This window comes from Anopheles marshallii, chromosome 2, assembly GCF_943734725.1.
Source record: "Anopheles marshallii chromosome 2, idAnoMarsDA_429_01, whole genome shotgun sequence".
NCBI classification, from domain to species: domain Eukaryota; kingdom Metazoa; phylum Arthropoda; class Insecta; order Diptera; family Culicidae; genus Anopheles; species Anopheles marshallii.
The window spans coordinates 55,702,391-55,843,165 of record NC_071326.1 but is presented as its reverse complement, the minus strand read 5'-3'; the positions used below and the strand labels follow the sequence as shown (position 1 = coordinate 55,843,165).

The window sequence follows — 140,775 nt, the reverse complement described above, 5'->3', positions numbered from 1 at the left end:
ATTGCACCTTCTGGCCTGTGCGTGTGAATGATAGGTATCTGTTATTGATATTGTTTAATTATATCAATGATAAGGTCCAGCACAGAAACAAAGGAGTTAATTAGATTAAATTATCCCGCAGGCAGTGCTTTGATTTATAAATACCGGCGACTGGCGCATTTTCTTCGTTTACGTATTGGTGCTTTCTGTCACTCTCTCACCTAAGTTCTTCCGTTGCACAGCTATCGAACGATTACTTCCGCCGGCCCATTCCACCAAATATCCTGACGAATATTGCATTCCGGTAAACCCTGACGTCTCCATGCCTCTATTGAAGTGAACCGCAATGCGGTTCTCAATTATTAATATTATTGATAATTATGTGCACCGATAAGACGGCCGGAATCGGTCTAATGCTTCTAATACCCTCAAGGGGAAAGTTTGATGGCAGAGAGTGCATAAACGGTGCGGTAGGTCTTGTTATGCTGTCCATCGAACGTCTCCTTTACTCCTCCTTTGTCAACCATTCTTGCCTTTGCTGAAGCTTCAATCGAGCCAGTCACAAACCATAAGAATAAACCAGGTACGGTTTACCGGAAATGCAGGACACGGTATTCTTGACAAGCAGAAAGGAATCGTTTCATACGTTTCTATGGCGTAATTTTGCATCTCAAACTGCTTTCTATTCGTACGGTGGCATCATGTTTGACATCCTTACTAATTAGTTTTCCTTTCGCATGTGTGCTTTATTACTATTTCTTGTTTATGCGTTAATAACCTGCTTTACTTCAAAATCGGTTGCAATATTAAACACAGAATAAATAATCATTACACCGAGTGGAAAGGTACATTTATAATACATGTACAAAATTTTGGTTTTCATTGAAAAAGAAATTAAGAACTAATGCAGTGCTGAGAATTTGGTAAGAAAATAAGCGAGAAATTATAACAAACCTTATTTTTGCTTCTACTAACATTTAAGAATGCTACAACTCGAACTCAATGAAAGAAGCCTATTTTATACACCTGCCAACAATACAATGGTATGATGCGTGATTCCAAAATAATAAATATGTAGAACATATGATCCATTTCAGCAAATAAATCGTTGGAACGATCACATTAATCAATTGCATGTGGCACGTGTTACCCTCGTTATGTGTTTACAATATGTGTACTGTAGATTGTTTTATGCTAATAACCATCACTGTTACTGCAAATCTCTGCAATAAACATTATCATGTCTGTAAGCATAAGAGAGAAATAACTTTCAAAACGCCGAATCGAACGGAGCACTGAAGCATGGAAAACTCTGCCGACAACTTGAAACAAATTAACTGAAATTATGCCGTATTGCTATTTCATTTGTAACGTTTAATTCATTCGAATTAAACATTTGAATCCATTTATATTTTTACACCCAAATACACGTGGCATTATGGTCATAAATGCGCAAGACAAAAGAAGATATCAGTGCGTCCTAACTTTTTTTAGACTAGTATGATTTATATTCATGCTACTTGGCGCAATGAACGCCGTGTGCATTTTCACTAGGGTAATGTGTATCATGTTTATGTCGTATAAAATTTGTTATAGTTGAAAACCTTGTTTGTCAACTTAATTTATACATATAAATGTCCGAGAATCTAGTAGTACATTGTTTTTTTTTTCATTCGTTCCAAACGGTCGATCCGCATCGCTAACATTCGGCATATTTTCGCGTGTATAACTCCGTCTTTATTGCAATGTTTTAAAACAGTGAGCAGGAAAGAAGTCTGTCTTAGAATATCATGTCGCACACATGATCATTATAATTTTTAATAATTGAAAAAAAGGCTTATTATAGGTAATATGAATGATAAATAATTCAAGCATGCAGTTACTGGATATCAAATTGTGCATAATTTTGTTAATGTATAATTGTAAATCTAGCATCGTCCCCTTTTTTATTCAATTAAAATTAGATAATGAAAGTTGTAGCTGCGAATTAAATTTGAGCTTTCAATTTGATGTTATTTTTGGCCATTTAGTATTAAAATTCAATCGCAAAACTCACCTGTATTAAAATTAAGCAAGCGGGAAAAGCTAGGTATACATGTGCATGCACATGATAAACATATAGCCGAAATGGTGAAGATGACAGTTGTTCAAAAGAAGTTGACTATTGTGTTAATCATTTGGACAGAGTAGCTTACGTCGTCTGCGGTGTGTACAAGTGGTAGTGGTAGTGGTGTCAAGTCAAAGAGTCTGTTGTTATAATCATGTGCACAGTAGTTGTCTGGACTGTTAAACCCTGTAACATTCAGCTCATCCTCCCTCTTATATTAAAAGGAAAACAACACTCAAACGAAATCGTTGAGGATTTTTGAGGATCTATCACAGGGAATAATCAATAAAAATCAAACCATCTGGAAATTGTTAAAAGGAAAGCAACAATCGAATAAATTGACTAAAATTAACCGGTCAATTACACAAATCAAATCGACCTCTCCTTATTTTCTTCCATCTGTCTCGGTGCTTTCTACAAGAGACTTCTAAAGACCGGTAGTTCGTCTGAACGATTTTTTATCTACGAATTGAAGAGTCAACTAACGAGCTTAAGACGAATTCTGAAGTTTTTGAAAAGCAGAAATGGACAAATCTGCATGCTGGTATTGCAGGTTGAAAAAAAGATAAAAGGTTTCAGAGAAATCGATGCAAATCGATAGAAACCGTCAAATAAAGTTGAAAAAATAAACGGAAACTAATAATGATACACAATTCCAAAGCTACTATGGCTAAATACTTGTTTTTTTTCTAAAACACGGAATACATTTCAAAACTGTGCCTTTTACTTACTCACCTCTCTTCTTGTTTTTCTCTACAGTGCTACAAGCCAGGAGCTCCTGACTTCTTTTTTCTGGCTTTCTAGCATTTTCAAATTTATTTATTCGTAGTCATCTATTTAGTAGTATAGTATATTTAGTAGTATTGTAAAATAACCTTCCTACAGAAAGAGTTCTGTTAAGATTTGGAACCTGTTACGACGTGTAACGGACCGGCGCTGCTACCATTGCATCACAGGACTGGTCATCATATTTTTATTCAGAATGAATCGTTTTTCCTACTGTTTAAACGACTGAACTACAATCGTAACGTGCAGCAATTGTTGAAAGGTACTATGGATAGTTAAGGGATAATTTACTCTTAAAAAAAAAACACCATAAGGTATTCAAATTCTAGATTCGTTCGACAAGAGCGATAGACCTTGCTCTAAGGCATTGATTCGATATGCAACAGATTTAATCCAAGAACATTTATTAAGAACATTCCTTTCCGTATCATGCCCGGGTCATCTTTGAGCTGCATACGATACATAACAGAACAAAATTTGCAATAATGTCTGTAGTTTGCTTAAGATGAACCATTAGACTGGTATCCTTTCTTTGCTCGGCACGAAACGCCTTTTAACGTCGGATTTTGCAGTGCAAAGTGATGCTCTAGCCAATGTTAAGATTCTTACTCTATGACTGGGAAAGGATCACAAAAGGATTATTCTAAACTATCAACCAAAGACAAGAAGTTCCTGGTCCTGCATGACCTGCTCACTACATCCTAAAAACCCAGGATGTACCGATATAATTATGATAAACTTGGCAATCTTTCCATGTTCTTAATTTTCTGAAACCGTTCCTAAGAATAAATCTCCGGACGCAATCAGTTTCACCATAGAACCTGAAGCTAGAGAAGCTTTTAGCAATAATGAAGATTAATTAAAACGGCCATCGAAGAAAGGATGTTATCACCAAATGAACTACCTTAAGGTAGATAGTCAACCAATGAAAGATAGATGTATGCAAATAGATTTTAATTATGCCTTTTTTTCTTTCAATCAGCACTTCGATTGCAATAAACAAAACGAAACAAACCAAAATTCTGTCGTACAATAAAAACTGTTTAATAAATAAAAAATGTTTATTCACCTTAACATTTAGTTGCTTTCATGTGTTTTCATTTCACTGACTAATTAAATTAATTTGGAACCACAATACTTATACTATAATTGGACCATTGAAACCATAATACTCTATAATAATTTTTGAAATAATACGTTTTTTCAGAAACGTTCATTGTATTGTAATGTATTCATCAATTTGTAAACCATAATAGATTTGTCGTAAATCTATATCTTTATCATTATTGTTGTATAGTATATTGTTCACCATCGCGGCTAAATCGATTTTTTTTTTCTTCGTTAAAACGACCGATGAAGTGAGAAGTAGTATCGATATTTTTTACCGCATATACGTATAGTAAGTTCTTGCTATGAGGGAATGATCCACAAGGGATTTTGAATTGGTCCTGTCATGTGGGACCTGCATCACTACCCAATACACCACCGTTGGATGGATGTTATAATTACAGGCGGAGGATGGAAAAGGGTACGAAAGTATTCCGTAATCTTAAGGAAAAACCTTAAGATCTTAAGAAGCGAGAAATCTTCTTAAGTCTCTATGGTCTTATTTCAGGGTTGTATTTCTGGCATAGCAAATATTTTAGAAGTTTTTTTTTCGCTTCAACACCTGTAGGTATGCAGTAAAATGCACTTTTATTCCAAATTCAAAATGTTGTTATAGCTTGACTAACATTAAATCAAATATAAACAAATTCATTCATATTTGCCTAAAGAAGGTTTTTATATTGAATATTTAATACATTAGGCGGCCAGCTACACCCGGGAAAAGAAGGCCCTTTCACGTTTTGTAGAACGAATTTCTCGAAACCAATGTGAGTTTCGTATAATGTAAACTTTAATTTCAATTATTAAGATAGTAAGAAAAAAATAATGTTAAGCTAAATAAGATTAAGTGAATCGTTTGTATTAACTGTATTCAATGTTATAGTAAAATAGCTTTTTTCTTACCAAGCGCTTGGTAAAGTGTGACTGCACTTAACAGTTTTAATTATTTTTCTTTACGTCAGTTTTTATCTATTGCTTTCAATTTTCTTCGAATTTATCTGTTTTATCGGTTTTGTTTTCAATGCTGCAAATTTATTTTTTTTATGAACACAGCACACAGTTGGAACGGATTCATTCTCAATAATTTGTAACAGCACCATTAACATTTGGTTAGTATTTGGATAGTTTCTTGTTAAATTCATGTTCAGCAGAGTGGTCGGTTATGGCACGATGCTACCATGACACCGGACCGTATTGTTTCTGAAAATATAACGTTGTCCTCCATGTATAGACAGCATCCTGGGAGGATTCATTAAGAATTTGATCTATTTGTTAAGGCTCATTAAGAGAGAAGCATTCGCATAATATTAGTGATGATGAACAAAAACTTCTTTTTAAGCATAGTGAGATGCTGCAGAAATACTTTACGGCGTATTTTGAACAAAAATCATATTTTTGTTCTGTTGAATCGATATACATCATAGGTTATTGAGGCTACTAAACACAATTCATCATAATGTTGTTTGAAAAATGATACTTTGACATGAAATTCTACATTGCATTGTATCGTTTTGCAATATTACGAAGAAAAAACAGAATTAAAAATTGATATTGATTTTTAACTCACTGGAACTGTATGTTTAACAGCGTTGCAGTCATTTATCAAATCAGAGCTAATAAATACTTTTAATCGCTGATGACACATCGCTTTGGAGGATAATGTTGTGTCCCGTGTAAGCGCACATTTTGATGAATAATCTTTTCCTTCAAATGATTATTAAAATACTATTAATTTAATCCAAAACGTGTATACATTGGAACATTAAGCATGTTTTACCCATGTTGTGTTAAATTGGTATGTTTCTATTCTAATACAAATATTAAAACATTTTATTACATACTTCCGCTGGTCCGTCGGATTGCAAATTGGTGTGGCATAAATACTACTGCTGCAATATAAAAGCAATCAATGTTAATTCACTTCTCTATTCACCTTCGATCTTCATTCAACAGGCACATCAATTACTCACCACTTATCTTCGTTTGTCTCAAATGTCATCTAGAAGGCTTTTGCAATCCGACGGATTCGTTGCGATGAGAGCTCAAATAAATCTCTGTTATGTTAAGAATCCTTTCCGATTCTGTTGCACAATAGAACTCAAATGATGTAATGTATAGATACAGACGTATGGGTAAAAAATAAAGATCATTGTTTAAATTATTTAAGCTTGTCGATTCACGGGATCATTTGGTAAAAAAGCAATATTGCAATGCACGAGCAGCAACGGTAGGAATAACAAAAAGCTTAAAACACAAACATTCATACAATCCACAGCAGTAGCCAGGGACCGAGGCTGGGTGGCTAAGACATTTCCTACCGCCAAATAGTATTGGATGGCAGTGGATGGTTATAAAAATTCACCGTTAAATAATGCATGACCAATTCCATTTGGTATTTTTCTCTCTGGATCCTACGAGCTTTTACAGGCTCAGGTTCAAACGTAGAATATTCCTTCGACCACCTCCGGTTGTACTCACTTGGGGCTCACCATTTCTTTTGTCTATTATGATTATACACGTTTACTCATCCGACCAATCGAAAAAATGGTTGATCTTGGATCGGCGTGTACAAAACAAACTTATAACGTGATGCTCCTCGCGAAAAGCATCCTGGCATCAGCCAAAAGACTCATGATTTTATTTCATTTTAGATTTTTATAGCTCTTGTTACTGCTTGTTCTGCTCACATTACGACTGGTTTTGCTTTTGAAAAATACACCAAATATGCAGTTAACTGGCAGCAGCAGTTCTTCGGCTATCGTCCCCGGCGATGCAAAGGTGTTCCGGAGATAAAAAAAAGCACTGTAGTGGTCAATTAGATTTATTGAAATCTTTTACATTATTTATAGAAGCAGCTGCCCTGTAAATCAGAACGCCTTTCTTTCCATTCAGCCACATAGACGATGGAGGTAATATATTCCGCTGACCTCTTATTCCATCGTGAATTCGATTATGATTGCAACATTGCTATGTGACCGGCGAACTCGGAGAGAAGATCCTTTGAGGGTGTTTTCTTTTTTTACGACCGTAGTGTTTTGCTTTGGTCACCCAACCAGGTGTAATAACGTATCGTAGAGCCATAAATAACGCGCCGATACATTCACTTTTTCCGATTTATATCAACCAGCTAAGAAGAACATTCCTTGCTAACTTAACATTAACACTGTGTCTATCGTAACGAGACCCAAACGCGTACAGTAATACAATTTAGAGCTCTTACACGATTTTGCAATATGTTTGCAAATTTTTTCAACAAGTTAAAAAAATCATGTACCAGATGCAACGATACTAAGAGAATTAAATTTGATTCGATGTTTCCATTACAAAGATTCCATTACTAGTACGTTGCAGATAGGAAATAAAAATTCGATATTACAAGATCACAGCGTTACATCATGAAAAATTCATCAATCACCAATATATGAAGGGCCTGAGGAACGAACAAGCTGCCGCTTTAGCCTTCCAACAAACATTAATGTATAGCGTATCGATGTAAAGTAAAACCATTACCGCTTCCATCGAAACTTTTCTGTTTTTCTTTAAGCTTTTCCACATGGCACGTAGCATAATTTTACTTTGTAGGCTGTGAATACAAAATTTTGCTAATCGTAATCATTTACAGCATTATCAAAAACCATCATACGCGGGAATAGCTAACCATTCATGTTATTCTAGAATTGAAATATAAAGCTATAACAATAGAAGGGACTAGAATGGTTATGTATCTAAAAGGTAAATATTATGAAACTTGTATTGAAACGTCAATATAGCTACGAAAGATAAATTCGCTTTCTAAATAGTCCCTGTAAATCTAATCGTAAATCATAAATTCAAGCCTGACCTATTATAAACAAATATTTCTCTACAATTAGCTTTACTGGCTCTGGCTCTAAAAAAATCGAAAAAATATAATTGTTTGTAGGCTTAACAAGTACTATAAATATTCAAGTTCTAAATTGTTTCCATCATCGCTATGCAAAGTGATACTGTTCAAAACAGACTAATTCGTCATTATAATTCAACATTTAAAGTAATGAAATTTGTTGATAACTTTCAACAAAAGCTCACAACTGCGCATTGTATAATGTGCACGGTTAATGTTTTAAGAAGCAATTTTGACCAGATGGACAGTTAGAATGTTTAAACGATCTACTCATCCAGTGCGAAACAGCAGCTGTTACAATATTGCGTTAAAATTACCGCCCTACTTCTAATCTAGGCTCTACACCCCGGATAAATTGTTCAGGATTGTATCTTTTATAGCTGCTCGCATGCTATACCATAATTTGTTTACTGATTTATTCCTTCCATCATACCTTCACAAACAACTGCAATTGCTCAAATATTGAAGCAATGTCGAATCCTTTTTACAAAATACAGATCATGGTGATTATGATTATGGATCATGTTGTTGAACAGTTCATTCAGTGGTCAATTCAATTAGCCATTAAATATATGCATATAATTTCTAATATTTTTTCAATATGCCTTCAAGATTATGGGTTTATAGAAGTGGTATATTTCACATGTAACCTAGAAAATTTAATAATATACAAGTACAGTAAGTTGTGCTAAGGCAATAATTGTTCGATAGAACATTTAGGTTGTTCCTTCAGCCAATGGCGATAAAAACATTGAGGAAAAATTGCAGGAGCTCGTAACATAACAGTTTCACATTCATTATGCATGAAAAGAAGCTGAATGCATGAATGGACGAATGTATCATCCACAAGCCGTGAATCAAAAGAAATTATTCATCGCTTACTCCTTTCAGATGTCAGACCCAGCGACTCCCAGCATCCTTCCATACACGCCCCTTTCCTCTTTACTACCCTATAATCTTTCTGTGATTATTTCAAACTTTTACAGATGTCCTTGTTCGTGGCGTAACGATATATGATAATGGATGTACAATAAAATATTGTTCCTTTCAATGTTCTGTTACTACGTTGAACAAGCCTATTTAAATGAGATAAGAGAACAATGCACAAATACTCCTATTGCTGTCTTCCAATTTATCATGAACAGGCATTTTTACTAATGTTCACTTATTTATGTTCAACCGCTTAGCTCGACAATCATTGGTTCTTCCAATGAAAAGTAAAACATTATTTTTATTTTGTACATCAAGCATAACTCCCGCGAAGATAATACAGTTTAACAAGATTTCGCATTATTTTGGCAATACTTACCTTTAAAAACAGACTACTCATAACGTAAGAAAGTTTTTTAAGTAAAGTTTCAAAATGTGTTGTAAATTTTGTTTTTTTTTGTTTTTATTCTCGTTAAATCAATACAGTGCGGGTTAAACTAGCGAATAAACGATAACTATTGCTTTCTATCTCCGAATCATTAATTATTATAATTTAAATAATATAATTAATTTAAATTTAACGTTTCACCAACGTGTTCGCAATTGTTTCCAACTAAATTCTAAGATATCATGTATTCCTTTGATGACTGTTAACTTAAGTTAAAAACTAAAGTTAAGAAACTTTATGTGTCGTGATAAAATTATTCAATATTACGTTAAAAAGAACAACTACTTCAATAAGACCACAAACATAACTCATTTGATTAGCTCTTCTAGAACTTCTGGACAGTACTCACTAACATAAAGACAGTCACTATATACGCTAGACAACCAACAAACTGCTTTTGCACTTATCGATGATGGTAAAGAATCTGGGTTTCAAGTGTCCGCTGAATCTTCCAAGTGCTTGGCGGGTTGGGACCTTTTAAGAAAACGGAAAGGAGAGTGCTAATGTTTTATTCACCAATTTTAAGAACACAGCAAAACAGCTCATAAATATCGTATCAAACGTTTGCCCGGTCAAGCGAAAATCTACAAAGCGTGAATACTTAATAAGGTTTCTGCACCATGCATATGTTTCCTGCCCTGAACTCGATGAAAACGCCGACAGCAAGACACTGGCGACAATGCTTTCAGAAGCATCGAATGCGGAATTGAATTGCGATTGCGGTATGCAGTATCTTCCAGTACGAAATTTAGCAACTGGTGACCACTGCATTGCCGGATGACTCTCAACTTGAACCATTCCTTGCCAAAAGTCATTCCACGACAGCATAAGGAATTACTCTGAGAAAACTTAACGACAATACGCATGGACCGTCAATATACTCTAATATAGTCAGAAAATCCACTTTCACAAAATAATACACATTACAGTTACATTACAGCAGATTAGTTACAGAGAGTTGAAAAGTAGCATTAAATTAAACATTTTTCACCCAGTCCTATCACTTACGTTCCATTCAGATGTTTATTTTTACCATCAATCCGGATGGTTCGGTTAGGTTGTTATTTTTTCCTTATAGTGTCAATTGTAAGTTTTTAGTTGTTTAATGTTTTGCAATCGAAAATCATCTTTTCCAAAATATCATAATAAAATATTCTCTTAGATAGTAAACCAATTCAAAATAGCTTTTAAACGTTGAGTTTTACACATTTCATTAAATTTTGTAAAATACACATTTAAACACTAGGTTTTGAACCAACATTACCCATAAATAATTCTCATCTATTTATTGCTGACAGTTGAGAGTCGAGCTAAACCTAATTAGTGGTTAAAATGAGAATTGACACACACGATTATGCGAAATGTTAGAGAACCACACTAACCCACTCACACATGCCATGCTGAATCAATCCATATCATGAGCAATACAGTTGGTATTGTAACCGGAAGTACGCTCATAACAAACTACCATGTATTCCGGAACGTAGCAAAGCAACGAAAATAGATTTCAGTGTTCAGCGCACGTCACGAACTTTGCGCCAACCCAATAAATATACCTGAGTAGCATTGCATTCAGCGCAGTATGCTTTTGTTCTTAATACATCCCCCATTGGAGCTCTCTTTCACATGCATGAGATAAACCTGCGATGGGTACGCGCTGCTCTGCATGAAAGTGAACGCCATTTATTTTATCATGCAGAGTTTCATCGCATGAGTAAAAACGCCATGTTACCCTAAAATTCAACCTCCATAGGGTCAGTTTGAATCTACATGTCCGATGGTAAAGTTCGCTGTCTGTTGAAATCACTGCTATGATTCAACTAGAATGGACGGAGTATTAATAAACTTAAGTTTTGTAACGATTGTAACGTTTCTGTCCAGTTTCAGTTGAAAACAGTACACTCTCGTATCGTCTTGTTTTGTGAGGGTAAACAGTTTTACAGTGAAATTCGTTTTGTGCAAAATCACATGATACCTGGCAGTGTCAACAGAAGCGCTTCAAATTTATTGTGCAGAATAAAACTGTTCGTCACTAGAGCGGAACTATTAGCAACCATTATGTGCTAGCAACAGGAAACCTTTAAATTATTGTGTTTAGAGAATCATTTTATCAACCAGTGTTGTATATCAAGGTCAATTTTCTACGACAAAGTTACCATGTGTTAAAATATTAGTGTAATTTTTAAAACAAGTACTCTAGCGATTAATGTAACATGCCGCGTTGCTATAAATGTAAGTACTTTAACATAGTTCTGTGGATGAAGTAAATGTTATTATTAAAAAGCAAATAACACCACACAAATTCACCATCGGTCGTCATCTCCCCTTCGCAACAACAATAGCTCGGAAAAGTCAGAACCGCTCAACCGAATGAACCGTCGCTGCAGCAACATTCATTGTCACTCCAGAAGGAAATGATTGAACCAGAACCGAAAACAGAGCAACACTTTTTTCCCTTTTTTCGCTGCTAAAACGAGGCATCTGACTGTTATTCTCATGCTAATGATTCAATCCGGAATCAACTTGTGTAGTGTAATGAGTGACCTGGCTGGTGATATTAGCACGTGTTTACAACAAATAATGCGTAAATCCGTGTAACTTCGAAGAGATCTTCCGTATTAGTCATTGGAATCAACAAATTTAGCGTCCTAGATGAATGATGATGATAAGTCCCAGCTCTAACCCCACTCAACCCCACAGACCACTTAGGACTCTACTAAAATCATAAAAGGCACTCCTAATGATATGATAGTAGAATGCACATTCATAGTAGAATGGAAAAATCTTCAACTTGATACCAAACATGGTTCCAACAATAGTAAGTTCAACTTGCTTTGCTACAATACAGGGCGCCCCAAATTCATAACCTCTCCGATTGTTTTTACTGCCTGTGACCAAGATGAGACAGCGGATCAATGTAGATAATTAAAAACCATAACCCTAGGAACAAGAGAAACTAAAAATGATGGCGCCTAAAAACGGTAGTCTCGTTTAAAAAAGCGTTTAACAGGTTTATTGAAAATTATATGGCCAATGTCTTAACATGTATTCATATTCATATAAACCGACCTAATCCAATCAACCAACACAATCCACCAACACACAAATATAAAGATGGTAAAGGACGCAGTAAATGACTAAGCTTGAAGTTGCCATCGTACGCTACGATATGTGGATCTTGTCGCTTAGTAATAAAAAAAACGTTAAGCACGCATGCATGTATCTCTAATCCATTTTTTTTTAGAAGTAAATCGTAACGAAAATCCTACTAAAATTACTAAATCTCCCTGTCCTGTCATTTTGGGATACCACCATTGGCCGGAATCATACTCTAAGCCAGTTTTTTTGTATGCGTTTTGACGTTTCCAGGCTTATCCGCTTACAGCTCGCCATACAAATAACTAACCAAGTTACCGTGCAATTAGACGGTGACAATTGTCTCGGAGGCTGTCTCCGAGATTTTTTCGATTAAATGATCGATGACGACTTCCCATTTACATCGCGTGTATGAAGTGGCTCTATTTAGGCTGGTGTTCTGTTGTCATTTGTTCATATATACAAGTTTTATCCACAAAAACAAGTCATTTCAAGCTAAAATAAAATTAATATTAACTGCATACATAAAAATATAAACACTCACAAGTGACATGTTAACAAACAAATCAGCGCAGAAATGTCTCGGAGAAACGAACTTTTTTTTGCTGCTTTTTTATCATACAAAATAAAACCATAATCCGTGTTCTCGCACTCAGCTTAAAAAATAATACAATTATTATTATTATTATTATATGCGTTTCCTTTTTTTAATCCTCCTTGATTTTCATTCCATAGGTTTCACTGAGTAGCAATCCACTAACATACACCATACGATGGCAACTAGAACTAAGGTGTTTCATCTTAAGGCGCTATTAATTTGGACCATTATGCTATCATGCAAACTTACTCTAAGCCAAACTCAGGATGCAACAATTGTACTAAGTCAAGGAACTCTTATAGGGGTGAGGATATTGATGAAATATACGTTTTATTATACTTTTTAACTTTCCGTGTTTATATAATACACAGCTAAAAGTATTTCCTGAAACGTCACGAATACCTATCTACACCTACCTTGGAATTCCATACGCAAAGCCTCCCGTCAACGAGTTACGATTTACCCCACCAGTGCCGAGTCCCGGTTGGAATAGAACACTTTATGCTCGTGATTTCAAACCAATTTGTCCACAAATCGAAAATAGTAGCTACGAAGATTTAGGTAACGAAAATCAGTTTCGATCACGTGAAACTAGTGAGGATTGCCTTTACTTGAACATATGGATCCCGGAGACAGCAATACGCTACGGAGGGTTTCCTGTGCTTGTAATGATCACGGGCGAGGAAATGGGCTTTGATTGGAACGCGAACCGTGCAAGCGGTCTCGACCTTGCAGCAGATGGTATTATCGTGGTGACGGTACAATACCGAAGCAATGTGTTTGGGTGGTTGTCTCTGGGTCAGCAATATGCACCTGGAAATCTTGGCCTTCTAGATCAGCGACTGGCCCTCGTCTGGATAAAGGATAATATACAAAAGTTTGGCGGTGATACGAATCGATTGACGTTGCTTGGACATGGTACAACCGGTGGACCAAATGTGATGATACACATGGTAAGCCCACGCGCAAGAGGGCTTTTTGCACGGGCAATTATTATGTCCGGCACGATCTTTTCTCCTTATTCCGAGGTGAATGCTGATATCAAACTGTCGCAAGAAATTGTTAGGATCTTAGCATGCAATTATGACGTAGGAAGAAACGTATTAAAATGCCTCCAACAGAAAAGTATACACGATCTCCTCCGAGCCTATGAATACATCTACCGCAATGGAAATTATACGATCAATCTCGGACCAATCATAGATAAATATCTGTCTCATGAAAAACGCTACATTATCGATGATCCTCGAAAATTGTTTCAAGCCAAAGCGCTCGTTATGCAGGACATGCCTATTCTTTTTGGTATAACCAGCAATGAAGGTGGATTTTTACACGGCAAGTGGATTGAACTGGCTCGTCAAAGCATAGATTCACTTCAGAATTATATTAACGACACGCTTCTACCCAACATTATCGAACGTTATGACTTTCAAGGAATTGGACAAGATCAGGTATGTTTCTCATTGGTATCAACTTCAAGATCGGTGATATATGTAAAATTATATTATTTTCAGATACGCGAAACCATCAACTGGCGTTACTTTGATCAAATTCCTCAAACAACTGCGCATCATATACACGCCATTATTAAAATCATATCTGAAACACGTTACGAAATACCCTTCTATAGAACGCTCAAAGCTTTAAGCTTCCAAAATCAAACCGCTAGCACAAAAGATACGAAATATGTAGAAAATGAATTCGTAAGTGTAGAAGATAATACCGAAAAACGGTATAATATCAGTAAATCGTACGTATATCTTTTCCATCATCCTAATTCAATGGACATGAGAGGTAAGATTAACTACTTTGGAGGAGCATCTCACTCGTCGGATTTACCATTTCTGATGGGACCTAGTCTCTATAGAGAAATTGGTCGTCGACGATTATCACTCGTGGAAGACAAGCTGTGCAAAAAAATACGATCGTTATTTACAGAGTTCGTTAAAGGCGGGTAAGGTCTTTGCGGTAACTGTTAGCGACACTGGTAATAATTTCTACCATTCTATTTGCAGCAATCCAACTCCCGGACGCCAATTCGACTCATGGAAACCGTACACCAATGAACTCAAACACATTAAATTGATTTCCGCTAAACCGGAGGCATTTCATCGAAACGATCACACATCATTGGAAAACACGTTTGAAGAAAATCTACAAGAGATTGAAGACAATATTTTTGGCACTGCAGATATACAAGAAACATCTTCTCATGTAAATACGTCAAAGAACCCGTACAACCTTAACCCTAACATTCAGGCCGATCAAGAAAATGCGAGAACTTCCAAAACCGCAGTCTTCCTCGCCAGTGCAAGAGATTCCGAATATTTCTACTATCTTCGTAAAATGGACAGTTTCTGGGGCCAGTTTCTTCCCAAGCTCAGTCAGTTAATGAACGAAACGAACCAAGAAAAGCTACGTAACCGACGAATTGACCTCACGCTTGAGGAAGAGCAGGATCTGTTCCGCGAAACTGCAGCTGCATCTAAATACAAGCATGCCTTCTTCTCCATGCTAACCTTGGTATGTATGCTTTTGGCTGTTCTATGTATGTGCGTTTACATATTGAAGAAAAACACCAACACCAACCTATCGAGCATATTATGACACAAACTCTTCTTTCGATCGAACCTTTTCGATCGGAAGAATCGACGTAAAAAACCGGACGTAAGTAGCATGGGAGATGAAGACGAAATTAACGTCACTGCAATCAGCCATCACCGAATCAAGACAGCGGAGCGTGTGATACGGACAAACCCGCTTTATGGCGATAATTTTCGCAAACTAAGCGAAAGCCTTAGCTCGGGCACAGGGGATAGTAGCGGAGTAAGTGCCAGCAACCGGAACGTTTTAGGAACGCACCGATCTCCGCATACAATGAGAATGGAGCGGCCTATTGCTATTTTGACCGATTTAGATGAAGATTTAGAAGTAAGCAACTGGCGTTATCAATTATCGGCAAGTCATTTCTCACCTAATACTAACACTCGTCGTCAAAGACAACAACAGCCACTGTAAGTAGATTAGGCGTCAAAATTTTGCGATTTAAAGAAGTATGGATTGATATCAAAATATACTAAATTAGAATAGTCAACAGTTCCTAGTGCAAACAAAATTTTATTTTGAACGGTAAGTGAATACAACTACAAACTATTAATTGGGTCAGTTTTAACATGTATCGCAATATCGTCTGTACTATTTGAAACGTGCAATAAATGTAAAAAAAACATATCCCAGCTTTTATTACTCTAACAAAATTTGACATTACTACAAAGACACATGGTTGAGGAATATTTACATACGTTAACGAGGTTCAATGGTTCTTCGTTCAAGTTTTGCTACCAACCCTGTCCAATTTCATTTGAGAACAGCGCCATCTATGTGTGAGAGTAAAGTCGACATTCAATACAGTCTTTTCCCGAGTTATGCGAATAATGCGTGCCAGAGAAATTCGCGTAACTCGAGTTTACGCGTAACTCGTATTCCCTTTATAATATCGTTTATAGTAAGTATTCAGTAATCGATTTCTACTTTTCACTTTACGAAGCATATTTTATAATTGAATTTTTACGTTTATGACGACAATTAGAGTAAATTTTTACCAAAATTAATGTTTTTAATATCCAAATTTAACGTATTTTTGGGAAAATTTTAAAATTGACAAATACAAACTTCAAATCCACTTACAAAATTACACGAATTGCCAAAATTTTGGGCTTCGCGTATCTCGAATTCGCGTAACTAGGTAGAACCCTTCTCTGCCGACAGCTTTCTAATTTTCAATGCTGTTGAGATTATTGGGCCGGTAAAGTGGAAGAAGAAAAATAAGAATAAAAAGATTGTAATGTCTAGAGCAACACATATTTCAGATCAACAAACTTTTCGACAAAATGTAATCGAAATCACGACCAGTTTGCTTAATTATTTGAATCCACCTAACTTTATTCTATATTATGTGAATAATATAAATTTAATTTTTACTAATTACCTCCTTAGTAATTTTACTAATAACCTCTTAGTAAAATCATGAGCGCTAACAATTCGTTAGCATTTTGACGACAATGTTTTTATTTATATATTTCTTTACTTTTTTCCTTGTGAGGGTCATTTCACGTTACCATAAAAGTTCTTAATATTTGAAATTCACAATATGAAATACAATACAATATGTTTTGTTATATTATATTACATTTGATGTAGCGTATAAAATAGAAATGAATTTCTCAATTGGGGCACGGAGGAATTGAAAAAAAAAAACAGGTTGTAGCGTTCATTACAGTTTCTCATAAGGACTAGGATAGGATCATTGAAACTATACATATGCCTACAAACTTGTACTGGCTGGGGCATATATGTTCAGTCTAGTTTGACGGTCCGGAGCGTCATTTAATAGTTTTGCTCTATAAACACATTGAGCGATTTCACGTAAGTGGTCAAGAACTTCAAATCCTTATAATAAACAACGGATTCTGTAGACAAAATGGGACGAAACGTGAAGTTTTACTGAATTGCATCTATTTTGTTAGTCCACTCTTCGAATTAGGGGTGAATTAGGCTCTAATACAGTACGAACATAGCACACGTAGAAAGCTTTCAAGCATGTTGGTCATTGAATACTTTACTAACTTCGCTGATGAAGTAATGCCCCACCGGCCATCCGGCAATAGTTTCCGAGCATAGAGGGGCTTCAAATCAGCAGAGGAAGTCCACCCCCTCGATAAACATACGACTTTATAAACCTTGCAGATAAAACCTAGCATCCTCAATGCCTAACTTAGGATTTGTCTCCAGTGTAAATTAAATTTAAGTTTAGTATCTAATATAACCTCTAAGTCGCGAACATCACTGCAGCGTTAAACCGTGGAATTAGACAACGTGTGGGTATGGTGAATCATCACCCGGTATAAACGGTTTCATAGTTACGATTCAAAGCACAGCACGAGATATGAAGATACACCGACACGTTCAAGTTCGGCCACTAGGATTTGGATGTTGGCACGATCAAAAGCTGATTTGATGTGAGTAATGTTTACACACACACAATTATTTTCCTTGTTTCAGTTTATTTTCTTCTAATGCTGTTCAAATTCCTGCATTGAACGTGCTACAACTATGCTTCCTTTTTAATATTTCCCTATTTCGTGAGATTGATTTCGTGTGATGTTAATGATGATCGTGTAATTCATTTGTTCCGTTGTGCTCTGATGTATGTATGAGGTACCGAAACATCGAGGCTAGGATCAGTACGTCAATAATTTATAAATTGATTGGGTTTGCGTCCTTATAAGAAAGAAAGATTTTGAATTTGTTAACAGTTTTTAAACAGCCCTTAAAAAGTTAATCAAGGCAAAATAATTTGATAAAAACGATTCTGAACTTCATGCGCCATAATTTTACCCATGAAGTTTTAAAAAACATTCTTAACAAGGGATAATACGGCTATGAGCCGTTATAAATGTAATAAAAAAATCTTAACATGCAGTTGCAAACAGTCCAGCAGGAACAGAAACAGAAGCTATTTGATATCGGAAATTGAAAAGTTTTTTAGGGAGCTTCATTTCTATCGCAATACTTTAGGGCTTAGCACATGTGTCCTCTCCATTGAGGTGCAATTAATATGGTTGTTTCTCTGGCTTCTTGATTCGTTCCTATGGCCTCTACGCAGGCGCATATTGTCAAACGTCCATTTCTCTGTTAGCAACGCGAGAAGCACATGTACGCTCTCTTTCCCCATTATCGGTCTCCGTTTAATACATTGCTTCAAGTGATTCGGGTCTCGGTAAACAAACGCACTGTAATGGCCAAACAGCTGAAACAAAAGTAGACCCGTCGCGTTGAGTTCGTCCGTCATTTGCGTTAAAAATCAACACCGATGTTTCGTTTCGTGTGTTCGTCAATTTCAATTGGATTGTCCAGTGTGGTGTGTTGTGACGTGTTGTGATAAATTTGTTTGAGCGGCTCATAAAACTAATATGCCAAATATCAACACCGACTAACCGGAAACCCGAAACGCTACGATTCTGAGCGGACATTAATGGAAATTCGTTACTGCGGTCTATGACTGGTGCATTATTGCTTTCAACAATTGCTACGTTATTCGCATCTTAATCAACACTCAGGCCAAACTTAGTACAAACCATTCGTTAATTGACTGAAGAAATTCGAGTGATTATGTAATGTTCTACACTACACACATTGTTGCAAACTGTAAGTATTGCTGTTTGTATCCCTTATCTATCACTTGTTGCCAAAAACATATTACAAAACTGACATATTTGTCAGCTGCGTTTGACGCCTGTCTTCATTTGAGCTGAACGTTAATGATGATTGCCGCAATAAGTTGTCCATCGAATACTATCTTACGTATCATGTATGTTAATACCGCTCGAGATAAGATAGCGAAAATAAGTATTATTCCACACTGTTACCTCTTTCATTCAAATTGAGGATCGCTAATCTTAAACGGTTGTCAATGTACGGAGTCGCAATTATATATTTGAGTAGCTACATAAACAATCTAACACATTAACCTTATGAGAATAAGAATGAACTAGAGAACATTTTTTCAACATTGCGAACCGATGGTGGATTGGTTTTGAACAGGACTGACTATCCAGCTACGGGTAAATAACTGGTAGCTGTGCCGATAAAGAATGAAAGAAGTTTCAACAATGAACATTTGATAATGTTAATCAACACAACAGAAATTTTGAAAACCAATTTAAAAGATGATGAACTTTGCTGACAAATGCTAGTTTCCAACTTTATACTAATTTACAAATGTACATTTAAACCATTCACACATAACTTTTTTTTACTACAACAATTATGCAAGATTTTTATAATTCTTTGGCTGTTTAATGAAAAAGTTTATTTTATGTCAAAGTGTTCAAAGTTTAGATATTTCACGACTTAATAACCCACCCTTCTAGAGCAAAAATTGATATATGACCCTCCCAACATCGAAGGCAAAACTGACGATGCTGCCGTGGGAAATTCAAATCACCCTTTGTTAGCAAGCAGTCTACATAGCTACAATGACAAAGTTCATTTAAATTCATAAACACCTATACTTCTTTTGATATTGCATAAATCTTCTCTGTTCATAAAATAATAAATTATGAGGATTTTGCCGTTTGTGTTAAATGTTTCTTGATAGTGCCTGTATTGAATGCGGTGTAATCAAAGTTTACATTTTTTTTTGCTTTCTCACTTGTAAACAAAGCTTGTCAATACAGCCTCACCACAAGACAAAAAGATGAAATTCCAATACGACTGTGGCTCAACAAATAATCTGTATGCCTCTCTCACAAATTTATTCAATTGAAGCATGTTGATTAAAATCAATTATCAACAGTCCGTTAACAGTTTTCGTCGCAGCTATTTGAGAAACATATGCTACAATAGAATAATATTTGGCCTTCCTTTAACTGATCTTTGCCGATCACCAATTTGATAGAGGTCAATCAATTTGTTTGGAAATGATGTTAGAAGGATTGTTCCGTATTTTGAAAGCAGATGCAAATTAAACTGACTCGACCTTTCATAAGCTTCACGAATTATGAACGTTCGGGAAATAAAACTTTAAGGAAACTTTTTTTTTGTTTCCATTTTTATCACAATGCAATTTTTATCAAACATAAACTTCAAATCCACAAAAATGCGTTAATTCTCTGTTGGCTCTGGTCAATTACATTTAAAACATTTTACAACATGAAACAATTTTAATTACAGATTTTGTTTTACGTATAGTTAAAAAATGCATAATTCCAATTATTGACCTTTAGATCACAACACTAGCAGTTGTAACTCGCTTCACAGCTACATAATTCCTCCACACTTGCGCCGTTATCTGGCAAACTCCTTCGAGATTCTTCTTGTTTACCGTCAAAACAACCTGAAGAGATCTAGGCCGGCGAATTTGCGGCTTTATTTGACTTTATTTATACGTAGCAGGATAGTCAGTCGTGCGGTTGATTCGTTTGGATGGGTTTTGGGACCAGTCCTGTCGTGTGAAAACCGTGCCTCTTCCCATACCACCACCAGGTCATCTGGTCTTTCACTTTCTCTCCCGACCTTTGACTCTATCACAATTTAGGACTCCACGCGTCTCAGTCTATGTGGACGACCTAGAATACTTTACGAGCTGGGTTGTTCGGTGTCATTCTCATGACATGTTCAACCCACCAAAGCCTGGCCAGTCTAAATTGCTATATGATTGTGAGTTCATCGTACAGCTCATATAGTCCGCAAATATAGAGGCTCCTTCATTGTCCTTCTACATATACGGCCAAAAACTCTTCTGAATATATTACTCTCAAACGTGGATAAGAGATTTCGTGTGTGTGTGTGTCACCGTGGCGTATGTGTGTTCCGGAGCTATATACATTCTTTATAGGAGCAGTTTCATTCGTCGCGACAGGTGTTTAGTAGAGAAGTTTTTTCAAACTATACAACACCGGTAGGAAGACAGCAATCTTACTTGACATTCGTCATCAAAACATGGAAATCATTCATCTTGATTGATATTGGTGCACAAATAATCGTTGGCAATTTTTGACACCATTTTCCATCCCTATTTTTCCCCTTCTCATTGAGCAGCATATTACTTAATGATTTACCTACGCTCCAATAATTAGCTATCTGTAATTGTTGTGATTAAGATTATTACTGTGGCGTTCGTTACTGTATAAGAAACCACATATTTGATCATATTATTCCGTAATAAATAATATATTGCAAACAGTTTTCCTCCTTTTCAACTCGTTTTTCTCATCGAAACATGAATGAATTGATTGTTTCACAACTGCACTGTAATCACTTAGATTGCTGTCATCATCAAACTTGCATGATGCCTTGGGTACGAACAGTTTAAACTGTCAGTTCAATTACCCTTTCAGGTGTTTCCCATTAGTCGAGACAAGATCAAGATGTGTTGCGTGCGACATTGGCAATCAATAGAATCCGTTATAATATTTAAATCTCACGTTTATGTCAGTTACAGCGATTTGAAGGATTTTCAACAATTGCTTCGATAACCCTACAAGGTGCATCACGAAGCATCTGTACTATATGACCATTGATTGCAACAAGTCTGTTAACAGCGGAAGTTATTATTGGGTGGATTTTACTGGCTATACCATATCAAAGCAATGTCACCCTTTTGATTTCTGCGCTTGTCGCTTCTACTGAGCCTTGAAGTGTAACGGAGCGTCTAATCAATGTTCGATGATCATGCGATTCGTTGTCGTGTGATTACCAACTCAAACCGGGTGCTGAAAGACACCTTCGGAGATTAGTCATGAGCGCACGAATCATGAGCAAATCTTTTCTCTTCCCTTGCCACCTATCTCAGAGATGTCAAACCAGATGCGTTGAACATTACAACACAAACACAGCGTTCCACAGTGTTAGTAACCAGCATCCACTCGAAGTAAGAGTTAAACTAGGTTTGCCAACGCTGCTGCCTACTGCTGCACTATCTTTAAACGTCTTATCTCATATTTTGAGAGAGCTTGCCTCTCTGCATCTCACCAAAGCTTCCTCTCAACCAATGATTGTATACAATGCGATTTCATTTCGGTTTTTCAGAACGTTTCCGACTGTTATTGTGGCAGCAGCCAGCTGATCGTCGTTGGCAGCCGGAACTTTACCGGATCATCGTTACTGCGTCGACGGAGAACGTGCCAGTCAGCGCGGCCGTAAATAAATACCATCGCATTTTAATCGGTAAAGTTCAACCATCTCCCGAACGAAATCTATGACACAATTCAACTATCTGCGGATAGACACAGTACCACGGGATTGCTGGCACCAAGTGCGATCGAACCTTTATCATCAACTTCTAATCTCGTAGTTAATGATTGGATCGATTTGACAAACTACGAAGTTCATAAGCCATTCCTTTCTGGGGACGTTATGCAAGTGTGAAAAAGTGAACCATTTCTCATTGTTGATTCCGACTGCCACGCGTGACGCTAGTGAAAAGAAAATTGTTGCCAATCGAGGTCGCGTCATCGCCGGTGGATAACCGTGTAGCGTTTGACTTGTGCTGTGAACAAAAAAATCGCGCACCTCATACATTTACAGTGCAACCAGTTAGCAACAATATGATCAATCAAAAGACGCCACTGGAAGATGGCAGGTTCGTATGCATATGTTGTTACTCTTTAGCGGCTTGAATTTAAACGGATCCGAGATGTACTGAAACCTTATGTGTCTAGTGCAAGAGTGCGAAGAGTGTAATTTAATTGTTTATTTTTGCTATGTTCTTCCCATGTATCCGCCGAACGTTCATCACTTCGATGCTGCAAAGAACATCCAAAGAAAAACCGCAGTATAGTGAGCTGTCGTATCTCGTTACTCGACAATGTCTGCAACGAGAAGACTTTAATCAGCTTTCACAGTACGAAAGACTAAAGCCGACTGGTAAGTGTGCTACACTTTATTAATTCCAACCGTGTATTGTGAGATAAGAGCACATGCGATTCTTCTTTGTGTTATATTCATGCCATAAACAAACGCATGATGGTGGTGTTTGATCATAGACGACGGTTGACGCCAAAGAAGAAATAATTAAAACTCCGACAAGTGAAGGAGATTGCTCAATTACTTCTCCATTTAGTTATAAACAACAAAACAAGTTTCAAAGAGTAAAATTGTATTCTCTCTAGTATTGACGAATGTAAAATGGCATGATTTTGGTTTCTTAACATAGAGAGCAATGCCATTTTCTTTCAAGTCGGCCATTAACATGGTGAATAATAATTAACACTTGGAGGGCTACAGAATTCGTTACGGAATAAGATACCAGTTTTGACAGTCTTTCGATAACACTCATCCCACATTGCGCAAGTTTGCAGATCAAAAATAGTTCATTGTACAATTTCCGTGAAGTTGTAGAAACTGCACTCTTTGTGTAGACAAAATATGAGTATTTTATAATTAAACGTTTGTTTCTGTGAGGATGAACAAAAACGTAGTTCTTTAATACTATTAGATTTAATAGCATCTTTAAAAACCATCTTAATAGTAAAACCAACAGGCAACTTCTGTAGCAACTTTTTGGCAGTGCAGTCAGTACATTAACATATACTGATTATGATTCTGAACATAACATAACACAATTAGCAGCAATACGGCCTGGCCGTTTTTATTGAATAAAAAAAAAAAAAAAAAAAAAATAACACAATTAGCACGGTTTCATCGGAAAAAGAGGTTACACGTGCAACGAGTTGGTAAAATAAGCTATTTTGAGAACATACAATGCAATGATAACATATATTAACACATGGCGTATTAAAAAAAATCGTGCAATTTCAATAGAAGATCACCCCAATTCGGGTGATGCGACGTTGAGCAAGTTAGTAAAATAAGTCTGGTAAGCCAGAAATGGTAGGCATGACCTAGTAGGTCATTACGCCAAGAAGAGGATCTTTACGTGCATAACTATTGCGGGCAGAAATTCGATGTCAATGAAATCTACAAGCTGCATGCTTCTTTGCTTGGAGCGTAAAAAACGACTGAATTGGCTCATCCCTTACACAATAAAAATAAGCTGTATTTCCTAATAAATTATTTATAATTTTAACCAGCATACTTACCCTGATCCACAATATATCTTCATGCAGCTCTCGATTCTTTTGGAGCCTCCGTGCGAAAGGTCAGGTGTCTTTCAGCAATCAAAGGATTTATTCCGATTCTACAATGGCTTCCAACATATTCGATAAAAAACGATCTACTTAGCGACATGACGGCGGGATTGACGGTGGCTGTACTTCAAATACCTCAAGGAATGGCGTATGGAATATTGGCAGGTACTGCCGCCAATGTTGGACTCTATATGGCCTTTTTCCACTGTCTTGTATATGCTGTGTTCGGTACATCGCGCCATATATCGATGGGAACGTTCGCAGTAACAAGTTTGATGACTGCCAAAATAGTAGCAACCTATTCAACAGTTATACCTACCCTGGCGGTAAGTGGTATTACCAGCACTTACTGACCCATTTGCTTTTTTTGTAAAAAAAATAATCTCTTTTATAATTAAATGTAGTCCAACGGTACTGACAGCATAGGACCGGCGCTGTCTCCAACGGGAGATGCCATATATACACCGATACAAGTAGCTACAGCAGCATCCTTTGTAGCGGGTGTCTTCTACGTAAGTATGATTGCAATAGCGCACATTAGCGAATGATCATAGCAACTTTTTCGTCGCTTTTTCTCATCCAGTTCATCATGAGTGCCGCTCGATTGGGAATCCTATCGTCGCTCTTGAGTGAACCACTGGTCAGTGGTTTCACTACCGCGGCTGCTGTTCACGTGATGGTTAGCCAGCTGAAAGATTTGCTAGGCGTATCTATACCACGTTATAAAGGTACCTTTAAAGTGATTCTTTCGGTACGGGACATCATCGATCAAGCTCCGAACGCGAATCTGACGGCCGTCTATACCTCCTTGGTTGTTATTCTGTTCATGATTTTTATGAACGAATATTTTAAGCCCTGGCTTTCTACCAAGTGCCGATTTCCAGTACCTGCCGAACTGATGGCCGTAGTCGGAGGCACCGTGGCCTCCTATTTAATTGGGCTTGGGCCGAACTTCGACGTTGGCTTAGTTGGATTGATACCAACCGGGTAATTTAAAATGCAGAGCATACAGCTTCAATCACTGTCACTTCCATTGCACATTTCCTAACTTTTGTTTTATTATTTGCAGCCTTCCCGCACCGCAATTTCCCCCACTTGCGCTTATAAAGGCCGTTGCCGTTGATAGCATAGCAGTAACCATCGTCGGATATTCGATCGTAATGTCGATGGGGATGATCTTTGCACAGAAGGACAACTACGAAGTGCGTCCAAATCAAGAGCTAGTGGCTCTTGGGTTCACCAACATTGTAGGCTCTATGTTTTCCTGTATTCCTACCGCATGTTCTCTGTCGCGTTCTTTGATCCAGCATCAAACGGGAGGCAAAACGCAAATAGCTGCCGTTTTTTCCTCGTTGATCATGCTTGTCGTTCTACTGTGGATCGGTCCGTACTTCGAAAGCTTGCCCAGATGCGTCCTGGCAGGTATTATTGTCGTTGCACTGAAAGGCATGCTGATACAGGTATATCACATCAAAAAATTTCACCGTGAAGGTAGCCTTGAGTTGTTTGTTTGGTGTGTGACCTTTCTTTCGGTCGTTATTATCGATATTGATATCGGGTTGCTGATCGGAGTGGTGATATCGCTGATTTCGCTCTACGTGAAAGGCTGGAAAACTTATTATAGCTTGCTCGGAACTGTGCCGGATACTGCTATCTATGTTGACATCGGAAGTCACCAACGTGCCGAGGAACTGCCTCACATCAAAATATTTAAATACACCGGCTCAATTAATTTTGCCAACAAGAGCAATTTCAAGAAAGCACTATATAAAGAAACCAAAGTACTTCAACGCGCCAACGTATCGCTAGTTCCTCGTTATAATGGCGAAACTACGGGACTACAATGTACCAAAGCGGTTATTATTGATCTGAGTAGTGTTCCTCACGTTGATACCGCCGCATGTAAAATGTTTACAGAAGTTAAAACCAATTTAGAGAAACTCAACATCACTCTATTGCTGGCTACCCCAGCCGACTGTGTGTATGATGCGTTATTGCATGCGGAATCAATAGGAGAAGGAGGCTTTAACATATTCCCCACAATCCACGACGCAGTCATTTATGCCCAGGGAAACGAGTCAGCCGTGTAGCGTCGGCTCACGTAAAATCATTGATATAAAGCAAAGCAAAAGATGTATGTGCCTTCTATGAACAAATTTAAAAGCAACGGTTCTCGACACGATAAAGGACTAACCTGATAGAATTAGTGACTAAAGCATCAAACGAATGATGTGATATATATTTGCTCACACAGACAGTACAGGCTCTCAATCGCGTAGAGAATGCCGATCCGATAGCTCATAGGATCATAATAGTTACAAGTACTTTATTTTTTATGTTAATGAGGTTAGCTTTTTAGATGCATCCTTCTTAACGTATTATTTTCCCATTGTTACACATAAGTATAATCCTCACGGATTCTCTTGAGTCTCGAAAGCTCCGCACCACATATTTATCGTATTCCGAAGGAAAGATACATTGATTGGACAAAATTTTGGTTAGTCTAAATCACCGACATCAGAAGCCAGAATCACAATAAACAAGCATCTTTTTATGCTTTTTGTTTTTTTATGCAAGCGTAATAAAACTCCGAAACATAGCGAAAACTAATCAATCCACGATTGTGAAACCGAAGTAAAGAATTTATTTTTACATTAGATTTACAGTTTCCTCATATACTCTAAAAACTAATCTCGACCAAAAGCCCTGAACCTTTAACCGTTCCGACCAATCGGTTATGTGGTCTGGAAAAAAAGTCTGGCAAACCAGTCAGGACAGGCATGGCCAAGTACATCGAATAACTTGCTCCGAAATACAAGTCACCATGTTTCGGGAAGAGGGACGAGATTTTTTTTATAAAACATGGCTTTTATTTTGTACAAAATTCTTGGGGTCCATTTCCGATATCATCGGTTCCCCAAAACACACAATACTATCGTATGGTCGTAGCCGCATACCAGATCATTTGAACCGCTAAGCATTATAAATTTCATTTCATGTCTATAGACTTACAGCTCTGATATTCGTGCATGCGTTCGGTCCCAAACATTAACGTAAAGCGGGGAGCTGCTGTATACAAAAATGCTCAGCTGCAACATATTTGCCAAGCCAAATCATCGTACAATTAACCTCACATAAGGCCATACATATCAACGTTTAAAAAAACATGTTTTCAAAACAGTTTTACTTAAGTTCATTAAATTCACAGCAAGTTTTGATTCGCACTAGTTTTTGCTATTCGAAATCACATTTCTTTACTAGAGCGCTCTTACCGTTTTCTGTTTCAGCCTTCCGATTAGAACCGTACACAAATATCAATGAAACAGGTCATATCAAGTCTCAAAACGTCACATTGCTGAATGCCATTTGACAGTAGCAAACCCTATATGATGTTTTATATTGTGTTGTTTTCTGCTTATGACAGCTTATTCAGGAGAGTAAATTGTTTTCAAAGGCGCTATAAATTAACTTTAATTTGAATCATGCAGCTTCACAAACGAATTGTATTTGTATTACTGGATAATAATCAAAACAAATTAGAAATGGATTTAAAATTACGTGTTTAGACCATAGCTTCAGCTACGTCAACTTTTTTTCTCTGCCAGATCTCCTGTCAAAACGTTCTACGCGAGGCGATTCGCTTTTTTCAACGGGTTCGTCATCATTGCCTGGAAATTATTGCGATGTCGCCCCGAATCGCGTTGTAACAATAATTAACATTGATACTACTCGTGCTAGATACTCCGATTAGTGAACGATAAAGTGTTTTCCCGAGTTCTGTCTTATTTAACACGAGCTTCGCATTGTTGGCTAATCATACTCCGTAAGCATTCGTGATGTTCTAAACGATAATCAAACAGCTTATGCGTTTGTTCCGTACAATAAATGCTCACATGCTGTGCCACGCATCTGGTCCATTGCGATTCCACGAATACGGCACGCCGGCCAAGCAGAAAATGGAATTCCTCAAATCGTGCTGTCCGTGAATGTAAACAAAGTGTGTTTGTTTAGTGTGAAGCGTTCCAGGGGCGCTCCACAAAACACGCACCGTCGACAATAGTTAGTGCGAAAATCGATACCTACGCCTTCCAAACTCGAGGGAACTCGATATAAGAAAAAAAGAGGAGATGCGACTGGTGGAAACATCCAAACATTCGCAAAAGTGCATTCAGTTCTTGAAGCGGAAGTAGGTGTGGAAAAAATCGATCTTCCAGCAATTGTCGTGCAGGTGGTGTATTTTCGGTTGGCGGCTAGCTAAATGGACGTATCATAAATGCGTTTGATTTGTATGCATATTAGTGTAGCGTAGTAGATTCGGCGTTTTATGCAATCTGCAAAATCCATTCCATCTATTTCTTTCATAAAACGAGCACTGATGATGATGTGAAAAACAGAAAATGTCTTAAAGCATTTCGTCAGCGTGCTGCATGTTACTGTTTGCCAAATGTTTATTAGTTAATCATTAGCACTTTGCCATAGTTGATAATTAGCTAACAGTATGATTATATTTGCTGTTCACACTATTACCAGAGGTCATTTCAGTATCCAAAGGAGTGAACTGAATGAAAACAAGTGTAAAGTATATTTTGTGCTTAATTGCTAAACTAAAATGTGTAGTTTAGTTTAGTGTAGTTTACATTTACTCTTGTATCATTCATGGTTTGCTGATAAGGGGATGAGCACTCCCTCGTGAAGTGTACTCTTGTGTACTTAAAATTCAAAAGTGACAATAGTTTTGCAATCAAAGGTGTTAATTAAAACAAACAATTTATGGTTAAACAATTTCGCATGATATGCGCGTATTGGTTTTGTGAAGTGCAAACGCAACGAAGATAAAAGTGAAACTGATCATAAAAAAATCATGTGAATATCATATTTTACAACCGTTAACGTATGTTGCGGTCGAATGTGTATTTATTTAGGAAAACTTTGTGTATGATCCAACATAAGTTAAAAAAAAGTTCCCTTGAAGAACAAGGAACAAGTGTATACTCGCCGATTGCAATACAGTGTTTAAAGATATGAATCTTTGAAATAATGAAACCTTTGGGAATCAAGCTCGTATGAACAAAAAAAAGAAATGCCGATTTAATTATGCAAAACTAAAAAGGTAATTTTTGTACATGAAACATCTATTTTTTAACAAGTTCAAATGCACTCGTCTGTTACATAGATATTGATGATTATCCTAATATCGATGATTATTAAAAAACATAAAACACAATCATATCAAAACTTATACTCTACTAAAGTATAAATTAATTAAAGTAAAAAAGTTGTTTGTTATAGTTATAGTTGATTAAGTACTTTTTTTGTTTCTATTCTTTTCTTAAACCGAATGATTCGATTCTCTTGTTTTGCTTACAGGTTGGTCGCCTATCCATCAATGCTTTGAGTAAAATCACGGCAACAGTCTACCACCCTCATCAGTACAACTTGCTCCATCCCAAACATGATGTCAATCGGATACGACCAGCGTACGAGAAACTACAGCACGAATGATAGAATATCCGTTGACGATAGTCGAAGTAGCGAAGACAACAATCGTTAGCTGCATTGGGCATTCGGCCAGCCGAAATACCCTTCGACTGTTGACATCGAGCGTCATCAGTGGCTGCGAACGCGCAAAATGCAAGCAAAGAAGCGCTACATTCTAGTGATAATCTGTTGCGCTTTCCTGGCGTACTGCTACCTGGGAGGTTATCGTCTGAAAGGATTGCAAACACTGTTCCGAATGCGGGTTCGTAAAAATCCGGACAATCTACCATGCTATCACCAGCTACACTACCAGTACACCGATAGCACGGAGTCAACCGACCATACGCAATCGCTACCGGACGATGATTGGTTTGCTGCTCCGGCGTACGAATCGCGATCTCGCGACCTAGCCCCGCAACCGTCTTTCCAAGGAGGTGCAGTTCGAAGAGTGACTGAGGAAGGAAGTGCAACGTTCAAATCATGTCGCATGGAATCCTGCTTCGATTTTAGCAAATGTAGCGATAAGAACTTTTACGTTTACGTGTACCCACCGGAGCCATTGAATTCGCTTGGAGCTCCCCCGCCAATTAGTCAGAACTATCAAAAAATCATTTCGGCTATCCAAGAAAGCCGCTACTACACGACCGACCCCGAGCAAGCTTGTTTGTTCGTGCTCGGTATCGATACGCTCGATCGAGATTCGTTGAGTGAGGATTTTGTGCGCAATGTACCATCTCGCCTGCAACGATTGCCTCACTGGAACAATGGGCGAAATCATATCATATTTAATCTATACTCTGGCACTTGGCCCGACTACAACGAGAATGGGCTCGGATTTGATCCGGGTCAAGCGATCCTTGCCAAAGCGAGCATGAGCGTCCAGTCGTTGCGGCCTGGTTTCGATGTTAGCATTCCGTTGTTTCACAAACAGTTTCCATTACGCGGTGGTAATACTGGTTTCGTGGTCAGCAACAACTTTCCGGCCAACAAAAAGTATCTGTTAGCCTTTAAAGGAAAAAGGTATGTATTATGTTCATTAGCTTAAGATTGAGAATCAACGTGAAATGTTTACACAAAATGGTGTGATTTATGTAATGAAACCTTGAAATTATTACCATATCTGGAAACAACTAAAAAAATTGCCCATTTTTACTTGACTTGAATAACAATGAGGTGAAGGCTTACGTTGTCTGTTGAAGAGCATATGTAAATTAAAATCGCGGTTTTGGTTTAATGATCATTCTGCAAACGACATCCACTGCACACCATATATAAGCATTATTATGCGATAACGTGATTTGAGAGGATTTTTTATTTGAAGAATTGATAATGTTTCCAAGATCAGTTGAATGGCCCGCTGATATAAATAACGGTCTGTTTAGTTGATTTGAGTTTTTTTCTTATTATACATGGTAAATTATTGCTTGTTTAATTTCGAACAGTAAAATTAGGTTTCCTGTTACAATGGTGCCATTACAATTACATATAAGGATTTAAATGTGACAAAAGTAAATATGTTTCGATTTTAAAGAATTTTCCCTAGTAGTATTCCACATGTCTGGACTAGTTTAGTTAAAACCAATTTATATTGTACATAGGTTGTTTTTTTATTGACCCGCGGGTTGCAATATTATTTGTTCAATTAAAATTCTGTTTTATTACTTTTTTTTCAAGGTATGTCCATGGTATTGGTTCTGAGACTCGAAATTCATTGTTCCATTTGCACAATGCCCGAGATTTTGTATTGGTTACAACATGTAAACATGGAAAAAGCTGGCGAGATCTACAAGATGCTCGATGTGATGAAGATAATCGGGAATATGATAGGTAAGTATCTGCCTTTCTGTAATAAGTAATTTCATGTAGATAGAAGTACAATATTTCGCTCCTTGCCCTTTATGGGTTATGGAAACCCCAAAAATACTGCAGATTGTTAAGTTTCCACATTCAGAAACGCAATATTTCGACAAATCTGCATCATTTTCGAATATCCGTATATCCATGGAGAACGTAATTTTGACGGTTAGATCATGAATAATGTTACTATGAATTAGAATTGTTTCCTGTATTTATCTTTTTATCAATGACATAAATTCGGGCTTGTTACAGATATGACTACGAAACTTTGTTACAAAATTCAACATTTTGTCTTGTACCTAGAGGGCGTCGATTAGGATCATTTAGGTAAGAAATAGCTCATGTGCTCTGTACACGAGCAGCTCATAAATGTGATATTACAAGTTTTGTCAAATTTTAGGTTTCTTGAAGTGCTACAAGCGGGCTGCATACCAGTGTTGCTTTCAAATTCATGGGTATTACCTTTTCAGTCAAAAATTGACTGGAAACAGGCAGCTATTTGGGCAGATGAAAGACTGTTGCTGCAAGTAAGCGATAAGTGCTGTTTTTCTTTTATAAAATACTGAAAATTAATACATTTGTTAACTTTCATTACATTCTCAAAATCGTAGGTTCCGGATATCGTACGGTCCGTCTCTACAAGCCGTATATTAGCTTTACGTCAGCAAACACAAGTGCTTTGGGAGCGTTATTTTAGTTCTATCGAGAAAATAATTTTTACAACATTTGAGGTAAATATATTTCACTCTTCATTCCGATTAATTGGTATTATTTTTAAAATATTGTTTTATGTATATGGTATACATTTTTATAGCTTTTCAAACAATGCATATTTCTATAGGAAATTATGTTTTAAATGTACTAATACTTTTTAATGCAACTTTTTTAAATGATTATTTATATTATCTTTAATTCTATAGAAACGTGTCAAAGCTACAAAAAGAATAACAAATAGAATTATTGAAATTGAAATTAAAAATATTAGCTATAATTGTAAGCTATAAAGTGCATTAGACACTTTATTTACTCTAATCGAGTGAATACCACGATTTTGATGTATTTTATAAGTCAATATTAGACTTTTGTTGGAAGTACTTGTTGAATAAAAAAAATTAGACCTTTGTTGATGAAATAAATTTGTAAAAAGAAAGTCATGCTACCATTAGCTGTACGTTAATATATACGCTGTGATGAAACCCACAACTGATAGTACCTATTGTTCTTGAATATGTTAACCGATTTAGATTATCCGTGAGAGACTACCAGACTATCCCCATCGGAACGGACTGATTTGGAATATGTCCCCGGGTGCTCTGTTGACGATTCCAACCTTTTCCGATACTCATCGTCGATTTCCGTTCCTGCTGGATAAACTTGGCCATACGCCTGGACTGAATTATACCGCCGTTATATTTGTACAGATCGGTTCACAGCTTACACCAAACACGGCTTTATACAAGCTAGTCAAAAGTATTACCAAAAGCCAATACATAGATAAGGTATGTTTACATAATGGTTTCCGCCAAGATCAGAAGGTGTAATGATAGAAACTATGATTTTTCATTCGCAGATTATAATTCTGTGGGCAACCGATAGATCCGTACCGCCGAAGAAACGTTGGCCATCGACAGGCCACATTCCACTGCACATCATATCGGGCAGCACGAACGAAGATCGGCCAAGCATATCCCAAAGATTCTATCCCCACGAACAGATCGAGACTGACGCCGTTTTGTCACTGGACGAGGACGCTATATTGAACACTGACGAGCTAGACTTTGCTTATCAGGTGTGGCGCGATTTCCCAGATCGAATAGTTGGCTATCCGGCAAGGGCGCATTTCTGGGATGATTCCAAGGTAAGATGAAATTAAAGTTGAGGTTTTAATGTTGGTCAATATATATTTTTCTGCATTTTTTTAAAAGAACGCATGGGGCTATACATCCAAATGGACAAACTATTACTCTATTGTACTAACTGGTGCCGCGTTTTACCATCGATACTACAACTATCTATATACGAACTGGCTATCATACCTTCTGTTAAAAACAGTACAACAATCGTCCAACTGTGAAGACATTCTCATGAATCTTCTTGTTTCGCATGTTACACGCAAACCTCCAATTAAAGTAACACAAAGAAAAGGCTACAAAGATCGAGAGAGCGGGAGGTAAGTACTACATTATATGTGATTTATTGTTAATTTAGTTCCGCGGTTAGTCTCTCAATATAACGTAAGTTACATTATATACTAAAATCATGAATATTTATCGTATGTTTGTTCAGATATTGAACTGTCAGTAGATGTAAAGTTGAAGTTTTTCTAAATGATTTCTGTTCATTTAATCTCTGCTGTTTCATAAAATATAATAACAAGTTCGTAATCTGTACCCAACATTAAATATTATGTACTTTTTTATGATTACTTATATTTAAAATCCGGGTTTTGTATTCAGTATTTTTTATTATTTTGCCAAAATTTCGACTTCGACATTTGAGAAAGTCGTATAAGTAATAGCCATATTATAATAATGTGTAACTACCATCATATAAATCGACAACTCGAGCGACATAGGGTCTGAAAACGTATATCTCAATTACAGATCGCCATGGAACGATCCTGATCATTTCATACAAAGACAAAGCTGTCTGAATACTTTTGCTGCAGTTTTTGGGTAAGCACTCTTATTGATTGTACGATGTAGATTGAAATAATGTAATGGTTCATATTTCCCTCTCAGTTACATGCCTTTGCTTAGATCGAACCTGCGACTAGACCCAGTACTGTACCGAGATTCGGTATCAAATTTAAGGAAAAAATATAGACAAATAGAATTAGTTGGTAGCTAGCGATTTTTGTATATTTATTAAATTAGGTATTATGTCATCTGCACGAACATCGAACAACCAAACGATTCACTATACCCCATGCTAATCAAGCCCTCGAACAGCAATTTTTCATGTTCTTGTTATTTTATTCAAAAAATAGGTTGATTTTATTGCAGCCAGAAAAGTTTTGCATTTTAAATTTAGTTCCAGTTGCGAATAGACAGGCAACAAGGAGGGATGGACAAATGGGATTTAATATTAAAAAGGTATTGTTAATTCCACTACGCTAGAAACGAAGTGATTAACATTCATCAATCAAAAGAGCATATTTAGCAAAGAGAGAAAAAAAAATCTCTTATGGTGTTAGTACGCAATATTTGATTTTAAGTTTGTTGAACTAGTCGGAGTTAGGGGCTGCTATGCAAAACATAACGTCTGCATACCCTACACATATTTTGTACAGATATAGAATCAAGATGGGCAATTTCAAAGCGATTTATCAATTAAACCAAAATGTAAAAAAATCATAAAAACACACGGAACGCATTTAAATTGCAGCATACAAAACATAATTTTCGTAAACTCGTGGGAGACGCTTAACGGATGAATGCAATATCCGTGATGTAGGATGTTAGCAAATAAGTAGAAAAATTGTATAGCAATTTGTTAAATGTGTTAATCGAAATCGAACGCATATTTAGAAAAAAGAGCTTTAGGCAGGTTTGTACCGTTTGCTGCAAAAGCGCGAAAAAGTTGAGAAAATTCTTAATTTCACGAATAGGTATTCGTTTTATAGCTCCGAAAATAGGCCAATGAAATTCGAATGCGAAAATGCATTAGTGCAGCTATATTACGTAAATCGTGTTGTTTTATCTTACAACACAACATCGTTGCCATCTATGTAGTGCGCCGGAAATAGAGTAGTTAGCGAAGCTGACAATTCCTAATGCATCGATTTTTGTTTGTAAAATCTTTCTTGGATATAAGATTTCTCTTTTCTCTAGGAAACTTACAGATGTTTATATAAAAGACGGTAAATTGAATATGCTAAACTGGTACAGCGGCTATAAGTTTAATGTTACGTGTGTTATATTTTGATTTAAAACAAAACACTTAGAACAGATAACTCGTGCAAACTTCACGAAGCAATTATTATAACACCTGTATCTATAGGTTCAGAAAGCAGTCTTTGTACGTGGAAATTTAAGTACATATGTTTATAAAAAAACACTCACTTTATTGCGAGAATCGTTTCCTTCCATTTATGGTGGCACGGAACGGTTAAATTAACATTTACAATCGACAGTTAGGCAGTTTTGCAAATAGAAATCACCGAACAGCGTGTATTCGACGGAACTAAGTAAATAATTTGTAATACCATATCTTGCAAACGGTCCAAAACAAATAAGCCAAGGGAAACAAATCAATTAAGTCGAACGAACGGAATGCTAAACGTCTACAAAGTTCAATGTAAAATGGGAATTTGAAGCCATATCTTGTAACATTATGTCCGATGCCATTGGAGAATAGACAGCAATAATAGGTATTTCAAATATTCAATTACATTGGAAAATGAGAAGTGTGATGAAATTAGTCAGATCAATTATCACTTTAATCTGTTTTGTATTTATCGTTGGGTCATTAGAATGAAGCTTCATTTTGTATTATATAATAATCCTTTTGTACTTAGTCCTAACTCAGTTTGTGTTTTCACAGTTATTGAAAACTATTCCATTTGTGTGATGATCCGAATCTATTGTCTATTCTTTCGTGGGATTTATCGGTTAAAAAATAACATAATTAGCTTAAACACAGTTTATTTTACAGTACCTGCACAGCCAAAGTGTTTGCTAGGTAAAATTTTCACATGACTATTTAGTAGCTATTGTCTATTTTTCATTCATTCTGTTGGGACTTAAAATCACAGAGGAGTGATATAGTATATGAGAGTTTTTTTTTCAAACAATGGTTATTCAGATTATTTGTAACAAACAGGTCCGATATAATCGTTAAAGGCATTATCCAATACCTTTATCTTCTGCTTCATCTTCACCTATTTAAAGGTAATTTTTACAAACTTACGGAACTACCTCATGGTTCATCAATTTGCTACCCATGTAACACTGAAACACATATTCAAAGTTCAGCCTGAATAAGCCTTTTAGCACGAGCTTATAATCCTTTGCTCTGTATCCAATGCCACTTCCAGTTACATTATTTTTATTTGTACCTTCAAAAAGCTGTGCCGCAAACAGTTGTGTTTGATGTTGTGTTACGTGTAACTAAAAAGCGCGCGGCATTTGTTTTTAACTCGATATTTTTTCATCTTCTCCAGCTGTAAAACATGGCTCGACAAATCCCTTCTAACTAGCTGTTTGTATTATATTGATTTACCAGTAACTGAACATTAAATTCTGAGTACGGAAGTTCTAACCATTGCACATTGCAATGGTTGTGAAGTATTTGGAAATATCCAAATTAATATATTAAAATATTTTTGCTCGAACATATTTCTGTGTCTGATAATTATTTTGCAAATTTACTCTTAGAATTCGCTTGAAACGAATCACTTTACCAGGCAAATTGTTTTATGAATGCATTGTTGAAACATGTAAAGTTCAAGAGCGTGTAATCATTTTATGTCGATTTTTTTAACTGCCAATACTGATAAAGTTATACATAGTGTGTATTCCTTTTCTAACTGAAATGTATGTTTTCCCCATTTTTTTCTGTATTATTTGTTATCAGTACATTGAGGGTTACACTTTTTTATTCACAGTTGAATACGATTGTGCATTTAACAATGGTCCTATTTTAGAGTATCATATTCCTAATCATCGAATAACTGTAGCCCACAAGCAAGACAAAGTTTTTGTAATTTTACGGTAAAAAACAAAAAACAAATTTCCATAGTCAAACATTCATTAACAAGACTGGTCTATAGAGAACGCAAAATCCTGAGTTATAATACAGGTGTGATTGTGTGTTTGTTTAGTAAGAAAATAGGAACAGCGGTCTATCGATCTATCAGCAAACGTTTGATGTTGTTCCATATAAAATGCTTTCTGCTCGATATTCTATTAAACACTGTTAAACGACTATAGCAAATCAGGAAGGAAAATGAATCACTTGCAAGTAATTTGTACTGAAAAGGATGAACCAAAATACAGTTCAATTTTATTACTCAATGTTAACCAACGACAGATAATCGTTACAGGTTTTCGACACAACTCGATTGTAAAGTGGATGTCGATAAAAAAAATCATCACATGTGCTATCAAGCTTCCGTATCAGCTTCCATTGGACATACGACACAAACATATGCTGTTGCTGGTGTTAGCTGCAAGCATGTTTGTCTTAAGTGTCTCCATCGTCAAAAGCGAAACTCGGAAAGAAGAAGTGATAGTGATGTATTTTCTAGCTAGACCGTCGATGATCTTGCTAGTAATCCGTCGTCATATGCCATTATAGAGAGATCAGCATGTATGGTATTGTTTTTTTTCTTTAAAACGACATTCAAAACGCGTGTGTGTGCCTTTTGGTTTGAAAATTCTGGTCGATGCCACCGAACAAAAAACAACATTATTGGAAAAACAACAATGAATTGGATTGCACTTTTTCAACAATGTTGAACTTCAACGTATTGGGATTTATTACAGTGGCACGTGCCAATTTAGCTGGCTAGCCGTTCCGATTCAGTTTGGCGGCATTCTAATCAGTTGGTATAAGGCACCAACGGAAAAAAATCATATCATGAAAGACAAACAACAGTATGTAGCAAAAACGAATACAAAAGTCATCGTTAGGCTCATAATACTCTCCACACTTAAGTCATATAACGCTTTTATGCAACAGAAAATCAAAAACAATCGTCATGCACATGGAGATCATACAACTGACGCGAAAAGAATGTCCATCCCAAGGAACGAGAATTGAAACAAGGATACGCTAGGAAGTGACAAATGTTTGTTTCGATTACGCTACAATGTAATCAAGCGTGAGAAGTGATAGATAATATGACACAAGGCGAGGAATTGATGGTAAATAACAATTCCAACTATTTGTACATTGTTGACGTACGTAAAAAAGCAAGTTAAATAAAAAAAAAACCATTGATTTTTTTTATATTTGCAAGTGAGCTTCCTTACATCTGACAATATACTAATCCGAAATGAACCATATCCTAAACTAACCTAGACCACTGCATTAAAAAAGATATTCAAATATCGTATCATGGAAATACGATGGTTTTTATATTTTGCGCATTTGATGAACGCTTTACTCTTTGACTTTTTCGGTCGCAAACTTGGGCAAGCCTTTCTTTTATATTGGAACATTACGAAGCTCACCGAAAGCTCGACGAAATCAATTACCCACGGCCCTAGGTGCGTGATCAGTGATCATTTGCAATCTCCCTGCAATGAACTTGCAATAAGTAGGTTGACAGTTTTTGCCTAATTTGCTTTCTGGCCACTCGATCACAATAACAACAACAATCAAACCAGTGTTCAGTGATGCGTTAAATCTAATCAAACCAAAACAACCACCGAGGCACGTGAAACCGATCTGCGGCAAACGTAATTTTGGTCGGTGATGTTGAAAATACTGTTGCCGAAAACTATGTTGAAATAATCTAATTATGGAAACACAGCTTCATTTAAGTCCAATATCAAGATTTGTAGTTGAGAAATGTGTGCTTTTATTATTTGAGCCATTCTACAAATAACAATTCTTATATTCCATTTGTTTTGCGGAAATAGAAATAATTATTTTGTTACAAAACACATGTACTCGAAATTTTAATGAACATCTCATAGCAATACTTTTTTGCATTATTATAATAACTAATAGACTATATACGGTTTATTCGTCTATAATTGTCACATTGCTGAATATTTCTCTTTAAAACACAACACGAACGTCCGTGCAGTGCGTGAAGTAAGTTGAAGTTCGTAACAAATGAAGCGAATAATCAAGTGTACCTCAATCACCTGGAGTAGGAGTATGGCTTTTTAGATTCGAGCGTATAAATATGCCTGCTTCAGTACCAACAAAGTGTCAAACAGATCACAGCAGTGTGCCTGTGCTTGATTTTGGTACTGAAGTAGAGGCCCAACGCATCGTAAACCGGTGTCAGTGGTTCCAATAGCTCCTGCGTTTGCTAGTAGATAAGAAGATCCGACATACCGGAAGAGCGTATAGCCCTTTCGTACAGAAAACGCCCAAATTTCAGATTTGGCGTACAATCGCTTAGTTTATGTGCCAGTGAAACAGTAATTAAAAATGAAGAAAGTTTTTATATTTAGTCTCCTTGCACTGGTATTGCTTGTGACAGTGGTTAGCGGAGATGGAAAGAAAAAGGAAAGTTCCTTCGAGGAAAGTGGAGGCAGTGAACACGGCGGCGACCATCATTCGAAGAAAGGTGATAAAGGCGATAAAGGCTACGAGAAAAAGCATGGAATAGAAAAATCCGAAAAGGGCAGTAAGGGCAAGGAGGATCACGAGTCGCACTACGGCGAGGAAGGTGGCCATAAGAAGGAAAGTCACGACGAGGGCGATCATTACAAGAAGCACCACGAAGAAAAGAAGGGGTCGAAGCACGGTAAGAAGGGTCACAAAAAGGGCCATAAAAAGGGATCTAAGACGACCGGCTATCATCACAAATCCCACAAAGATGACTATCACAAGGAGCACAAATTCTACGATGATCATCACAAGGAAGGCCACCATAAGAAGTTTGGCGATTTCCATGAGTTCCACAAGAAGAACGGTGGCGATCACAAAAAGGGTGGCCATCACGAGTCTGCACACAAGGAGGATAAATATGCCAAGAAGGGACACGCGGATAAGGGACACTTCGATGATGAACACAAAGGATGGAAGCACAAGCATGGGCACGAGTCGCACTTTTCACACAAGGATGATTTTGGCAAGAAGGGTGGAAAATCCGGCGGCAGTGAGCACGGTTACAAGAAGGGTGACAAAGGTCATTAGTGCTATGCTTTGAACCAGTACGCTTGTTTGAGTTGGGGGTGTTAGTGCATATTCTTTGAAGATATAGACAAAAGTTCTCTATAAATATAAGGTTTTCAAACGGAACTGTATAGGCGTATGCGTCATGTGTTTTTTTTATCTGTTTTATAATAGATGCCGACAGTGCTGAAAACAGCCACTATTCTGAGACATCATACTGCAATACATCATACATCGAACAGTTCATATATATGAATATATACACTCTATCTACACCACATACCCCAAAAATACCCACAACTTTTCCTACCACGATTTCTTGCATCTCTGATATTTCTGTCATAACAGCCATGATCATTTTAACACACCCCCCATGGAGAGAGACATAACAACACAATCAAAACAGTTCCTTGCCGTCCAGCTTCATTCGCACGGTTATTATCGCGCAATGGTAGGGTCTAGCCATGTTTCTAAGTCACTACCAGTCGAGTCAGTTCCATCTTCTATTATTGGCTGGAGAGATTTGTACACGATAGCGATACTTCAGTACAAACAGCACGTTTGTGCCATTTTTTTTGATAATCAATTATACGCCACTGCGTCAACCACGATACCATCGATATGTGTTGAGTACCGCCAACTCAGCCATTCCCGTGTCTACAGATTAAAAGATGGACCCGGTGAGCGTTGAATGTGCAAAAACTGAAGCATACGTGCACAACAAATATCACCAAAAATATGGAACCTGACACGCGGTAATCTCTAAGTCAACGGTCCATCAACCTAGGTACGTAATAAACAGGATAGCAAAAGGTTTTGTTCTGCCACACGGTATTTAAAACCACCGTAACTGATAATCAAGCCACAGTATTTGCGAGATTTCAGCGTTGCAACTTATACCGACTAGTTGCCGGTGAAGTGTCCCAGAGTGCAGTTAAGCAAACGACTACTCATCTGAGACGAGGAAAAGAGCACGAACAGGTGAGCTAGAATTAAATTCTCAAGTTTTACTATATATGTGGTTCTTGTTCGGAAATATTTTTCGAGTTATTTTACCGATTTATAATTTTGCCAGAATCATTTTTTTGGCTTCTAATGAAACATACTTTACAGTTTGGATTATCAAGCTCGGGTGGCAAACATCCAATAAATAAATAAATAATAATAATCAATTCGGCAACTCATTTCATTCGTATATAAGTCTTCTGCTTCTTATTACTCTAAAGTACGTAATATTGTTCTCGCACTCTAATCCAACGTGGAAAGGTTCTTGCATTTTACGTTCACTCACCACTACTCTTACATTTTTAGTATAGCTGTAGAAACTGTACAAAAGGAAACCGAAAATCTGATAATGTTTTTTTTTTTTAACAATGTTTTCTTTTTGCCTCCAAACTGATAATACTACACAATTTGATGTCCATTTCCTTCCTACTCTCGATTATCTCTTTTCGATTCTATCTAGGTGAGAGGGAAATAGCTTCTCCTGTAAAAAAAGGATTCGTCAGCTTCCCTATCGTCTCATGCCTACCGGTATAAGACGAATTGGAACGATCGATCCATCATTTTAATTCCAAACGTCGAACGAGTCAGTTTAGTGTCTTTAGAGAGATTTAGTTTCGCCACAATTCGTTCAGTGCATTGACATAGAACTAAGGACTAGTGACTAAGAGAAAGACTAGTGGCTAGTGACTAGTGACCATATTGAGAGTATGTCTTCATTTTTCAAAGGTTTGTTGGTATTGTTAGCTAATTACGTAGTGTTTGTAACATTTGGGCTACTCGTCCTGAACCAATACTAATTTCCCCAAGTACTCACAACACAAAATCGTTGCCTTATTCCTGCGCAATGCTGTTGCTTGTATTATCCAAATAAAGGAATGTTGTTGTCGATGTGAAACACTGCGAATTAATCTCTTTTGGAAGGTACGTTTATCATGTCCTGTTTCATTTGGCATACAAGGAAAATAAGTGTGAAGTGCATCATTCAAAAGACAAAAAATGTGAAGTGTTTAAGTATCTGGAAAGCAAACCTCCACTCTAAAAATCCGACTTTGACGAGCTGAGAAATAGTTCTTTTACTTAATCCATGTGAAGTGTATGTACTCGACCGGTGTTTTGTCTGTTCGCTCCCGTAAAACCCACGCGGTCACGTGCATAGCTCCAATGGCACCATCTAATTGACAGAGCACCCACTACTTTTTGTTCAATGATTTCCATTTCGCATCAGCTATTACATGAATCATACCATTATCTGACTGATAATCCAGTGTGATCAAGTCCTCTGGACACTGTGAAGGTATATACAACCGGATGGCTAAGAGCAACACTGGAAAGCTTTTTTATTGGGGATTCTAACTCCATTAAGTTTAATTTTAAACCACAGCCAACATTAGCTAACCATAAATCTACCATGTCCTCTATACTTTGATTCAACCTCCTGGTTTATCTGTTGTATAAGCACATATATACAAAACGCACAGCGCAGTTGTATAGGTATGCAAAAGTAAGCAAATTAATTAGTATTAATCCTTCCCAATTAATTAATAGGAGTTTCAATGCCAACAATAATCAAACCAATAACCGATTTGCTTGCGTGTTGCGCATACGAAAACGTTTTAGGACTGCTGCCATAGCTAATCAATCCTTTCGAAATAATTGGTTAAAGATTCACTGCTTTTGTTGTCGTGCTTGTTAATGTGCCTAGTTTTAAAATACGTACTTGCTTTAAGTGAAAAGTTTTGCTTGATTTGCGTTGGTGAACACAAATCTTATCTTTGCAGTTTGTGCTTGTTAGTTGAGTGAATGTTCAAATTTCGAGCTGGTTCTTTCCTGGCGTAGAGATAATCGTAGTGAAGTTGATGTCATTAAATATAATTAGCCACAGTTTGGGCTCACGGCTTTATCAATCCATATACAGTCCCATTTCCGGAGTAACAGAAGTCTTTTTTTTCTTTTCTTTTTTTTATCTCTTACATAACGTTGCAGCTGATAAAATGAAGTTCACACCACCTCCCGCATCACTGCGAAATCCTTTAATCATTCCGGAAAAGATAATGATGGGTCCTGGACCGTCCAACTGCTCCAAGCGTGTTCTGACAGCTATGACCAACACTGTGCTGAGTAATTTCCATGCCGAATTGTTCCAAACGATGGACGAGGTCAAGGATGGTTTGAGATACATTTTCCAGACGGAAAACCGAGCAACGATGTGCGTGAGTGGTTCAGCTCACGCTGGAATGGAAGCTATGTTGAGCAATCTGCTGGAGGAAGGTGATCGAGTGCTGATCGCAGTGAATGGAATTTGGGCAGAGCGGGCTGTCGAAATGTCTACGCGTTATGGGGCAGATGTTAAAACGATCGAAGGTCCAGCAGATCGTCCGTTCGGTCTTGAAACACTGACCAGGGCCATTGAACTTCACCAGCCCAAGTGTTTGTTTCTGACTCACGGCGATTCTTCAAGCGGGCTACTGCAACCACTGGAAGGGGTGGGTCAGATTTGCCACCAGCACGACTGTTTGCTTATAGTTGATGCTGTTGCATCGCTGTGCGGTGTGCCGTTTTATATGGACAAATGGGAAGTCGATGCTGTGTATACCGGTGCCCAAAAGGTGCTTGGGGCTCCCCCCGGAATCACCCCTATTTCCATTAGCCCGAAAGCACTGTACGTATGGCATCTTTTGCGCGACAAATATCAACAATTACGCTATATTTTCTCTTTTATCTGTTTTTTTTGCAGGGATGTTATTAGAAATCGTCGCACAAAGTCAAAAGTTTTTTATTTTGATCTGCTGCACCTTGGCAATTATTGGGGTTGTTATGATGAGCCTAAACGGTGAGGGTTTTTATATCAAAAATACGGTTGTTGGAAATGTTGAATATTTGCGTTTATTTTATTCTATGTTTCAGCTATCATCATACAGTGGCGTCTAATCTAATATTTGCTTTACGCGAAGCTTTAGCACAAATCGCAGAAGAAGGACTGGAGGCACAGATCAAACGTCGCAAGGAATGTGCAAAAGTTTTGTACGATGGTCTAGGTAAGATGGGCTTCGAGATCTTTGTCAAGGATCCCAAACATCGTCTGCCTACGGTGACCGGAATCATGATACCGAAAGGCATTGACTGGTGGAAAGTATCGCAATACGCTATGAATACGTAAGTAATGCAGAACGACTTCGGCTGCATAATGTAGAGTTTTCAATCATTTCTGTTCCATGATTATTTCAGTTTTTCACTGGAAGTACAAGGAGGACTTGGTCCCACATTTGGTAAAGCATGGCGTGTAGGCATTATGGGTGAATGTTCAACAGTGCAAAAAATTCACTTCTACCTTTACGGCCTAAAGGAATCCCTCAAAGCAACACATCCCGACTATGTTTTTGAAGAAAGCAATGGATTTCATTAATCTAACGGGGAACCTTGCTTGTACATTTAATATATAAGTGTTACGAAAAGTCGTAATTTGGAAATTCTAAATTGAACTACATTTGAGTCTAACTCAAATATGACTCATCTTAACGTACTTGTTAAAGATACCATCGTCTCTAACTCATGATCTTCTTACACATTCATCTCGTTAATAAATAAAATTACTTATTCGAGAATAAATTATTGCGTTACCGAAATAGTATGTGGTTTCTTTCACAAAGTGTATGATGTAAATGTTTATCACCAATGTATCCCAGTTATCTCTGGTGGTGTTGTTCTAGCGTTGAACTTGCCTAGATCGGCTTATCATCTTATCACGTAATTGAAACAAATACCCATCCAATCTTATCCCAGTTTGTTTTATGAGCTCCCAAACATAAATGATAACCATCGTTGTGCTTAACGTTTGAAGAGAGTTACGTGTTAAAAATATGTAAGCATCACAAAAAATGTATTTTTGCGTAAATAAAACCACGATTGCATCCACGATTTTGATGCAGAAATTCAACTTTTTCTATATCATTTTTATCATACTCAGGTCATAAATACCGGAGTGTTATTGTGCTAGTGTGATGCTAGAATTGGGTATACCATTCCATTATCCATATCACCACGGTTTGGGTGGTCACAACGTAAAGTTTAAATTTTGAACAAGATCGCGCTACCTAAAATGCCTTTACTGTCATTGCGTGTCTACAAACCTTGGCCGTTACGTGGAATCATTTCTTGACAGTGTAATGACATCTTTTCACCACGTAGAAGTGTTGATCTGCTTTCTCATTCACTCGTGAAGCTGGGTATATTGTGCTCCCGCTCGTATCTCGGTGAAGGGAAACACATTCCGAATACGTCGGCATCGAAATAACAACACATAACTTTGCAAACCGCTGCATTCGGAATCCGTTTTCTTTCAGTCTGTTGCATCGCACAAATTAGCCGCTCAATCGATAAGTGATTTGTAGTTAGAGTTTCTTTCAATCAATCCTTTGAATCCTTGGTGTGGTGACCTTTCGCATCCCAGCACATAAACAGAAAGCACAACTTTCGTTCGGACCGTACCGCTGGTACCGAGTTAAAAGTTTCATTTAAATCCTGGACTCTCATATTTTTACCAATGGCGATCAAAGCAGGAATGGGGAGGAAATCTTCTAACAAAAATCCCCCATTTTTCAGTCATGAGTTCGTAATTCAAAACCACGCGGACATTGTGTCGTGCATCGCGATGATCTTCGTCGTAGGAATAATGCTACAGGTAAGTTGAATTGAATTTCGGCATTTTTTGACGAAAACAACCCTAGTGGGTGGTGTGCTGCGTGTTATCAACTACATGCATGGTTATTTCACGAAAGTACATTCCATGGTTTCACGCTTTAATAAAAACACTCGACAATGTCGAGTACGCTAACTGCCACGTATTACCCACTAACACCGCGACATTGGGGACAAGAGCAATAAAGGTTAGCAACCTATGTAGGTGAAATAACTATATTCTCTTCAATGTTTTGCAGCCGACACAATCTCTAGCTAGCACCTTCGTTGCCTTACGCCACAACGTATCTGGAGCGGATCCCAGCCAGGAGAACCCTATGGGTGTGCAGTACTTGTACACGGCCGGATGGAAAGATGCTTGTGCGGTGTTTTTCTACACGCTAATCTGTATCATCATGCATGCTATTCTACAGGAATACGTTCTGGATGTAAGAGCACCATCCAATTCGGTGCAGTTCTAGACGTGACAAAACTGATTATTTGCTTTCTATTTTAGAAAATATCAAAAAAGCTTCACCTCTCCAAGTTCAAATTGTCACGCTTCAATGAATCCGGTCAGTTAGTCGTTTTTTACGCAATGTCCTTCCTGTGGGGTCTGGATCTAATTGTGCGTGAACAGTATTTCGGAAATATGAATAGAATGTGGGAAGGATACCCTGATCATCCTATGATCTTCCTGCACAAGATGTTCTTCATTATCCAGCTGGCCTATTATGCACACATGCTGCCAGAACTGTACTTTCAAAAGGTTAAGAAAGACGAACAAAAGCCTAAGATTCAGCATGCTGTGGGTGGTTTGTTCATCATCGGAACTGCTTACTTCCTTGGGTACGTATCGATGAAAACCATATGAGTCCGTCAAGTTCCTATTTCCCAACTCGGTCCATGTTTCAGATTCCAACGTATTGCTCTCGTCCTTCTGACGCTGCACTACTTCTGCGAGTTCGTGGCCCATACCTTCCAGTTGGTGGACATAGTAGATAAGGAAGGAAAATTCGCTAAATGTAAGTACATCGGACAAGTGCGAGAAACATTTCGCTATTTGCTTGCTCATTATCATTGATTAGCATTGATATAGCCAGATATTGATCATTTACCGTACAACAAACAAAATCTTTTCTTTATTTGCAGTACGGCTCGTTCACAACGGATTGTTCATTCTCACCCGTTTTACGACGATGGTTCTGTCATTCCTCACCTTGTTCTACAGCATTGACAACATTTCACAATCTAAGCGCGTGCTGATGCTGTCGATGGTGTTCGGACTGCAGGGCTATTTGTTTTTCGATTTTATTTCCAATGTACTTCGCTCCAAGCGAGAAAACTCCTCGGAAGAACGGGCGAAATTAACGGTTACCGTAAACAAGACTGACAAACCGAAAAAACAGAAGAAAAAGGAAAGTGATCTTCCAGAAGCCGATCAAAACTCTGCACAATCTTCTCCAAAAGCTGCCGGTAGTAACGTGCGCAAGACGAAAGTAAAGTAAACTGGAGAGTACAGGCTGTGAAGCTGTATGCCGGTTTATTTTTTTTCCATCCATTTTTACTGATCGCATTGTTTCCTTCAAAGAGAGATACAGTATAGCAACATTTAATAGTGAAGAGAACTCATTCGAAAGCAGCACAGAAAGTGTAATATGTTATAGCTTGGCTGTCCCGTGGTGCGTGAACTGTAGTGAATGGAGTCGCGAACAAATGACGTTGTTTCGGATCATCGATGAAAGTCGACACATTTTGAGGTTTGTGCGTCAGGAGGTAAAATATTTGTACAAAGACTCTTTCACACATTTTTTTGCTTTTCGGCTTATAACAGGAAATGCATTTATCTTAAAGATAAATTTTCGTATAGCGAGGATTATGAGAGTGTAAGTTGAGGTCCTTGAGGTGTTATTCTAGATTCTGCCGTTCCCACTTAAGTGTTAATCAGGTATTTTTCTGAGCATAATTTTGTCCATTCTTATACAAACAATAACAATTGCTAACAAAATTATGCTTCTATTAGTGTTCGTTTATTTAGCACAAACTACCTAATATCACATCAGTGTTACATAAATTCCCCGTTACTGTCCATATCTCTATCCATTCATCTAACTATAGCTCAAAACCTGATTCTAAAATTCGATTTCATGCATTGAAAGTATTTTTTTTTATTCGTGAAGAATGATCATATTCATGAAGAAGACCATATTGCTGATGTTTTGGAAGTAACATCGATAGACAAAAGTTCATGTTCTGTATATTGTGCCCAGAAAACAAATATGACGACTATCACTATTGGTATTTTTTTATTTTGCATTATCAAGCTGCATGCTCATCTAGTGTTTCGGCTTATCGCCACGTTGTTCAACGCACTTTTCCTTTCCCTTCGAATCATAGACGCAACTCTTCGTAGTCCATGCTTGATTGCCCTTGAGCTGCGAGGGATCTATCAACACAGTTGGGAATGTTAACAAAGTATATCGTCATTTTCCATGTTTTTTTCGAGAATCCCTCTTGCAATATCATACCTGGCATGAAATCCGAAAAGTCACTACGAGAAAATAATCCCCCTCCGGCACTGGGTCCTACTCCTCCTCCAAGATTCTGTTGTCCATAGGTAGGAAATTGGGCTTGTTTCGTGAAATCGGGAAACGTGGGAAAGCCATAGTTTACTCCCCCGGTCTGTCTTCTGTAGCGCAGCAATCTATCGAGCAATGGTCCATTCTGGGACTCATCTGTATGGAAGAGGAACGATTATTCAGAGTTCGCATATCGTGAGCTTTTTCCCATACATTTCTTTCCTTCCACAAAAAACTCGAAAGAACCGATGGCCAAGAATAACAAAACGAATACACGCTTCATGACCGGAATGCAAAAGTAAACTGTCCAAGTCAATACCTAAACCCGTACTAATGTGCCCGTATCACATTGAACGTTTGTGTGGGTCACATGGAAAGAACGTTTGTTGATTCTTTCGGTACCGCTGAAGTTCCCAAATGATGTACGTTTACGAACGAACTCAATACATTGGTCTTCATTATCACCTACTGTCGGAGCAAAGGTTTATCGCTGGAGTTTCATCGCACCATGTTTGATTGCTTATTGCATTTTTAGCATGAAATAAACTATGTTCGTTATCACTGCGAAGTTAGAAGGATTAACACATGTCTCTATAGAAGATAATACGGCATTATGGTATAAATAAATAAAACATATCTCTATAGAAGATACTCAATAGCCGGTATAACTGCATGGCTTGGTACAAAGGTCCTTTCAATCACTCGCCGTCCAGTGTCTCGTTTAGACAATCGTTCTAGCAGATTTCTGTGAGTCACATAAAAACGGTCACTATGGGTTGCACTGTCGTAGTATATTCTCGTGGCATAACCACCTTTCAATATGTTGTGCGATAGTGAAGGTCATGATTGAAATTACAATGGAAAATATCATAATTGCAGCTTTATAATTGACATACACCTAGAACATAGTTATGGTCCCGAGCATTTATTGAAAGTTATAAATTTAATAACCTATTTCGGTTTCGGTTAAGAAAGATCTATGCATTAAAGACTTCTCAAAATAACAGTTGACCTAGAACTCCCGAACATGGACAGAACAATATCAGATTGCCTGTTCCATTTAACCGATTACTACTATCACTGAGGTACCGTGACCTCAGGAACTAATTTATTTTGATTCTTCAGTTTCAAGATTTTACCCAATCAAGAACCAAGCCCGTTCATCCGTAAAGGAACGGATTTATTCAACATGTTTTCAATTTCATGGGAAAGTAATCTAGTGAAAGTAGTATACTCCATTCTTAAAGATATTGAAACTAGTTTTGCAAATGTATACAGAATGTGGTCGGTTTAGTTATTGTTTTATTGCTGGAAGAAGAAGGAGCAGCGCGGTGCTACATAAGCCAACATTAGCCAAAAACAGTTATGCTAATGAGCACGAGCTGTACTTGCAATGAACGGAATTCGCTCGAACCGTAAACCAAACACAGAAATAAAAAGCACTGCTATCATGCGTACAAACTATCCATCCGCGAGAACGAGAGCGCACTTTGCACTGGTGTAGTCACCTCTCAACACATGGGAGTTGCAGAAAATAATCTTCGAGTTTGGCCATGTTTAACACACTAAACCCCATTAAGAAGGCAGAAAGAAGCGAAAGATGCTACGAGACTCATGCTAAGAGGATAGCAACGTGCGAAAGAATGAAAAATACGGATTGCAAAGAACCAAGTGCGCAAACATATCGTTGGACGATCGCGACCGTCGTGGAATGAAGGAAAACGCATTAAGAATCCATCCACCAGCAAACACGCTAAAGGTGGAAATGAGTCAAAGAGCAAAATCCTAGCGCTGACCGAGCGTCTTGAGAGGAACTGGTGTTTCATCGAAACGCACACTACACCGTTGAAGATGGCATCGGGCCATCAAGCCCCGTCCCATGCCTCGGTATCTGTAGAAAACACCGCTATTCAGCGTCTTTTCAATGTATCGTTGTGTTCAAATGTATAAAGTTTCTTGCAGATCCGCTGGCCACAACATTTGTATCCAGCCTGCGCCCGGAAGAAGATCGCATACGAGAAACCCACTGTGTTGTGTGTTGTGGAGCGTTTTGGAAGGGAGGTGGATAGTTACCGTGAACCTGATCTTTCGTATTGGCTGTTTGCCTTCAGTCGTCTTCGATACTGCTTCAAGAGTGTTTATCGTGACATAAGTGTTTCCGTGATCATTGATATTTAGAACGTCTAAAAAGTGAGAAAGCTTAACAATGAATTGCCGCATCGCAGTGTTTGCGTTGTTTTTGGTGATGGCTGTGGTTGCTGTACGTGCAGGTAAGTGAACCGCTAAAGTGAAGATCAGTTATGCAAATCGGTGCCAATCAAAATCAAGCAGGAATTATTAGTTTCTTCCTAAAAGTTTTTCCTTCAACACACGATAATCCACAGTGGTAAGTGTGAGACGACGACGGCATTGGAAAGATATTCTAATTAAAAAATTTAAATATTTTTTGTTAACATCGCTGATCAGTGCAAGATATCGCATCTTGGCGAATGGATCAACGGTGTGCTGTGCGGTGCGGTTGATGAGTCGCGACCGGAAGACCAAAAAAAAAACAATCACCTTAAAAAAGCACAAAGCATGAAAACCGGTTTTTGGCGATTCGAAATGTAGACACAAATATTTACCACAATTTTTGGCTCCACTCTTTTTCTGATTGTTGTTTATGTGTCTGTAAGCCATATGAATTCATCCCAGACTGTTGGAATCTACGTTGTTTTTCTCACCAAATCAAGCTAAGAGTTGAAGTCGTTTTTAGCATTATTTCAATTTAGTTTAAACTAACTCCTGCCACAAATAAACCGGTTAATACAGATCCTAGGAATCTATCTGATCTTTAAAAATCATCACATGTGGCAAGACATTCGTATGGGAAACATGATTCTGATCAAGATCGTTTAAACCGATGACGCATCACCTCAGTTCCTCCTCAGGGTTACATCGACTCAGAAGTTAATCAGAAGACTGCTCCACGAGCGGTTGTAAACTTTAAAATGCATTAATCGAATATTGTCTGTTGAAATATGTCTGTATTAATTAAAACAAAAACGCTGTTTTATGCGTTGATACATTAGTAATCTGCCCTTCAAAATGTTTTGAATGGCATTTTCGTACTTTGCATAGACTTACACATAATATTGCACTCACAGCGAATAGTCTTCCAGTTGCGTCATACTCGTTTGGAGATATATATGTGTTCTTTTTTACCAACAAGACTTCATTTGTTGCATAACCATATCCTGGACTGATTGAATAACTAGGCATGAGTATTCCTGTTTTGTATCAGCTCTCGTAATACTCAGCTTTATCATACCGCACACTACCAGAGAAATCGAAACAACAAAAGAACGTTGCCTCCACGATCAAACCGGTCAAAGAGGTAGTCTACCTTGACAGACTATATAGTTGAAGTCGCCAAAACATCCCCACTGGTTCCCATTTTTCCTTAACCCATTTTATGTCCAGTTTGATGCAACTCCGATATGTTAACAGGGAAATAGTTTGGTACGAGATTTGCACACCATCCTGTATTTATTAACTTGAAAATGAAACCACCACACAGATATTACCAAACAGCAATGCCAAAAGATGAAAAATAGCGCAACACAGACCGCCTCGGAACAGTCTTTGTTTACCATAAGTATTATGTTTGTTTACAGAAACTGGTTTTTACGTGCCCAAAGCGTACTACACGATTGACGAACATGGTTATAAATCCCCACTCATCTACATTGACAGTATTCCGGTGAGTATAGGCTTTGCGTCTGAGGTTCAGTGATTGTACAAGGCAGATTGTTGCCCCGTTGCCCAAATGATGCTGATTGTGGACGTATTTACCTTCTTCTTTTGTCGATTCCCTAGCAAATATTCCAGCGTGTTCGACGATCGGCTCAACTTCCTTCAGGTTTGTTGAATTTCAATGAGTGTCGAGTACTTTTACGCTGTACCTTAGAGTACACCTACTGAAAATATTTTTTCTCCAAAAATTTTCGCGTTTTTGTAGTTCCTAACTTCGGTTTTCCGGTGAATTTTCCTGCGTTCCAGTTCCCAAATCCTGCTCAGGGCGGCAATTTCCAGTCTGTATCTATTACTAGCGGAAGGTAAGCATAACATCCTTATATCCCTCAAAATCTCCGTGCAATAGTGCAAAGCTAAAACTGAGCTTGGTTTGGGTTTTCTTCGATTAGCTACAATATTTCTCATATCCTTTTGTTGTTTATGAGCAATTTGCAAGAATTACCTATTGTACCTGTGCAGACTATTTATAAATACTGATCTGTAACCACCACGTTCCACGGTCTCTATTCCATTTGCGCTACAGTTGAAGTAGAATAGATGGAACAAATGCACGATGAGGCGAGAATCCGGTTTAAACTTATTATCTTTATAGTTAATCTCAGTGGTTGGCAAAGCATGGACCATCATCCTGTTGTTCAGCTGCGCACGGTAACTAAAGAAAACTTGCGCGATTTTTTATCGGTAGTGCGTATGTTTTTTTTATTGTTGTGTTCTGCATTCTTTGTGGTTCACTTAACGTGCTCAACGCTAACTACGGGCACCGGTTAATTACGCGATAAACTCTGTACAGCGTTTTCATTGCACTCTTGATGTCGGACGTAGCAATCTCCCTATCACATCATATAGGATCGTACTGAACGCTGGGAAAATATGTTTCCCTTTAATGATAGACAAAATTGCAACTCGTGCCACTTATGCTATGTTTCTTCGTTTCCTCTACGTCATATAAAAGATTCTGCCGCTAGCAATATGGCTAAATAGTTGTTTATTAAGCTTTTTTTTTCCTTTAAAGTTGAAAACAACCATCTATGTGTAAGATATTTAGGAGAATATTATTTTCTTTGAAAGGTCAATAAAACCCCTTATGGTATGTAAGTATGGTACTACGAATAGCAATCTCATATTCCCTTGGTTTACATCCTTCAATTTTCCAATCTCCTCCAATTTTCTCCAATATTCAACAAATAGGGTTGATTAGGTTAGGAAGGGTGGGAATGAATGAGTGTGGCTTTGGAGTTGTGATAGTATGCGGTTTATTCGCTTAAACCTGCGCCTTAATACATTCCCATTATACATAAAATCGATCGTTTCGTATTGTTTCGCTATACTGTTTCGTTTAAGCCACATATCATTCACATTCATATAAGTGTAATTTAGACCGACGATATTCGACCTGTACAAACAAGTTCACTAGCGGGGACTAGTGACTAGGCCTATCATTTCTGGATTTTTTGGGGATTTTTGACCGGTCTTGTTGTGTGATTACCACCAAATACACCAACCCTTTACCCAACCGATTTACATTATATAGAATTAAAATCTGTACCATCCTACCAAAGAATAAACTAACTGATCTGAAAACTGTAAACTGATTTGATTGAACCATTTCTTTTTATTTTAGTCCCGGTGGTTTGAATAATCGATTCGATGAAAATGGTCAATCGGCACCTGGTGGAACAACTATTAACACATTCTCGTCTCAGAATGGACACGTTACTCACATGACTCATCACATCGACAAAGATGGCAAAGTCACTACTCATACCAACAAGGACAACAATAACAGCAACAACAAAAAGAAGAACTAAAAGCTGATCGACAACCGCGAGTATTTCTTCCAACAATAAATTTCCAAATTAACACTTTTGCGTGCTGTATCGATAACCGTTGTGAAACAATACAATTTCGCCATGAGACCACTGCTTTTTTTCTCAAAACGACGACACGCCTTTGCCTAGCATAAATAAAATTACTGTGTTTGTGTGTGTACTTTGTACTAGTGCCTTTTATGGTAGTATTCGGCTGGAGTATGTATAGTATTTAAAAACAAAATAAAAGTAAGAAAAATAACTATCTATACGAAGAAAGACGTGAATGAAAGAAACACACGGAAATTGTGAAAAGGTTAGAATAAACATTAGAAGAAATAAAGACCAAGAGCACGACGATAACCGTCTGGTCAGATAAGTTCCTTTGTGTGGTGATACTGTTGGTTGATCCACTATTGATGTTCATTACTATTACTTAGGATATGCATGGGACAGCTGATCGTAGCACCGCCCTTATGATGGAGTAGGTACAGGCAGTCCCGAGGTACGCTGTTATAGTGGACCGCTATATTCTGGGAAAGATCCGTGGGAACTCGAATTTCCGCATATGTCCAATCCTGATGTAAAATCGTTTATACTTGAAAGTTACTGGGTTGATTTCCTTTTCTGCACTTAATTTAATCCTTAATTTACCAGGCGCTTTTTGAAAGGATGCATTACAATAAATGTTGTGTGAAACTGCTTGAAAACTGTCGATCAGGGGTTTTTCGGGCCCTTTTCCGGCATAATTCATACACTTTTTTTGCTATTATACACCTTTTTAAGGGGTGCTACACACACCTACTCCGCCCACCGTTAGACCCGCCGCTGGTTTTATGTTCTGTTCACGATTATAACAATCCAAGGCAGAAACACCCTCTAAAAAATCTCTCGGCAAACAAATTATGGCACTATTATGGCACATGCTTCATTTGCTGTAAGGGAACATTCATTCATTACGTAACGCTGATGGGTTGGGAGGGGGATAGTGCCAGTGTTACGATTTGTTACATTGGAGAGAGGAGGGGTTCATCTTTTTGTTATGTTGCATACAACAAGATTAAACATAGATTCCAGCTGCATAGTGTATTTATGATAAATTAACCAATTTTAGGGGTTTTCATACAAATATCTCGCCGGGGCATACAAGTTGAGTCCAGAGGGCAGTACAGGCGAGTCGATACGGTAATCAAGGAGTCCAGCAATAAATTATTTAAATTTATTATTTCTTTTAAATTTCCTGCGCAGTACAATTACTGTCATGAATAATAAAAAAAAACATTAAATAACCTTTGCGCAAGTTTACCATCGTATGTGTGAGGTCCATCACACACATCTTTCTGATCATATCTACTGTTACCCATGCATACATAAGTAAAGATTAGAATTAGGCTGCGTTAGGATAGAATAATATATAAGAAATCAATTACAGTTTAGAATGTAACGTGTGAAAAACTAATTTTCAGTCCGAAATATATTAAATGGCGCCCGAATCGGTAGTTGCTGTCAACGGGAATAGTATAAGTGCAGTAATAGAAAAAAAATCCAAACGGATAGATACAAAAAAATATCCGTCGAGTAGCTGAAGGAGCTACTAATTATTGGCACAAAGCGATGGCTGGGCACCCGATTGATTTCTGAGATCTTGAGTACCTCAAGGGAAAAAGGACAACCCTCTTCAAACTGCACAGCTCTCTCCCGAAGAAACAGAACATTAATCCGAATACGTCGTAAGTAGGTGTTGCGACCAAAGCGCCCTGGGTAAAAAAATACACCTTAGCCAAGATATAAACTTGCGCCAACTATCAAAACTAAAAAAAACCGAAAAACCAAAATAAATACAAGTAATAATTTACAAGTAACACAACAACCAAGTTTCAGTAAAAATTGTAAAAACGAACAGCAATCAACAGTTTCGAAGATTGACCGAAAACCTAATTTTGGACAAATAAAACAAAACTCGGAGCGACAGAAGTCACTTTCTGCGACAGAAGACACACCCATGGATATCGACCCATCAATTAGATCGAAAGGTAATTTATTTTGTCCTACATTTCAAATTTCAAATTACCAATTTTGCAACCAATCCAAGATGAAAACAACAAATGGCTTACCGTACATTATGCTAAATGTCACTAAATTGCAAGCAAAACTTTTAATCAATAGTGTTATGGTGAAATACTAAGATCATATAACCTGGAATCTTCACCACGGCTCACACAGCGTGAGTACCTACGTCCCGTGAGATGCTGTGGGGGTTTAGGGTCAAGAGTGTGAGAATAAGATATCACTCTCTCACCGGCAGCGCTTTAGGATAGACTAATAAAGTAATTGTGTTAATCGTACCCGCGTGCACGTCTTAAAGTATTCATTTGTGGCGACCAGAGCATCGTAATTAGCTAAGACACGAAAAAGCGCCACCTAGGCAAAAAAGAGGGTACTAAACAAATTGCTTGTTGGGAAGTTTTGCCTGGACACGACGAATACAATCATTCCTTCGTTCCTAGGTAAACCCAAACTAGACAACCGGTAAAGCTAGGACAATAGGACAGGGAATCGAAACGAATATGACAGGGAAAACGAAAAGAACATATACCAAAACATACGGACGAAAATTGGTATAAAAACGGCACCATGTCCGTGATGAGTAATGCTCACGCAAGTAAAACTCTTTACACAGTCTGGCGTCCGTTTTACTCCACGTTCAAAGCTCAACTGATTTATTTCACGTATTTACAAGTTTGACAATTCGCTGGCAGTGTTGCCAGAAAAACAGAAAGTTGCTATTTACATTCAACAGTCCATACTAAAAATCAGTTATCTCTCCGCTCTCCGACGAGGAAGTTCTTCTGCTAGTTATCATTCAGCACTTCCACGAGAAAATCCTTCTGCTAGTACTCGTGTAGTAGGGAAGCAAAGTTGTCTGGGACCTAACTCCCAGCAGTTGGAAGGAAAAATAAAAGTAGGACCCAACTTCGGTTGGACACCCCTAAACATTATTTTACACTGACGACAGACCTTAACACTTGTCATCAATCTTCTTTTCATTAAGTTTTCCGTAATCAACGACGATTCGCCATTGTTTTACATCTTTTGAATCGGGCTTTTTCGGCACAATCCAGATTGGTGAAGTCCAGGGGGATATCGGATGCTGGACAATACCATCAGCAAGCATTTTTTTTTAATCTGCTTTTGTATTTCAGCTTTGTGAATGTATGGGTATCCATAGGATTTGCAGTGCACAGGGATTTCATCTACCGTGTTATTGTGTTTTACAGATGTAACGCAAGATAGTTTTTCGTTGTCCCTGGGAATGATGGAAATGTTTTCATACAGCACTTTTAACAAATGTTCCTTTTCTTCTTGATTTAAATTATCCGTTTTAATTATATATTCAATTGCAATTTTCGAAACAATATCAGGCTGTTGTATTGTATTGTTAACTTCGACAGATTCATCGACTTTGAAAGTTATTACTGGTTTAGTCCAAAAGAAAACCATTTTTCTTCCAAATTTACTTGCAAGTGCAGTAATATAGCCATTTTTTGCAACATAAAGCCCTGCTGGCATAACGATATCGTTAACGCGTACATCATTGGCCAAAAACACATTGCCAGTTTGCTGTGATACGGGTACCTGTATTAATGTTACAGAATTGGCCTCTACTGTATGTGTTTCTGGGTTAAGAGTTCGTATGCTATAGTCTATGCTAGTATTCGGAAAAATAAGTTTATTTTTATTCGTATCTAAAACAGCTTGGAGTTCAGAGAGACTTTCATACCCTACAATGCCGTCGAAATAATTATGAAATTTGATCAGAAAAAATGTAACATTCGAATTCAAAACTTTTGTATCGATCTTTCTATTTGCGTAGTGAGTGCCGTTACTATTTACTATCGATATTGGCCTGCAATTTATTTCCTTCGATTTTGGAAACACGTTAGGCGCAATAAAATAGTTATTCGATCCACTATCGATTAAAATTTTTGCGCTTCTATTATCGATGTGTAACAATATGTAAGGCATGCCATTTACTGCGTTCACCTGTGATGCAGGGGTGTACGACCTCTTTAAAATTTAGTATGCGTGAATACCTTCAAACCTGTTCTTGTCGTATCGTCGACTTCCATTGGTGTGTGCTTTTGTCTATAGGTGTTTAGTTTCTTGGAACTATTCGGCTTTTTAATAGTGTTGGTAAATGCGTACGTATTCCGATTTTTTTGTGATGGGTCAAATTCTTTGTATCGCCACGAGGTGCTAGTATTTTGTTTGTGTGTTCCAGATTTTGAAGTTTGCAACGATTTTGAACGAATATGCAGTTGATAAATCTTCGGGTTTAGCAGCTTGTACGTAGCCAAAATATTCTTTGTTCAACCCTTTTACAAAAGCAACTAAACCTTCTTGGTCTATAAAATCATTTATAGCCTGCCATCGGTTACAATCCAAATGTTTTTTTCTTGCCAAACACTCCATACTATGGGCAATCTCTTTTGTACGCTTGTAGTACAGATGCTTTGGATTATACATCTAGTAATTTAATTTGCCTTTCCTTGCGCGATGTAAGTATGGAGATGGTTGACGATGCGTTGTCCAAACTTAAACCATCTTTTACTCTGGATCCTGATGGCATACCTGCTTCTGTGTTAATCAATTGTCGTAAAACCATCTCTCCATACCTTGCTAAAATCTTTAACCTATCTTTATCGACTGGAGTATTTCCTGCTATCTGGAAAACCTGCTGGCTTTTCCCGACCTTCAAAAAAGGAAGCCGGAATTTTATTTCTAATTACCGTGCAATTACTCAAACGTGCGCTTCGGGAAAAAAAAACATTTGAGCTCTCTATTTATCCAGTTCTTCACTTTTGCTGTAGCTCTGCTATCAGCTTAATTCAACACGGATTTATGCCCGGTCGTTCAACTACAACTTGGCTTTTGTGTCCACAGTGTTTCGCAATTTCGAGGCTGGATTACAGGTGGACGTGATTTACACTGATTTTCGCGCAGCCTTTGATAGTATTTCCCACGATCTCCTACTGGCAAAATTACTCAAACTAGGTTTTAGCAGTTCGATTGTTAGTTGGCTATCCTCATATTTAAAAGGCCGCTCATGTAGAGTGAAGCTTGGTCCCAGCATGTCCAGAAGATCCCAGCATGTCCAGAAGTGGTCGGGTGTGCCTCAAGGTAGTGTGCTAAGTCCTCTTTTGTTTGCCTTGTTTATCAATGACGTCTGTAGTGTCTTACCACCTAACGGTCATCTCCTCTATGCTGATGACATTAAGATCTTTCTTCCAATTTCTACTTCTGCTGACTGTGGCATTCTTCAATGCTTTCTCGACTCGTATGCTGTTTGGTGTTCGTAGAATTTCCTCCGTCTCTGTGCCGATAAATGTTCTATAATCTCATTTTCCCATTCTAACTCTCCCATTTCTTTTAGTTACCAACTCACGAATGTTTCTCTAACCCGTGTTTCCTTTGTTCGCGACCTTGGGGTTACACGACAGACGACAGATTGAACTTCAAATTGCAACTCGATGATGTCTTGCGCAGAGCAAACAGGACATTAGGCTTCATAATGCGTGCTACTTCGGATTTTAGAGATCCTTTCTGCCTGCGGACGTTATATTGCAGTCTGGTTCGTTCTATTCTTGAATATGCCAGCGCGGTTTGGAGTCCTTGTAGCATTGAAGGTTGTTCTAGAATCGAGAGCATGTGAGTTCGAAACTTTTGTGTTGTTAATAAGAGGTGGTTTTTATTTGCTATAATTAACAATACATTAACAATAATTACACATTAAAATTGAAATAACAATTACAGTACATTGATACGTCCGTTCCTCACGCCGGTCGGGAGCAGAGAGAGAGAGTTTAGCGACTCTGCCTTTGACGCCGAATGTCAAAAGGGAGTGCTTGACGTCTTGAGTTTTATCCCAGTACAGGGTGGTCCCAACAGAAATCAACGTGCGTACGCATAATATCACCAAGCAGGCGACAATTCGCGTTTCAAAGGCGTATCTGTCATTTTTCGGGGCGCATTCCATTAATCTTTTCGGCTTGGGGACGGTCCCAATGGATAATTTTTGTAACCACATAGGAACAGCGGAAACATGTTCCTGGGAAGAGAAATTTCCAACGGTTTTTAGCGGAACGGGCCTGTGCACCAAGGCATAGATACATCTACAGCAGCGACAGGAAAGCAGACCAGTTTTCGACCGAAACGTTCGGTCGCATACGCGATGCAAGATGCTGTCAACAACGAATTAGATCGACTTGAAAAGCTGGGAATTATTACTCCCTTGCGACTATTCGGATTGGGTAGCACCAGTCGAAGTTGTGCGGAAAGCTAACGGCCGTGCGGAAACAGCACCGGACTGAACGCAGCATTACACCCATAAGAGTATTCGCTCCCGTTACGGCAAGATATTTTTTCAAAACTAGCCCGTTGCGTCACATTTACACAAATTGATCTGTCCGATGCATTTTTACAGGTAGGAATAGAAGAAAAGAGCCGACCCATGCTTACCATCAACACGCACCAAAACCTTTAGTATTACAACGGACTCCCTCCAGGCATCAAAGTAGCCCCTGGTTCTTTTCAACAGATCATGGATAAAATGCTCGCCTGTGTAAATGGAGTATCCGCCTACATGGATGACGTAATTGTCGGCGGAAAGACGCAGGAAGAACACGATGTCGCCCTAGAAAAAACTCTGAAGCGAATAAAGGACCTTGGGTTTACCATCCGGAAAGAAAAGTTCTCGTACAACAAGTCGGAAATTCGCTACTTGGGACATATCACCGACAGCCGAGGCCTACGACCCGACCTAGCCAAGATCGACGCCATCAAGAAGCTTTCTCCTCCTGCAGATGTCACAGGCGATCGATCCTTTACCGGTGCGATAAACTTTTATGCCAAGTTCATCCCCAACATACGTAATTTACGCTACCCACTGGATAAGTTGCTGCTAGCCGGAAGTGCGTTCCAGTGGGAACTCCAGAATGCCAGAAAGTATTCGAGCAATTTAAAGCCCTATTATCCATGGAATTCTTGCTTACACACTACGACCCAACGCGCGACATAGTTGTGTCCACCGATGCATCTTCGGTTGGCTTAGAAGCAACACAATGCTACAAGTACCCAGACGGATCCCTAAAAGTGGAATAACACGCATCCACAGCGCTCGGCAAAGCAGAGATTGGTTACAGTCAAATTAACAGAGGATAATTAATCAAGGACTAGCAATAATTTTTGATGTAACAAAATTTCACCGCATGATATACGTTAGCCATTTCACGCTGCAAACCGACCACCGACCACTAGTTCGCATATTTGGCAGTAAAAAGGGTATTCCGACATACACAGCAAACCAGCTGCAAAGGATTGCGCTAACCCTTCAGCTGTACGACATGGCTATCGAGTACGTACCAATTGGCTCATTCGGAAACGCAGATGTATTATCTCGAATCATACAACACCACGCGAAACCTGAAGCCGAATACGTGGAACTAGAGCAGGATTTAAAGTCAGTTGCCGTTAACGCGCTTAGCTCATTTTCAGTTTGTGTCAGAGACGTTGAGACAGCTACGCAGACTGACCCCTTGCTCCGGAAGGTCCATAAGTACGTGCAAAACGGATGGCCCTATGACGGTGCCTTCGGAGCAGATTTGGCACGGTACCACAATAGGAAGGAACTCTCCCAATCGTTGAGGGTTGCATACTTTTCGGGGAGAGAGTGGTCATCCCGGAGAAGCTGCGTTCCCGTTGTTTGCTCCAGCTGCACAAGGGACATCCGGGAATGCAGAGAATGAAGGCAATCGCGCGTAGCTACTTGTCGTACTGGCCAATGAACGACGACGATATTGTAAGCAACGTGGCCTCTTGTGGATCCTGTTCTGCAGCCGCAAAAGCACCGCCTCGAGCTACACCAGACTCGAGTGCACATAGACCACGCTGCGCAATTTGAAAGTTTTTTTTTTGTCTTGGTTGACGCTTTCTCCAAAGGCCTGAAATCTACAAACAAACAAGTACAAGCGCTTGTGCCACCATCTCCATGCTACGTAATATTTTTGCTCGCTTCGGTCTGCCGGACACAGGCTAGTGACAATGGTCCCCAATTTACATGCGGCCTCTTTGAGGAATTCTGCAACAGCAACGGGATCGAGCACATCACCACGGCACCATTCCATCCGCAATCGATTAGAGAGGCAGAGCGTTTCGTCGATACGCTGAAACGAGCACTGCGGAAGATCCAGAGTGACGAAACATCCCTTGACAAGGCGCTGGAGCTTTTTCTTATGACGTACCGATCGACTTCAAATGCGCAGTTGAACAGAAACAGAAAACTCCAGCAGAGGAAATGTTCGGTCGTCCCATCAGGACAGCATTCGAGCTGTTGCGGCCCCCTTTATCACACTCACTATCTTGTTCTTCATCCATTTTAGTGCGAAGCTTTCAGTCAGGTGAGCTCGTTTCAACAAAACCTTTCTACGGTAACTCGTGGAAGTGGATACCTGGAAAGATCGTTCACAGCCGCCGACGAGTTATGTACGACGCAATTATAAAAGATGGACGTACACTCAGGCGCCATGTAAACCAAATTCGGCGAAGTGCGGTTGACCGCGCGTGTGAAGGACATCAGCTGCCGCTCGATCTGCTGTTAGAGGATTAGTCCTCGGGTTCCCCTCCAGAATCAACTCAGCCGATTCCGGCCGACTCATTGTCTGGGAACTGACAGCATCCGATGCGTAGCGGATATATTCGTCCCTTTCTCGCGTTGTGGCACGTAGTTCTCTCTCTGCTTTAGATTACGTCCTGCGAGGTAGCGAGAGATGAAAAGACGGATCCTGATCGACAGCCTCGACGGACGTGGATCTAGCAAGCGGCACGATCGCTATTCCGTTGTGTTTGTTTTGTTACGTGTTTTATTTATAAAGTGCGTTTTAAAGTTGTAATAAAATAAGTTTTACCCGCAAAACACAAAAATTTATATTTTCGTTTTTTTTACTTTTATTACAACTACTCGTATGGACGTTGTCACGTATTTTATACGGATGAAGTTATGTATGATCTTTTTAAATGCGCAGATGTGTGAACCAAGCTAGTTCTACTCACTGGTATTTACTCCTTATGTATAATATGCATTGTGTTTTTGACTTAAAAAATACAATCATGGAACCATCTAAACCAAGAATTCCATCGGTAATGCTTTCCATCTCCACATGAGAGAATACACCATATGGACAGCTAAATATTTATTACGTCCAGCTTAGCCCTTAGTATTATCAAATGGACGCAGTACACCGGGTGGGCCACCAAAGCTACCTGTGAATGTATCTGTCGCTGGTTTTGGTTGTTGCAGCTGTTGCGATAAGGATTGATGCGGTTGTTGATGTTGCTGTGGAAGTTGTTGCAGAGTGGATGGAAATAAGCTACCGTCCGGTTTGACATGAGTTCCGGGCCGTTGCTGATTGCCTAAAATTCCTGGTGCACCACCGAAACTACCGGTAAACTTATTGCCACCAGTAAAGGTATTGGTTGCCGAAACAGGCCTGACTGGTTGTAGAGGTGGTGTGAATGTGGAGCCAGCTGTTGGTCTTATACCACTGCCCTGGTTGGCGGGAGCTCCATTGAATTGTCCATTATAGTTATTCGGCACTGACGGGGCGGATGGCGGCAAGGGTCGTTGTGGCAGTGTAGAAGTTGGAACCGGAACCGGATGTGCGATACCAAAATGTTGCACGGCAGGTGGTTGTTGAACGGGAGCTACAGTAGGCGTTATTGCAGCGATCGTTTGTGGAGCTTTAGTGTAAGCGGTACCGATATTCGCTTGATTACCCAAGAACCCTGGTGCTCCACCAAAGCTGCCCATATACTTTTGAACAGTCGGTTTGGCAACGGGTCTAGCCGTTGTTGAAAATGTATTTTGAGGTGTAAAAATGGTTTGAGGGCGAGGTTGTGGCTGCGTAGCGGATGGAATCGCTTGTGGTATGTTCGGTCTTACAGTCGATGTGTAAACAGTGCCAATGTTTTGCTGATTGCCAAGAAATCCAGCCGGTCCTCCAAACCCTCCACTGTACTTCTGTACCACCGGTTTGGTAGTAGTTTCAAATGCTGGCGCATTGGGAGCTGCTGATCCTGAAAATCTATTTACCGTCAGCGTGTTTGGTTGGGGAAAATGCGTCTGTTGATTAACGTCGGTTTTGAATCCAACTCCACCGTCAGGCATCAATGCCGATTGTGGCGGTTGTAAAGTTTGCAGTGATGTTGGCTTTACCGGATCAACAAACGGATCGCGAACAAAGTACGTTGATCGTTCCGTGCCAACTTTGATATCATACACCGGTGGTAACTGATCCGGGAACAGTGGGGGCAATAGGCCATTCACCGGTTTCTGAGCAAACAGAATCTTACCATCCTCGATGTTTGGGATTTTTGCATTTGGCAGAAACTGTGGCTGCGTAATGGGAGACCGTGCCGTTGTAGTGCTGCTCGGTGGTACCACCTGCACGGTGCTGGGAACAGGGTTTGGTGGTAGTAGACCAAAGTTTGGTTGCGCGATAGGCTCGATTATGCCAGACGCGTAGCTTGGAACTTTAAAGTTGTACGGTCCTACTTTGCTGCCTTGGCCGGAAGATTGAAAGTTTGCGTCTCGATTAACGTTCGTTAGAAACCCGACGGAGTCCAGTTCTGGCTTGGCAAGATCCGTAAAAGGGGTCACAGGATTTCCATAGCTGTCTCGTAACACCGTATTCGGCTGTAACGTTGAACCCCGAACGTCAACATTTGAGAGTTCATTGTTAATCCCAGAAGGGATCGCATTGAGCGAGGCGTCGTTCGCAAAGCCGAGATTGCGTCCTTTGGCAGCCGAAAAGCCTTGGCCACGTGCGAAGGGTGTGATAGCGAGATTGATTATATTGCTATCCGTTGCAGGAATACCACCATCCACTGAGCGAGCTGAGTGAGCTATAAGAAGGAAAGGAAATCATTATGCGAATGTTAATTACCCGTAGAGCAGTCGTACGTTTCCCTACCTTGCTGTTGAATCGCTTCTGGCGAGGAAGACACAGCTGAAACGGGACAAAGAAATAACGTATACATTAGATGATCTTCTTGCTTTATCCGTGGCGTTTTCACCGCTAAACTGATTGTTAAGGTCATTTTGGATTCGGATTTTTTACTACGCTACTAAAACAGATTTATTTCGTTCCATCATCAAACTGTCATCCGTTTAAGCAGCCTCCATTTATTCCGTATCCATCCTTTATGGCTTACATTAATCGTCAAATTGGTGTGGGCGTTGTTTCAACTTTGCATCGTCATTCTGTTCATTGTTGGCATCTTTTTTATACCGTCTTCCTGTTTCCGCGTGATTGCCACAACGCAAACCAAAGCATATGTAGTTGAAGCGCACATTGTTTCTATTCTAGACTTATACTGAGGCAGAGTGGAGGACAGAGCACCGATATTTTTACCTAAAGCAAACCTGGTGAATGATCTTTGCGTCCGCTCAAAACGATCAAACGATCGCACGAAACGATTCGCTGAGGGTGGCCAGACTACTACACCATACTCCAGAATCGGTTTGATCAGCGAGCAGTACAAGGATTTCTAGCAACAGGTTTCAGAAAAGTTACGAGCAATCCGTCTCATCAAGCCCAGGGTCCTCCAAGCTCGACTTACCACGGAATCGATTTTCGGGATGAAGATAAGAGACATATGGTGTCCAACCATATGTCCAAATCTTAAACGATTGAGACACGATTGTTAGGCTGCAGGTCGAGGACATAAAAATAGGTGATTGGAGATTGGGAACGGATAAAGGAGATAACACTACACTTATCGAGACTAAGGGTAAGGGAATTGCACACCACATGGAAAAACGTACAAGGGTACTTTGCAGCGATTCGCAATCCACGCGAGAATACACGAGTTGAAAGAATTTTAAATCATCTGCATAGCACAGGAAACCTTCTTTGAGTAACACGCTGATGACATCGTTTATGAAAATAACCAACAACAGAGGACTGAGGACATTACCTTGGTACAGGCGTGCCTGTACTAGTGGAATGTGTCACTTTAGTTCCCATGTCCCTTCCTAAAACCATTCGTTTGTAGTGATGTGCTATTTTAAAAATTTTCATAGAAAATTTATTAGATCTCTTGGATCACCACCTGTGTTCTGTCTTCCATTCCTTTTTCTTGCTTTTCTTTCATTCTGTATTTTTTCAACTTTTTCACACCTTTCATACTCTATGCATCCCTCCGTCTCTTTACCTTCTCGTTGTCTTTTTGTTTCTGATTAAAGTACGTTTAGGTCATACACACTTTGCTAGTGGTCGTTTGCTCGTAATTCTATTCGTCTGACGATTTCTTAAACACGGGATTGTCGAGGCCGAGTGGATCCTTCTGATCAATGGGCAGCGTAGCATTTGGATCATCTTCTTCGTCGTACGTTTTCAGCGGGATCTGTTTGTAGCGCCAGGCCAGTATAGAGAACAAACCCATGTCGACAAACATAAGACCGGCAAATAGCACAAACTCCCATTTCTGTGCTTCGAAGATTTTAGCTTCAGCTACGATAACTACTATCAGATTACCGACGGCAACCGTTAGTTGCCAGCATCCCTGCAGTACCGATTTCATACTCTCCGGTGCTTGTGTGAACGAAAACTCCAGCCCCGTTATGGAGTACATCACTTCACCCAGTGTCATTACCACGTACTGAGGAATCAACCAAAGCATGTTGACGGAGTTCGGTTCGGTAACAATGATGGGCTCCGTAGTCTGTAATTATCACCCAAGCGTCAGTGTACGTGAACAGAAACCGAGGCACCGAGCATACTTACCATACCATCAACATCGCTCACAATGAAAGCATATACGCCACCTAACCGCATCGTGTAGGTCAAGGTCAGCTCGCCATCTACATAGATTTCGTAATCGGAAGGATAGGATTCCACCAGATCGTACACATACGAACCGTTCTTGTGCCTATCGAATGGGTCGGATGAGTCAATGTCGCGAAAAACTACGGTGCGATTGGTAGCCGTGTTTCCCAGCACTCGGTACATCGGGTATCCCTTGGAAGATTTTTCTGTGTCATCTTCGTATCTCAACAGACCAACGCCGGAGTCCTGTTTGCGAATAAAGTAGGACATTTGTTTTTCCTCCTCCACCTCAAACGTGCGCTGTTGTTCCGACTCAATTGCACAATTGAGCCCTGGGTTAATGGACGAAAGTGTGTACGTGTACGTGGCTTTACCCTTTACACTGAGATACTTTTCCTCGAACATGCTCATACTCTTGAGCGTAAAATCGGCATGCTCTGGAATGTTTGACTGGACGCGATAGTCGCAGTTCATGCCGTTGAATATACGCAGCTGAGCTTCCCCTTCCTTCGGAATGATGGCGTAGGTAGATTCCAGTTGAATTTCGACAATGGTTGATATAACAAATGCTAAACCGGCAAATATACCGCCCAGTGTGAGCTTCTGCAATGGTCGCCGAATTCCGATCATGCTTAACAGTGGATAGAAAGCGACCTCGTACAGCGGAATGAACACCAAAATAAGCAGCGGATTAATGACCTGCATCTGATCCGGTTTAATCGTCCAAAAGCCCAGATCGCCATCCATTCGGGTTGCTTGGAAAGTCCAACGGGAACCCTGCTGATCGAACAGCGCCCAAAACACCGGCAGAGGAATGTACAGCCTTAGGACGTTCAGTAGAATGCGCGTTTCGTCGACCAGCTGGCGTCCCCAGCGCTTCTCTGAATAATCCAACCAGTGCTCACGAGGGTTGATAGATTTTTCACGTGATCGCGTCCGTATAGCAGTCTGTTTGCGTGTTGAGAAAGATGCATTCGATCGTCAATATGAATTAATTCTACAAACAACAACACCAACATCGAACAATATGTTACGAGACAAAGAAACACACACATACATTTAAAACACTCACTAGGCCGAAACTGCAACAAACACTATAAAATTCGTCATACTAACCCAAATACATTTAGAAACCTTTACAAACATATTGCCCGCGGGTGCGGATATCTTGTACAACGGCTTGCCAATGATGAAGATGATGATGGAAATCACCATCAACACACCAGGTACGCCGAACGCCAATGGGAAGCAATCATCGTCATCGAAGCATTTCACATCTTCGCGTAAAATCGGTGTGACCATGGTCGACACGAATGAGCCTGAATTGACCGCAAAGTAGAACATCGAGAAGAACAGCGCCAAATACTTTGCCTGTTCCGGTAGCTTAAACTGCTCGCCACCGAACGCGGCAACGCACGGCTTAATTCCACCCGAACCGAAAGCGATCAGCAACAGTCCGGCAATGGTCATCGCACGTGCATCCAGATCCCAGCTCGGTATGGCACCCAGCGTAATGCATCCGCTACCGATCGTGTACACAATCGACAGGTACAATATTGTGCGAAATTTGCCCAACCAACTGTCCGCAATGATAGCTCCGATCACGCACATAAAGTACACCAGAGTGGTGAAGGTATGATACAGTACCGTTGCCGTATCATCGTCGAAGTCCAGTTTTCTCGTGAGGTACAGTACCAGCACGGCTGTCGGAGAAAATGTGATCTTCCTTTTAAGCAAAACGATTGTAAAGAAATCGGTTTGACCACCCACTCCACACGATTACTTACTTCGCATGCCATAGTAGTTGAACCGTTCGCAAAACTCATTGCTGATGATAAATGGAATGGATCGGGGATACTTGAGCTTCTGAAAATTGTTTGTACAAGTATGTAAATCGTTAGCTTGTTTACCCGGTGCATAAACTTTGGCACCATTTTATCACCTTTGGTTCACCTTCGACATCCCCGACCTCTGGCACTGCGGCGGGCGTATCTTCTGTACAGGAGATAAAGAGCTCATCAACTAAACAGTATGCACAGCGAATGAAACGGAGCGCCGCATGGGCAATACAACGCGAAACTTTGTTTCCGTCCCTATTGGTGGCAATTATCGAATCGTCACAACCTCGCCACCTGACAGTGATCGATTGAAGTGTTGTTACGCGTGTATCGATTGATCATCAGCCTTACAATACGATCACAATTACCTAATTCACTGTCATCATAAACAATGAACAGACCATTGCCGAGGGGTGCACAAAAAAGCAGTATAAAAATTCCAAACGGTCTTATCGCTTAATAAGCCGCATTTGATAAAGACAATGGTCAAGACAAATGAGATTCAGCGATAACGTTTTTATCGGTAAACACGGACCCAATGATAAGTGAATCACTAACTAAAACGTCACTAGTGATCATTTCAGTTTGCTGTAAGTTATTTATATTAATAATAATAATGGTTTACTACTCTCGTCTAATTATACATGATGGACTAAACACCTCTTGCAACAACCGCGATCCTTGATTGTTATTAGTAGCAGTCGCAATGTATAAAGTAGCAAGTAAGTAAAGTCAAAAATTACTCTAAAGAAATTTTGCCAAAGTTTAAGGATCAGTGTCAATAACTGACAGACTGCACATTGAATTCTATTGATTAAGGCACAACGTTCTAGACCTATGCTCTGCATAGTGGATAGTCCCAAGCACATCCCTCAATCCTGCCAGGCACAATGGTTTATCACATATTCTTTAATCAAAGCATAAAGTGAAAATTTACATAATTATTGCTTTTGATCTGGCTGAACTAGTTCTGCAAGATTTTCTCCGTAGCAACAAAAGACGCATTGAGTCGAAAGACGCACATTACAATCTGCGATCGTTGAACAGGAAAGGTTCAATGACCGGTCAACAATCCCATCTGTGTGTCTGGTGCACTTGTACGATCAATGAAAATTGCGAAAATGATATTCTTTGTACATTTTTACGAAGTGTATTTCTGTACTGCATAGCTGCTTCGTTCGTATTCTGCGATTATATTATCCTACCTATCGTGGTATAGTTTTTAAACTGTTCACTTATAATTTCTGTAGGCAACGATTCCTGTATACTCCACGTTACTTTCATTAGAACCGCACTAATAGCTGAAAGCTTCCAGCAATCGCCGTTTCACGAGTTATACTGCACATGACGAATGCTGATGTTGGTTTGTACTCTTTGTCGAAAATTATCTTTTATCAATCTATCGTACCGGTGACGGTTTCATGTTAGTTTGAAGTAGAGATAGCACAAATTATTTCTTTTCGCAATATTGGGCAATGAAGCATGGAAAACACGTTTCACTTCTCTGCCCTTTTGTCTGATCTGGGATCGTTTAGTTTGGTTTTATATTAAAAATTAATGCTCTACATGGTTATTTCTAAACCAGATACCTAGCAAATGTATATCGTCTAGAAAACAATGCTATTACTCGTCTACCATAAAAACCTAAACACACTTTGCACAAACCTTTGGTTGAATCAGCCATCTCTTCAATTCACTGTTTGCAAATATTCACAATTCTTCACCGACAAGTTCTAAAAACACATTCTAACAACAGATGGGGTAAACTTTCTCAGCGAAGCTCTGGGATGGAACTTCCAGGTGATGTTTAATATTTAGACTATTCTAATACGACCCATTCGAGGTGTACTAGCAGACTGAGCACTACTGATGGGTACGCTGTTCAGTTAAAAGCAGTAATCCCGCAGCCAGGCTGTAGAACCATAATCTTCGACGACTGATAAGAGCTTTACGAGCTGATAAAACATACTTATTAAACCGTTCTTTGCCATATCTTCTATGCACCAGCTATCAAGAGCCACCCACCGCTCGGATTGATACGTATGATGTCAAGGGCAGATTCCGCTCATGCAGAATTTATGAACGATGGTTTCAAGTAGTATGATAATGGACTCTTGAGACAATTGGCTCTTGCGCGTCCAATCCTGGGACTCCCGCCTGGCTGAATTAAAGGCCACACTGGCAGTAACGCTGGTAAAATCACCTCTTCATAGTGTTTTCCATTTCAACACTTTTCAATCGTTGCTAGCTTAAAAATTTAATATTCAGCAATACAACTGCATTACAAAAAACGTTACATTATTATTTAAAATGGTTTAACAAATCCGAATAAAAAATACAAAAGCTGAAAGCAATCAACCATCGGGCACATATCTTTAAACCATACAATGCTAGTAGAAAAGCAAATTTACGCAAATGTTGTTTGACTTGACAAATGTGTCAAAATATAATTTTCCACTGCGGATAGTCCTTCCAGTAAAGGAAAATCGAGATTGTTTTTTTTTACAAACTGCCACTCTTTAACAATCACTCGTGTAGAAACACTACCTAATTGTGTACTGGTATTACCCACTTGACATAGGCAACATATGTACGGTATTCACATCGGTTGAGTCCACTCTATCTCACAAATTCCGTGACGTATTGACTCATTGAAGATGCAGGATGAGCAAGGGTGTCACCTTACCCCGCATTCCTATTCGACGCAGAAAACAAGCCCATCGCTCTTCACTTTATCTTATCAACAAGGTACTTGATTTTCGGTCAGCAGCCGTACCTTAACCCGTAATAGTAGCCCCGTTGCCTAACGCGTCCCGTGATCTGCGCCACTTCGTTCGCCTCGTTTTGTTCTTTAATTTATGGCAATGTTTTTATACCATATTCTCACCCACATCGAGCACTTCATCACACAGCAGACGATAAGTAACAGGACAAGCGGAGAAAACGTTTTTGGATGGTATTGATGTGTTGTCCGGCTGAGTTATTATCTTATCACGGTCCTGTAGCACACAATCGTCAACCCTTTCATTCATCGTCGTATTTATTAGTGTAAGCGGTATATTGATAGATTCCATCGAAACAAAGACAATTTGAGTTTCTTTATCGACGATTGATTACTTTCCACACGAGGATGTTAGGCTACCCAGTTCGTTCGTAATGTATAATAGTTTGGAAACGAACACTCAATTTTATCTGGGTTTCTTTAGATACATGCTATTGAAAATTCAAACTTATCCAAAATTATGTCCTATCGAACCAAACGGCTCGAACTTTAACATTTTATTTGTTTATATACATCCTGCTTGTTACCTGTTTCGGTTTGATCGCATGAAGTCATGACACAGTTTTCGAAACGCGAATAATTCGCTAAAGTTGCTTGACTCCAACACAATTTGAATGCCAAAGTCCAAACACCCTGCAAGGTGTCGTAACTACGGCTGAAGAATCTTATATTCACTATACAGCACACAATGGCACTGTCCGGGCTAGGCGAAGGGGTTTACATGTTTACCACATCGCATCCCACTGTGCCTGAGTGAATCACAGGATTTTCCGTGTGCCATTTTTTGCAGCTTTTTTGTTTTCTTCCCAGCGAGCTAAATGAGCACTACCATTTCGGTGAACTCAAACCATTCTGAGATATGCTTTTGTGTCATGTTCGTTCGTACTTCCAAACTAACCGGTTCACAGTTAAACTTGTCGTCCTTGCGTCGAACATGATAGCATCGAAAATGTGCGCTACCAAATAGTCATCTGTGTGACGCATCCAACCAGCCACATGCAGATGCAGAGCATCTCATTCACCGCATTAAAAAAACGAATGCTGTTTTTACCCAGGTGAACTTCGAACGTTCGGGACACAAAAGCTGAATGACCGGGCAAGCGACGAACTCAACTGGGTTGCGTGCTCATGGAGAACTCTTCCAATAGCCGCCCTAATGAGTTGCAGTTTGAAACTCAGCGTAACAGCAGTGTCAATGTTTTATTTCGTAAGAGGGGAGACCGATATGACCTTGATGTAGCGCATCGTTAATGTTCAAGATAGTGATGGTTACGAAGTAGTTCTTCTTTTCATTCACAGTTCCAACTATTTGCTTTCTAATCGATAGAGTATAATTCGAAAATGTTGTATTATTACTACACACTCATGCGTGCTTACTACACCAGACGGGTTGTTGACAAATGATTAATAACCGAGAACAAAAAGACTTAATACGACGTAGAAGGCTACATGAAACAACACTTTACATTTGACACCGGTATATTGTTGAGCGACGGATACGTGCGACAGCAGCATTACACTCCAAAATTGGAATCTTCGAAAGGTCGACCTTGACGCACACATTTTGTGATCCCTCGGTGGATCGTTGAACTGGTTGTTGTATGTAGTTTTGTTTTTCGTTCCCCTATTTTTGTTCACTGCTCACTATTTCGCTGCTTTACACTGAAACTCAAGCTTCTAATTAAACACGCTCTAACTATTTCCGTTCTCGAGATCACTCGCGTGTAGCGCGTCCTGACGAAACGAGTCACAAACCTTAACTAACAAACACGGCCGAGCAGGTTATAAAATATAAACAAGATTCGCTACTTCTCAATCTGCGCGTTTCGCTCACTGCTGCTCGTACCTACGCGATCGCGAAGTTGATCTTCGCAACTCACAGATGGGCTACGTTCAGCTTGCTTTTCTTCTGGTGGGGGTTACAAGTTGACGTTTTCTTTTCCAGATGTAGCTTTGTTAAGAATTTACCGGACCTTAACTCATTGATAGAAACTGCGTATGCGTGTTATACGACAGCACCGGAAGAGTAACAAGAAGCATATTTATTTTCGATGCATTGAATAAGAAACGGGTCTGAATGAATGTTACATTCTAATATGTTTTATTTTCTAATGAGTTTTTTCATCAAGCACTGTGATAAAATCATCATCATCATCAAAATCATGATGATTTAAATCATCATGGTTTAGGAAATAGCGAACGAAATTAAATAATTATAAATTTCGAAATTCGTTCCAATATAAATAAATTTTAAATTTCGTTGCCTATCAAAAAATATTACACTAACACAGAGAAAAAAATATTCATAAAAAATGACACTTGACACAAAATTAACTCACAATTTGTATTGCAAACTGATATCCATAAAAGTCCAAGCTCATATGTTGTTTTAAAAAAGCGAGTAGCAGAATAATTGATTAAACAACCAGGTGATTGAAAATTTATATTCTTGCTGAATTCTTTTTTCGTTCGTAATTATATAATTTGAGCAAAATTTAACGTAAGAGCGATTTTTTATGAAGCGCACAATACCAATCACTACGTGACTGAAAAATTCTATCATTCTAACCGTACCTTGTGTGTTTGAAGCAAAGCTATGTGATCATCGCCATATTGCTCATTCGTGTATGGAAGATTCTAATCGCACAATATTAAATACCATCGTGTATAATTAAATTCAGCCGATGCATTTAAATCAGTCAAGTGACTACCTGTTTGCGGTACCGATGGAACGGATACTTAATTTTGATTCTTCTCATCTTCTGATAGCAACACCACAAAAGTAATGATTTATTGGGAATATTTTTTACCTGCTCCTCTCTGTAAGAAAACTGATGAGTAGCAAACGTTAGCAGATGATTCACAAACGGATCTATTTTCATAACGATCCTGAACAAAACATCACAGTATGTTATCTTCTACGAACATTCATTTCACTTCCGCCACTGTGGCCTTCCCCGACGAGTAGTATAAATAGGGAAGGGAGTCAGAAGCAAGTCAGATTATTGATCACACATTCAACATTTGATCGATTGCTCGGGTGATGTTTGTTATTATTGGTTTCTCGATCTGGTCGATCAATGACTGGACGATCTATAGTTTAATTTTGCTCGTAAATTTAGGGTTAATAAATACCTTAACACACCTAACATTGAATAGTTTCAACTGCATATTTATCAATTTATCAATTAATATTTACTCGATTGATTACTTATTTTATTATTGTTATTCTTGTTATCATTAATATTATTTATTAAATATTAATCAGGCGTTCTTCTTAATCGGCACAACAATCTCAAAGAGGTCTAGGCCTGCCATTTCTGGCTTTCTATGACTTTATTTACCCGTAGCTGGATAGTCAGTCCTGCGTGCTGTCGTACGTACTGTTTAATTTGCCGTTACGACTGAATAGTATAAACTAAAATAATACAATATCAATGATAGTAGAACAAAGTCAATAAACTAAGACAAACAACCAGTAAAAGGAATAACAAAAAGGGAAGCTAGTAGACATTGCAATTGAGAACGAGCACGAGAACGAAAAGAAGCTAAGAATGAGTTATATTCAAACATAAGAAAAAAATGGTCAAACCATCTTAAAAAAACATGAGGAGAGGATCATTAAAACAATACAATATGTGACGGGCTTCCACAGCCAACGGATCACAACGACGGAGTGAACCGGAAAGAACATATAACCAAATTGCGAAAAGCATATCAGGATCATCCGTAGAACCAGTAGGCAAGGTTTCAATGGCAAATGGTTTCATGAGCGGGCGGGAGTTGGAGTCTGTAATAGCGTTGAAAACCCATTGGTAAGAATACCTCTGCGTGATTCTAGGCCCACCTTGAATGTAAGAAGGATTCCAAACAGCGCTAGCATATTCCAGGATAGAGTGTGCCAGGCAAAACGGCCCGTAAGCAGTCCGTAACAGGACTGATCTTTAAAACCAGAGGTAATACATAGGATAAAAATCTGTTCGCTCTGGGAAGTACATCAGGAAATTATAATTTTAAGTTCACTCTTCTTTTCCTTTTTTCATTTTTCAATACATTTACTTCGATTATCAAGATGTACTTTCTAAATATACATAAAGTTGATATATATATACATTTATGGTTACATACTTTTTACAATTCGACGGCCCAGCGGTGTATTGGTAGCGAGCGGTGTATCGGTCTTCGCACGATCGCACGCAAGTGATTGTTATCATGTGTTTATTGCTTTCAGAATGTCCTGCTAGGCATTTTTACAGTAGTGCCGAAATTAATTGTGTTCAGAGTAGAGCAGAGGACTGTGTTAAAAGCATGCGACAGAATTAAAAAAACGTACTTGATGCTTAGAGCCCGTACTAACAAGCAGCGTTCTTAAAGGTTCTTAGGAGAGACCGGATCATTTCTTGTCTTTAATGCTTTCTATTTTCCATTCGTGCTAATTCTGGCGAAATCTGGACTCCCTGGTTGGTACTATATACACCAACATTAAGATAGCCTTCGATTAAGTGTCTTATCCCATTCTGGTAGTGAAGCTCGAAAAGCTAGGATTTTCTTCAATATCTGTGTATGGATTAGATTTGACATCCCCGACCGGACCGGATCATATTATGCTTGAGTATAGCGTAGAGTGGATCGTTATCTGGAACGGAATACTGAAGGTGAAAGAAGACGAGGGATTAGATGAGCGTTGTGCACGCAACTGAGGACCTTTGCGACCGGCTGAATTATGGCGTCTATAGATGAATAAGGAAAGACGAATACGAAGGGAAGGGCTGGTTAATTACATGGGATCGAGAATTGTATGGAAAGAGCATCAATACGATCGAGCAAGAGGCATGCACTGAACAGGGTTTGGACATGGTAATAGCGAATTGCAAGAGGGTCGTGGCTACGCACCTGACATGTGGACCGTGGATTGGAAAAGTCGCATGCAATATGTTTTACAATACCAAGAGTTTGTCAAGTCCTGGCAATCATCTCGCAGAAGTGGCGGAGCGTTAAGGTAACTTAGCTTAGGTAGCTCCATGCTCCTAAATTCTTAACGAGCGATACACGATTCACCCAGATCTGGCCTAGTAAATAGGATTAGAAAAAAGGAGTGTGCGGATGGCTAAACGAGATGACGCTGGACGCTTATTGCCATGAAGGATGATATAAAAAATATCATATCTAGAGTGAAATAGTCGAGAACACTTTGAATACGCCCAATTTACATAAGAAATCAGAAATAAATTTTAAAAAACACCGGGATCGTCAAGTATGTTGGTGATTGTGCTCGTTTTCAGGAAGCAACTGGCTTATTTAGTAAAGTCATTTTCGAAAACCAATTCTCTCGTCCTATTCGTTTTCAACTTTGACTATAAATTGCTGCAACCACTGCAAATGTCGGACTGTAATGTCGGAGATTTAGGGATCCTTATGCTTATCGTCAAGAATCAGACCTCACATGACGAATCTAATTAACCATTGAATTTTTATACTAGAGATTAACTTTCATATTATCTAATATTTCAACCAGCTACCATGACGATGAGTTTTGTTTGGTGCACCTCAGTCCAAAATTGGAGTCAGTGCATGGAAACATTCCTGCGTAAGGCAGTGCGTTTTGTCATAAATCTATTCCTCTGAAGGCTCTCCAGGTGCTTAGTACATCGGTTCCACTGGCACAAAGACTAATCACATTTACGGCATTCGCTGTTTAAGGGCTGCTTTAAAATTCTAGCAACTTGCCTTTACTGTAAAGTTCTGTGCACATTCAATTGGACGAAATATTTCATTTGGTTGCCACAAAGTTTGCTATCACAAAAAGTACTATTCATCTTTTCAGGTGACCTTTTGAAAAATTGCCCTTGGATAAACAGAATATCTGTGCAGCTGCTTATTTTATACCATAATTGAGACATTTGACAGCGCTGTGTAAATGCACTCGCATACCTTACTCCGTACACCTTGAATGTAATTTTTGTTGTGTGGGTTATAGAGCTGCAAAAAGCTACGAGACCTACTCCTATGTACACACTTTGGTGACGCCGGTGAGTTTTGGCTCGGAGTTCTCGGAAAAGATTTCTCTTCCAAATTCTTGCAAAACACAGTAGTAAGTAAATTTACCACATCGACCGGTGAGTACAACTAGAAAGTAGTGCTTAACACACGAACGTAACTCGGTCTCCTTCCTGTATTCTTTGGTTAACTGCAGAAAAGAAATCATGATTACTTTTAGGGACGCTTGCGTTTGACATACTTTCGGATTGAAGCGACCCCAGAAAAGCGACGTATTTAAACATGGCTTGTGGCATGTTTACGTTTGTTTTATAAGCTACTCAGTTTACGTGGTTATGAGTTCGATATCATATAGTGTTATAAATGATTTTCTATTCATATGAACTGTTAATGGGTTGAAGCAGTTCAATTTGAGGTTATGTATTTATGTCATGTTCTTGAAACTTCCATTCTTTCTTTGCAGCATTTTCACCCGATTCGTTTGAACAAGCAGCACATTCCGCGTAAACTCTCAATCAAATAAAGGAAATGGGTGACTCGGATGACGAATATGACCGGAAACGTCGAGATAAATTCCGTGGAGAGCGCAGTGCTGGAGGTGGAGGAGATAGCTACGGACGTGGAGCCGACCGACCAGATCGTTCACGCGGAAGAGATGAGTGGCCCGATCGGTAATGTAATATTTTACGATGGTAATCGACACAACTGTTACCAAAAATTGCTCTTGCAGGGTGCGCCCTCGACAGGATTACCGGGATTATAGACCACCTCCCCGGGATCGTGGCTATTCACCAGCTCGAGAAGGACCTACGGTTAAACGTATGCGTGGTGATGCTTGGGGTGACGAAGGTCGACACAGATTTGGAGGTAGATTTTTCTTATTTAGCTGTTGGAAAGTAGTATAATATAAATTGTTTCAAACACTGGCTCTTCCCGGCTCCTATTATGGTTCAATTTTGAAGCATAATATATTTTTGGTAGTTGAAGAGGGGGCCATCGTTTGATAATAGATAACATACATTCTGATAAAAGGATACTATCATTCATGATGGCATTCTTGCGTATCATTTACGAACAGGATTGAGCTAAATTTACACCTTTCCACAAACATTTTCAGCGCATGATGGTTACGGCATGTATGGATATTCACATGACCATTTCGGAATGCATCCAGCAGTTGGACCTTACGGTCATCAAGCAGCATCCCATCAAAGGTAAATATTGAACTGCCATGTGTTATTGTGAAGATGGTACTACCCGGTATTTCCTTTATTATGTTTCCTACTACAGAGAACCGGCAGCGTCGGGAGATATGCAAACACAACCTTGCATGATGACGCTGAAACAATTTCTTGCCACACAGGATGATTCCATATCCGATTCTGATGCAATTACGAAGTATAACGAATACAAGCTCGAATTTAGGCGTCAACAGATGAACGAGTTTTTCGTGGCACATAAGGACGAAGAATGGTATGACACATTTCCTTCCGTCTCATGATCGATCGATTGGTAGTATATATGTATTGATTTCTTGCAACGGAAATCGGTTGCATACTCCCAACGATCTACCATGACGACAATTGGGTTAGTTTTGAGATCAATGCCTGCACGAATTTGTAACCATTGTGTTCAATGTTCGTTTGCTTACGATATACATTTCTAATCATATTTTCTCCCTAACAGCGTTGATCGTTTGCCGTCAGTAGTATGTGCAGTTGGCATCCAACCGATAGTTTTCTGCAACACTTTTTGTATTGCTTGAATGAGGCACTATAGTACCACCCATATTGCATTATTGCATTATTGGCAATGCATTGGCGTGCATTATTGGCAATACCATGCTGAAAAGTAGTTGTAAAAAACTGTACAATCGTTGGTTTGTACTGTAGCTTACATCAGACCGCATCCCTCTCGTAAGCTCCATCTGTCAACCCAGATCGCACGTACGAAACGATGCTAGTTTACAGAATAGCGAATAGGTTACGTTTGTCCGCCGCCGCGAATTTTTTAAACTCGTCAAAGTATGGCCTTCGTTAGGAGTTCAAGATTAGGAACATACGGTTTAACACGGGCGAGCAATGCCAGTGTTTCATTCTCTACACTTCCTTACCTTATACCTCCGCGTAATACATACAATGCTCAATATGAAAGCGATAATTGCGCCAATGGAATTCGGTTGTCTCGCTGTTCGGTATGCAATATAAAAGCTACGCGTTCAATACTACTACCGCTCCATGGATAACAACACACAAATGAGTTAAGCAAACCAAATTCGAACGAAGAGGTATTTACTATTTTAACATTATGTGTACAAATCAAAACTTCATGAACTATTACTTATCACAGCCCTGAATGCTGCAACGCCATACTTAAGAAAGGAAAACGTAGGGATAATATGCTTATTGTGAATGATGGTGTTTTGTTTAATAGTAGAACTTTATTCTGTTTTACAAGCTAAATTCAGAGGAATAATCTATTTCATGTCCGTTGTAGATAATTCAGTAATAGTAATAGTGTCTAATAATAATAATCAAATCTAAACCCCGATTTAAGCAATGGTACGGCAATGATTTTAAATAGTCGTTAATTGTTTGATACGGAAACTGCGATGGTTAAGCATATAGGGACCTTCTGATATGGCTCAGGTACTGAGTAGAATATTATTGCTTATTATCTGCAGAATTATTATCCTTCAGGCGATATATTTAAGGTTATTTTGTTGTTGATGTTTTGAATCTATGGATTATTAATGTTGTTCTTGTATATATTTATTCAAACAATATACAGGTTCAAAATCAAATATCATCCCGAAGAATCACAGAAACGAAAGGAAGAACAGTTATCTTTCCTTAAGGTAGGCAACTCAAGGAGAACGGGATAGTACTGCGTATATTACTTGACGCTAAACGTACTTGTTTTTCTTTTCAGCATCGGTGTGAAGTATTTTTGGATCTATTAAACTCAAAAGATGTCGCGAAAGTATCCGTTGATGCTTCCAACAGCGATGCATTGCTCCGCCTGCTGGATACGGTTGTCATCAAACTGGAAGGCGGAACAGAGGAGGATTTAAAAGTACTGGATGAAAAGCCTCTGGCAGTTGATCCGACAACCAAAGTGGCTGGTTTACAGAACACTGATAAAGCAAAACCTGAAACGAAGGTTGATTTATCAACAAAAGAGATAATCGTTAAGAAGGAGGACGATGTTACTAAGCATGACGGTGGCATTGAGGAGAACGTTGACGAAGAAATGACGAGGAATGGCAAATCAAACAACAACGAAGATCGATCTACATTCGCGGATGATGATGATGATGAGAAGCATGGCAAGGAAAATTTAAACGAGCATAAGACAACGGAACGGGAAGTTGATGATGGGGAAAGTGAAGAATTACATCACAAAAATGAATCTGAAAACAGTAGAAAGAAGCGAAGTCGTTCCGATTCTGGTTCAAGTTCATCGTCCACATCTTCTTCTTCATCCAGTGATTCTGAGGAAGAAAAGGATGAGCATCTGGCGAAGGAAGACAAGGATAATGAAGAAAATTCAAAACTGCAGGAAGAAGTAAAAACTTCACATTCTACAGAGAACGATGATGTTGCCGTTGAACGCAAGGAAGCAGACGAAGAAAAGTATGAACGCTCTAGCGAAGATGTAAACATGGAGGCGGATAACGAGGATGGATCAAGCAAGGGTAAAGAGTGTTCCGAATCGGAGGAAACTTCCAAAGACCAGGAAGTGTCTGATGCTGCTGGCGAAGAAAAGAAACTGAACGATGAAACGTTGGCGAAGGACAAGGAAGTAGACAATCAGCAGAAAGCCGAAACCATCGATTTGGTTAAAGACACTCCTGCCGATGGTGGATCCCGAGCCCTGCATCGTACGAGTTCAATTTTCCTGCGAAATTTGGCACCATCCATCACAAAGGCCGAGGTAGAGGCTATGTGTCGTCGATATAATGGATTTCTTCGTGTGGCTATCGCAGATCCTCTCCTGGAAAGACGTTGGTTCCGACGGGGTTGGGTTACTTTCAAGCGTGAAGTTAACATCAAGGAAATCTGTTGGAATTTGAACAACATACGACTGAGAGACTGTGAGCTTGGCGCGATAGTGAACAAGGATTTAAGCAGACGCGTACGCCCAGTAAATGGGATCACTTGTCACAAAACGGTCGTCCGGAGCGATATCAAACTGGGCGCCAAGATAGCCCACAACTTGGATGACAAGTGGGGGTTGTGGAAAGAAAATCCATCCACTGTGGGAGATAATGCAACCAACAATGGTGCTGGCATTCCGCCGGTAGAATCGTTTGGTTTGCAGTCGAAAAATCCTGTATTACAAAACATTACCGACTATTTGATCGAAGAGGCGTCGGCCGAAGAGGAAGAGCTGCTAGGCTTATCGGAAGACAGCAAGAAGATTTCGGAGGGCGAGTTGATTGAGCGAGATCCACAGCTGATTGAAGTGCTTGATAGGTTGATCCTTTACTTGCGTGTGGTCCATTCGGTTGATTTCTATAATCACTGCGAATATCCGTACGAAGACGAAATGCCCAACCGTTGCGGCATTATTCACGCTCGTGGACCACCTTCACAAAGCAAGGTGACATGCAACGAAATTCAGGAATACATTCGCACATTCGAAGGCAAAATGGCTTCTTTCCTTACCAGAATGGTCGATCTAGAGGAAGCCGAAATGAAGAAGCTCGGTGCGAAGGATGCCGAAGTAGAAGTGGAAAAATTCATCACGGCGAACACCCAAGAGCTAGCGAAGGATAAGTGGTTGTGTCCGTTGTCAGGTAAAAAATTCAAAGGTCCCGATTTTGTGCGAAAGCATATTTTCAATAAGCATGCCGAAAAGGTAGAAGAAGTGCGTAAAGAAGTAGAATACTTCAACAACTATCTCAAAGATGCAAAACGACCTCAGCTACCGGAACACCCAGGCAACACAAAAAAACCCGGAGCGGAAGGCACAACATCCGCCGCCCCAGCTAGTGCTCCTGGACCGGGGTAAGTGTGTTCACCGCAAAACCCACATCGTTTAAATGTATATGCACCGGTTTAACCATGTACACCCGTCCGTTTCTAGCTATCGCAGCCAACCATTCGGTATGTCCCACAGCTATGCGCCCATGTATGCGGCTTATGCTGCAGCACCAATGATGGCCCCAAATCCTCGCGGACGCGCTGGCTTTGGTCGAGGAGGAAGGTAATTTCTTACATTTGAATTTATTTTTTTCTTTTTACAAAAAATACGAGACTTGCCGTGATATAGTCGAATGTGTATTAATGAATATTACGGTGGAGTGCGAAAATAAACCAGCATAATTTTTGAATACTAAAATAGTTTTACATTCAGTAAGCTATTTTTAGCAATTCGTCTGTGATTCAACATATGCTTCAAGTCATAAATTTCATTTTTGTCCACGTGTTATCACTGATCATCACTGACTGTGTATATTGTTTTTCTTCTTTTTTTCTTTTCCGCCATTTGGCTTTTGATGTGAACAATGGCATCTGGTGATCTGCTCTAAATCTACTTCCTTCTTCGGCCAACTTGTTCCCTTTTTTGTGCTGCTTGATGCGGTCGACATTGATCTTGCGGCTTTGTAACACAGAGACACAGCGGTGGACCCTCGACGACCGATCATAGCATATAGCGACTTAGATATGCCGAATTTCAATGATAGTTTTTTCTAGGTATGATTCGAGTACCAATTTTCATATAGAAAAAAAAGACAGCACCGCGGACCTTAAAATCACATTTTGCCAACTCCTGTAACATGGTTAAACATTTGACAAAGTCTGGAAGTTTGCTTTCAAACTTTCGTAATTATTATTTTTCTTTCGGTTCATGTATTTTTAAATAATAAAAAATGAATAAAAAACAAATAAAATGATTTAAATGTGCCAGTAATTGCATGCGATAATTAAATGTTGTTTTTATTCATGGTGGACGGTGGTGTAAAAAGCAAATGCGTATCAAAGCTCGTATCGTTCGACAATACGACAAAGAGCCGTAATTTCCTGCAATAACAAAACTTTTAAGAAATCGTTTATATAGCCAACACCCACTAACTAATATCGAAAAATTATATTTTTTTAGAATGGGAGGCTCCGACTATCGACCAGTTATTCAATATCGCGATCTTGATGCTCCTCGCGAACCGGACGAATTTTTGTAAATGATGTACAGATAGCCATCGTAACTATTCACAACAAACTACAAATGTGTCACCTTCACACAGACGATTTACGTTATACCGCAGAACATTTACTTTACTTACGAATCTGCGTGTCAGCAGCAACAAACTATATACATAATTCTATAATGCTTCTTATCAATAAAACAAGTTGTGTATTAGAGCGTACATTGAAGGTAAACATGAGCTAACTAATTACAATGTGGAAAGAACAAAAAAATAACTCATCAAAGTTTTACTTAACATTAGTATTTAATTCATAACATATTTATTGAAATAATTGGCAGAATTGGATAAAAACAAACGATTGAAAAGAAGAAAACACAGTACATGATCTTTACGCACTATCAGTTTGCGCATTAATATTTTCAAATGCCCTTTCTATTTTCTCCATAAGTTTCTTACCCTGAAGTGTTCCCATTTCGTTTTGCAAAATGGACTTAGCTCGTACCAGACACTGTGCAGCTTCACCGAGATTATATTTTTCAAGGGAATCTGCGGCACGGTTGTGCCGTTTGTTCAGTTCTACCAAGGCTGCTTGTTGTTCTAACAATACAACTCCAGCGTATAGGGTCAATCGAAACGAGTCCGGGTCCAACACATCGATGATCGACATCATCTCGCGGCACATTTGCAATTTTCTAAGCAACACTGCATCGGAAAGCTCATGCAAACGATGGCCGGGGAAATGTCCGTACATTTGAATCAACGAATGTTTTAGTGTTTGAAGGTGAAAATGATTGGGATGAAGAAAATTGTCCAGCTTGTGAATGAGATCCTCGAACTCCTTTACTGATGATTTACGACCCATCACATCATCGACCTCTTCCCCAATTTTGGACATTAGAAAGTTGACTTGATCGTTTGATACTTGTACCGGACATTGGTTACACTTCCAATCGCTAGTCTCGCTAAGCGGATGTATCGGTAGCTGGAAGCCTCCGCAAGGCGCATTTTCTATGCCCATACAGCGCAGCGCGCTCAAAAATGTGCCCAACTCAGTTGGGTCAGAGCAGCGGTCACATTTGCAGGCAAAGTATTTGTTCGTCCTCAGATGGTCCCTGCGAAGCTGCGTTCCCCACAACGAATGTGTGTAAGTGGTCGTTAGATGTTCCCCTGCACGATATGGCAAAAGCTTTTTTTAGTAAATATGACATACTTTCCATTGGACGTGGCGTATTACGTACCTTTTCGGATGTCCCGGCCTGATTTGAACGTGAGTTTCATTCCTTTCGAACAGTCAAATGTGTAGAATGAGTTTGGCATACAGTTGTGCTCTAGCATGCAACCCATTGGGTAAAGGCCACAAATTTCTCTACCATTCGACAAAGGAATAACCATTGCGTTCACCTCCAGTATTCCGCTGATCATGTGCACCGTTTTCCGATCGCATTCCTTCAGTACGACTTTATCCTCTTTACGTTCCAGCGTTTGTAACGGATCCAGAAAGTTGCGGAACAAATAGGAGACGATTCGTTCGTCCGCATCAGCGTAGTAACGAGTGTTTTTGCGTGCCTCATAATGGCTGTCGAGGTTGGTGATTTGCTCGAATAAACTCGGATTGCAAATCTGTATCGCCAAACATTTTAACACCAAAATTGCATCGTATCGGTAATAGTCAAAGAAAGTTTCCGGATCGTCGCCAGGTTTCGGTGGACGGCCAAATCGTAATATTCCACACTCGAGACAATGCAAGTTTGTGTTAATCAATCCAGGACAGTTTGGTTTACACGCTGGCCACCGACAAAGTTCACAGTAAAATTGTCCCAAGCTGCAGTCAGCAAAACATCCAATGCACGGTACGATAGTGGATCGTTGCTCGTATTCGTCCAAATTCCATTTAGGACCTATGACCAACGGTTTTTCCGAAAACAGCACGGTGTCCTTTTGAATCACCTTTGTTGCTACAATGTGCCGGCCAATGCCATCATTCCTCGTTAGCTGTTAATAAAATAGAAAAGAATATAAAATGCAACTACAATGTAGTGCAGTTTTAAACCCGGGACACCCAAAAGTTGTTTCCAGTCTTATCAAATATTCTCATCAAAGACCTATCGCGCAAGAATCGAAAGCTACATAGTTACAACCACCTTTGCGCTATGATATTTCTTACACCTATTCGTATCAATTCTGGTTTTCTATTTTTAAATTTCATTTATAGAATCCCGCAGCGACAGGGAATAATGAGACAGCCTGGTTTCGTGTAAAATGTGTCAAACTATGCCATTGAATAGTCATTTGCCTGCTTAGAATTATGGAACCGTTAATCTATGAAACGAAGCGCTAAGCGAACCGGAATCAGGAAACAATCGTCACCTCGTATGGTTTATCGCATTCATGTTTGTGCTTCGCACGCCAATGTTTCTTCTGATGATCAGAATTGCAGTAATGTACTTGCTGGCAACCAGCACACTTTAATTTAGCCTGTACGCCACAATAGCCACACTTAGCTTCCATATCCGTTACACCTTGGTCCCGTGGATTTATTCTCACGTGGATTCACACAAATATTAACTTTTTACTGATACCCCCGCACTGATCTTCAGATGAAACTATGTTTGCTGCTAATGATGCAACATCATCCACATGGACATGGTTCATCGAATGGGTTTTGCGCGTGCGCAAAACCTAAGCTGTTTGAAATTTTTTGACCCATATTCTTAACGCACTTTTTGGTAACATTCGATTGAATACAATATGTTCTAGCAACAGACAAATTTAGAAAGGTATAATTTATTGTAGTAAAAGCTAAACAATGGAAAACTTGTAGTGCATCTTAATCTTGGCATTGAATAGATTTTGTGATTGGCGTACGTTTACTTTACATTTACTGGCTGAGCTTTACGCATAAACTGTGGTTCCAAATTATGCTGATGGGTTCAAGTAGTACACACTATGGGCTAATAATTCCATCTCCATCGACATCGCAAAATCAAGGCTCAATGATAATTAAGGCCATGAAACGATGGGTGTACTATCATAGAAAAATTGGGGAAAACTTGTAGATCAACAATTATTCAGTCATCAACTTTTAATACAGATACGGAAATTGCATAGAATAAAGATACGATTAGACCGTACGATGGTTTGATGGCAAACCCTACGCACACTATGGCAAAAAGCAGCTCGAAAAAGATTGACCAATCTTTGTGCGTTCAAACGAAACCCTCGTAGAGCGCACCAATGTATTTACAAAAAAATATTAAAACATTACTAAAATTAGGGCAGACATTGTATCGCTTAATCGTCCCTAGAGGATAGTAATAGGAAAAGCGAATAGGCTTTTTTAAAGTCCATATTGAGGTAGAGGACACAACTATTCCATGGATTTGGATAAAGTTTTGAGCATCGTTAGCGTACTGCAACTGCTAGAGCAAAGTTTCCCCCGCTGCCTACTCTCTAATAACCTTGGTCTAGATGCCCGATTGAAGCGACCTGCTCGAACAAATGATCAAACTGCTCGTAGGATTTTGACATCACGACACAGCATCAAAAAAGAATTAAACACAGCGAATAAAAACGGAGGAATAAAAATTTGATTTTAAAAATTATTTTTCCATTTGCCTTTAAACGCCTGCATTCGCCCGTAGGATCAGACGGTAAGTTATGCAAAGTACGGTCCCTCATAGTTTGTGCGAGTGGAGTGGGTGTCAGAAACGCTCCAGAGTGTAAATACACACGCGTCGTTTTGGGTGAAAAACTGATGATGAAAAACCGACCAGGTTTCAAAGTTATGAATTTAACCAATGACTAGTTTCCCGTGACGCAACTGCAGGAGGTATCGAGATGAATTGCAATATAGTTTGTGCAATTGAAACAATTCGGTTGGTAATACTTGTGACGTGAGTTAGGACGTTGCTACTGCATAACCCAGTGCAAAGGAAAACATATAGAAATTGCACGGGCGCAATTGATAATGTTGACTGCTACGGATATAGTTGTTGGGAGTAGAATACCGCGTGCATTACAAATAGTGTCGCACAGTAAAATTTGAGCATATAATTCGCTTGGTTGGTAAGTAGGCATGCCCGTTTTCATTCACCGAGACCGTCTCGAAAACGATGCAGTCAAAAATGCCACTTCCCACAGTGAGTCTTTCGATCATTCATCTGGACAGCTTCCCCCCAGTTCCGGGCATGGCAAAGAAGCTGTTTTTGTTTTGAATTTGAATTCAAAAGATTCAAAATGGATCTTGATGAATGGTGAAAATCATTCTTTTTTGTTGAAAGATAGATAAAGGCTGACGATAGGGTTTGCAAGCATGTTTGGCACAGAAACTTGTTTATTTTAAGTTATCTAAAGTTTGTATCAGATGACATTTGTATAAATTCTGACATACACCGAGAGGAGGTTCAATGCGACTGTTCGTATTGGTGTTGAAAACTAAAATCGTATTTTTCACATTTGGTAGCCGGCACATTTTGCGACAATGGAAGATTTGAGAGATATCGAGGATGAGCCCTACAACGACTCACAGGATTTAGTAGAGTATGCAACGGAAGACGATCCTGATGAACTGGAACATGGCACCATGAGTATCGATTTGGAAGATTTAGTGGAAGAATCCAACCATCCGGAGGTGACTACTGACGAGGCAAGTTGCTGGTAGAAGGAGCAATCTTATGCGAAGTTTTATGCTTAGTTTAATGTGTTTTTTTTTTATTCAACTCTAAGGAGTACGAGCATTATGAAGACGATGAAAAACCCAGCAAAATTCAACTACCCGACAGTGGCAAAACAATGCAAGCGTTAAAAAATACAGCGTCTATTTCGGGTTTGCTAAAGATTGGCAATAATTCCCCGACGAAACGCGCCTCTTCTAAAGTGGTGGTGGTACCACATACTACCATAGCACCAACTACGACAACACCGATGAAATTACTGAACACTTCACGATCCTCCTTGCCGTCCACGATGGCAACAACATCCTATCGACTGTTGAACTCGGATGGCACGATGATCATGAACGTTTCCAACAAACCTGCTGCGATGAAGAAAATAATTACCGTTTCTAATGCCACCACCACATCTCAACAAAATCCAACCAATAGAATAGTGCTTAATGCAAAAGCACAGGTGCCGCATATGCAGCCTCAAAACACATCAATGTCTTCGGGAACTGGGCTAAAAACGATGAAAACGATCACGATGAAAACGATTCCTGGAGGTACGATTAAAATGGTACCCCAAACAACAGCCTTACCTTCGGGTTTGCAAGGAACGATGGTACGAATGACTAAACCAACAGTTGGTCAAGCAGTTCCATTGGCAGGAACAACTAAAATAATGAAAACCATTCCGAACACTGGAGGAAACGAAATGTCAAAGGTAATTTTAAAGCCTGCTTTCCCCAACACTGGAGCGAAAAGAATTATCACACCTGCTAATGCACCGCTGCATGCGGTCACTCTGCCTGGTGGGAAGGGAGTACAATATGTGCGATTATTAAATCAGCGACCAGCCGCTACCGCCGTGCAAAAGATAGTGATGCAATCGCCAGGTAAGACAGGTGGCATCATTTCGAGTTCCGCTGCTTCTACCGTGATCAACACTGGTTGTACGACGAGTTCCGCCGGTACCATCCAACCAGGACCATCGAAATTCGTCATGCAAAACAATAAAACATTCGTCATACGCAACGGTACTACAAACTTAGCGGCAATGCCAACGAGTACCACAACAGCTATCGGCAAACCGTCCGTTCTATCCGCTGGTAGAAAGATTATTTTGAACTCGAAGGCCAACTCTGGTACCACTCGTATTGTGCTAGCGAAAGAAGCTAGCAAAAAGTTAAATACCATACAAACAGTGGTGCAAAAGTCACAGCTTCCTTCAAATGGTGCATCAACCTCTGCCGAAGAAGGTGGTACACATGTGGTGGTGCAAAAGCAGGAACAGCTTGTTGTAGAACCGGTGAAGGTAAATTTGGGTCATCCGACCCAATTGAATGCCAGCACGGTCGGCAAAGGTGGGGCTGATGCTTCTAAAGAGGTTTCGAGGACACTGACCACGTCTAGCTTCGGATTTCCGGAGGAGGCATATAAAAAGAGACCGTGTAATTGCACAAAGTCCCAGTGTTTGAAGCTGTACTGCGATTGTTTCGCTAATGGGGAGTATTGCTACAACTGTAACTGCAAAGATTGCTTCAACACGTTCGATCACGACCATGAGCGCCAAAAAGCGGTTCGTTCAACGTTGGAGCGCAATCCTAATGCTTTTAAGTATGTGCTGCGTGTACCCATAGCGTCTAGTAATGGTACTTATTAGTAACGATATTTCTTTACCGTTTATGATAGGCCGAAAATTGGATCAATCGGATCGACTGATGATGGAACGCGCCTACACACGAAAGGCTGCAATTGCAAACGGTCTGGATGTTTGAAAAATTACTGCGAATGTTACGAAGGCAAAATACCGTGTTCTAGCAATTGTAAATGCGTAGGTAAGAAGAGTATAGCTCCAAATTGGTAAAAGAAACGGTGGTATAAATATGAATGGTGCGATGCATAACTTTTATTACTCCGCAGGTTGTCGCAATACTGAAAATTTTGATATGGTTTATGAGTACTACTCTTCCAACGATGCATCGACAAAGTCAGTCGAGGAGGGATCCAATAGCAACATTCTTATCATACCTGACAAAGTGGAATCTGCCGAAGGCACTACTAGACGTTCTAGCTCAGATATGGTGGGACTGAAACGATCTGCTTCATATCTGGATACCGATTTGTCTCAATTACCCCCAACCAAGCAGCCGCACAACTTTATGACGATGGATGTAATAGAAGCGACCGTTCAGTGCATGGTAGCACAAGCAGATGAATGCATGAAGCGTGGCTGCAGCATGCGTACTTCCGAACTAATGATTTTGGAGGAGTACGGTCGTTGCTTACTTGAAATTAAGGAATTTGCATTCAATACGGAAAATTAATCTTATTTCTGTAAAGTTAGTATCCCGTTATTAGCTAATATAATTTTCATTCATGTATTTTTTACTTGTTTCTCACTAAACATAAAAAAGTCCTTAAGTTTTCCTTTGGACCAACCGCCGGTTCTTTACGACCCGAGATATTTCTCATCATATGCAGGACTGACTAATAGATTTTTTCTAAAAACAAATCACAAATAGTCAGTCAATGTCCGAGGTAAATCGATACCGCAACGCGGGAATCGATTAAAATGTGCTATATTTCAACATTTAAAAAACTTTCATATATTCGTTATATCCAACGAAACGAAAATACTAGTAAATAAGTTCGAATTGATGCACGAGTTTTAAAGGCTCGACTATGTTTTTGACAACAGACAATAGTTGTATGAATGCTCTGGACATTGCGTGTTGTTATTAACTATGTTAAAGAAGAAGAAGATGGAAGCCGAATAATATTGCACCCCTAGACGTTTCTTTAGCATACATCAATATTATGTAGTACAAACGAGTTAGATTTAATATTCCGATTTTAAACGAGTTGGTTTTATAAATATGTGTAAGTAAAATTCGAAACAAAACAGCTTCAATAAAAACGCGTGTATATAATTGTGAGTAATCTGTATCGAAAATTGAGTTAATATTCATTCACAACCGTTGAATTTTACTTACTATTTGTTACTTTTAGCATCTCGGTACTTTGGGACGTTGTAAAAAATCCTCACGAACAAATTTGTAGGATTGATGGAAGTTGTTAAAGCGGTCACGGGTTTTACAACATTACATTCAGTTACATCTGCTGTATCGGCTATTGCTATTGTGTGATTTAGTTACGCATACATTCAGCTCAATTTTCATATTGTTTTCTTCCTCGTATATTTTTTACACGTTTCCGGTGCACATTAAAATTTGGTTTTTTCCGGGTTTTGGTCCAAACAATTTAGGTTGCCCAATGGTTGACTTTGTCAATGCGTAGTGCGTGAAAAAATACTGGCCATACTTATAAGCTCATGTACATAACTCCTTGCAGTCGAGTAAAGAAATGCTACAAAATATTTAATTATAAAGAAACGGCCCGTACGCATTACATGTTTTAAAATCCATTTCATGGGATGTCAGTTTGATTTCATCGGCCTTCAGTGTATTTGGCAGTTTGATCTGTCAAACAGTTTGGTTAATTTTTTCTTACGCGATTGAACAGTGAAACAGACGAGAAACAAAAATTTCAGGATCGGGACAATTTTTCCATACGTGTGGCAACCAGTTTGTGGTTGTTCTAATCGCCGTGCGTTTAACCCGAACAATTAGATCGGAACATTTGCAGAGCCTTTGTTGCGTTCCGTGAATGTAAGTAGCTACGGCGTTATAAATTGTGGCCAATATTCCGTGCAGTGTACTGGCAGCTATCGCTGAGGCGCTCGCTTTATTGTAAGTTTGCATTCGTTTATTTTCCGTGACGACAGTGTTTGATGTGCGTGGAGATGTGTGGTCCGAAAAGGCACTGTTTGTTTGGTTAAAGTTTTTCCAACATAGGAAGGTAATTCGATAATTGATCAAAACACGGTAGACGAGAAACGCGGAAGTGAATTAATTGTAGCTCTAGCACTCCTTCCATACAGTGAAACACGTTCATTTTACGTGTTCCTCAAGAATTGCTTACACTCACGTACTAATATAGGTGTATGTAGGCCTGTTCCATTCCGAATGTTGCAGATTTTAAAATGTTGTTTTTTTATGAATACACATTTGATGTCGAATATAAGGCCAATACATGAGGTATGATAACGGGGTGTTGCTATTAAAGGTTCGCGAGAATAATGGAAATTTCATAGCCAGCTTAGCAAGTTACAGAACCGAGAAGCATACGCACAATTCATTGCGATTGAGTACGTTTGGAACATAATTATATGCCTGAAACACATTTCCAATCGCACAGGATTCTGCTATTGTTTGTCGTGTAAAATTAGCTCGAACATGAATTGATTGTGTGTCAGACTGAATCCAGAACCGAATTATTTCACATGCGTGAGAGGATGCAAGGGAGAAAATACACATTGGGAGGAAGAGAGAAACAAATAGCGAAGAACCATCAATTGAAACATAGCAAGCTGTTCTATTGTGACTGTTTCGCTAATGCCTTTGATTGTTGCAGCCAGCTACTGAAACTGAGCTGAGCCATTATTGAAACTTTTCTTATACTACAGAAAGCAATTGCATGTAACAAAAGTGTTAGCATGTTAATAAATTCGCCGTTTCGCGCTGTGTGTGAGAACTGATGTGAGTGTAATATTATTTTACAGTGCTTGGTGTTGTACGTTTTGTTGTGTTGTGTGAAGTTCAATTGATTCCAATAATCAGACATTTTATCTGTCACAAATCAATTTTCGATTGGTTGTCTTGATCTTTGATTGATCAGTTTTCAGACAATAGCTTCTGCTAAGCGAACACTGACACAGTTTTGGGAACATTTTTCCACACAAGAATCACCCGAAAATTTGGAACGTTGGAGTAAGTGTACATATTGTACGTAAATAGTTTATCGATAAATCATCAGGAAGAAAATCTGCTCGTCTTCTGCACGTATGAAACGTCTCCTTACTTTTACCTTATTCAGGTATCAAACTTTCTTCTTCTGGGGCACAACACCTCAAGAGGTCTAGAGGTATCCCAGTTATGGCTTTTTTTTATTTCATCTACCCGTAGCCGGATAGTCAGTCTTGCGTACGGGGGATTGATTCCGATGGGATTTTGGACCAATCCTGTCGTGTGAAGACCGATACCGCAACCAATACACTTCCGAAATGCACCAATATTAAATGGGTATCATAGTTATTGTGGTAAAAGTGATTCATGTTATTGATTTTAACTAACCACATTACACTGTAAAATGAAGGGTAGGACAAAAGACTAGAAGTAGAGAGCAAATATGGGTTTTGCAATTTTGTATATGGTAGTCTCTTGTTACTAGCTTTAAACAAAAAATAATTCGTGTAACACATATTTATTAGTTTGTACATTATAAAACTGTAGTCCCGTGTAGTGTTCGGCGAGCGATCGGCTTAAGGAACTCTTAGATAAACAACGTTCCTTCGCTGTGGCAAGGCAAGGCAAGATTTTCCCTACGAATGATGTTGCTCCAAACCAAAGACTATCGTTATGTTAAAGATGCCAACCAGTGTATTCACTGCATTAATTTTAAATATGACAAATTGCAATGGCTTTCTTAGCTTCAAGAGGCTATATTATCCTCATACTGCTATCGCTGAATGAATTGTGTAGGAGATACATTTCATTTTATTAATTTGTTGTAAAATTCGTTTTTTTATAATCCTTAATAAATCATACATATTTTTATTATTGCTTGCAGGCGCAGGTGTTAACAGACATTATTGGCAAACCATCGGTATTTGCCAACTGAATATTAATCCTTTTGTGAGCTGTTTGAATCAAAGAAGTAAGGGGGTAAGCTTTCAGCATTATTCGATATTTTAAATTATTTCCTAATACCATCATCATGTTGCAATATTTAATTTAATAAGATGTATGAAAAATTACTTTGTGATTTTTTGCTTTCATTTTGTGGTATGAAAAATGTACTCATTCAGTACTGTTTCCTGTATTAAATCACTTACACCTTATTAATACTTACTTACTTACATATTCATCACTTACTTACATCTTATTAATAACATACGTAATAACTTAATAACGTTAATAACTGCCTTAAGCACTAAACAATGTGATTTGATCTTGTTATTGTTAATATGACGTTTATTACTTAACGACGTATATTATTAACTATTTTTTAATGATACGACCTTTCGAACTTCAAATGGTATCGAATACAAAAAAATACAAATAATGCCGCATGCAAAACATTGGGTTATTAAGGGTTGAATTGTATTTTGTGGCAGTTGTTTGTATTTATATCATATTTGTATTAATTTTCATAAATTTTTGCTAAATCTAGTACCGTATCTCTAATTTGCGTAGATTTAATGTTATCACGTAATCAGATTAGTCGATGTTCCAGCGTGTCCAGATGAAATTCAACAAAATAAACACGACTTAGATATATTAGCCCAATCGCCGAAGTGCCAAAGCAAAAAAAATATCCCACAGATTAATAAATTTGCATCTGCAAACGAATATATCTTGTATATATTTTTTGGTAAATTTATCAATGGAATTAAACTGGTGGAAGGCATATCGGTTGTCACCTTCAGGTACATCCGGCACCAGCAGTTTGAACTTTTTATTGGTAATAATAAATTTCTTATAGAACTAGAAAAGCATGCGAAATAAAAAAAAATCGCTTGTAAAGAACGACACACAAGATTGTGTAAATTCATTCGTTCAAGCATTCAAGCAGGCTAACGCAAAAGAACAAATAATTTACTAAATGGAATACGGTAAAATACCATTTATTTGCCATATCATTATTCTGCACTTTGCCAAATGCAGTTTTATTTTTCATCGGCACATCAACCTCAATAGGTCTAGGAGGAGGAAGGTTTGCCATTTCTGGCTTTCTTTGACATCATTTACCCGTAGCGGGAAAGTAAATCCTGCTGGGTTTGGGGATGAGATTTTGGACCGGTCCTGTCGTGTGGAGACCGATGCCGCAGCAAATACACCAACGAACCGCCTCGAAAAATGCAATAGGCGTCCCAAAAAGTGGGTTGATGTGAATTACTTCTCTGTCGTATGCTGTGATTTATTTGGAAGACTATTTTCATTGATATTACCTATTGTCATTGTAATTATATCTTGCTTTAATTTGACATTTATTCTCCTCCTATTTCTTTTAGTAAACTCATTAAGATGGTCTCAACAAGGCAAATGACTGGTGCTACATCAGAAGAATCCAACCTACATCTTTGTCGTACAGTACCGACATCATCGACTTCTAATGTGTCCCCGAACGTCGTGACGATCACGTCCACCGTGAATACTAAAGCGGCTTGCCCACAACAAATCCACCAGCCGTCGTCTCTTACTTCATACGGGGCCGTGTCTTCCTGTTCCAGTAATAGTTTGAGCAACGTTGGCTCGTATGTCCTTTCAAATGATCAACAAGTTCACCAGCGTCAAGATATAAACCTTATGGACTTGCCGACTGAGATATTGGGGCACATATTTTCATTCGTAGGGTATAAAAAAATAGCCCACATGCGAGTGGTAAGTCCTGATCATTAATTGCAAACAACATATTACTATTGTACTACAACTGTTACTAAACGAAATATTTCAGATATCTCGCCAAATGAATAAAGTATGCTGTTCAATTTTGAATTCAACATTTCAAAAACTACAAAATCAAATGCATGCAAGGTTTCAAACAGTAAAAGCTAAAATGCCGCGCAGGTAATTGAAAAAAGATAAGAAAAGAGTTTAATTGTCATATTAACTTTGGCTTCCCAGTTATGAGTAAGAACTGAATGGTTTGGCTTGTGTGTTTTTGTTTTCACAGAGAATCTGCCCGAAGAAATCATCCATTAGCTTGCGAATGTGATATCCTAGAGACATGCTATATGCGCCTATCATTACTACAAATGACATTTGGCAAACATATCGAAAGGAAGCATTGCTGTTTTTTCCCTGGTGGGGTAAGTTTTGGTAGTTTTTTTTAGTTTATTCGCGGCTGCATGAGATTTAAGTTGTATAATATGTACTGTTTGATTGTATCTCGTTTCGTCGATGTACAGATTCTAGATGAGGTGTATTCGGTGTTAAATTACATTCGTACATCACCATCCTTGGATCGACCCTTCAAAGTGACGGATGAGCTATTTGATCTCTCCACAATGGCTATGGAATATTTCAAGGAGCACATAGAGCCAAATTTACCTGACATTGCATATTTCAGTACGTTTTTATAAACTCACTTGTAATAACTGATGAAAGTCCGATGTTCTAATGTATACATTCTAACGCTTGCATTTACAGCTAATAGTACAAAATCTTTTGCGGCCCTGGAAACGTCATCGTCAATCCTCTCCCGCGATACATCACATTCTAATACATCGTCCCCTCCTCAAAGCAATATGGTGCTGCGGAAAGGCATACGTAAGATCAAGCAAGGCATGAAACGGTAAGAAACTGTAGAAAATACATCATAAAAATCTATATAGAAATATAATGAAAACCTTTGTGTAACCATCGTATGTATATTACTTTACCATTCGTTTTCAGGTACAATAATCAGTTGACGGTTTTACGCAGTGAATTGCGTACTTGTAAACGAAAAGCAACCGAACAGGCCAAAACAATAACGGAACAACAAAAACTGTTAGCCGAACAACAAAAACAAACACTTGAATTTGCTAATAGACTTGATGAAACCGATAAAAAGAATGATGAACTCTCTAGAAAATTTTCAACGGTTCTACAGGTAAAGTATGAAAGATTTAAACGAATTTAGTTTTTGACTGGACTTTACATTAAAATTTTGGAAATGATGTCACGAACATTCACACATTAACGCATCCTTTTTATCGCTGTTTTGTGCACAAATTAAATACATTTAATTGTATCTGAACATTTTTTATTTTATAAATTATTTTTAAAATAACACATACAAAACCATCCCATACTGCATTGAAAGATGTGTAGGTCGAACACGTATGTTTCGTCTTACTCGCGTAGGCATCCGGAAAAGCTTCAGATTACAACAACTTTTGACAATATACTTGCTGTAGTTTTGTAAAGTTTAGACTGAATTTAATTATTTATTTGAACAGGAATTGAATAAATGCAAAACTGAGCTACAATATTGGCGTTCAAAAAGCCCAGCAACAACGAACACATACGGGCAAGCAGTTCCTTCGTATGAGCTGCAGACCCTGGGTAGCCAAAGTATGGTATCGTATGACATCGATTTATTATCCATCGGTATTGGTCGTAATGTTGCTACTGGAAATGCAGAAGATAATAGGAAAAAAGACGACCCAGGACAAAATAAGGATAAACTCGAACATAATTCTCAATTGCTGAGAGCGAAAGGAGCGGAGTCGCTTGTGCTTTCGGAACCTGCAGAACTACTTCCCCCCGCAATGTTGACGAAGCCAGGATTGAAGAGGAAATTGGAGTGTGTAACAGCGACGACAGAAAACTACAATAGTGATGGCACTAATGACAAGGATTCAGCACGTTTGGATGGGCTGGTGTGTCTTAATCCCCCATTTGCATCGGCATCACTTGCAGCATCCTATTCATCGTCAACTTCATCATCAGCAATGCACGCATCGGCGGCACTGTCATGTCCAGATGATGGAAGTATGGTCATGTCGTCCGTACCGTTGCCTTTGGTAGACAACAAAATGACGTCTAGTAGTACTGAAAATTCTGCGGGTTTCGGCATAGTGTATTGCAGTACCGACACATCGGGAGAGATGAATGAAATGCAAAATTTTACCAGCACAACGCATGATGATAGTTCTTATGAAACAAGCTTGCCCTTTGCCTCAGTAAAAACCGTTTTCAACAACACAAAAGCCATTCACCAACCCAATACCAATCACACTTTGAATCAGAATAGTGATAGCAGTAACAATAGTAGTAGCTTTAGTAGTAACGTTGATAGCAAAAATGATAGCACTAGTAACGATAATAACGCTAATATTCATATTAAAAAAATACGAAGAGTACAAAACAAAGCTAGATCACAAAGTTATAATAGAAACAGTAATCTTAATGCAACAGTAACCACGCATACTAAAACCACCAGAAGCAAGCAGTTGGATAAACAAATCGGAAATTAGTAATGAAATGGCGTAGAGTGAAGCAAGTAAGACCGAACAATTTTTAAACTAGCCTCCTGTCGTAAAAAAAAGTAGCCGTAGAATTTCTGAAAACAAGTCACACGTAAAATCTTTTAAACTTGTGTGAATGTACATAAGACGTGCTGTCACATAAAGACACACTCACAAACGACCATACCAACCTAACAGTTTGCGTTTAATTCTTTTCTGACCAGTTTATCAATATGTTTACATAACCAATATATGTTGAATGTGGTCAATTATGATTATGCGCCGTATTTGTCCAACTTCTTCCTTTGCTTTGAAACACATTGAAGGGTTTAAATTTGAATATAATTTAGCTAGAATGCAGTGCAAGTTTATCTGGTACAACGCACGATTAGATTTTTTTGTTTCCTTATGCAGCGTATGAAGTTAATCTGGCTTAGCTGTAAGATTCTTATCCGCGAATTTAACTTTATGTTACAAGAAATTAGTAATGACCAACATCATGCTATTGTTTTGCCTAATGATTAAAACTTTAATCTAAACGCTAGCGTAAATGTTTCAAGACACAATATTTGAAATACGAATGATGATAACTTAAGGATTCCTTTTTTTGTAGAAAATGAGAGTAATAATTGAATTGCAATTTAATTTGATTCTATCACCCTTTTTAGTATGGTTGGTTCCCTACAGGAATGTGTTGAAATCGCAAATAATTCATGATATTTTAAATGTTCGTTTCTGTGTAGCACAAACATTTAGCAAATTTACTAAGTGTACACATTATGCAGTATAGCAGTAATATCTTTACATTTATAATAATTTCACATTTTCGCGTTTTATTTACTAACACACAGTGAATAGATATTCCAAACTGATTGTGTACAGCAAAAAATGCTAAAAGGAATTATCAATTAATATTGAATTACTCAATAGCAGTATATTATTGTTTGGATCGGGCTAAATTTGATACTTAAAAAGTTGCGTTGAACCTTTTTAATGGGTTTTATTAAACAAAAGTAGATGTTCTGTATTATTTTGTTCAATTCTATTATTATAAAAGTTCATCATAACAGTTCAATTCCACTACTCAATGCTTTGCAATGCTCTTATAATTTCTTTAAAACGTAAGACACATTATTTTCGAATACCGCAACGTAAAAATATTAACAATTATCTTAGTACTAATATTTGGATTAAATTGTGATTATTTTTGTTCTAAATTTGTAGTTATGAATCGAAAAAAGTAATTTCCGATTATCGATAGTTTAAACAATGTTTTCTTTGTAAATTCGTCGCTTATGGAAGTTGTATTCGTTTTGCTTTTGTTTAACCATAACGAGTAACACTATCATTGATTTGTCCAGAACGATGTATCCAGTAATGAAAGCAAAAATGAATAATTCAATGCCCTTTTCACATGGTTATTATTCAGATTTCATTTTTTACACCAAGCTTTGAATCATTTCGTGCTTAATTTGAGACTCAACATTAACAAATATCACGCTTCACTTAATTTACGTTAAAAGACAAGTATGTAAACGGGTTGTAAATAATTGCATTGACACAAACTGATACATTTAGTTTTATTTGATCAACACGGAATTTATATGTGCAGGATTGAGGTGGAAAGTGCAACAAAAACCCACCGAAAATTAAATATTTTGAATTTGTATCAGTTTCTGTACTATAAACTCTGCGAGCGAAGTTAGCTTTGTTTATCTTATATTAGTTCTTTCGATAACTTTTGGCTGAATTTGTATATTGCAATTGCAAACGGTCATACTTACCGCTACAAGTAGCACAATTAATCATTTTGAAGTGCACGCTTACGCGATACAAGGCAAACTAATAGAATGGGCCGCATAATTTAGAAAGCTTGAAAGAAATTGGATATGAAAATTTCATTAAATTTGCTGTTTCATTTTTGCTTTCCATATCATCATAACATTCACGCATTAATGTTATAATCCTACATCCGCATTGGTAGATGAAAGTAAAACTTCAATTAATTGTACTAGTAAATAAGTGTGAAAGATGTAATAGAAGCGGAAGGTGAGCAGATTTTAAAAATCTGTAATCTGAATCTTGCTTTCATATACACGAAGAAATATACAAAACAAATTGATACAATAAAAGTGTGTAGGGAAAACAAAATCATGTAATATGTATAATTCATCAAACAGAATCTTTGCTGGCCACTTACTACTGGTTTTGTAATAGATGATAGTTTTGTAAGCAAACAGGAACATTTTTATGATCAAAAACGAATAAAAAAAAGAAAACGAATTGCCGGCACCCAAAACATATGTGAACCGAAAATGACATGAAAAAGGCATGAATATGCAGTAAATGGAAAATTGATTATTGCGAATCATACCAAAAGTATGAACACAAAAAGTGTTATATTTTACCTGACAGTTGTTTAACAGAAACAAGTAAGCAAACTTTTAACTATTGCTCATCTACTCTATGTAATATTATAATACTATCAATATTACAATAACAAAGTGAATTGTTTTCGAAGGCTACACTGATAAAGCAGATTGTAACAGCTCGTCCAATCCAATTACAAGAATTGTTATGAATAAAAACACATAAAAATGATTGTGATCAATCTTGAAAACTTGGAGTATAATGGTTACTTTTAAGCAAACCAACAACAGACACACATATTCGGCGTCGTAAAGAGTATCCTGCCAAAAGATGTCCTATCGTAACATAAAGCGTAGAGAAGAGTTATGTGCATGCTGAGTGTATACTTCATTTGTGAAGTTAATAAATCCAATAAATTACTATTAACGAAAAATGTAATATGGAAACAAAACAAAATAACGCTAAATTCTATGACATTAGCGTGCTTTAAACAACGTTGTAGTTTTTATATCCGTTCTCTGTTCTATGAATTGTTGTAGCTCTTTTTTCTTGCTTTGTTATCCAAGTTCCTTATAAATCAAGTAGAGATCCCACACGATAACTCTAATTCACGATTCATTCGTGCCTAAATCACATGCAAAAATAAAAATTCCCAAGAAAATGAATAGCATTAAAGAACTGCATTATCATCTGCACTGGTGGAAGTAGAAGTAAAAGATAGGTGTAACGAAAATAGAGTGTTCCCATAAAAGAGCACCGTTCTTCGATTAAACATTTAAATAAAATTCGACTACATACAACTGCTACTTTTGAATGCTCTTGTTTCCCTAAAGTCACAAAAAACACATTGACGTACAGGAATGCCGCCTGGAATAAATGAACAAATTTGCCAATTTTATAGTTCAACTTCTTTAATGACAGAAATGTTTACAATTTGAATTTGTTAACCGATGAGTCGAAAATATTTTCACATACTGCAGACATAAAAAAAATCACAACAAAATAGCGACAAGACAAAAATTTTCTTATGCTACTTGTTGCTCATCTTTGTAATGAGTCTTGGCGAACTTGCGCTAATAACGAGGCGCAATAGTAAGGGATATAATAGCACGGAAAGTATGATTATAAGAGAATAAAATAAAAATAATATATTTGAAAACCTGAATGGTGTTTTTTTGTAACGTCTTCAGTTAATGTTAAATACAGTTGTGTTATACTGGACTAGACTTTTAGTTGCTGTAACTCTTGGTTGTAACACTGCTGTAACCTAGGTACTTAATATTATGGGTTATTATCTACAGGAGCTTAACATGTTTAAACCTTTAGATACGTACACAAAAGACACATTTGAAATACAGAGATACTAAAGTATAGGAATGTAGGAAAGGTTCTCCTTAGAGACGATATTAACATAGAAACTTTATTTCATAAATAGCAATTTAAAAATTAATTTGTTAGTTAAGTTGCAACATTTACTATTTAATAGTAATAATTGGAAACATTTTGATATCGAAAATGAAATTCAAACTCTACCAACAATGCGTTTCACATCTTGTCCGCCACGACGCGTGCTGGTATTGCCTCTTGTCATCTATAAATACACGCTCCGACTACTGGGAGGACATGGATGAGCTAACAATGCGCAGCCGCAACACGTGAATATCTCGATCGCTACAGGTAACATAAATGTTGCGCCCATTTGTGATCGTGAAGCACAATACGTACGAAAGAAAACATCGATTACAGCAGCATATAGAAAAAAAGATTGGTGATACGGCAAATCTTACGGAGTTATAGTTTTTCGCATTGTCATAACACGATGGCGAATAATTTCGAAAATGCCTGTGAAATACGGAAAAGCGATCAATTGGGAAGGTACATATTTATTATACTGTTCAGCTCAAGCATAAAACGAACTCAAATATCGTAAATAAATGTTATCGTATTAGATTTCTGATCGCAAAACGTGACATTAAAGCTGGTGAACTGATATTAGCCGAGGAACCGATCGTTGTAGGACCGTATTGGGATGCAGACATTAGTTGTTTGGGCTGCCTTAGGCCTGCTTCAAGAACTTGCAAGTGAGAACCTTTTGGAAGTGGTGTTACTTATATTAATAAAATGTAACTTTTACATTCGTTCATTTGCTAGAAAATGCCTGAAGGCACCGCTTTGTCGAGAGTGTTCGCGACACGATGCAGTGGAGTGCGATTTCTATGAACATGCAGCAAACTTGAGTAAAAATTTTCTCTTCGATCACTTCAACATCATCACTCCCGTTCGCTGTCTCTTGCTGTACCGCAGTGACCGACAGAAGTACGACGAGTTGTTGGCTATGGAATCGCACTGCGACAGTCGCAGAGGTACGGAAATCTGGCTCATTCATGAACAGTATGTAGTCGAACCAATGCTCGACGAAGAAGCTTTCCAGCAGATCGACGATCTTATTGTGTCTGCGGAGCTATTGCAGCGTATCTGCGGTATATTGGACGTAAATACATTTGAAATCCGTGGAAACATGGACAGCCAGGGAGTGCAAATGAACAACTTGGCTCGAGGACTCTATCCCCGGACATCGCTTATGACACACAACTGCCAAACGAATACCTTAATTGCCGTCGATGGCATGGCTAAACTTCGGCTTTATGCATCGGTTGTGATCAAAACAGGAGAATTGCTGTACTACAACTACACTCGAGTACTGTTCGTAAGTTGGGTTACCGTACTGTTATCGGCAGTGTTCTGTGGTTCAGTATTAGGAAATTAACTTTCCTTCTTTCAAATACTCTTTCCTGCAGAGTACATTCGAAAGACAGACGCATCTCCGGAAGGGAAAATATTTCATCTGTACTTGTGCCCGTTGCAGTGATCCTACTGAATTAGGCACTCATTTGAGCTCACTCAAATGTACCGCTTGTACCGAAGGGCTTTGTGTTTTCCATCACCAGACGTGAGTAGATTTTTTACAGCCTCTGCGGTGTCTTACTTTAAAGATTTTCTCATCTATTTTATATATTACTTCCCCAAATAATCTACATCGTATAGACCTAAATGGGAGTGTAATTCATGCGGCCATCAGCTACCTAGAGAGTATGTTAATAAAGTCATGTGTGACGCCAGAGAGGATATTGCAAGTTGCAGTAAGAAAGTATTTGAGCAGTGTATTTGAGTATTGTTATATTTAAAATGTATGGGCATTCTTTTTGTCTCTTATTTTAGCACTTGATATGCGTAACTTAGAGAAAGTAATAGGGAAACATTCGAAAACGCTCAACCCATACCATTCGCTCGTGCTGGAAGCGAAACAAAGTCTTGCCGGAGAGCTTCGCAGTATGTGTATGTCCTATGATTTACAAAACGTCCCTCGTCATGCACTGAAACGTAAGCTAGAACTGTGCGAGGAGATGCTACAGGTTGTGCGTGTATTGGATCCGGGAATATCGCGGCTTACAGGCATTGGTCTATACGAATATCACGCAGCGCTAGTTGATTTATCACGTCGTAACCATGACACAGGGGAAATTAAAACTCCTGAACTGGTGGTACGGTGTTATCTGCTTTGGTAACATATTGATGATTGCCTACAGATCTCCTTTATCCTTTCATTCTTGTACAGGAACGCTTACAGTTAGCCGAGAGTGCCTTAAAAGAAGCCATCGGTATGCTAGTGTTCGAGCACCCAACCACACCGGAGGGCCACCTTACAAAGAAAGCTATGTGTGAGCTAAAAGAATTACGCGAATTTATACAAAAGGTGCAGGCTATGGAGGAAGACGAACGCACGGATCGCCAGTTCCGTGGAAAACGCAACAATAATACAGGAAAGAGTAAGAAATAATACATTATAATTGCGATACTGTCTGGTCTATGATGTTTAGTACATCCTGTAAAATGCGCGATCTGTTTCGGCAATTAGGTGGTTGACAGTGAACGCACTCCTCCAGCAGATTGTGTAGATTTTGCGCAGCTTCTTCGCGATGTGGCAGCATCGGTTGATCTAATCCTTTACTATGATCATTGTGAAGCAGTCCAGCAGCGTAGTTTCCGTTTAAATTTTCTAACAGTAACTAAAGAAAATAGGGAAAGAAAGCTTATTAGGCCAAAGTTACAGCTAGGACGTTTTCATATACTTTATATAAATTACTATTAAAAACTGTATGAGGATAAATTTGTGTTTCCGATAATCTAATATTACAGAGGTACTACGAAGGTGAAATAATTATAAAGCTCCAAAAACTTGTAATAATACTGACCTGACATGTAGCAAAAAAATTCAAGTCGCTGTTAGGGTAACGGCAAACATCTTCCTGGACATAGGCGAAACATCCGTTGCATTCGATTCTACCGTGAACGTGATATGTGTTATGACGGGTAGAAAATGTTTTAGACCGGCTATCCAATATAATAACATTATCTAGATCAACGATGGACACCCTAACGGTTTTGCCTTTGTCTTTAACGTCCGCTACCACGTTGTCTGGATTAATGTCGGTAAGGTAGATACTAAAATTAATCATGCACAAAGCGTTGTATGAAATTGATAATTACATTTCACAGGCGTCAATCAAAACCAAAGCATTCACTTACCGAAATCCATGAATACCTTCGGTGAATCTAAATGCCGCTTTTATTAGTTTAGAAGCAATTAACATGCGGGTGGCTAGTGGATGTTCGTAAAAATGTTCGAGCGTCTGTCCTTGGTAACTTTCAACGAATGAAAAACCGACCACGTCCAAAAGCTTTGGTACATAAAAAGGACTATCATACGTTGAGAACAGTTTAAGGAGCAGCGGCTCTACGTTTGTGCGTATGGCAAAAAGATTCCACAATTCATTGTCTGACGGCTCGAATAAAGCTAAAAACCGTCGCAATGTTTGCCTATTGCCACTGGTTGGACAAAAGATGCAGCCTTCAATTCGTGTAGTATCTAGTATTGATTCTTTGATGAACTCTTTCGCTTCCTCTACGCTACCATTGCGTTTCCAAGAAGTGCAGTGTTGTTTTGGTTGTGGATGCCACTCGCAAAATTCTTTTAATAATTTTTCTATTGCTTCACCACGGTTGATATGTTTCAATACAGCTGGATTATTCTGTTTTCGAAACGTACCAATCCTGGTCGTGTGTGAATTAAACATACTGTTGATTCTATTGAAAAGGCTTTCCGTTTGCGGCACGAACAGTTTATGGAAATCATCACACTTTGGTAAGATTGAGAAACATTCTGGACACAGTACACGACTATCATATTCACAAATAGCTTCCAGTGGCCTTGTCGTACGGCTATTTTCCTTTGGCAAACGTTGTAAAACTATTATTATCATTAATAGTATAAAGTACGGAGTACTGACCGACTTCATGATTTGTACTGCCTAAATCCCTGTGAAATAGAAAAGGAAAATTTAATGTTAGTATTTTAAAACAGATAAATATCTGAATTATTTTAAATGTATATATTTACAAAAATAATCCGACTTTATTTTATCCCAATCAGACTGTTTCTTTATTCGTGCCTCTGGTTTGTTGGGGGTTTTTTTTAAGTTATTTCATTTCTTAGTTTTGGATTTTGTTTTCTTGGTTTTGGCCCCATAATTTGTGTCAGATAAAATTAAAGTTTTATGATAGTTTGGTGACACGAAAACTCTGTAACACTGCACCAGATTTTCTTTGTAAATGTGGAAGGTCTGAAACAAGTACTCGGGTTGAGTTGTCTAGTGCCCTGTGAATATTTCTAACAGCAAAGTTATTGTTGGAGCTAACGTTTGATACTAGATACGTTAAGGTATGATGATATGTAATACTTGAAATCGTTATTCAAAACATGAATCGGAATATGTTAGAGTAGTTGAAACTATTGCTACGGGAACAAATGAGATGCAAAGCCCGCCGTTGGTAAACCGATTAGTCAAAGGACGATAGGTTCGGAAATTCTATTGCTAGTTTCTTTGGCACCTTCAGATCTGCTTGAAATCAGACAGAGGGGCGTATGGTTATTTGATGGTGGTTTGACTTCCTGGTTTTGATCAGTTTCAACCAGTGCACCCTTGTATTCACTGATGACTTATTGGGACGAGTGTTCAGAGTTCACTCAGAATAATAAAAATAATTATCGGAACTCAACGTCGGAGTTGGAACGATAACTCGAACGAAAACTCGCCTTCGGAGTTTGAACGATAAGTGAACTCCTCGGGGGATTTGGAGCGATAACTTAACTAGTTGGGACATGGCACCGTTTTTGTAGTGCGCTACACATGTCTCGAACCTTCCTATCCTTTTGTTCCTCAGAATTGTTTGTTCAATTATTTTGTATCCTGTTCTTTAGTTCTCGGACTTGTTTGTTCCTTATTGCACTTTGTCCTGATGTATTTGTCCTATGTTTAAGTGTTGAGATTTTTTTTTTCGTGTCCTGGCCTTGGTATCGTGTCCTGGGCGTGACTTGAAATTTTGTTAGTTACGCGTACTTATTCCTAGAAGGCGCACTGACTGCCGCACTATAATATGTTGCTGCTCCTGTGTTGAGTTAGGTAGTTAAGTATTTCTTTATTGTACAATTTATTGATGTGACATCACATTGGCAATTTAGAGTAATGGGTACGATTAATAATCTTTCCGCATTGATACAATTTTTGCTTTAGCGTAACCAGGTGTTCTGTTTTTATAATTAATGTTTGGACTTGATAATGTGACAAAAATCATTTACAAAAAAACTCACGTGTAGATTTTTTTTTACTAAATTAACTTACATCTTTAGAAAACCTAATTTACCTACATGAACTAAACCTCACCTACACAAATGAATTTGTACTCATCTGGCATTTGTTGTAATATTTACGTGAAATAAGGTCGATATAATTAAAAATAAGAAGGGAGTTTGTTTTTCTGTGATCGATAGTGCGATACCATGGTGGTACATTTAAGATAATTTTTAGTAATTTGTTTTGACAAATTTGTAACTTCTTTAAGTTGGTTTTGGTGCAACTCTTCCATACAGGAACAGCGTCCATTAATGTAGGTTTGAAGCATGCATTGTAAAGATGCAATTGGTTTTGTAGTTTTAGGTATGATTTTCTATTTCCTAGAGAATATAGACATTTAATGGTTTTTTTAGCTTTGCTGACAGAATTTTCTAAATGTGATTTAAAAGTAATGCGTTGATCCAAGGTGATTCCTATGTTTTTGGGCGATTTTTCCATGGAATGTTTGTGTTATTTATGTTTAAGCAACGTTGGGGAAGTTTTCGTTTACTATTGTATTTAGTAAAGAATAGAGCTTCTGCCTTATTTCCGTTTACCTTTAGTTTCCTTTTGTTGCAAAATTTATTGTACCTTTTTAACGCGTTTTGTAGTGATTTTATTATTGCTTTTGGTTGTTTTGATGACGATGTAATGGCAAAATCGTCAACGTATTGGTATTGTTCATACTTCTTCATAGTTGGTAGATCTGATATGTAAATGTTAAATAGCAGTGGTGATAATATGCTACCTTGTGGTACGGCAGCTTTTGGTGAAAAAGTTTCACATTTGGTATTATCGATATGGACACAGTTCTGTCTATTTTCGAGAAAAAGTTTAATGATTTTCACCAAAAAATTCGGTTATTCATTATGGTATTTTTCAATGTATGAATTTGATCAGTGGTGGACAGTGAAGGTTGAAAACCGAAAGAATTGAAGGACGTAGTTGTTATCCGTGAATAAACGTAGACGAGGCAATATTTTTTTCAAAAACTCGAGACGTTCTTTCACAGCATATCCTGCGGAATAACGATGTTGTATTGGCCAGGGATTATTGTCGGAACAGCTAAGTTATGGGCAATGAGTATGGTTTTGTTAAGTTCTGCAATCATGGAATCGATTTGTGATTTATCATTTATATTGTTGTGAGGAGTATGGGTGCAATTAAGGTTGGTATTGATATACTTTTTGAAGACATTCCAATCGGCATGCGCATAATCAAAAATTTTATTAGGCGGTTTACTGGTGGGTTATGAATTTTTGATTTCGAAAAGTGTCGGCAAATGATCTGAGGAATCAGATCAGATAGGTCAGTTAAAGTAATCGGTGTGGAATTCCTTAAGTTCATTAAGTTCAGTTCGATTCATTGATTAATCCATGCGAGCGATGCGAGTTTTCTTCGTAAAACTGTACCGCTCGTAAGTTGTAGAGGCAACATTTAATACATATATTTATTCATTCCGTAGTGAATGCCTAGTGAATGACTTTTTCTTAATTTATTCATTCCTAGCATTGCAATTCAGTAGTCAACGAAGGTCCTTAACCCATTACATTCAGACGTATAAAAATTCATATTTTATGCATATTTATTTTTTTATTTTTTTTAAATTATATTTTATGATGAAAAATATTCTTTTTGAAGAATTTATAATTATAAAACTCAAATGTTCAGCTTGTTTTAAATGACACCAGATGATAATTTAAGAGTTTATTTAGTGACAGTATTATTTCTTTGACTAATTTTGATCGTTTAATGTAGTGTTTTGTAGTGTGTAAAGTTCGGATAAAATCGTGTCGAAAATTGAGCTTCAAACTCCTTTTGAACGGATGTTTGCTACCGATTAGCCGAAACGGAATCCAAATCAACATGCTTAACTCCGCGAACTCCGATTTTCAGACCGGCATATTTCTGTCAAGCTTGTTTTGAAGGATACAAATAAATGACAACGATTTACCACGTGTAATAATGCCTTAAAGGATTCGATGGTGGTAATATGATAAAAAAAACAACATTAAGGATCTGTTTATGGCCAGCAACTAGAAAAAAACTGGAAACAGTTAAATATATATGGAAAATTGATTTAAAATCTTGAATTTCAAGATGGCTAAATGAAAGTAATGGCCCAGCCCTCCATTTTGGAGCATTCCTAGATGGATTAAAACGTTTTATATCATTTGGGTCAAGATTTCGAAGCCTTGGGATGTGATGGGTTCTCGTTAATTCTATGCAACCACCACATATCCCCTTATCAATATGAATTCATCCTCAAGCGCACATCTTTCTCGAACCTTATCGTGTCACCATGTCTTGCATTATTTGTTTTTGCAAATATGGGTTCCGGCATTACCAATGTTGCATAAAAATAGATCCGATGCTACTCAGAATTCAGGTCTCTTCAAATAATGGTGTGTACACTTCTGACACTTATTTTTTTATTGTTCAATAGGCTGTACAAGAATTAAACTATCAAGCTCATTAGCGGTGGCCAGACAGGAAAGTGTACAGAAAAAAAACTCAATCGAGCAACTGTTAGTCGTATTCTTACAAGATATCATCTAGGTCCTCCATACTGTCCTATAAGCTGTCGTCTTCATTGGTAAGACCACATAGAAGCCCAACATTCAAGTTTTTGGTGATGCTGTATTGCAAGTAGGTTCTATCCTCACGATCATACGATCTCTGTATTATCTATCCTATCGCTTACGCGATAAACATCTCTACCGGCTTTCGGGGTGGCGGCGATCTTCACACGACAGGACCAGTTCAAAATAAATAAATTCATAAAATAGATTTTCGAAAACTCGTACCACCTGTTTCACTATAATGTCCCTCTGTCTCACTTACGTTCAGATCTCCTCTTCCTTTCACCGATATTGCTTGCTATTTCACGCTTACTAGACTTATCTTTATCATGTGGCCAGATAGACAGTCCCACGTAGAGATGTGCCAAAAGAATCAGAACCGTGAACTCCTTGCGGTTCTTTGAAACGAACGAACGATCTAGGTTCGTTAAAAAAGAACGAACGGTTCTTTTTTAAAAGCTTAAAAACATATGACTAGTATTGTTTTTAAGCTATGCTAAAAATCCAGATAAAAATCGAACTAGTTCGCTTTAAGAACCGTATATTGCTTTTCTCATACAAAAATGAGAAAGAAGCGAATGTTGCAATTTATCATACAAAAATGAGAAAGAACCGAACTAGGTTGCTCAAAGAACCGTATACCATAATTTACCATACAAAAATGAGAAAGAATCGCCTAGATCGCTCAAAGAACTGTGCGTCAGGTTTCGCCATACAAAAATGAGAAAGAATCGACTAGGTCGCTCAAAGAACCGTATGACACATTTTGCCATACAAAAATGAGAATGAATCGCCTAGGTCGCTCAAGGAACCGTATGCCACATTTTGCCATACAAAAATGAGAGAGAACCAAACTAGTACTCTTTAAGAACCGTTTCTGTTTGATAGATGGCTGGACGTCACACTGAAATGGAACAGAGCCGAGGCCGTCCGAAGTCATACAAAAATGATAAAAGCATTATTTGTTCCAACATGATAAAGAAAATGAATTGAAATAATAAAAAAAAAGAATAATAATATGCGCCTAATGATTAATCAGTATTTTTTCGTCAAAACGTGCAAACTGTAAATCTTATATGTAAATGTAGTGATGGTATTAAAAACAAGTTTTTACGTAAGATCGCCTACACACGGACCGCGGCAGCCGCGTATAACTTTCATTGTCGAACCAGAATTTTTATACCAGTTCGCGGCGCTCGGCTGTCAAATCTACCGCGGTGCCTGCAGTGCCGTAGATTTGTCGATGTTCAACAAAGCTGCGTTTCCGCGGCAGCGCCTTCAGCGGAGCGCCTGTTTGACAGTTAGGCGCGGAGATTTGACAGCCTGCCGCGGAAGATTTGCAAGCCGACCCAAACCGAGCTGAGCCGAGCCATGCCGAAGTTCAAAATTAACAACCAAAGTAATACGCGGCGGCCGCGGTCCGTGTGGAGGCAACCTAACGATTACCAGATGCCTACTTTGATCTAAGATAAAAAAAAAACAAATGAAAACATTCAACTTTGTAGAATATTTTGGTATTGCTTGACAAAAATATGTAAAATACATAGATTATTATTATAAATTAACTCCAAAACAGTTACTCGAAGCCTTTAGGCGGTAATCAAATTTTGGCAAGATCAAATTGTAATCAGAGTAAAGAGTGCGGCATTAATAAGTTTGTTGAGTAAATAAAAAAAGGAAAATCTACGCTATTTTGTTTAAATTCAATAACAAATGATATCAAATACATAAAATCAAAAACATACGCAATAAAATATTATATATAATAAAATTCTTAAATACTAGCACGAAAATAAACGAAAGAATTGCGATTCTCGATTCGTTCTTTTTTGAAAAAAGAGCTGGGTCGTTCGAGTTCATCAAAAAGAACCGTTTTGCCCATCTCTAGTCCCACGCCACGCGTCGGTTTATTAACGGATATTTAAAGGTAAATTAATTGTCTGGCTATGTAATCCGTAACAGCCCAAAGTATTCGAAGCAATTCGGAACTAGCCTTAATAATCGTAGTAATCCTGAGTAATTCCTAGTGATCGGAGTAGTTCGGAGCTCCGGAGACGGCTGTTGAAAAGTGATGAGAAATTCGGAGCGAATTCCTGGTTTCAGTCTATCGATAGAAATGGATTCGTGCTTTCCATTTTTGTCAATCACAAAATGTTTCCTTAGCTTCTTGACTACATCATACGGTTCTTTGTACAGAGGGTCCAGGCGAGCTCCAACCCTGTCTACTCTTATGTATGTTATCCCTTATGTTTCGAAGTTCTTGTCTACGTATACCTTATTGTTAGACTGACGTGGTGATGAAGAAATTTTGCTGAATATATTTTATAACCGCGTTACGTAATTTGAAGAATCGGGTATAGGTGTAAAAGATGGTGCTAGTAAATCCGCAGGTAACCGTAAACTCTGTCCGTAAACTAATTCCGTTGGAGTGCATTTAAGGTCTTCCTTAAATGTTACTCTTATCCCCAAAAGTACTAATGGTAACTTTTCAGACCAGTGTTCCGAGGTGTCGTTTGCCATAGTGAGTCTTTGAATTGTCTATGAAAACGTTCTACTAATCCGTTCGACTGTGGGTGATACGCAGTAATGGATATGTGGTGACTTCCTAATAACTTAGCTAGTTCAGCAAATACTTTTGACTGAAACTATCTACCTCTATCAGTAGTAATGTTTACGGGACATCCAAATCGAGATATGTATTGGTGTACTAACGTTTTAACTACCGTCTCAGCGATTATATCGGCTATCGTAAATGCTTGCGGCCATCTAGTATATATATCGAATTACTGTCATATGTAAGCCATATTGTCTAACAGAGGAAGTGGCCCTTCTATATCGATATGTATATGATCGAATCTATCCGATGGAAGATCAAACTGAGACAAAGGTGTGTGAGTGTGCCTGTTGATTTTAGCTTTTCGGTAACTATCGCAAGGTTTCCAATCCAATTGTTTATGTTTTTGTTCATACTAGACCAAACATATTTTGAAGAAATTAGTTTCTTGGTCGCTCTGATTCAGGGGTGAGAGATATGGTGTTGTTCCTTGGACAGTAAAAATCTGTACGGTTCCGGAATGTAAGGATGACTGACTCCTGTAGACGTTTCGAAATATACTCCTTGATTCTCTACTAGCGATTGGTCTAATCTGAATTTGGAATTTTCAGATTGATGTTTTGAAAGATTTTTCAATTGGAGATCATCTTTTTTGACTGATAACCAGTGAAATGTAATCTAATACGCAGATTTCGCTAGTTTCACCTATGCGCGATAGGGTATCCGTTACGATGTTACTCTCGCCTTTTATATAACGTATGTCAGAGGTGAATTTGGTATTGAAATCCAAATGTCTGGATTGCCTTGGGGTTTTATCGGCTTTAGAGTTAAAAGCCGTAGTGAGTGGATTATGATCGGTTAAGATGAAAAAATCCCTTCCTTAAACGAAGTACCGAAAATGTTTGATAGCTAAGTAATTCCTTATCAAATGTAGAATATTTTTGTTCTGCCTCTGTTAATTGTTTAGAGAAAAATGCAAATGGTTCCCAAGTGCCATTATTATCTTGCTGTTATACAGCTCCGACTGCTACGTTTGAAGCATCCGTTATAGTACTTAGCTTTGTTGTTTGGATGGTTGATGGTTGATGGCTTGAGCAATACTAGCTTTCAATTTTTGTAACGCTATTTCGCATTCCGGAGACCAATCCTAAGAGTTTGATTTTAACTTGGAATGGATTGCAATGTGTTTGTGCAGCGGTTTCATTATCTCGGCAATTCGTGCAATAAACCGGTGGTAATAATGTACCATTCCCACGAAACATTGCAGCTGGATGCTAGTTCAGGAAAATTATTAATCGCGTCAACTTTATCCTTAGTCGGGGTAATAGCCTTGCCATTGATATGATGCCCTAAAAATTCGAGCTGTAATACTCTGAATACGCATTTGGAATGTTTGAGTTTAACATCGTTTTCCGCCAATCTTTTCAAGACCTTCTTCACATGCAAAACGTGTTGTTCTTGAGAAGTGCTTCCTATTAAGATGTCATCGATGTAAACAAACACATAGTCCAAATCTTGAAAAATTGAGTTAACAAAGCGTTGGAAAGTTGGTACCGCATTTCTAAGACCAAAAGGCATTCTTAGAAATTCAAATAGACCAAAAGGCGCGATTATTGCAGTTTTATACAGGTCTTCCGAAGCTATGGGAATTAGATGATACGCTTTGATAATGTCTAGTTTAGAAAAGTATGAACAATTGTGAAGATTCATAGCAAAATTATGGATATGAGGGATGGGATAGCGGTCAGGAATTGTAACTGCATTCAACTGACGATAATCCTCACATGGCCTCCAATCATTGCCAGTTTTAACCATCATATGTAGGGGCGATGACACTTGCGATGAAGAAGGACGGCATATGCCCAGTTCTAGCATATGCTGAAACTCAGCTTGGGCAGGTTTGTGCCTAACAGGGTCCAGTCTTATGGGTTTTGAGTTAGGGAGTTTTCCTTTCGTATGAATATGGTGGACAACTTGATGTTTAATACCGTTTGTTGAAATCCGTGGATTCCTTTAAAGACGGAAATTCCTTCAACAAACCTGTGTAGATATCGTTCATTGTAAACAATTTTGATGATGGAGTAGCTACCTTCGCTATGCTTCCTTTGGTAGATAAACTGGTGAGTGGGTCCACCAATCGTTTGTTGCGCAGATCTATCAATAAACCATATCGTTTGAGGAAATCTCCCCAATGATCGGATGATTTACTCCAGCAAGCATAAAAGTATGCGGAAAAATTCATCGCAAATCAAGTGATACATTTAAAAATTTTACACCAGAAGTAGATATAGGAGTATCATTTGCGGCAACTAATATATCGTCAGATTTTCGCATAACTCCAAAAACGGAATTCGGAATCACCGATACATCTGATTCCGATACATCACCACTATCTATTAGGAAAGTGAGCTTTGAAACATCATTATAAAGAAAAAGACGGCATGAATAGGGGAACTCAGCCACAGATTCAGCATTCGTGGAATCTATTTTTTGCTTGTTATGGGTTACAAAATTGCAAGGCTGTACACATTTTGTGGCCGAACTACTACCATATTTGTTATGGTAGCAACACAAAGTTTTTTCCCTTTCATTTCACATTTTCCTCGCGAGATACTACTCTTACGAGACTCTTTACGCGGAACAGATAGATCACGACCACGTGAATTATGGATTTTTTCGACAAGATTTTTTAGCTAAAATATTTCGCTTTTGAGATTCGAAATTTCACTGGAATCATGCTTTAACGCACACTCACTAACCGATGCTCCCTTTGACGCTTCCCAGATTTTATCTGCTGGGTAATATTTCCCAGATGGGTAATATTTCCGCAATATTAGTTTTACCCATTGAAATAACGGCAATTTCGATTGCTTTTGGTAAACGCCCTAACCATAAACGAAAAACCAACTTATCTGAGATATCCGTGGTTCCTGCCAGCTGCACCAATCTGCGATGAAAGTCTGAAGGGCTGCTCTCTCCCATTGTATAGCGTTGTATAGCAGCTTAGAGATTCGTTGCCCTTCGCTGATCGACAGGCGTTGAATCAAGTCGTCCTTCAAGAAGGTGTATCGATTCTGGGCTGGGGGATTCTGCACGATGTCGAGAACTTTCTCGAGGATCTCCGGCGGCATTGCTGTCAGTAGATGTGCGTATTTCGTACGTCCGCTTTCGTTCCGGCGTTCTCGAACTGGGCCTCAGCTTGTATGACCCAGGTATTTAGTGAGCTTGCCAAAAGTAGCTTGACGGATCTGATCACATCGCGGCTGGTCTGCGGCAGGACGACCGAACGTCTTATCGTCGGCAGTGGCGTCATCGGCGGCGTATCGATGGTTGCCTCATCGTAACCATCGAGTTGCAAGATGGTTTGCGTGGTTTTTTCTTCGTCGTTGGTTGTCGCCATGGTTTTATTCGGAGTTCTTAACATGGAAAGAACTTACGCCCCAATACTCGTTGACGGGGTAGTAATGGTGGTGTGCACCGATCGTCGACTATTCGATGTGTGAATGCTGATACAAGGATGGACTCCAATCTTAAGGAGTGCACCGTTGCATGGCGGCGAGAGTTCTTCACTTGCACACGTGCGTTGTATTGAGGAACGCAATGCGAGAAGTTTGCACAAAAATGTCCACACACTACAAAATACTGAACGACAAAACTTCACACGCAGTATCGTGAATCTTCACGTATTTCTAACTTGGCCGCGGACTGAGAAGGCTGACAAGCAAGCGAGAATAACAATAACGTTAATGTACTCCGTTGAATCGTCTGACTGCAGATGAAGAGGACAAACAATGGCTGGACGAACAATGAACGTAAGAAGGTTTATCAGCTCTGAAAAGAACTATTTCTTTTGTGCGTTTTAGTTTTTTGGTTTCTCCTTTGCACGCTGGTTCATGTTTTATAAATTGGGCGTTTCCTCTCCAAACACGTAAGATCACGTCGGGGTCACCAATGAAGTGGAGATACTTCTTTTATTGTGTCGTCTTGGAGATCGTACCACTAAACTTGCCAATACCTTCTGTTGTTGTTGTTGTTGTTTATTGTTTTTATAGAAACTTTGAGCTGGGCAGCTTCATTCGCTTCTTTACTGTAGGTGAAAGTAGTCTAAATGTCTATGGATGGTTATATTTCTTTGTACAGGTTACTAATGCGGAGAAATTTGATGATTTTGCGTTGATTAGTGGGGTTCGGTGATAAGATGTCTGTGATGTGTGTGTCAAGTTGGCAGGATAGTCGATGGTAGGAGAAGCCTTGGCAGTCGGAGGATGTGCTGTACGGAGATGTCGCCACCACAGAAGCTGCAGAGTGGTGGTGTGAATTTCTCGCAGATGTAGCAGTGTGTAAGTCGGGTGTGTCCAATGCGGAGTCGGGAAAGTATTCTCTGGTTACGGCAGGATTCAGGGTCGTTCCATGCTGCTGTAGTGTGTTTGATGAGGCCAAGTTTTGAGGTGTTGGTGTTTATCCAGCTGGTGTTCTATTTCTGCGCTATGGTATTTGTTGTCTATTGGTTAAAGGTCTCGGCCTGCTACATGGTTGTTGGATTCTGGGGATCGGGATCTACCTTGGTTGGCTAGTCGGACGGCTTTTTCGTTTCCGCGAATTCCTGAATGACCAGGAATCCAGCAGAAGGCTATTTCAGGTGTTGTGGGGAGTTGGTCTAAGGTGTTGGATGTGTGGGTCACGCACAATACCATGTTCTAGGGAGGCTAGTACGTTAACGCTGTCGGTGAAGATGAGGTTGGGCTTATCACTGCGAAGACTTTCGTCGGCGGCGATGAGCATGGCTATTGCTTCTGCAGAAAAATGGAATTTGATACTTGTTCCGGATGTGGCGTGTGAAGGTTTGGTTGGTTATGTGGCTACTTTTTCCTGCTTTTAGTTGGTGTTTAAGGTCCTAGTCCTAAGGACTTGTGGTAATTGTTGGTTGGTTAAGGTTTGGAATGCAGTACTGGCTCTATTGGAGAGAGAGGTGGCTTGGATCCCTTTTTCCTGTAGTCTAGTTGCTGCAGCTACTATTTTTTTGGTGCTGCTACTATTTTGTTGGTGGTGTAGAGGAAGGAGGACGCTTTCGCAGAGGAGTGAATCGGTGGGACTGGTGATGAATGCTCCGGCGGAATATTTTATTGCGGTGTGGTTGAGCGGTCCTGTTGTCTTCTCGAACGTTTCTCTCTTTCGGGAGACGATCTCGATGCCTTAGAGGAGTTTCGGGAGTAACAAGCTATTAATGATTCTAATGAGTGTGTTGCGGGATGCTCGGTGCTTTCCAGTTCCGAACTTTTTTAAGAGCTTTAGCCGGCTTTTTGCATCTTTCTTGATGCGTGTTGAATGGGGAATGAAGGAAAGTCTTGTTTCGAATCTGACTCCTAAAATGTCTGCGCGTCGAGCTGTTCTAGTATGGAGTGTCGCCAGGTACGGTCAAAAGCTTTGGAAAGGTCTATTATAAAGAGGTCAATGTGGTAGTTATGAGCGTAAGCTGTTTCCAACATGTCCAACAATATCAAAACAAAGAATTTTGCTAGCTGTTGTAGAGGTGTTGGCAAAGTGTGTGACGAATGTTTTAGGGATTTCAGAGGGTGGGACAGTTGTGCCGGAGAAGTGCAGGTTAATCGGAGAAGCTTGCGGTTTTCTACCTGTGAGGACACTCACTCTTCTCCAAATTTCTTTAGAGGTAGAGTTGGGATTGATATCGCTAACGAATCTATTCCATGTGTCTTCAGTGGAGAGACACACAGCTTTCTTGGCAAGACGGTTAGCTTCACGATATTGTTCAGCCAAAACGGGTGTAAAAAAATTATCGGGGATGTTGCTGGCTCGACGGAATTTCCGTAAAGACGCCTGGCTTTAATAGCCTGGGCGACTGTCTCGTTTCACCAGAGGACATTTCTTTTGAAAGGAGTGTCTCTGGTACGGGGGATGCTAAGGGAAGCTGCATTTTCTATGGCGTGAAGGAAACGTGGAATGGTGGGAAGTTCTTTTAAGGGAAGGTTGAAAACTATTTCTGTTTGGTATTTTTCCCAATCGGCCTTTTCATCTTTATACTTGGGACGTTGAAGTCTCGACGACAATTGACGGACGATGGAAGTCGATAAGTGGGAAAACTACTGGAAATGAACATGGGATAATGGTCACTATTGTGGGCATCGTTACTGATTAGGATTTGGAATTGAGGTGCAATGAAGGATGAGATGGTACAGTGGTCAATGATTGAACCTGTGCCATTTGTGGGAGACATGCGGGTGGGGGTTTGGTTGAAAAGGACTTGTAGGTCGAAGGATTCAAAAATGTTGCCACTATTGTTCCTATGAATGTTCGTTATGGAACAGCCCCAAGAGCAATGTTGTGCGTTTAGGTCACCAAGGATAATGAGAAGATTGGGTAATTGGTGTATTAGTTGGGTAAGTTCGCTATTTATGATCGGAATTGTGCGAGTGGGTGGTAGATAGAGACAGAGAACAGTGGCTGGAAGAAGAGATTCTATTTTAACGGCTAGGCAGGTAGTGTGGTTGTGAGATTAATTCTTTTGGCTTAATGTTTTTAAGAGTTCCAATGCACACGCTATGGTGAGGATTGGGTGGACATGGATTAAAATACCAGTTGTAGTTATTAAATGGAGTACTATTGAGAGAAGGTATTGTGGTAGTTTCCTGTAGGGTTAGGATTCTGAGATTATGGCGGGTTAATAATAATCTAAGTTCTTCTACGTTAGTTCTCATGCTTCTGATGTTTCAAGAAAGTGCAAAAATTGGATTTAGATTATTGGTTATTGTTTGTGTGTTGAACAGGATAATAGGGAAGATGATAACGAAAGCAGGGGATTAATTGGAAGCTGATGTTGGGTGTGTTGTGTGGGTATTAACTGGATTTCTTCTTCTTTTTGTTGCGGATTGGAGGGGAATTTTCGTCGGAGATGAAAGGGGGGATATTTGAGGAGGTGGGGGAAGGAATAATGGTTTGAGGGGTGCCCTCTTCGGAGGAAAGGGTACCCTTGTTTCGGGCTCGTTTGCGGGAGAGGGAGGAGGCGGAGGAGGTGATTGATTCATCTGAATCTGAAAATTTGGATAAGTTTTTGTTGTTCAAGTATTTGTTCATGTTGGTCATAGTTTCGGTTAGTTTTGCGATAGTGTTTTCTTGTTGTTTAAGTGTGAGTTGTAGTGTAGCAATCATTGTGTCTTTTTTGTCTTATGTGGTTTGTTGAGCGTATGTTAGTCTTTGTTGTACAGGGGAGGGAATTACGAGAGAGGAGATCATGCTACGGGCTTCACCGTTGGAACCATTTTTATCTACTTTATATTAATTTATATATATATTTTGCGCTAGCGCCCAGCAAAGAGCGACAATTTGGACACTTTCGGCTGGGAACCTGAAAGGTGACAGTCAGGAGAAGACGCCTACAACTAGGAGCCTTCTTTTTGGATCCCGACCGGCCGACTAAGCGGACGAATTTTTAGCCACGCGAAATAACTTGTAACACTATTGTGAAATAAAACTGGTAGCTAAAAAAGCCGAGAGTAGTTCTGGTCGGGTCCGCGATTCAACAAAAGATTGCCTTGGTTTAGGATAATAGGGACGGGTGCTTACTTGGAGGGCGCCATGACGAATGGAGAGGGATTTTGGTGGTATTGATGCGGAGGAGGAAAATGCTGATGGGTACTTCGCCGTTCTTTTTACGGGTAAACCGGCGCACATGGATCACATTCTGGGACTTGAGTTCGGCGAGGATGTCTTCGTCACTAATGTCTTTAAGGTGGGGGGCAAACACTATTTAGGGTATTATGGGGGTCACTTTCACGGGGTCGAGTCGATTAGTTGGGTGACTTTGATTTTGTAGCTGGTTGTACTGTTGCTGGCTTCTGGTATTGAAGAGGAGTTTGTTGCCGTTGTCAATTACATGTCCAGGTTCCGCTAGGTCACCGACAGCACTTTGGATGGTTTTACCGATGATGAATGGGTTTTTCGGTAAAGCCGACCCAACTTCCAACTTCTCCATCACTAAAAACTTAAGGTCACCACAAACATTGTTTTTGTCCATCCACGCAGGTATGGGCCTCTCTTTGTTGGTGCCGTGAGAGGGAAAGCCCCTCTTCCGGTTGGGTGGGCCCGACATAGTGTCGGCCCGAGGACCATGGGGATGAAGTTCTACTGGCCACTTATAAGTTTGTGAAGCAAACTATGGAAAAAGCTCCACTTCACCACAAAAACACGGAAATTGCTTACACTGCACAAGTTCACTTTCACTCGACGAATATCACCACAGCACAAATCCCCACCATATGTGTACCCACAAAACATGTGCACCGGCAAAAATCTGCACTTTGGAGAACACGCAAGGGAAAGAAGAACACTGTCATAGGCAGTGGCGGATCTAACGGTAGGCGGAGTAGACGACCGCCTAAGGCCCCGCCGTGTGGTGGGCCCCGGAAAAAGCTAAAAAAGCTTTAATAGGAAAAACTGTATGAATTGTGCCAGAAATGGACCAGAAAAGCGTCGCTTTAACCCTCTCTGGATGTTAGAGGGGCCCCACAGTGTATCATAAGGGGCCTCTCGAGAAAGTTGCATAAACCACCAAATTTTCATAAAAATTCGTTAGGAAATCGTTATTCAGTGGTTTACAATGCGTTTTTTTTTATTTTTTCTCAATATTCTTGGAGATTATATTGCAGCATAGCAGCTATCATTTTTACATGCAAAAACTTGTTTTTTCAACATTTTTTATGGACAATTTTCACAGTTTTCTATAGGTTAGTTATAGAGACATTTTTCTGTCTATATATTGTATTGTAACAAATGCTAATTTTCTGTTGGAGCACTATCTGCTGGAATATCTCTTAATCTATGTTAAAAAATTGTAACAGATTTCAGCCAATTGCCAAATACTTTCCAGAAATTGTCTTTGAAACTTGAACTGTGCTCATGCGTATATTTTTTCCCAGTTTGCTTAACGGTTTTCAGCACTTCGCCTTGAGTTTTTTTTTTAATTTTTGTCCATAGCTACTCTTGTGTTAATCATTGACAAGGAAGTTTCCTCGTTCCTCCTCCGAGTTTGATTTTTGCCCATACATTGCTTACTCCTAGTAACGTGGTGTGCCTGAAAAAGCGGTAGAAAATCCGAAGAAATTATAATAATGAACTCCTGAACAATCTACGGTCCTGTAGTAATTCTCCGAAGTACTGGAGTCGACTCCGGATTAATGCGAATCCGAAAATCGAAATCGAAGTGGAATTTCGGTTTGTTTGTTGTGTTAAGTGGTGATTGAAACAAATATTTCAACAACGACTCAGGGGTTAGGGAAGGATCAGTTTAAACAAAGAGGACGAAGAATTCCAATAGCGAAAGATGCTTCAAACAGACAAAACATAAAAAATCGGTTTATTTTTACTTTATTTAACATTTCTTTTTAATTTAATTTTTCTTATTTAAAACAAAACATGAATGATAGATTCAATCATGTAGTATTTGTTACGTCACATATGTTGTGATTGATTTTGATAGAACTTGAACAATGTTTCAGTTTCCTGTTTACTTTGTTCTATGAAATGACACATACACAACAAGAAGCGTTCGTACGAAACAGCTGATAACGATAGCGTAGTGTACTAACGCACACAGCGTTGATGTTGTCAACCATTTGATTGGTTAAACCTCAACCAAAATTTCGATTCAATATCCAGCTTAATTTTAATTTGATGTTCCATCTCAGATATTAACCACTTGAACTATAAAATGTTGATGTTGATTTTCCTAGTCTTTCCAAAAACAGTTTAACCTTTTCACAATTCATGATCATTTGTAGGTCAACAAAAATGTAAACATCAAACGGTTGTGGTTGTGCTGGACACAAAAAGCAGCAACAAAGCAAAATAATGCCCATGACGGATTTTTATTCGGCACAATACAGGCATTTTAACGACTCGTTGACTATTTCATTTCAACGACTCGATACTAAATGGTAGAAAGGTTGTTATAATAAGTCTCCTATAGTTTTAATTTGACAAGTAACGACGGAACGTATATTCTTATGTAGTTCAACTATCTTCTATCCATTCTTAATGCAGCTATTTGGCCAGTGTATGCGTGCAAGCTTGCGGTGTCCATGAGTGTGTGTAGTTGCGTAGGGTTGCTTGATTTCGTTCTATCCAGTCTTCGTCGATCTCACTAACACACAATACAGTTCTAACGCAAGCTGTAGAATTATTTCTGTTTAGCCCCAACACGGCCCCTGCAGGGTGCGCCGACGTCGTATTTGCGTCGTCAGCGCGGTGCAAACAGCACGGTCATAAAATCGATGTGAGTGAATCCATCGCTGCGGGTACCTGAGTAGGTTTTGTCAGTCTTGTAATGCTTGGCTGTTGATTAGTATTTGGACGTAGAACAAACTCAGTTATCCCGACGAGCCAGAACGTACCGCCCGCAACGTTTCGTGCATTTGAACATTGGTTACGCAAAACCATCGTGCATCATATTTAATAGAGCGTCATCCCTGTGATACTTACAAGAAAGAATCGGAGAGGGCGTTGATAATCAAGAGCCGTGACTGCTCACTTTGCTAAGAATTGTTTATGCTCAAAGGTGTACTGTGCTTGTCCGGGTCGTTTGCCATTGAACAAAAAATATCGGTGACAAAAGGATTACCAAAACCTACATACAGTCAATACAGTGACAATGGTGTGACAACGGAACGAGTGTTTATTACTAATGAAGCGGCAAAATATTACATAATAAATGCGTTGCTTTGTGAATGGGCCAATCACAACTTGTGAACATTTAGGTTCAATCGTTCTATCGCCGTAATTGCAGTTAAGTTTGTGCCATATTGTACTACGGAAAACGGACAACGAATCATCAGAATTGTAGTTAAAACAAGGCCTCGAGAATCGAAACTGGTAAAATATGAGCTCAAAGGCAAGCACCTACTCGTACTTTTCATAAAAGGGGTAATAAGGCATAACTGTGCATGAGCAACAAAACAAAATCATAATATGTAAGCACACTGTCCATTGAACAAGAGCTTACATACAGCATCCTTTTGGTCGCTAAACTGAGCGACATACCTGCAGCGACATCAATGAACAAACCAGCTGTGGTCTAAGCGCGAAGAAGCAGTAGCTCTGCGTTGTACGGGATGGAGTTCAAGTTCAAGTAGTACAGGTTTCGTTCTCTCGCTTCGTTCATGCTTGCGTGAACGTGTTACAACGCGTGTCTCCGTGTTGGCTTATTGCAGTATCCAGGCAAGGTTAGGCCGAGGCTCCAGGTCAGCGGCAATGATCGCCGCTTGCGATTGAATACATAACTCTGTATGAACGACAGCAGATAGTTTGGTGTGCGTGTTTCATGTTACCCTCTACAACCATAGTGATGAGTTTATATACATGGAAAAAAAACGGTATCAACCTTCTGGGAACAGTCGCGTGCTTTGGGAGGCACGGCAGTAGGTATAGTTGATCCCTGAAGAAACCTGATCTGTTCGGCGACAGAAATAGGGTGAAAAAAATCGTAACCGCGCTTGGACAATGACCTAACAAAGCAGTGCGTCATTTGTTGTATAAAGTTTTAACTTTTCTAACCTGCAAATAATTCGGTCATTTTGACGAAGGCAGTTTTCTACAGTTTACCTTCTTTTCGATTTACATTAGCATGGTCGAACCGTACATATTCGTATCTACTTTTTGTAATTATGACCATCTAATTGTTTCTCTTTATCAATGAACCACCACAGACGTGTATTGTTATCACGGTTACCAAATATTGGTATATTTGGTAATATTTGCTCGGATTTACAAGCTGCAATTTAACACTGTTGGAAGTATTTGTGTTCAAGGGTTCTTCTTGATTGTGTTCAAGAGCCATTAGTAACTAATGCCGTCTAATCTCTTCTTATCCCTTTGTCTACAATGCTCGCGTGGCACGATGTTTCTACGAGACACTTTACTTTTACTGCCTCTTATAGATTGTTTAGTGCATCAAATTGCTTTACAGCTTATGATAGCTTTATGTTGCAAGAGTATCTATGTTGTTTCAATTTGTACCGATTACTATCAGTTCAAAATACACAACAACACAGATATCAGTCAACACATCAGCGACACAATCGTAGAATCATGATTAATAGAAATCGAGTAGTATTGCTTGAGTATATGAGTCCGATAATAATCGTTTTCTTTATCTTCTCCCAATAGGTAGCATCAGTCCCGACCATGGCGAAAGAACAACCAGCTGATTTTGGACAACGATTCAACGAGCTGCGCAAAAAGAAACATCTAGTGGATTGCTCCTTCCGAGTGGGCGAAGACGTTTACCACTGTCATAAGCTTATCCTCTCGGCGGCCAGCCCTGTTTTCGAAACTATGTTCTATGGAGCGTTAGCCGAAAAGCAGACGGTTAAGATAGCAGATATCAAGTCTAGGGTGTTTGAACGTATGCTGGACTACATCTACGTAGGGTCTACAGACTTCGACGGAATACACAATATTGAAGAGCTGCTTGAGTTGTACTACTGTGCGGAAAAGTATATGATTGATAATTTGCACGAGAAGTGTGTTAGCTATTTCGGAAAGAATATTAACCCGAATAATGTGCTGAAAATACTCGATATAGCGTACCGGATGAACTTGGATGATATTATATATTCGTGCATGTGCGTGTTGAAGCACTTTTTTTCGTCTGGAATGAGCTTGAGCAACATCATCCTGGAGAGAAATCATCACCTGTCCAAAAACTGTGTTGATCTTATATTGGAAGATAATTTCGAAGTAAAGGAAAATATCATCTGTATGATACGGGCCTGGTGTATTACGGAATGCGAGCAGAATCGGCTGAAAATCAACAGAGATAGCATGAAAACAGTTCTGCAGGATATTGAGTTACCAGACACACTGAAAGACACGATTGCTGGATGTAGCTTTACCAAGTTTACGCCTATCGCAGGCGACACATCGCGCTGGATACCAGTACAGCGCATCCACTACAAAGCAGTTCGTCCATTGATCATTGGTGACGAGATGGACTTTGAAGCAAACATAACAACCAATCGGTTTATTGTGATAAAATCGTTAAACATTAACAGCCGGCTGCTGCCACAATTAAAGATATTCGATGTGCGACAGGAAACGTACACAGAAAAGCTGACGGTTGAAATATCTGCCAAGTATAGTAACGATCGGCAGAAGATCTATCAAAAAGAGCACCTGATCTATGGTGTAGCATTCAACGATAGCCTGCAAGTGAGCTTGACCGAACAAATCGTCTTCTTCCCGGATGTTACATACATTGTTAGACTGAAATGGGACACCAACAGTCTGGGGTACGAATATCCGCGTTCTATCTTTGCTGCGTATGGCAAGTGTAAGCAATTACTGGTGAATTTTAGTGAAAATATTTATCTTCAAAGCTCCGGCAGTATACTGAACGGAATAGTTTGCGATCTTTACAAATAATTTGAGACAGTCAAAGACGGTCGCAACGCGCCTTCAACAATCTCTCTCGCGATAGTACTGAACAAAAATGAAAATAAACAGTCTCCGAAATAGGGGAAACAAGCATATGCCTTCGTTCTTATCAATCGTTTTATAATGGACTTACCGTCTAAAACAATATTTAGCTTTCGTACTATATTTTGTAAAGTATTGAACCGAGGCTACTGCACCGCATGATCAAGGGAAGCAAATATGCTTAGAAAGATCTAGCTATATATACACAGTAATGGAAATAAATTTTATAAGAATCCTCACAAACAGAAGCCAAACGAAAGAAATAAGCCGAAATCAGGATAATTAATACGCTAATGCACTCTCTAAAAACTCTACAGCATTTTGCGCCACTTTTGATAATTTCTGTCTTTCTTTGTAAACAAATAGCTGTCAATGAGCAAAACGATCTACCCAAGATATATACAACTTTCCGAACCGATTTTGCACACGAAAACCACGCTAAATATAACAAGATAATATGAATAAAATACTTCCGTATGATTGTTTGTTCGAATAGTAAAAAAGGCAATTTGTTCCGAGTTCCATCTAGCATAATAATACTGTTGTTTGTCTACATTTGTACAGCGAGATGTAGAATGTTTATCAAGGCGATGTGTGTTTTGTGCTTGTGTTGCCCATCACTACGACGGAGCTACCTTTTGTATATACGTCTGGTAAAAATCAATAACAAATGTCACAACTTTTCATTGCAAAATAACAAAGAAAAATCGAACTATTCGCTTTTGCCATTTTCTGTGCTTGGTGTAAAAACAAAGTAAATGCCGTCGACCTGAGTGCATGTTAAGCGGTCACTGACGACATATTTATCAACAGAATTACTTGATTAGCTAGCTGTTGAATCACAAATTTACATAGCAGTACACAACATCCTGCGATCACAGATCCCAACATGAATATCAAAATGCCGGAGTTTGATGTGAAGAAGTTTGTGAAAGGAGCTGGATCTACGCTTTCCCGAGTAGTACAGGTAGGAAGTGAATGAATGAACGTTGAACTGAAGCGATAGTTCTTACATGTCTCGTTTATTTCTGTCCATGTCTGGCACGGTGGTAGCTCACTGAAGAGAAGCTTGGGACCTCGGAAAAAACCGAGATGGATGCACGCTTTGAGCATTTAAGTGAGCGGTCTGACTCTGCAAAGCTTTGGACGGAAAAGATTATGCGGGATACGGAGGCTGCGCTCATCCCTAATCCGGCCAATCGAATGGAAGATTTCATATTTGAGAAGATCGAAAAACAGAAACCAAAGCGCTTGAGTAACCTGGAATATTTAGGATTGGACATGATTGAAGGCGGCGGTGAATTTGGACAAGATGGTCCGTACGGAAGTGCACTGATCAAGGTTGGGCAAGCAGAGCAGAAGCTAGGTTCATGCGAACGTGATTTCATCGGTTCTGCAGGGATGTGTTTCATTCAGCCGTTGAAAAAATTTTTAGAAGGGGAAATGAAAACTATCACTAAAGAAAAAGGCGTACTAGAGAGTAAACGGTAAGCGTTGGAATTGCAACAATTTACGAGTTGAAAATAGTTCATTAATGTGTAAATCATTTCCTGCAGCTTGGATTTGGATGCATGCAAAAATCGGGTTCGCAAAGCACGTAGCATGATTGGCCAGCAAGCGGTAAGGAATGTTAGAAGTAATAAGTTTCATTCTAGATGATATGATATGTGATAATTTGAGCACACGTTCTTTTATCAAAGAAGTAAAGAAGTAAATAATGTCAAATTTCCCATATCGTACCATTGGTACCGAAACGGCAGAACGATGGAGGGCAACTAACATTGGAATTAATTCCACAATTATTATTAATTTGACAATTTCACAATTGCTTCTACGATCAGAAGGATGGGATATCGCCAGAAGTGACATTAGAACAGGTACAGTTATTGTAGTAACTACATCTACCTTGCCCAGTAGATAGGAGGGAAACCATAATAGGCTATCATTATTTGGATATTGTTTGAATTTCGATTTGGTTTATCCAATAATTTTATCATTTGATTTGTGCAATCTATTCATCGGTTTTATTTCTTCATTAGTCATGTCCACTGTTACTTTATGTAAAATATGTAAGCGTATAAACGCGATATCAAATTATACTACATGACCTTTTATGTACCCTTTATTTTAGGCCGAACGAGATCTGCGAGTAGCACAATCAGAGTTTGACCGACAGGCGGAAATAACGAAATTGCTGCTTGAAGGCATAAGTACCACACAAGCTACCCATTTGCGCTACCTGCACTCATTAGTTGAAGCCCAAGTGCGATATTACGGCCAGTGCAATAAAATAATGTCGGATTTGCAGCGAGAGCTTGTTAGGTAAGTTAGCTCATGGGTGATCGCTGGATCGATTTCCTGGGAATCCTTTGTGTTGTGGATGTGTCGGATTTATTTGTTCTGTTCTTGTTGCTATGTTGCGTGTGGATTCAGCTATTAAACTTCTGAATGTGTATCAATACATATTTGTGTGAAAATCCCCAACGCGCGTTCAAAAGTGTCGTCACACTATATACTCCTAGTTGCTGCTCTTCTGTCAGTCCCTTACTGTTATCTATCTTTTCTCTCTCTTTATCTTGTTATTTTTCTCTACGACTACCTTTGCACCATTCACGGAACACTTGTAAAAATAATACCCAAAACATTTGCTCTGTCCGACCGTCCTAGCATGCGTCCTCCTACGCCACGATTAAGAGTAAACAGTGAGGATGTTGATCTCACGTGTGGACCGCCTTACTTAAGTAAATTCCAAACACAAGACAGCTCACAACACTACCAACAGACAATAACTTTGCATCCTGCTGTCCTGACGACATCCGGGAAGCCACCCCTTAGTATATCACCCGAAACCTTCCCTATTGTGGATGACAGTGTAATAGCTGCCCTTGTGGCCGATAGTGATCCAAATGACATTTCCGTGCTTTAATTTGTAGTACGTAATTTTTACTTCTTTCTATCTAACATATATTCACTTTGTTAACCATTTCTGCAATTACTGTATATCCTATTCCTTAACCGTAAGGCGTGCTATGGTCTTCAACATTTAGTGTACAACCGTTGTTTCTATCTAGCAGAACTATGGTTTCTATGACAAGGATTAGTTTAATACGCATCTATCTATATGTACATAAATACGTATGACTGTCGGACATTAGAAGGAAATTTCGAAATTTTTAAAGGAATATAGTACACTTATTATTGATTATACACGCACAATGCTCTAAGTATTGCTAAGGTTTCTTTGTGGTATTGCGCTATCACAAGCAAATATCTTCAACTGTTTTATTGTCGTGTTAAGTATGCTTTCGTTTTGTGTTTTAATGCTCTTTTCAATGACATTTTAGAAATGTTATACTTAGTTTGTGCTTGCATAGCCCATCATCAAGTATCACTAATGAATATCGATGTAATTAATGTTAGTCTATCTGTTCGTGGTTGTTTGTGTAGCTGTCTTTTGTCTTTACAATGTGTCTCTCTGGTTTTCTCTCACGTTGAATACATGCTTTGGCGGAACGGTTCGATTTGAAATGGGACGGATAATACCGATGCAAAAACAATAACATGACTACCTCGGATACGATTAGTCTTGGTGGACCGCAGCCGTATGTTCCGGTGTCTGGTTACGAGGAAGATGATGCACTTGTCGGGCGAGTAAACAACATCGAACTGGGGGCCAATTCAGGTTATCGGCGGGCTCGCGTGCTTTGCTCATATGACGCCAAAGACGGCACCGAACTGAATCTCACATCGAACGAGGCAAGTATTGTTATGTTTCCGATACAGGAAAAGGAAATTAACGTTTTCTTTTTCTCTATTGCAGGTTATATTTGTTTGCGAGTGTAACCCACCAAACAGTGATTACATGAATGGAAAACAGGGGCTACTTAAAGGACTGGTACCGAAAGCATTCCTCGAGATGTTGGATGACGATTAAATTAATTTTACCGATGAGAAAGTCGCTTTCAATGATTCGTTTGTCACTGGAATTGAAGTAATAATTACCACGATATTTAGGGATTTTGTTAGCCAGAAGGAGTATCACAATGAATTGTTTGTTACTTGATTGTAGGTTAATGATTTTCTTGCCACATATTTTGTCATTATCAATTTAAATAATGGATAAACCTCTACGCGAACCCCCAGACGGGCTAAACAAGTAGATGAAGTAAGAAGGTTCTTAGTTGAACTGTTCCGTATCATAGATTGATTTCCATTGTTAGTTGTTTTATTTTTTGTATGTAAAGTTTGTAGTGCAGCGTTACTGGTTCATAATCTCCGCATGTCGTCCAACGAATGAAGTACGCTATCTCTAATGAATACTTTTTTTAGCTAATTTACCCACAAGTAAATTAACGAAACTATAAACAAAGCTGCGGATAGTATGCAGTTGAGCGCACTCTATTTAATAATACTCAGTTATTGCTGCTCAATTTATGTTACTAGAAAATGGATCAATTTGTTAGTGTGTTCGGGCCTGTACGCGTGGTCAATTATTAGCAACAATTACATTACCCCTGAAATGCCCCGGGCTAATGTATGAGACAAAGCATGAGGTTAACCGATTTATCAGAGTACGCTTTACCTTCCCATTGAATGCATTCCTGTCAAGAATCCAACCCAAAACACTACAAAGTTCCAAGATTCTTACGCACAGCTGTTGTTGCTAGAATCTATAGCGCGTTTGGCGAGTTATCGCGTTTAACAGAACCAAACTTAAAAGACTTTGTTAAGGATGAAAATGGAGTCGGTTTGATCAATTGCTCTATGAAAATCGTAAATTTACCAACTTGTTGTGCATCGTTTGAATTTTAAAATACTCTTCTCTTAGCACACACACAAACTACTTCTTCCGCCCTTACCAACGAAACCCGTTGTACGTATATAGTCGCTTCATAAATTAACAATTACTCGATAATCTTAACAGAAGCTAATTTAAATAATTGTTGCTACATGAGATAAAACACAATTTGCCAGGCCAGGTAAGGCCAGAGAGATAATAAATAGTCAGATCATTCGCCGTTAAACCATAAACAATAGGTAAAAGACGTTGCAGAATGACGTTTTGCGAAGATCGAAATGCGCTTTACATTATAAAACATAGGATACATGAATAAAGTCAATTTCGCGATTGATATTACTGTTGACATACCTTTATGGCATATATATACGTTTTTGTGGTGTGACAGCAACATAAAATCAACACCTTAAAAAAGTTACTAATTGAACAAGAAAATGATTCGTTTGAATAAAGACACGAGTAAATAAACGTTTAATTACTACGTTTCACATTCTACACAATTGCTATGTTACAAGAGAAAGGGAGTATTGAAAGCGAAATTATCCTTTCAGGTCAACGGTCACATCACTATCGATCGGATGCAATATAAACTATCATATATCGGTCACGAACGATGTAGGATCTAAAGTAATAAACAAACACTACTCACATGTTCAACCCTTTTTTTCAATAAGAACTATTTATTGATAAGCACATCTCTCGCATAGCGAAACTTGGATAGGATGTCACTACACTACAATAGTTCTTATTTTTTCCGCACATCTCACACCGCTTGTTTCCTTGCCGCCCTCTGGATGTTGCCTATACATTCCGAGACTCTCCGGATTCGTCGTTTAGTTAACGGCCTCACACAACACATACCCAAATGGAGTGATCGATCACCGTTCGTTCACTTGGGTGCTTACTTCTTCTTGGACACACCGACCGTACGACCACGGCGACCGGTAGTCTTCGTGTGCTGACCACGGACACGAAGACCCCAGTAGTGACGCATACCACGATGGGCATGGATTCGCTTCAACCGCTCCAAATCTTCACGCAGCTTCGAATCGATGTTGGACGAAGTCAGCTGCATGTATTTACCATCAACGATATCCTTCTGTCTGTTCAGGAACCAGTCCGGAATTTTGTACTGGCGTGGGTTGGAGATGATGGTAATGATCTTCTCCACCTCTTCATCCGAACACTCACCGGCGCGCTTGAACGGGTCGACATCGGCTTTCTTCAGTACGACGTGGGCATAACGACGACCGACACCCTTGATGGCGGTTAGTGCGATCGGTACCGTACGCTTACCATCGATGTTGGTGCTCAGCACACGAAGAATGTGCTGGAATTTTTCTGGAATCACGAGCGACTGGAAATGAACAGTACATGGAAACATAACTATGATTAGTTGCGGGCATAGATATTGCAACACGCAGAAAATAAAGCCGCGCATCTAGCTACAGTGATGTCAACACAGGCACCGATAGGTGAACAACATTCATTTTTCCGACGTTACACACTAGCTCATTCGATCTACCAGCAACATATACATGATCTACAACATGAATGTAATTGCGATATACACAACAATTATAAACAAACGGTATTTTACCATTTTCAATCGAATTTGTCCAGCGATGCAGAATGTGCCTGCTTGCGAATGGCTGAATACACCGGAAAAGAGGGAAAGAGCGAGAGAACGAACCCAAGAACGAAAGGGAATCGGTGCTTCCGGTTAAGTGAAGTAAGTTTGACAAGTATGCGTTTCGCTAGTTTCGAAATGTGCGTTTTATACGTCAAAAGACCTTACAACGATTATGGTCGCGTGGATGACTGCAAATATTCTTTTCTTTAAATTAGGAGATATCGTAGATCGGTGGACCAAACCCCGATTAGTAATTTTAAAATTCCCTTTTGGACTCTTGTTATTTCTGGTTTTGTGGATGAATTCTTTTGCTTGGAGTGTTTGTTTCAGAATGGCAATCGCTATCTCTGTCTAATGCCTTTCTTCTCACTGCTCTTGTCATCTTTCTGCAGTAAAATAAAATCACAATATTGTCATATTACTGTTGCTGGTCTTGCCACAAATTTGTGAAAAGCTGATCAAACGGGGACAAACTATGCTGCATTGAATAGAAAACGTTGAGTCATATGTAGTGCTAGAACCATCGATATCTGCATTAATACGGTGCATTTGTTTGTTACCATCGTACCAGTTGGTGTACATTATTTTTGCATGACAATGCTGTTATTTTTTGATAAATCCATTTATTTTATTCCATTTACAGGTGGGTAAAGATAAATATGTGATTACATCCAAACAAAAAGTTTTCATCGCATCCAATCATATAATACTTCGTGGCAACCGGTAATCGGCAATCGTAGCTGCTTTTTTGTTCTTAGAACTCCGTATCACGGAGCAGAAACTGTGTACCATACTTGATAGTGCTCGGATTTAAAGCAGTCTGGATAGCAAAGCTAGCAGTAAAATCAGTGTGTGGACTTGGTTGCTGATTAATATTACTGGTTGGTTAAACTGGTTGGTTAGAACAAGAGGATAACGTTCAAAGAAACCTTAAAGGACATGAATCAACACAGATAGAGTAAAACTGAGACTCTATTTCCCAACTCGCCTTTTAAAATAGCACCACAATATGGCATTTTCCATAGTAGAATACTATGGCGAGAACTCAAGGTATCAATGCGGATATTGTAAGCAGTCCAGCTCATGCTCTTCCTATGGTAAATATTTATCATATCCTTGATTTTGAGTTTCGACGATTATGTTAACGTTTCACCTTAAATTTGTTCTACAGGTATGTGGGCACACAAGCTTTGTTGCCAAGACTATCAAGAGCTGATTGATCGTGGCTGGCGGCGATCCGGTTGCTACTGTTATAAACCTATGATGGAAATCACTTGCTGCCCATCGTACACCATAAAGTGTGATGCTATGAACTTTCGACTGAACAAATCCCACAAAAAAATTATAAAACGGATGAACAAGTTTCTGCGTGATGGCAAACAAGACACAACAGAAATGACGGTTCTATCGAACAGCGAGGAAACCACATCTCAAGACATCGGTGGCCACGAGCATATGGAAATACCCTGCGTAAAACCGAAACCACTAGATCCGAGTCTGATGGGTTTGGACACGAATGATAGCGATGAAAGTCGGCCTGTTGCTGACCAAAGTGGGTTCAGTGGTTTACATATACCCAAAGTGACAGAATCCATGAGCGTTTCAGTACATCCAAGCGATTCCAAAGTAACCAATCAGCCAAAGAAAGCCAAGATGTTGCGCATTGAAAGGAAGCGAGAAAAGCTGCAGAAGAAAGGACTGTCTGGGGAAGCAATCGAACATATGATGAAACCCAGTGGAATGAAACATCAAGAAAAAACGCTAGAAGATTTTCTTGCGGAATGTCCACAGGAAAATGAAAAGCCTGTGCACCATTTGCAGGTAAGCAAGAATTTCCCTCCTAACGTACATTTTCACAACGTACGATCATGTTCAAATAAGTCAACTTTATAACATATGGATTCAGAAATGGAATGATTTAATGGATTTTTTAAACGATTTCTCTACTACCTATAGATGAAACATGTTATACTTTGCCTTTTATAGCTATCCTATTGTGCAAAGAGCATTTATATATTGTTTTCAGTTTATTTGTTATCACCACCACGAATGTAGTTAAACTGCGGCATATTGATGATGAAACTTCGTAATCGCTGGATTGCTTTAAGATAAACTTTCTCATTTATAATATCTTGGCCCTTCTGGTGATATGACAGAGTGTAACAGAAACCAATGGTACAGTTACAGATACAACGGCGTCGTGGTTTAAAAAATAAAGCATCTGGTAAATTGCATCAATAAATGCCATGCAATCGAATTGCCAGATCTTGAACTGTGCTTGCTTCTCCTTTTATGTCAATAAATCAATGGAGATGGGCTGTTCAAAGAATAATATCACTGGCAACCCCTAACCCTTTTAATGGGCTAAACCTAAAACGAAAGTACTTCGCCAATAATTTTGAACATTAAACCAAAGGACATACTATTAAACCGAGCCTGAGGCCACGAAAAAGTAGAACTAAGCGGTTTTATTTTTATGTTTTTAGTGGTCTTTGATAAGGATCCTTTCCTGAATTAGTATTTTTTTTTGTACTTCGTTTTGCATATCAGTATTTTGTATGTTGAGAAATCATTCTATTTTTATGCATATGTTTCGTTTTAATATTACATCAGGCCTATTTTGCTTGTAATATGTGTTAAAATACATTATTTCTTCCTCACAGGTAAAATGTGTAGTTGCTAGTGAAGGTGCCACTGCTGCCACATTCAAACTGTACAGCTTATACCAACAAAGCATTCATAAAGATCCACCATCCAAACTGAACATGGACCGCTTCAAGCGGTTCCTTGTTAAATCACCACTGAAGGTAAATATGATCCAAAGGACCTTTTTAATTTAGTTTCTTTTTTTTCTTTTTTCTATCCCCAAAAAAATCTTCAACTGTCGAATAGATCGTGACGCTTCTCACTTCTGGAACAAAATTTAGAGAAAGCTTGCATGTTTCATACGATCTGTACAAAAAGTATCAGACGGCCATTCACAATGATCCACCCGGTGCGATTGAAGACTATCTGGACTTTTTGGTGAAGTCGCCGTTAAAGGTACTTTTGGCTTGTTTACACTTTTTGATAGATTGATCCATCATCGTTACTGTATGATTTCTTTTAACACCTTTCAATACAGTTTATGTTATTGATTAGTCTGTAGCGTGAATGTGATTGAATTGACCAGTTTGATTTCAATACGAATGGAATGCTGAATGGACTTTGGATGCATATATTGGCGAACAAATCTGTTGCGCAATTCCACTTGTAGGATCAATTAAATCTACACAGGAAAATCCGCATTAATATAAATTCTGCACGACCTTCAGTTCGTAATCAAGGCAATATACATTCTATAGGTTTTATCTTTCACTATAATTATTTTCGTATTTCATTAGAAATTGTGACTTACTATAGGTTTTGGTAGCGGTCTGCGCACGACAGAACCGGTCCAAAATCCCACCTGGACCAATCCCCCGTAGCATGGACCGACTATCCGGCTATTATTAAGCCAGAAATGCCAGGCATGTTCTAGTAGGTCGTAACGCCAAGAAGAGGCAAACGTGTAGCTATGAAAGAAGTTTAAATAACTAGGAACTCTTTCGGTTTCATATTTCAGTATTAATAAATACTTTAGTGTTAATACTATACCCCCTCGATAAAATGAAGAAGAAGAAGTGTTAATACTATACCCCACAACTAATATACCACATACTGGCCCCGAGTGTTCCTTAAAAAACATTACAAGTTATTGGTACATATCAAATAACTACAGGTTTGAGGAAAATTTTCCGGTTCGTTGTAGCACAAGTTTTTTTTACTTACCCTGTACGGGTAATTATCGTCACTTGTTCAGACTAAATATAATTAAATAAAACCAAGGACCAAGTGTACACTTTGGTGGCCGTCGTGCCGTCGCGAATATTTATGAATTTATCTTTAAAAAATCTTTCAACTGTTACAGTATGATTAATATATATGCTGTTTTTGTCATCTTTTTATAGGATTCGCAAGAGTACGGTACCTTCCATCAACAGTACTGGCTGGATGATCGTCTAATTGCCGTCGGTGTGATTGATGTGCTACCGTACTGTGTCAGCTCGGTATATTTTTTCTACGATCCTGAGTTTAAATTTCTATCTCTCGGTACTTACGGTTCGTTACGGTAAGTTTACCAACTGTTTGATACCGTCGGTCTTGGTAACAGTATCGCTTTCTTAAGTCATTGTCGAATTAACAAAAAAAAACTTTATCTCCTTCGCCATTTACCCCTTTTAGAGAGCTAGCGTTCACACGTTCACTGAACAGTAAAATTCCTAGTATTAAAAGCTACTATATGGGTTTTTACATACACTCATGCCCTAAGATGCGATACAAAAGTAACCTTCAGCCATCTTACTTACTTTGTCCGGAGGCATATACATGGCATACGCTAGATAAAACTGTTTTATCGAAGTTAGACGCACATAAGTACAGTCGACTAAATGATGATGGTGGGGCGCAGGACGCGAACAAAACGACGGAACAGGACTTAAAGGACGTACTGCTACTTGTTGGCAGATCCTATACGACATACTCTGAGTATTTGGTAAATTGATTACTTACATTATGCCGATACACTGTAGATTAATGCTTTTGTCTTTTTAGGAAATGGTTGGCAAAGGAATTCCGTTTTTGTCGGAATATGCTCGACTGGTAGGGAAAAGCTGTGCAAAAAAAATGATGCTCTATAGAGTGTAGACGTGGCGTGTGGGATGTTTGTTTCTTGCAATTGTGTGTTTAATTTGTTATAAATTGGTGTTTATTAAATATTTTATGAAATGAAATATTGCGAAGCAGCAACTGTTGTTTTACAGTTAATTTACTTGATACTACATTTAGAGTTAATATTTAATTTACAGCGTGAAAAAAACTTGCATCGGTTTTGATGACATGGAGCGCGTTGCAAATGTCGCGATAAAGGTCTAGCATAGGTTTAGGATATGGTACTGCTTTAATTGTTTATTATAATGTAAGATTACTGAGACAAAGAAGGCACATACTGTAAATTGATTGTAATTATAATTTTACATTCTGATCTTCGGGTTCTGCCGGTTCTGTCATTTTTTGCTCTTGAATTTCGTTCCATTTCTGCACTTTCCCGGAACCAAAAAGAATGAAAATTACACCGGATACAATATAGAAGCTGGCAGTCAGAAGAAACACATACTTCCATTCCTCCATTGTGTTCTAAAGGAAAACAAGTGCGCATTAGAGTGCTGTATCTATAACCGTTCTCCTCTCATTGGTGATGCTTACCCTTTCCTTGGTAAAAAACGCTACAACCATTGGGGCCAGAAAGCCTGCTGTTGTTGCAAGGAAATTCATCATTCCGTACAGAGTGGCCGCAAAGTTTGGTGCTAAATCTTGTGCATTAACCAAATTAGTAATGGTTGAGGCACCATTAAAACCGAGACAGGCAATTATGCATGAAACGGTAACGATGGGATCCTGTCCAATAAAAGGAAGTGCAATCAGGAAGGCGCCCGGCAGGAAATGTGCTGCAAAAGAGAAGAAATCGTAAATGAACTGTTGTTTTAGTAAGTAATGTTATGTTACTTACAGAATATGATGAAAAATTTGCGCAAAGTAGTCACGGGCATGATTTCCTTTCGCCTTAAGGAATCCCCAATGTAACCGAAGAAAAATCCAGAAAACATGCGTGCCAAGTAGGGCAAACTGGAAAGGAAACCGGCGTTGGTCAGATTAAAGCCAAGCACTTCATTAATGAACTTCGGTGCCTGTGTAACGAAAAAGTTAAGGCCCCAAAAGCTGCTGTAATGGGACAGAACGAGTGCTATGAATGGCAGCGAGGTGACCACTCGTACCAGCGGTGGTTTTGTCTTTGTTTTCGAGATTGTATTGCCGAAGGATGCTTCGATGAGATCTCGTTCCTCCTTTGTAATTGTTTTATGTTCACTCGGAGCATCGGCAATCAGCCAGAACCAGATAACACCGACCAGTGCAGAAAGAAATGCTGGAACATAAAATGCATACACCCAACCGAAGTGTTCTGTTAACAGGCCAGCAAATGGCCATGTTACCACAGTTCCGAAGGTACTTCCGCCTGCAATACAGGCAACAGCTTTGCTTTTTTCATTCGGTGGGATCCAGCGCGATATTACATTGTGCAGTGTAGGATAAACACATCCGCTGAGCAAACCGATCAGAAAGCGCCCCGCAATAACAGCCCACACATCGATGGCGGCAAATAGAGGGAAAAGGGCGGTGACAATAGCGCTGAGAAGAAATGAGTATCCGATCAGGCGCTGAGGACCGTACTGTTCCGCCAGTGGGCCAGCAGGAAGTGACGTTAATAAGTAACCGTAGAAGTAAGCTCCCAAGATGTGGCTCTGCATGTTTTGGTTCCAATCGTAACGAATGCCATAGTCAGGTACCACCGGCACAGGAACGAAAAGGCTAGCCTCTGGAGTGAATGTCTCATTCGCTGTTCTGTGGGAAACTGAGGAGATAGAGGTTGTGTTGTTCAACAATACGATAGTGTTGTTGGAGGGAGTAGTAGCAATGGGTTGTATCATTGCCAGGAGATTAATCGACATATGAACACGCAACATGAACGATGCTGTGCAAGCGACGAATATCATTATTGTAACTATCATTCGTTTGGAGACGGATCCTACGAGCAAAGTACAAACAAAAACGTTTAAGAAAAATCAGTTGTTAAAACGTATGAGAAAGTAAAATGCCCTACTCACCCCGCCATACGTTTGTAGCAAAGATCATTTTTTCAAAGAGTTGATTTGCATTCCTGTAGAAAGATAAAAACTTCGTTAAACAAAACATACGTGAGACAAACGGAAGCAGCTTCAGTTAAATCGCAAAAGAGTTATAAAGCCTGTTGATGACATATTGGAATTAACTCACTTTCTAGAAAGTTTTTATTCATTCATACATTCTAAATCAGTGTACACATAACAACTACTTAGCTTCTGTTCTCAGTCTTATCATCCACAATAGGGATATAGATTAATCGTATTGAACGGATGCAGTGATCGTTCACCAGATTTGCTCTAGGTAAATTCCCCTGTGCTTTATTTCACTGATCCTTCACTCTACCTTGATGTTAGTTCATGTGTTCGTTGCTTGAACTGGGAATGTCTCTGAATGTCCGCAGGCGCTTCCGTTTCACTTTAAACCAGCCATTGTACGTTTCTTTCTGTGCCTTCCGTAACCTTTCTGCTTTAGCGATTCCCCTAGGATCCTTTAGCGCGGAGGTTTAGTTAAAGGTTTTTTATTTTGAACTCGTAAGTCAAATAGAATTCAATTTTAAACATTCGCTCTTGTGAGAGTTTATCAAAATGGATGGAATTGCAATGTCATTGATCGTCATGACCTTCAGAGTTAAAACAATAAAATTTGGACAAGCATGACTTACATAAATACCAGCCAATCAATTCGTAACAGCATTTGTACGCATTGTATAAATATGGTTCTACGTTCGTAAGTTGAAAGTCACATGAGTAGTCACCATTTCCTTAAATATAGAGTTTGAATGGCACATGCCTAAACGGACGACATGAACGATGGTATGATGTAGAAACCTCCACTAACGCAAAACCCTTGCTATCGATATTGCATATGGGGGAACAATGAAACCTGCCAATGC

General features: G+C 38.9%; 21 protein-coding genes across 21 annotated transcripts; 14 read left to right on the top strand and 7 right to left on the bottom strand.

Moving 5' to 3' along the window:
* Positions 1–13,109: 13,109 nt before the first annotated feature.
* On the top strand, positions 13,110–15,541 carry LOC128709689 (acetylcholinesterase). The gene is made up of 4 exons (XM_053804698.1): positions 13,110–13,238; positions 13,306–14,385; positions 14,449–14,888; positions 14,950–15,541. Exons 1-4 carry the CDS (start codon positions 13,110–13,112, stop codon positions 15,539–15,541), a joined length of 2,241 nt encoding a protein of 746 aa, XP_053660673.1.
* Positions 15,542–23,043: 7,502 nt separating this feature from the next.
* LOC128706920 (sulfate transporter) lies at positions 23,044–26,675 on the top strand. The gene is made up of 6 exons (XM_053801863.1): positions 23,044–23,078; positions 23,250–23,362; positions 24,565–24,911; positions 24,990–25,097; positions 25,169–25,572; positions 25,655–26,675. Exons 1-6 carry the CDS (start codon positions 23,044–23,046, stop codon positions 26,673–26,675), a joined length of 2,028 nt encoding a protein of 675 aa, XP_053657838.1.
* A 3,539-nt stretch (positions 26,676–30,214) lies between these two features.
* On the top strand, positions 30,215–34,770 carry LOC128719291 (exostosin-1). Its single transcript, XM_053812916.1, has 10 exons — positions 30,215–31,083; positions 31,738–31,890; positions 32,173–32,247; positions 32,321–32,447; positions 32,532–32,651; positions 33,165–33,419; positions 33,491–33,778; positions 33,846–34,090; positions 34,524–34,595; positions 34,662–34,770. The coding sequence occupies exons 1-10, from the start codon at positions 30,215–30,217 to the stop codon at positions 34,768–34,770; spliced, it is 2,313 nt and encodes a 770-aa protein (XP_053668891.1).
* A 5,262-nt stretch (positions 34,771–40,032) lies between these two features.
* Positions 40,033–40,743, top strand: LOC128708852 (putative eggshell protein). Its single transcript, XM_053803833.1, has one exon. The coding sequence runs from the start codon at positions 40,033–40,035 to the stop codon at positions 40,741–40,743; it is 711 nt and encodes a 236-aa protein (XP_053659808.1).
* A 2,972-nt stretch (positions 40,744–43,715) lies between these two features.
* Positions 43,716–45,130, top strand: LOC128707355 (3-hydroxykynurenine transaminase). The gene is made up of 4 exons (XM_053802307.1): positions 43,716–44,386; positions 44,462–44,557; positions 44,632–44,880; positions 44,953–45,130. The coding sequence occupies exons 1-4, from the start codon at positions 43,719–43,721 to the stop codon at positions 45,128–45,130; spliced, it is 1,191 nt and encodes a 396-aa protein (XP_053658282.1). The 5' UTR covers positions 43,716–43,718.
* A 1,137-nt stretch (positions 45,131–46,267) lies between these two features.
* On the top strand, positions 46,268–47,909 carry LOC128719456 (translocating chain-associated membrane protein 1). The gene is made up of 5 exons (XM_053813080.1): positions 46,268–46,405; positions 46,662–46,850; positions 46,919–47,250; positions 47,317–47,426; positions 47,554–47,909. Exons 1-5 carry the CDS (start codon positions 46,268–46,270, stop codon positions 47,907–47,909), a joined length of 1,125 nt encoding a protein of 374 aa, XP_053669055.1.
* An 828-nt stretch (positions 47,910–48,737) lies between these two features.
* LOC128709240 (uncharacterized) lies at positions 48,738–49,263 on the bottom strand. The gene is made up of 3 exons (XM_053804227.1): positions 49,194–49,263; positions 48,930–49,136; positions 48,738–48,847 (listed from the first exon to the last, which is right to left on the bottom strand). Exons 1-3 carry the CDS (start codon positions 49,261–49,263, stop codon positions 48,738–48,740), a joined length of 387 nt encoding a protein of 128 aa, XP_053660202.1.
* Positions 49,264–51,186: 1,923 nt separating this feature from the next.
* Positions 51,187–54,583, top strand: LOC128718186 (uncharacterized). The gene is made up of 5 exons (XM_053811857.1): positions 51,187–51,250; positions 52,637–52,722; positions 52,839–52,881; positions 52,981–53,077; positions 54,397–54,583. Exons 1-5 carry the CDS (start codon positions 51,187–51,189, stop codon positions 54,581–54,583), a joined length of 477 nt encoding a protein of 158 aa, XP_053667832.1.
* A 9,262-nt stretch (positions 54,584–63,845) lies between these two features.
* On the bottom strand, positions 63,846–73,650 carry LOC128710056 (uncharacterized). The gene is made up of 3 exons (XM_053805095.1): positions 73,554–73,650; positions 65,611–65,646; positions 63,846–65,542 (listed from the first exon to the last, which is right to left on the bottom strand). Exons 1-3 carry the CDS (start codon positions 73,648–73,650, stop codon positions 63,846–63,848), a joined length of 1,830 nt encoding a protein of 609 aa, XP_053661070.1.
* Positions 66,932–70,989, bottom strand: LOC128710055 (peptide transporter family 1-like). The gene is made up of 6 exons (XM_053805094.1): positions 70,971–70,989; positions 69,410–69,462; positions 69,255–69,333; positions 68,584–69,170; positions 67,426–68,415; positions 66,932–67,363 (listed from the first exon to the last, which is right to left on the bottom strand). The coding sequence occupies exons 1-6, from the start codon at positions 70,987–70,989 to the stop codon at positions 66,932–66,934; spliced, it is 2,160 nt and encodes a 719-aa protein (XP_053661069.1).
* Positions 73,651–78,612: 4,962 nt separating the features above from the next.
* LOC128710353 (serrate RNA effector molecule homolog) lies at positions 78,613–83,786 on the top strand. Its single transcript, XM_053805407.1, has 8 exons — positions 78,613–78,755; positions 78,815–78,951; positions 79,202–79,298; positions 79,375–79,557; positions 80,875–80,941; positions 81,016–83,096; positions 83,176–83,295; positions 83,705–83,786. Exons 1-8 carry the CDS (start codon positions 78,613–78,615, stop codon positions 83,784–83,786), a joined length of 2,910 nt encoding a protein of 969 aa, XP_053661382.1.
* An 840-nt stretch (positions 83,787–84,626) lies between these two features.
* Positions 84,627–86,746, bottom strand: LOC128707464 (SET domain-containing protein SmydA-8). Its single transcript, XM_053802415.1, has 3 exons — positions 86,606–86,746; positions 85,477–86,230; positions 84,627–85,405 (listed from the first exon to the last, which is right to left on the bottom strand). Exons 1-3 carry the CDS (start codon positions 86,744–86,746, stop codon positions 84,627–84,629), a joined length of 1,674 nt encoding a protein of 557 aa, XP_053658390.1.
* A 1,972-nt stretch (positions 86,747–88,718) lies between these two features.
* Positions 88,719–91,220, top strand: LOC128707045 (protein lin-54 homolog). The gene is made up of 4 exons (XM_053801990.1): positions 88,719–88,883; positions 88,964–90,510; positions 90,586–90,731; positions 90,817–91,220. Exons 1-4 carry the CDS (start codon positions 88,719–88,721, stop codon positions 91,218–91,220), a joined length of 2,262 nt encoding a protein of 753 aa, XP_053657965.1.
* Positions 91,221–96,038: 4,818 nt separating this feature from the next.
* LOC128707644 (putative uncharacterized protein DDB_G0282129) lies at positions 96,039–98,980 on the top strand. Its single transcript, XM_053802603.1, has 7 exons — positions 96,039–96,398; positions 96,472–96,584; positions 96,691–96,826; positions 96,926–97,085; positions 97,167–97,311; positions 97,413–97,611; positions 97,961–98,980. The coding sequence occupies exons 1-7, from the start codon at positions 96,042–96,044 to the stop codon at positions 98,978–98,980; spliced, it is 2,130 nt and encodes a 709-aa protein (XP_053658578.1). The 5' UTR covers positions 96,039–96,041.
* Positions 98,981–103,160: 4,180 nt separating this feature from the next.
* LOC128719471 (SET domain-containing protein SmydA-8-like) lies at positions 103,161–105,179 on the top strand. Its single transcript, XM_053813095.1, has 7 exons — positions 103,161–103,216; positions 103,291–103,422; positions 103,493–104,048; positions 104,140–104,291; positions 104,387–104,481; positions 104,561–104,883; positions 104,958–105,179. Exons 1-7 carry the CDS (start codon positions 103,161–103,163, stop codon positions 105,177–105,179), a joined length of 1,536 nt encoding a protein of 511 aa, XP_053669070.1.
* A 4-nt stretch (positions 105,180–105,183) lies between these two features.
* Positions 105,184–106,698, bottom strand: LOC128719470 (uncharacterized). The gene is made up of 3 exons (XM_053813094.1): positions 105,929–106,698; positions 105,595–105,844; positions 105,184–105,408 (listed from the first exon to the last, which is right to left on the bottom strand). The coding sequence occupies exons 1-3, from the start codon at positions 106,696–106,698 to the stop codon at positions 105,184–105,186; spliced, it is 1,245 nt and encodes a 414-aa protein (XP_053669069.1).
* Positions 106,699–125,304: 18,606 nt separating this feature from the next.
* On the top strand, positions 125,305–126,639 carry LOC128718185 (uncharacterized). Its single transcript, XM_053811856.1, is given in 1 exon segment — positions 125,305–126,639. A coding segment is annotated over 1 exon segment (1,335 nt).
* Positions 126,640–127,582: 943 nt separating this feature from the next.
* Positions 127,583–130,627, top strand: LOC128719384 (endophilin-B1). Its single transcript, XM_053813009.1, has 7 exons — positions 127,583–127,660; positions 127,747–128,180; positions 128,250–128,313; positions 128,535–128,570; positions 128,825–129,015; positions 130,278–130,449; positions 130,514–130,627. Exons 1-7 carry the CDS (start codon positions 127,583–127,585, stop codon positions 130,625–130,627), a joined length of 1,089 nt encoding a protein of 362 aa, XP_053668984.1.
* A 1,765-nt stretch (positions 130,628–132,392) lies between these two features.
* Positions 132,393–132,875, bottom strand: LOC128718184 (40S ribosomal protein S18). Its single transcript, XM_053811855.1, has one exon. It carries the CDS (start codon positions 132,873–132,875, stop codon positions 132,393–132,395), a length of 483 nt encoding a protein of 160 aa, XP_053667830.1.
* A 1,258-nt stretch (positions 132,876–134,133) lies between these two features.
* LOC128719093 (arginyl-tRNA--protein transferase 1) lies at positions 134,134–137,849 on the top strand. Its single transcript, XM_053812714.1, has 7 exons — positions 134,134–134,221; positions 134,296–134,945; positions 135,788–135,931; positions 136,017–136,166; positions 137,114–137,274; positions 137,388–137,697; positions 137,757–137,849. Exons 1-7 carry the CDS (start codon positions 134,134–134,136, stop codon positions 137,847–137,849), a joined length of 1,596 nt encoding a protein of 531 aa, XP_053668689.1.
* Positions 137,850–138,167: 318 nt separating this feature from the next.
* Positions 138,168–139,892, bottom strand: LOC128718183 (sialin-like). The gene is made up of 4 exons (XM_053811853.1): positions 139,865–139,892; positions 138,712–139,785; positions 138,408–138,649; positions 138,168–138,338 (listed from the first exon to the last, which is right to left on the bottom strand). Exons 1-4 carry the CDS (start codon positions 139,890–139,892, stop codon positions 138,168–138,170), a joined length of 1,515 nt encoding a protein of 504 aa, XP_053667828.1.
* Between the last annotated feature and the right edge of the window lie 883 nt (positions 139,893–140,775).

Bases quoted from the DNA above. Each gene is read 5' to 3' on its own strand.
- LOC128709689 (XM_053804698.1), top strand. From the start codon at position 13,110: ATGGCAACTAGAACTAAGGTGTTTCATCTTAAGGCGCTATTAATTTGG. The intron at 13,239-13,305 runs GTGAGGATATTG...TATAATACACAG, and splicing joins GTCAAGGAACTCTTATAGGG to CTAAAAGTATTTCCTGAAAC. The intron at 14,386-14,448 runs GTATGTTTCTCA...TATTATTTTCAG, and splicing joins AAGGAATTGGACAAGATCAG to ATACGCGAAACCATCAACTG.
- LOC128706920 (XM_053801863.1), top strand. From the start codon at position 23,044: ATGATCAATCAAAAGACGCCACTGGAAGATGGCAG. The intron at 23,079-23,249 runs GTTCGTATGCAT...GATGCTGCAAAG, and splicing joins ACGCCACTGGAAGATGGCAG to AACATCCAAAGAAAAACCGC. The intron at 25,573-25,654 runs GTAATTTAAAAT...TATTATTTGCAG, and splicing joins GTTGGATTGATACCAACCGG to CCTTCCCGCACCGCAATTTC.
- LOC128719291 (XM_053812916.1), top strand. From the start codon at position 30,215: ATGCAAGCAAAGAAGCGCTACATTCTAGTGATAATCTGTTGCGCTTTC. The intron at 31,891-32,172 runs GTAAGTATCTGC...GGCTTGTTACAG, and splicing joins GATAATCGGGAATATGATAG to ATATGACTACGAAACTTTGT. The intron at 32,248-32,320 runs GTAAGAAATAGC...GTCAAATTTTAG, and splicing joins CGTCGATTAGGATCATTTAG to GTTTCTTGAAGTGCTACAAG.
- LOC128708852 (XM_053803833.1), top strand. From the start codon at position 40,033: ATGAAGAAAGTTTTTATATTTAGTCTCCTTGCACTGGTATTGCTTGTG.
- LOC128707355 (XM_053802307.1), top strand. From the start codon at position 43,719: ATGAAGTTCACACCACCTCCCGCATCACTGCGAAATCCTTTAATCATT. The intron at 44,387-44,461 runs GTACGTATGGCA...TTTTTTTTGCAG, and splicing joins TCCATTAGCCCGAAAGCACT to GGATGTTATTAGAAATCGTC. The intron at 44,881-44,952 runs GTAAGTAATGCA...TGATTATTTCAG, and splicing joins TCGCAATACGCTATGAATAC to TTTTTCACTGGAAGTACAAG.
- LOC128719456 (XM_053813080.1), top strand. From the start codon at position 46,268: ATGGCGATCAAAGCAGGAATGGGGAGGAAATCTTCTAACAAAAATCCC. The intron at 46,406-46,661 runs GTAAGTTGAATT...AATGTTTTGCAG, and splicing joins TCGTAGGAATAATGCTACAG to CCGACACAATCTCTAGCTAG. The intron at 47,427-47,553 runs GTAAGTACATCG...CTTTATTTGCAG, and splicing joins GGAAGGAAAATTCGCTAAAT to TACGGCTCGTTCACAACGGA.
- LOC128709240 (XM_053804227.1), bottom strand. From the start codon at position 49,263: ATGAAGCGTGTATTCGTTTTGTTATTCTTGGCCATCGGTTCTTTCGAG. The intron at 49,137-49,193 runs GTATGGGAAAAA...TCTTCCATACAG, and splicing joins TTTTGTGGAAGGAAAGAAAT to ATGAGTCCCAGAATGGACCA. The intron at 48,848-48,929 runs GTATGATATTGC...CTGTGTTGATAG, and splicing joins CTTTTCGGATTTCATGCCAG to ATCCCTCGCAGCTCAAGGGC.
- LOC128718186 (XM_053811857.1), top strand. From the start codon at position 51,187: ATGAATTGCCGCATCGCAGTGTTTGCGTTGTTTTTGGTGATGGCTGTG. The intron at 51,251-52,636 runs GTAAGTGAACCG...GTTTGTTTACAG, and splicing joins TGTGGTTGCTGTACGTGCAG to AAACTGGTTTTTACGTGCCC. The intron at 52,723-52,838 runs GTGAGTATAGGC...TCGATTCCCTAG, and splicing joins TCTACATTGACAGTATTCCG to CAAATATTCCAGCGTGTTCG.
- LOC128710055 (XM_053805094.1), bottom strand. The intron at 69,334-69,409 runs GTGATAAAATGG...AACAATTTTCAG, and splicing joins ATGTCGAAGGTGAACCAAAG to AAGCTCAAGTATCCCCGATC. The intron at 67,364-67,425 runs GTAAGTATGCTC...TGATAATTACAG, and splicing joins TGAGCGATGTTGATGGTATG to ACTACGGAGCCCATCATTGT.
- LOC128710056 (XM_053805095.1), bottom strand. From the start codon at position 73,650: ATGTGTGCGTCAAGGTCGACCTTTCGAAGATTCCAATTTTGGAGTGTA. The intron at 65,647-73,553 runs GTAAAGTGTTGT...GTCCCGTTTCAG, and splicing joins ACAATATACCGGTGTCAAAT to CTGTGTCTTCCTCGCCAGAA. The intron at 65,543-65,610 runs GTAGGGAAACGT...TCCTTCTTATAG, and splicing joins AGAAGCGATTCAACAGCAAG to CTCACTCAGCTCGCTCAGTG.
- LOC128710353 (XM_053805407.1), top strand. From the start codon at position 78,613: ATGGGTGACTCGGATGACGAATATGACCGGAAACGTCGAGATAAATTC. The intron at 80,942-81,015 runs GTAGGCAACTCA...TTTTCTTTTCAG, and splicing joins AACAGTTATCTTTCCTTAAG to CATCGGTGTGAAGTATTTTT. The intron at 83,296-83,704 runs GTAATTTCTTAC...TTTGTAACACAG, and splicing joins GGCTTTGGTCGAGGAGGAAG to AGACACAGCGGTGGACCCTC.
- LOC128707464 (XM_053802415.1), bottom strand. From the start codon at position 86,746: ATGGAAGCTAAGTGTGGCTATTGTGGCGTACAGGCTAAATTAAAGTGT. The intron at 86,231-86,605 runs GTGACGATTGTT...TTTTATTAACAG, and splicing joins AATGCGATAAACCATACGAG to CTAACGAGGAATGATGGCAT. The intron at 85,406-85,476 runs GTACGTAATACG...CATATCGTGCAG, and splicing joins AGGCCGGGACATCCGAAAAG to GGGAACATCTAACGACCACT.
- LOC128707045 (XM_053801990.1), top strand. From the start codon at position 88,719: ATGGAAGATTTGAGAGATATCGAGGATGAGCCCTACAACGACTCACAG. The intron at 90,511-90,585 runs GTATGTGCTGCG...CGTTTATGATAG, and splicing joins CGCAATCCTAATGCTTTTAA to GCCGAAAATTGGATCAATCG. The intron at 90,732-90,816 runs GTAAGAAGAGTA...ATTACTCCGCAG, and splicing joins TAGCAATTGTAAATGCGTAG to GTTGTCGCAATACTGAAAAT.
- LOC128707644 (XM_053802603.1), top strand. From the start codon at position 96,042: ATGGTCTCAACAAGGCAAATGACTGGTGCTACATCAGAAGAATCCAAC. The intron at 96,399-96,471 runs GTAAGTCCTGAT...GAAATATTTCAG, and splicing joins AAATAGCCCACATGCGAGTG to ATATCTCGCCAAATGAATAA. The intron at 96,827-96,925 runs GTAAGTTTTGGT...GTCGATGTACAG, and splicing joins GCTGTTTTTTCCCTGGTGGG to ATTCTAGATGAGGTGTATTC.
- LOC128719471 (XM_053813095.1), top strand. From the start codon at position 103,161: ATGGCGAATAATTTCGAAAATGCCTGTGAAATACGGAAAAGCGATCAA. The intron at 103,423-103,492 runs GTGAGAACCTTT...TTCATTTGCTAG, and splicing joins CCTGCTTCAAGAACTTGCAA to AAAATGCCTGAAGGCACCGC. The intron at 104,482-104,560 runs GTAAGAAAGTAT...CTCTTATTTTAG, and splicing joins AGAGGATATTGCAAGTTGCA to CACTTGATATGCGTAACTTA.
- LOC128719470 (XM_053813094.1), bottom strand. From the start codon at position 106,698: ATGAAGTCGGTCAGTACTCCGTACTTTATACTATTAATGATAATAATA. The intron at 105,845-105,928 runs GTAAGTGAATGC...GATTAATTTTAG, and splicing joins GAAGGTATTCATGGATTTCG to TATCTACCTTACCGACATTA. The intron at 105,409-105,594 runs GTCAGTATTATT...TATTTTCTTTAG, and splicing joins ATTTTTTTGCTACATGTCAG to TTACTGTTAGAAAATTTAAA.
- LOC128719384 (XM_053813009.1), top strand. From the start codon at position 127,583: ATGAATATCAAAATGCCGGAGTTTGATGTGAAGAAGTTTGTGAAAGGA. The intron at 128,571-128,824 runs GTACAGTTATTG...CCTTTATTTTAG, and splicing joins CAGAAGTGACATTAGAACAG to GCCGAACGAGATCTGCGAGT. The intron at 130,450-130,513 runs GCAAGTATTGTT...TCTCTATTGCAG, and splicing joins TGAATCTCACATCGAACGAG to GTTATATTTGTTTGCGAGTG.
- LOC128718184 (XM_053811855.1), bottom strand. From the start codon at position 132,875: ATGTTTCCATGTACTGTTCATTTCCAGTCGCTCGTGATTCCAGAAAAA.
- LOC128719093 (XM_053812714.1), top strand. From the start codon at position 134,134: ATGGCATTTTCCATAGTAGAATACTATGGCGAGAACTCAAGGTATCAA. The intron at 134,946-135,787 runs GTAAGCAAGAAT...TCTTCCTCACAG, and splicing joins AGCCTGTGCACCATTTGCAG to GTAAAATGTGTAGTTGCTAG. The intron at 137,698-137,756 runs GTAAATTGATTA...TTGTCTTTTTAG, and splicing joins CGACATACTCTGAGTATTTG to GAAATGGTTGGCAAAGGAAT.
- LOC128718183 (XM_053811853.1), bottom strand. From the start codon at position 139,892: ATGATCTTTGCTACAAACGTATGGCGGG. The intron at 139,786-139,864 runs GTGAGTAGGGCA...CTTTGCTCGTAG, and splicing joins TGCTACAAACGTATGGCGGG to GATCCGTCTCCAAACGAATG. The intron at 138,650-138,711 runs GTAAGTAACATA...TCTCTTTTGCAG, and splicing joins CAAATTTTTCATCATATTCT to CACATTTCCTGCCGGGCGCC.